The sequence below is a fragment of the Podarcis pityusensis genome, assembly GCF_964106645.2.
Source record: "Podarcis pityusensis genome assembly, chromosome: 3".
In the NCBI taxonomy this organism is placed as follows: domain Eukaryota; kingdom Metazoa; phylum Chordata; class Lepidosauria; order Squamata; family Lacertidae; genus Podarcis; species Podarcis pityusensis.
Genome location: NC_138026.1, coordinates 87,076,426 through 87,220,604, shown reverse-complemented (window position 1 = coordinate 87,220,604; position 144,179 = coordinate 87,076,426). Strand labels below are relative to the sequence as shown.

Genomic DNA, 144,179 nt, shown 5'->3' with positions numbered 1-144,179 from the left:
GTCAATGTAAGAAGAGCTCTGCTAGCTTAGACCATCAAATCCAGCAGCCTGTTTTTAACAGTGACCAACAAGGTGCCTATGGAAATCCTGCAAGCAGGACCTGACTACAACAGCACTCTCCCCTCCTGTGGTTTCCAGAAACTCTTGTTTAAAGCATACTGCTTCTGACATAGGTGGTAGAAGATGAAGCCCTCCCAAAAGATCATGGGAGAAGAAATTGGTTTCTCTGTGTCTTGAATCACCTGCTTGATTTTCATGAAGATGGTGTCCCATTGGGTATAGCTACCTTGCAGACCCATCTAAGATATCAAACTCTTCTATGGCTTGTAAGTTGCCAATTGCCTTCATTTCTTCAATAATTAACAACAACAACAACAACAACAACAACAACAACAACAACAACAACAACAACAACATATATTTATTTTTATTGGTATTTTGTTCTAAATTTGCACCTATACATATCAACTAACATACGCAAATGTTATGCAAATCTATTTTTTATCAATGCATAAGTGACCATGCCATGAATAAATTCTTAAACATTATTCTGCGGTCTGAGTCACCAACTAAAACTGCATCCCCCCCCCCCCACGTAGCTCAGCTCAACTCAAAACTATGCTTCAAAAATAGTAATAGGTACAAAATTATAAAGGAAAACTAATGTCCTGTTATTGATTTGTCTCCAACTAAAGCCAATGAAGAAAGGAAGCTCATTAACAGCTTGGGTATTTGGTAAATTAAAGGGGATTTAAAAATCGGTTTGATGGAAAGAGCTACTGAGCAAAACCATTTCTTGTGCGTCACAATGTAAACAGAGTTAAGATGGCAGATTAGTTTGCAGCATCCCAAGCCACTGTCCATGGAGCCTACCAATGTCCCCTGAAATGTCAGAGGTACTAACATTTGAAAGCAATTAATGATGACATTTGGTGGAGGAGTAGGGTGGTACTTGCAATCTAGACAGAAACTCATTGGGCTTCATTAAATGTTCAGGGGATAGGAGGAGAGAGATCAGGAAGAACAGATGGTCTGAAACATGGTTCTCATTGTGTGAGGTCAGGTTCCTTAAGGAAGAAGAGGCAAGATCTTCTCAAGCGTCATCTCCCTAACTGGAACATTTGGAGGGGGTGCATCCTACCTGAAGCACACTCTGGATTTGAACTATGCTGACACACTGCCCGCATGCACTTACATAACTAAGCACATTCACACACCAGATGACCAGGCTGCAGTGGGTGGTCTTCAGCTAAGTTTTACTCAGACGAGACCCACTGAAAATAATGAACACAACTAAATCAAATCCATTAATTCCAAAATATCTTACTTGAGTAAAATTCATCCAAATACAGTGGTACCTCCGGTTACGAATGGGATCCATTCCAGAAGCCCAGCCACATCATGAAAACTTCATAACTGGAGGCGCCCTTCTGCGCACGCACATGGCGCGATTGAGCGCTTCTGCGCACGTGCGCGGTGAAACCTGGCAGTATACACTTCCGGGTTTACCGAGTTCACAACCCAAAGTTTACATATCCAGAGGGATACGTAAGCAGAGGTACGACTGTACCTTTAATGATTATTTAGAGCAGGGATGACCAACTTCTATACTCTTTTTCTCATAGTGGCTTATGTGTCTGCAGTATATCTTGTCATCGACAATTGCCATCTCACAAAAGCTTAGGTTCTATATGGGACCTTCTTCTCCTGTTTAGAGGAGGAGGGATTATAGCTTAGAGGTAGAGCGTGACTCTTTCATGCATCTTAAGCAGCAGCACCTGAGCAAGTATGCAAAGACTCTCTAATGAGGAGGGAGGGTCCTGTTGAGCACAGAAAACTTTCTAATACCAGATCAGACTGTTTCTTCAACTAGCACATTAATGTCCACTTTAACTGGCCCAGCTCTCCAGAGTCTTGTGCAAAAGTCTTTTATATCACCTGTCACCTGCTCCTTTAAAGTGAAGAGGCCAGGGATTGAACCTGAGACCTTCTGAAATGAAGACAGGACTTGCTTTCCAAACCAATGACTATGAGAAAAGGTTAAAGGAACCAAATATGTTTACCTTGGAGAAGAAACTAAAGGAGACAAGATGGTACTTTGCAAATACTTGAAGGGTTGCCATGTAGAAGAGGGCAATTATTTCTTCTCCGCTGCCCCAGAGAGAAGGGTCAGGTCTAAAGTATTTAAGTTATATGAGAGTAGATTTCAGTTGAACATTAGGAGACATTTCTTGAGCTGCTTGATCATGGAATTTCCTAGAGGGGTGTCAGTGGGCTCTTCCTCTCTGGGGGGCGGGGTCTTTAAGCATAGGCTTAAAGTTGGAGATGCTCTGGATTTCCTGAAGTAAACCAGGGATTAGCCTACAAGGACCTCTCCAACTCTACGGTGCTAAGTTTCAAATATGAAAAATACAGAGACAGAAAACAAGAGCTGCTCCATGCCAAAATTTGAATAATCATGCTGAAGCAGATTATGAATAATATGTGTGATGATGTATGAACTGTGAAGGACAAGTGAACCAGGAACCCATTCCTTCTATTTAAGATAGGATTCTGGGACTTTTTCCAAAGAAGCTTGCTTCGCTGAGCGCTTTTTGAAAAGTGAGAATATTAAATATTAGGAAACCTGTGGCCCTCCATATGTTGCTGGGCTCCAACTTCTATCAACTCCAGCCAGCATGGTCAATGGTCAGGAATTATGAGAGTTGTAGCCCACCAACATGTGGAGAGCCATAGGTTCTCCATTCCTAGGTTCAGGGTTATTTCTAGTGCTGTGTCCAAGTATCTGACAACAACACTTACAGCAAAATTTGTGGAGGCTGCAGAAAAGGGGAGAGTGAAAAAGAGAGAGACAGTACTGGTGGATTTTATTTTGAATTGCTGACAGCAGAACTGGCATTGCCGATTCAACCTTATGCTTGTGTGTGTAAAAGAAAAGCATGGTTAAAGTTAAGTTATAGGGTAATTAAGCAATACAGTCTTCGGCAATTGAGAGTCAAAGTGTGCTGAGCAGACTCAGTGGTGTCAGTTGATAGCCAAGTACAGTGACATTGCAGACTGGATCAAGACCTCAACTTATACTTCCTTACATCCCTAGGGAAATCAAAAGGTGTGAGAGTACTAGATCATAGGATGCTTTGTTCTTTATGTCAGCATCTAATCAGTTTCCTGTAGAGCTTAATTGTGCTTACAAATGCACATAGTAAGTTCAGATTTCATAAAAGAAGCTGAACAATTTTGTTGCTAAGACGGAATGACTTCATAGATTTTTCAACACTAGGTCCTGCCATTCTCTAAGCTGTTAAAGCGAAGACAATTAAATCCTCAGGAGAGATGTCAATTGCAAATTATCAACTCGTCTGTCAACAAGCAAATGAAACAGGGTCAACACTGCAATTAAGCAGTTTTATTTGTACTAGGGTGTCAGCATCCTCAGTGCAACACATATGAAATCAAGTAAATATGTGTTTTACTCAACAGACTTCCTCTTCATTCAGCTGCAGCTGTAACTATATACTTAAAGCAATTATGGCTGATTTTTAAAACTGAGATATACGGTTTGTTATAGGGCAGCTGTGACTCAGTCTACAGAGTCAGAAAGAATATCAAAGTGAGAGCCTGCATTGCTTTTAGGTATGCAGCTTACTGCTTCTCTCCATGTCATCTGAAGCTGAATCTATACTGCACTGCCTCACCCCACATTCCTGTTTTCGGTTTCCCTCTCCAATGGAAAGCCTTCAGTGGTCCACTAGTTAATTCTTTATTGCTATATAATAAAATTGGAAGGCTGTCATCAGGCTGTCCAGCATAATTATAGAACAGTAGGCAGGTGAGCAAGCAAGCAGACTATGGCCAGGATTGCAGGGGGGATCATTTCCACTGGTACAACATTTCAATTAAACTTCCCTCTGGAAAGGGCTGGTTCCCTGAACACAAAGCAGTAGTTTACAGGTGTGTTTAGAGGCACATGTCCCAAGCAAGCATAAGAAATGTGTGGTTCTCCCAGTGGGTCAGAGCTGCAATACTAGCTTCTCAGTAGTGGGATTGCTGCCACTTACAGCAAGGGAGAGAGGGGAGGTAAAGGAGAAGCAACCGGGAGATTGGAGCTATGTAGGCTGCTGCCAGCAGGCTAGCATTGGGACTCTGTCCCCCTAGATGAGCCGCTTCTGCTCTTCTTTGTCCATGTCCTTCTATCTTTAACTGGTCTCTTTAGTTTCCAGTTCCTCCCACCCACCATTTCTCCTGACTTAGCAAGATAAAGAAGCCTCACCTGGCAACAAGCTCCTGTGATGAACTTTGAATTTCGCCCAGCCGTTTAATGTCATCCTTCCATGTTCTCTTTGTTTCCTGGAGTTGTTTTGTACTTTTGAGTGGCTACGCTGCTCCTGCTGCTTGCAAATATTTATTGTGTTTTAATGTTTTATGCTTCTTTTCCTCTCATTTGAACACTCTGAGCCACTCTGAAAGCCTATTGACTAATACTGTATATATAACTTGCTCTTCCTTATTCTTCCATAGAAGTGGAGATGCAGAAGTAGCTTGCAGAGAAGCTGAGCCTGCCGCAGGGCCTGAGGGGGTTTGCTTGATGAGGTGGCACAATCTTGGGGGGAAAGGGAGGGCTATGGGGCTTCCTTATAGCAGGTTCAAAGAACCTCAAGCCCAGGGGCCAAACAACTTTTTCCAGGCCTCCCTGTCTGGCCCTCTGTACACCCCCCACACTTTCCCCAACCACACACCCTCTCCCCACACTATATCCCTCACAAGTCCTGCTTTGCACCCCCATTGAGCATCCGTGCCTGGCTATGCAATGTCCTTAAGCTCTTATAATGGTTCTTTCTTCCCTGGATAGAGGATGCAGAGGGGTAAGTGTAGAAACCAGCCTGCTGTACAAAATTCACATTTGTTTCCCTATGCTCTTTTGCCTCAGGTCCTGCTCACCACTGGCCTGCATTAGGATTTCTGTATAGACAGCCATGTGCAACCATATGGTGGCGGCATAGAGCTAAAAGTGCTACCCTCATCCAGAATCAACACACCATTGCCCTACATGCAGGTAATACAGAGATCAATCGATAGATAGATATAGATAGATAGATGTAAAGTGCCAGAAGGCAACAGAGGTGGTACCTGCCTAATATTCCAAGGGGTGCCAACACACTAAAGGCCTGATTCTTGTATCGTATGAAACAGATCTCCTGATAAGATTGTAAGATGATCTTTTAGGGTTTCCGCCAAATCAGTGTTGAAGAGCATTGTTGATTAGATTCCTTCTTTTAATTGTACCTACATGTGGAGACTATTTTAGGGGTGTCCAATGAAGTGCAATCACTGGTGCATGGGCACTTTTGGATGCAGAAGAGGGCAGAAGGAGCGTGGAACAGGGATGGAATGGGGTGGAACAAGGTGAGGCCAGGAATGGAACCACCACACAAAATGGTCACCACCTGTATTATGTCTTTCAGAAAGTGCCTTGCCAGCCTATTGTATATATGACCAGTTGCCTTTCAAGATATCATCATCCAATTTGGTGTGATGGTTGCCAAGGTGGAGGAGCAGCATTTGGATGCTGTTTGTTGCTATTTTGATTATGGAGGAGGGGAAGGCAGAGAGGAGAGGGCAGGTAGGCCTGTCATTAAGTACATGCAGTTAAGTGCATGCAGAAGCCATGCAAGAGGCACTCACCAAGGCTGCAATATTGCTGTCCTGTACTGGCTAGATGCAGAGGAGTGGTGGGAGGAACCAGCTGGAGAACTTCTGCAAGGGAAGAAGGCTCAGAGCCAGGGGATTGGTGGTGGGATGATGATGAGTGGTCAGAGGGAGAAGACTGGGGGGAGGGGGAGGTGTCAGAAGCTGAAGAGGCAACAGGTAAGTGAGCAGGGAGAGTCTGTGGCAGAAAGAAGTCCAGAAGTAGAAGCTAAAGCTGAAGCAGGAGAAGAGGGAGGCCAAGAGGTAGAGATGAGTCAGGCTGGTGAAGAAGCCAGGGGTTCTCCCTCTTCTGCTGTGACCAGCACCCCTCCGCCTGGTCTCTGAGAACCAGAAGAGGTATGAAGAGGGAGCAGCAAAGACAGACATGGCGATGGAGTCTCAGATTGCTCAGGAAGGACCTGGGGTAGGAGGAGACTTAGGCAACTAGGGGAAGGCGGGAACCTTCTGTCCCCACAACTGCCTCACAGGAGCAAGATCTACCAGGATGAGTTGCTGTGCTCAGTAGGCAATCTGGCCTTCTGAGCAAACCCTATTTCCTTGAATAAAGAGTTACCGTATTTTTTGCTCTATAAGACTCACCTTTTTCCCTCCTGAAAAGTAAGGGGAAATGTGTGTGCGTCTTATGGAGCGAATGCAGGCTGCGTAGCTATCCCAGAAGCCAGAACAGCAAGAGGGATTGCTGCTTTCACTGCGCAGCAATCCCTCTTGGTGTTCTGGCTTCTGAGATTCAGAATATTTTTTTTCTTGTTTTCCTCCGCCAAAAACTAGCTGCGTCTTGTGGTCTGGTGCGTCTTATAAAGTGAAAAATACGGTAACTTCACTGATATTGTGTGTGTCATTGCTGATCTGCTCCTGACACCCACTCCTGACACCTGCTGGCTGCAGTGGTCTGCTTTGCCATTGTGTTCCTGGCAGGGAATTTGCTGGAAAGGCAGCACCCAGCAAGATCAAACTCTCCTGCTCTCTGCAGCTTGGTTGGAATGGTAGGAGAGTGAGACGCAATGTGTCCTCCCTTTCCCCTCTTCCAACCATATAGACACCCATAATAAATATTAGCCCCATCCTTGGATTTATTCAGTGGCTCGTTCCTGGTTGGGCGTTCTCCAGGTCAATGCACAACAGAGCCAAACACAGCCCTAGAAACTAACAAATTACATTATCAATTAATAAATTTCAGCGGGTTGCCTCTGCTTTGAAGAGTGGAGTTCTCAGTCCAGCCCCAGTAATTACTTGTTAAGACTTGTGCTATATGGGTGGCTCAAGTTTTATGATAAAGTAATTCATGTTCTGAAGCAGATGAAGCAACCAGGACTGCTATCTCTCTGTGTGGATGGAGGTCCTGTGGTTATCCTTTCTGCATGGTGGGGGGCTTTATGAAGTTGTCAGTTTAAATACTGACGGGAAGCTGCTGGAAGCCGTGCCACTTAATGAAAGAATGAGGACCTGTGGATGGAATACAAGAACTCAGAACTTCGTAAAATATGAATGCATCCAGGCAGCAGATCGGGAGGGAAGGAACAAGAGCTTGGGATATTCTTGGAGACTCTGCTACTTGGCTAGCAACTCCCCTTGTAAATTTGGGCAGTTTGTGCACGCCAAATTTTCTTTCATTTTAACACCACATTTGAAGTGAAACAGCTTGGAACTGATAAAGGCATACCCTTTTACTCCATTATGGACCACTGAAGCATTTAATCAGGGTTTTACTAATCTTCCTGGCCTATCAGAACTCCAACTGGCTTCTCACAGTAAAATCAATGAAACAAGACCTCTCCTTTAATATTGGCTCTGCCGCTATAATGAAAACTCTAGAGCTGCTCGGAATTTGAATTCAGGGCTTCTCTGGCTTTAAGGGAGGCGCACAGACTTTTTCATACTTCTGCTCACAGCTTCATACATCCATGAAATGTACATATATGAATGTGAACCGTACTTGGGCTGCGCCTAATCAAACTGGTGGCAGGACCATCTCACTCAAATAACATGAAGGCATTTGCAGGACTCACTCACGCACAGGTTAACATTTCCTAGTTAGTTTGTTTTTTCATTAATTCATTACACAAAACACTAGCAACACTAATACTACCAAAAAAAATACATTGTGGGGGATTTAGAACATAAATAGGGCAAGCAAAGGACAGAAGTTGCATTTAAATCTTGTTCCTGTGAAAATGTGCTGGGTGAATGAAATGTTCCCCTAAAGCTGCACATTCACACAATAGTAACTTCCAACTTTTTTAGAGCCTTAGGGAACCCTGGAGGTGCTGATCTATTGGCAGAGAGGGAGTAGCACCAGTACTGCCACTGGAGTTTCCCCAGTACGCATGCTGAAAGGTCCACCACGGGTCATGAATATTCTGCCTCTGATTTTTCAGCAATGGGAAGTGGGCAAATGGGGCCTGTTGGGATGATTGTGGATTGGGGGCATCAGAAAAATTCTTCATAATTTCGTTTATGAATTGTGAATATAGGGTCCTCCTAGTCCACCTCGTAATGACTTCCTCTCCCCCACCTCATTTTATATGCTCCGTTTTTGTGTGATGAATTAACGAGTGGTTCTTGGCTCAGCAAAAGATGGTTGCTGGGTTTTTTTTTTTAATTTGTTACATAATGCAACTGTGTACATTATGCTGATTTTACTGCTTCCAAACGACATCTCTCTGACGATTAGTCCCTATGGCAGCAGATCACCTATACTTGGCCCATTCTTCAGTTATGCGAAAGGAGTGTGCCTGAGAATGTGCCAGGTTATCTGCTTAACAAAGGAACTAGTTATCTATTTAACAAAAGAAATTGGATAGCGAACATGATCCCTTATGTAATAAAAGTGCAATGAAAATAACTAAATGGAAGTCTGATGAAAGGTGCAAATACTATGTATAATTTCACTGCACACAACCAAAAAGAGGAGACCACCCAGAGAGAGGAAAGGGTTGCCTTGACTAGCCTGACCTTTCAGTTCAAGGTCAGGGCAACAGGGATGCCATCCTCCAGCAGGTATTCCACTCTGACAGCACCCCAAACACACACAATATTCAATAGCAACCTCAGAAGGAAACTGTTGCCTGTTGACTCATATCTAATTCAAATTCATATCTACAGGGTTGGAAGGAATCCTAAGGGTCATTTAATATAATCCACTGCAATACATCCATGGCAGGTGGCCATCCAACCTCTACTTAAAAACCTCCAATGAAGGAGAATTCACAACTGTTCCTACTGTCAGAAAGATATTCCCACCGTTTAGTCAAAATCTCCTTTCTTGTTACTTGAAGCCATTGGTTCAGGTCCTACCCTCCAGAGCAGGAGAAAACAAGCTTGCACCATCTTCCATGTGACAGCCCTTGAGATACTTGACAATGACTATCCTATCTCCTCTCACTCTCCTCTTTTCCAGGCTCCTTCAACCATTCTTCATAAGGCTTGGTTTCCAGACCCTTGATCATCTTGGTTGCCCTCCTCTGCACTCATTCGAGCTTGTCAATATCCTTCTTAAATTGTGGTGCCCAGAACTGGACACAGCATGCTAAGTGTGGTCTGACCAAGGCAGAATAGAATGGGACTATTACTTCCCTTGATCTGGACACTATACTTCTGTTGATAGTATACAGATGTTGGTTCACATCATCGAGCTTTCTATGCACATATGGCCAATCAGGGCAAAAGAGGCTGGGGAATGAGCATCATTTCGAAAAGTGAGGAGCCAAGATGGCGACGGACACAGCAGCCTAGTCAGACTCCTCTGCTTTTAGTTAACCTTTTAAGTAGTTTTTAAGTAGTTTTTAGCCACTTCCTGGTTTTAAACTCTCAGTTTTAACGTCTTACCAGCTGTTTTATCACCTCCTCGCTTCTCTTTGCTTTTAGTTTATTGTTTTATTGTTTTATTGTTTTACTGGAGTACGGCGGAGAAGAGCAGTGGGTCGAGGGAAGCCACTATCTACCTCCGAATAGCGAAGCCCCAAGCTCGCAGAGAAAGCACCTTGCTCTCAAGTTAAAGAAACCTGGAGCATAAACTGAAGTCTGGGAGAGGCGCTACAGGAGAACTAATCGACCTGGAACAGCCTTCACTATGGGAATTGCAGTTTGCTGAGTCACCTTCAAAGTGAGTGCTTTCCATTCTTCCGGCTTTTCTGGACCAAAATCTTTAAGCTGCACGAAGAGAAACTTCCCTGTTCAAGGGCCTGGTGAGGCTTTTGGGAGTTTCCCTTTCATCTGAGACCGACCCGCGGTGGGCCCTGTGATAAGCTCTGAAGGACAATTTTATATTAGTCTTAGTTCTGGTGGGAGTAGGACTTCAAAGGAATGGTCTGTGTTGCCTACCGGTAGTCTCGCTAGAACTAAATTGCCGGCCTGTGAGGGTGAAGGTGAAGACGCCGACTTTCATATGAACAGGCAGTGAAATATACCCCCACTGCAAGTGCTGGTAAGTTCGAAGGAAATATTTATCACCAGAGTTGACGTTAAAATACTATCCCCATATCTGAATGATGGGATATGGGAAATGTCTTAGAGACTCTGAGGAGACAGTCCCCGTTCCCTTTCCGAGATCAAAGCAAACAAGGGTTGAACCATGTCTCTTTAAAGAAGGGAGTAATCTACTGGATTGTTCCTACACGGTAGAAACTCAGAACCGTTTTAACCCTCTGATTGATTGCATGTCAGTACTTAAAGACGAAGAGCGAATAATACCACAAATAACAAGTGATGTGGCCAACAGTAAGAGTGTAGTCTCTCCTCAGAAGGAGGAATTGGTCCTTGGCACGGCCAATCATATGACATTTGAACAGTCCCATTTAATAATCAAAACCTTGCACTGTATATTCAAAAGACTAGATGATCTTTCGACCCAGCTGCACAGCCTCCAACAAAAGCTAGTTACTACTTCTCCATCGTCAGCCGGTGTTAAGTCCCTTGAAGAGAGGAAGGGGACGAGGAGTTTGTCCTTAAATAACAAACGTACTGACAAATCTAAATACAACCTTAACCTTCAATTAAGTCATGAATCCTTGATTTTAACACCAAGAAAAGTGAGCCTAACTATACAAAATGGAGACCCAAGATGGAGAACTCTGGGCGGTGCCAAGGAACTCCTTAAGGTGCTTTTAAATATGGAGGCAACACAAATTGACCTCTGTGCAGTCCTCCCCCTTGTCCATCACCATAAATCCCAGAGAGTCCTGCTTGCGTTCCAATCCACAAAAATTCCCACTATCATATTACGAAGGAAAGCATTTTTGTTTCGCTGTGGGATAGCACCAACGAGAGCCTTTATAGACCCTACGCCTAAACCCCTACTGTTGGTGGCAATAACCAAAGAGGGATCAAAATCTGCCAAACCCGATCCATCAGTGGACACCGGAGTGGATGTTCTACCCCAGGAGAAGAGTTATGTGGCCTCCACTCCCCTAGCAAAGAAAAATGACCATCCGGAAAATGGCCTGACACCACCAGAAGAGATCGAACACATTGCCTCCTTTGCAGATTTACCAGTGGCGGAACAAAAAGAAATTATTAATAGGCTGGAATCGCTTAAAACCCAACTTATTAGGAAGCTTAGCTCCAGAACACCCACGTACAGCGAACATGACATCCTAGAAGAACCAGATCATACAGATCATATGGATCTCGAAATATCTAATGCTAAGTGTATGTCGGTAATGGAGGACAAGATAAAACCCCAAGAAGCAACTACCTGTCCTCCCCTCCAAGCAGAACAACCCTCTGTGCTCTTAATAGATTTACATGACCGTCCCTCGACAAACATACCTGAAGAAAGCAGCTCACAACAGGAAAAATCCCCTTCTACACATTCATCGATGCCAGACCTGGAACCTTCTTATAGTACTGTCCAATCAAGAGAAGAGGTGCCTTTCCCAACCTTCTCAAATAGCCCACTCGCCCAGCTTTATCCCTCATTGCGGAGTATCATGGATTCAACAGCAAGACCAGTATCGGAACTAATTGAAGATCCAACAGGCCACATAAATCAAGTAGCCCAAAAGACCAATAGCAGGCCACAGAGAGACCAAACTTCTGACGAGATAGCTGGACCACACCGGGTGGCCCACCAAACTCTTTTGGAAAAGGGGTCCTCCCCAGCTCAAGGTCCTACACCTAGTAGATCGAGTGGCCAAGTTCCACAGTCAGACAACCTTGTAAATCCTCCCACTCAGCTTTTACGAGAGGTTTGTCGTCAGAGGAAGATAACTGATTTCTTTATTGGCTCCCCTCTGCCCGTATTAAAGCTGAGCCAACCTTCCGAATGACAGTCAATTGGAGGAACGAGGAAACCCCAGCCTTCAATATTAAGTTGGAACATTGCTGGATGGAAAAGTAAAAAATTAGATCCAGAATTCCAAAAATATATTAATTCCTTTCTTATCATACTATTTCAAGAAACTTGGGTGGAGGAGGAAATTGAGCTAAATGGCTTTGAGTTTATATGTCTGCCTGCTAGCCCGTCAACGAATGGTGGCCGCCCTAAAGGTGGCCTTACAATTGGTATCTCCCTTAAACTTCGGGCTAAACTTTCACTAGTGCATGCATTACCGCCTTATGCTATTACCGGACTGATCTCTGGTGGAAACTTCTCTTTATTGGTTACAAATGTCTATTTCCCCCCGGGAGGGTTAGCAGCTGATCTTACTTCTAGATGGGAATCCCTAGAGGATTTTTTACTTTCTTGTTATCTTAAATATCCTAATGTCCCCTCCATTACTGGAGGCGATTTTAACGCTCGGATAGCCTCAAATCGGGAGGCTCTTATAAAGTCCAAATGGTGGGTTGACCCCGGCGCTCAAACTTACGATCTAGTATATACCCCCACTAGAATATCAAAGGATGTAAAAGTCAATAAGGCGGGAGTATTGCTTTATCAGATGACTTTACGCCTTAATTTAATTATATTAAATGGCAGGTGTCCTCCAGATATACCAGGAGAGTTCACCCACCTGGGGTTAAAATCAAACAGTGTTCTTGACTATGTATTGGTTTCCCGGGATCTATTTTTGAATGTCACCTCTTTTAAAATTGATAATGCTCAATTTAGTGACCACCTTCCCCTGACAACCAAGCTATGTGTTGACTGGCAGTTGCTCGAGCGCTCCCACCCAATCCCGGTGATTGTGGAGTCGTCCACTAAAATAAAGGGGACTAGATGGTCCCCTGCCCTCGCCCTTAGATATACGGATTTTATCCGAGAAAAGTTTCTTGGGGATCAGCCGGACATAGGAATAGTCCCGCGTGACCCTATTACCTGTATGAATTCTTTTTCTTGCCTGATAGAAGTTTTAACTCGCTTTTTTACTTCTCCATCCTATGGAGTTAAAAATGATTATTTTAAATTTGGCGCCCCTTGGTTCAACTCCGCTTGTAAACTTGCCAGACTCCATCTACATACAATATATAATGACTATAAACTTTCTGGAGCTCCGGCCTTACCTCCTTCTTATTCCCTGGCTAAAAAAGCGTACAAACAGGCCCAGAAATTGGCCAAACGGGAGTGGCATTTAAATCGCTGGCAGAATATAATTTCTGCCTCAAAATCTCATAACTCCCGGAAATTTTGGTCCTTAATAAAGGGAAGAAACACAAAATATCCCTTAACGGTGATCCCGGCCCCTACATGGGAGCAGTTCCTGAGAAAATATTTCTCAGTGGCAGAAGCTCCGTCCACTCACTGGAGACCTTCTAACCCCCTTCCCGTCTGGCCCAATACCGACCCTGCTGAAATCCTAGAATTGATAGCTGAGCTGAAAACTGGTAAGGCCCCTGGGCCAGATTTGGTCCCTGTTGAAGCTATAAAGCTACATTCTGCATGGTGGGCAGGGATTTTAGCTAAAACGTTCGATGCAATAAATGCCATGGGCTTAATACCAGGAACGTGGAAGGAGGCCATTATAATTCCTATCTACAAAAAAGGCCCTCCCGGCGACCCAGGGAATTACCAGAATATCAGTCTGCTATCGTCCATTGGGAAAATATATGCCCGTTTTTTGCTGGCAAGGTTGATGAAGTGGTCAGTTGAGGCTGACCTGATTGGGCATGAGCAAGCTGGATTTAGATTAAACCGATCCACAACAGACCAGGCAATTATTCTTTATCACTTAGCCCGGAAATACTCAACACCTCGACGGGGCCAACTTTGCGCAGCCTTCATAGATTTGAAAGCTGCGTTTGATAGTATTCCGCGGAAATTACTATGGGATAAACTTGCCGGTTGGGGAATAGAAAGAAGGCTCCTGTGGCTTATCTCCCAACTTCATGCCGGGTCCGTGGCCAGGGTGAGATTATTCCCTGCTGGTGACCTAACTAACCCAGTGCCAGTAAACAAGGGTGTACGCCAGGGTTGTATTTTAGCACCACTTCTTTTTAACTTATTTATTAGTGATATGAGGAACCCATTAGCCGACTCACAAAAATTTATCCACACCCCTCGTATAGCAGATTATCGTTGTCCTTTACTTCTCTACGCAGATGATGCGGTACTACTCTCTTACTCCAGAGTGGGTTTAAGGAGGGCACTAAAGATTTTTGCGACATACTGCCATTCTAATCATCTGTCTATCAACCACACCAAGTCCAAAGTACTGATATTTTCAAGGAGTCGAAAACTTTATCCATGGAAATTGGAGGGCAAGAAAATTGAACAAGTACATAAATTTAAATATTTAGAAATTTATTTTCAATATAATTTAGGGTGGAAAGCGCACGTTGAATACCTTCAAAACAAGACAAAAGCCCTATCACACTCCCTCCTCTGTTTTTTCTACTCTGAGGGGGCCTTATTCATCCCTGCGGCCTTGAAAGTGTATAGCATCAAAGTGATGGCCACAATGGCCTATGCTGCACCTTTATGGGCTGCCTTTGCTAACCTCTCACCTTTAGAGTCGCTTCAAAGCCAATTCTTACGCCGACTTCTAAAATTACCAACATGCGTAAGTAATGCGGCTATTCGCTTAGAAATGAAGATCCCCTCAGTGGAGTTAGTTCTATGGAGGAGAGTTTTGATTTATTGGATATCCCTATGGCATAAACTCCCGAACCACTATCTCATTCAATGCATGTGGCGGGATGACTTCACAAATTTGTGGTCAGGAAAAATCCATGCCAAATTGCTGTCCTATGAGATCTCGCCCACTGAATTGCTCAAACTGGATCTAAATGTGGCAAAAAGGTGTATAAATCAAAGGCTGGATGATGTGGAGCTATACCAAAATTTCTTAGCTGGTGGTGGAGCCTGCTCGCCGTTAAATTTCGGCATAACCCCAATCTACCGTGCTCCGTCTTACTTAACATCGCTTATGACCGCGTCTCACCGTTATGCCTTCATTAGAGCTAGGTTCAATGTTTTTCCAACAAACGTGCTGAGACATAGATTCACTAAGGGCCAAGTCTCTTCAATGTGTGCTTGTGAAATGAAAACATCGGAATCTCTACATCATGTTATGTTTATCTGCCCTATGTACAGTTCAGCTCGTGCTAGTATATTAAACTCCATAATCCAGCCTATGGCTGATAAACCAGTAGATTTACAGCTTGCCTGGGTTCTTCAAGATGTGGATCCTTATATTACCCTTCAGGTTGCTAAATTCCTAACATCCATCCTCTCGTACAAGAGACGGAATGGAATGTTAGCTGATTATTGATATAAGAATTTTTTATAATGACATCAGATATTGATTTTAGCGTAGTGCCTAAATTTTTAATCTTAATCTTAAATTTTTCTTTTGAATTGTTAATATCTGTCCTGGTGTGCTGTGAGCTGTGTTGTATTGCTTATGGCTTGTGCGAGTCCGCTGTTTTATTCGATTTGTTTTGTTGTGTTGTGTTTTATGGTGGGCGTAAAGCCGAATAAACATTTTGATTTTGATATGCACATATGTGGTTAGTTTCTCCCTAATTCCATATGTCTTAAAAATTCTAGCCCTTTGTGGTTATTACTCATGTGGCATTGCAATGCAAGCACTTTGGGAGTTCCAATCTTTAGGACAGAAATGGGAAACCATTCATTCATTCATTCCCTACCTTTTTCCATGACAGGGGCTCAATGTGGATTACAGATAAAAATAAAAACAATTAAAAACATAAAAAGCGATCATTAAAAAACAAACATTGGTAGAACTAAATGTATGTACACACACACACACACACACACACACACACACACATCTATTAAAACCATACAAATAATTACAATAAAAACAGCATGGCACCAGACCTTATTAAAAGCAGTCAGTTTCCAAAAGCATATTGGATCAAGAAAGTATTCACCAGCCGTCGGAAGGATAACAAGGACATGCCCAGTCTGACTTCTGCAGGGGGGAGTTCCAAAGTCTGGGAGCAGCCACCAAGAAGGCCCTCTTGTCTCCCTACCCAAGAGGGTGGTGGAACCAAAGATCTTAGAACCTGGGCAGTTTCATATGAGGAAATTTCAGGTAGCTTGGACCTAAGCCTAATAGGGCTTTATAGGTCATAATCAGCACTTTCAATAATACCTGAAAACAGACCAACAGCCAGTGAAGCTGTTGTAATAAGGGAGTTGTAGTATTCCTCCAGTGTTGCCATACTCCAGCTCCCATTAGCCCCAGCCACTATAGTCAATGATCAGCGATAAATGGGAGTTGTAGTTTGGCCAAATCTCCCCAAGTTCCCCACCCCTGCCTTAGAACTGAATAAACAGAACAATTTACTTATTTTTCCTTTCATCTCTCCAAGAAAGCATTAATAAAAAGGTTCATTGAAAATTCTCTTTTAATTATAAAGCTATCTAATCTTTATTTAATACTTCTTAACCAGAAAGATGAGTCCCTTGAAAGAGAAAGAAAGAAAGAAAGAAAGAAAGAACGTCATTCAAGACTCCACTCCCTCCCTCTTTCCAGTATTTTTAACGAAAGAGAAAGGAAGTAAATGTCAGCACACGAACTGCAAAGTGCATTTTATCATTTTTAGCAGATGACATCTTGAGAAACCATTTTTTGTTTTGATGCACAGTGGGGGGTCTGCCTGGTTTATATGGCACTGCTATCGAGCATGTGCTGTTTTGCAGCCAAGCTCTGCTTATCATGCACTGTTAAATCCACATGTGTGTGTGTTTGCAGAGACCCAAAAAGCCCCATAGGTTGCTTTGAAGTACAAATTCCAATGGACAAAAAACAAGACAGCAGATCAACAACTAAAAGCACGATGTTCTGCGCTGTCAGTTTTTATTCTGGCTGTGTCTGCGCAGAGTTTTCTGCTGCTGCTTTCTCTAATGTGAATATTAAAGAGGGACTTTAGCATTAGAACAAATGTGAAAGATGGGGACATAAACAGAAACAGACAGTGCCCTTTATAAACAATGATGGCAACACTGCCAGCTACTGCTTAACATAATCCATCCTGACACAACACTTTGTGGCTGTCTTGGACTGCTATTCATTATGACCTTTATAAGTACGGTCCTAATGGCTTTGCAATGCAGGCCCCAACTCTTGTGTGGTGTTATCTTCAGAAGCCTTCTCTCTATTTTTAAAGCACTGTGGCATCATCAACAGTTTTTTCGGACTGAACAAAGATAAACAGAGTGAAACCTAATTGAACTATCATGGCTTCCTCCAAGAAACCTGGGAATTTCAATTCCTTTAGTGAGGAGTGGGAAACCTGTGGCCCTTCAGATGTTTTGGTGTCTGACTCCCATCACCCCAGCCAGCAGGGAATTATGGGAGCTGTAGTCCCAATAACATCTGGAGGGCCACAGGTTCCTCACCTCTACAGCTCATGCTTCTTAACCCTCTCATTGGACAATGGTTCCCAGGATTCCTTGGGTGAAAAAAATGGCATCCTGCTTTAGATTTGTAGTGTATACATACCCTTTGAAAATGGACAAGAACAGGTGGTGGTGTTTCTGACGTTCAGCCATGAGAACTGATGTTCAGCAGAACAGAGTGTATTGCATTCCAAGAAGCATTTGAAATACATTAACTTGATGACAGGAACTGTTGTTCATGTCACTGAAAACATCTGTCCTACCTTTTATATAACACACATTTGCCATTTTTTATTATGCAAAATACAGATGAGAAAGAAAAATAAGTGCATACCAGCCACATCTGCGTCAAAATGCAAAGAGCATGAAAACCCAACACTTAATTAAAGGAAGCAAATGAAGGATAAAAAGATAAATGGTGTAAAAAGAGAGAAACTCTGCCAAATCTAATATCCTAGACCACCTTTCACCAACCTGGTATGTTCCAGGTGGTTGGGACTACAGCTCGCATCAGCCCCAACCAGCACAGATGTGCAATTTATGGGTAAAGAGAATTATAATCTGAAACAACAACCCTCAGACAACAGGATGGTGAAAGGTTTTCTGAAACGTTGCCAAGACTTTCACATACAATACACTTTTTTATTCCAAAATAATACCATGCCCCCCATTTTACTTTATTTTAGGTTTGATGAGGCCCTAAGCTACTGAAGGTAATAGGGCCCTTTATATGTCCAGCTGTCCTTTGTCAACAACAAATTCTCACTGTTTTTTGTGTTGAATATATGCTGTATAGTAATTTAAGGACCTAATATGTATCCAAAGCCATTTGCACATGTTGCCACACAACCAGCCCATGCAGAATGTAGGCACCCTATATATAAAAATGAGCAAACCGGTTATATTTTAGGAAGCAGGCTAGCAGGTACTTACATCATAGGAGCCTACACAACACAAAACACTGTTGCTGTCTGTAGGTTTTATTTTATTTGTTTTTTATCTTATATTTTGGAGATGTACATCCAGTGGTTTTTTCCTTTAAAATATTTTGGGGTCCCCAAGAGAGTGGGGCCCCAAGCTATAGCTTGTTTAGCTTATACGTGAATCTGACACTGGTGACAATGGACACAACCATTAAAGCTGCTTGCACAGACTTTGAGCTATAGCATTCCCCTTTACTCATAATCCTTTTTTACTCTTTTCTGCAGCTGAAGGAATATTTGCAGATTTCCAGTGGCCAGCATGACTAAGCCGCTTCTGGCAAACCAGAGCAGCACACAGAAACGCTGTTTACCTTCCCGCCAGAGCGGTACCTATTTATCTACTTGCACTTGGACGTGCATTCGAACTGCTAGGTTGGCAAGAGCAGGGACCGAGCACGGGAGCTCACCCTGTCGCAGGGATTCAAACCGCCGACCTTCTGATCGGCAACTCCTAGGCTCTGTGGTTTAACCCACAGCGCCACCCATGTCCCTTGAGGTAGCCATAGCTCATTGGTAAATCATATGGTTTGCATGCAGATGGCCCCAAGTTTAGTCCTTGCCACCAGTGGTGTACCTGAGATCCCTTACACCCTTGGCAGGGAGCTCTATTGCCCTGCCTGCCCACCCCCCAAAAATAACATTGCTGCAATAGCTACATTACAAATTACTACATTTTATGCAACCCAAGTACTTGAAGTGTCTGGAGTAAGGGTAAGGCAAGAAAGAAGGGCAAGAAAATTCACACATGCGAGGACGAGAAGCTTCTCCCACATTTGATCTTGCAGCAGTGCATCACCACAAACATAAGTCATACACTCTGTGGGGGCTTGTTTCACCAACCCCTAGGTACACCTCTGTGAATGAGAATGCCTAGGGTTGCCATATTTCAAAAAGTAAAAACCAGCCCCTCGCCTCCCCTGAGAGTTGCTGAGCTTGCCTAAGATCCAGGACAAAGCGGAAATTCCACCTGGACATCAATTATGCCTTTGAAATCCCAGTAATGTTTGGAAGAAATTGAACAATTTGGAAGAGTGGCAGGTTTTAGATTAAATAAGAAGAAAACGAAAATGATTGTGAAGAATATGGATCAAAGTGTAATTGAAGTAATGCAACAACAAACAGAGATAGAGATGGTCAGAAAGGTGAAATATTTAGGAATATGGGTAACCCCCAAAAATGTAGATTTATACAAGAACAATTACGAACCAGTGTGGAATGGAATAAGAAAGGACCTAGAGGTGTGGGGAAGAATGAAGTTGTCATTTTGGGGTAGGATATCTACAATTAAGATGAACGTGCTCCCAAAGATGTTATTTTTATTCCAGACTATCCCTATAATTAAGGGAAACAAGATTTTCAAAGAATGGCAAAGAGCAATTTCAAGATATATTTGGCAGGGCAAAAAGCCGAGCATTCAGTTTAAGTTATTAACAGATGCAAAAGAAAGAGGAGGCTTTGCCCTGCCGGACTTGAAATTATATTATGAGGCATCCTGCCTTTGCTGGTTGAAAGACTGGATAAAACTAGAAAACAAGAAACTGTTAGATTTAGAGGGGTTTGATAACAGATTTGGGTGGCACGCGTATTTATAGTATGAGAAAAAGAAAATCCATAAAGGTTTTGAGAGCCACATCTTCAGAGGTCTTTTGATTGAAGTATGGGATAGGTACAAAAACCTATTAGAACCTAAAGTACCACACTGGTTATCTCCGTTAGAAGTCATGAGTGTAAAGAAAATTAATATGAGAGGCAATTGGATCACATATGGTCAACTGCTATTTAAAGAAAAGGGTAAATGGAAAATGAAACCATACAAACAAGTTAAAGAACATGTATATGACTGGTTGCATTATTTTCAAATAAATGAAATGTTTAGGAAAGATATCAAAGATGGTGGTTATGCTGATAAAGATTCAAAATTTCAGACTGAAATAATAAATAATGATTACAAAATTCAATCCAAAATGTAAAAGCTGTTGTTGGAATGGAATTTAAAAAATGAGGAAGTTAAGTCGGTAATGATACACTGGGCCAGAGATGTTGGATATAATATACAATTTGAGGATTGGGAAAAACTATGGAAAGAAAATCTAAAATTCACAGCATGTATGACGTTAAAAGAGAATGTTATGAAAATGTTTTATAGATGGTATATAACACCGGTGAAATTAGCAAAAATGTATAAGACATGTAATAAGTGTTGGAAATGTAAAGATAAAGAAGGCTCTTTTTATCATATGTGGTGGGAATGTAAGAAAGTGAAAGGCTTCTGGGAAAGGATATATAATGAATTGAAGAAGATTCTAAAATATACATTTACAAAGAAACCCGAAGCCTTTCTGTTAGGAATACTAGGAAATGAGATAAAGAGAAAGGACTGTAAATTTTTCCAATATGCAGTGACTGCAGCAAGAGTGTTACTGGCTCAGAAATGGAAACAACAGGAAATACCGACAGTAGAAGAATGGAGAATGAAGCTGTTAGACTATGCTGAGTTGGATAAATTGACTGGGAAAATTAGATACCTAAGAGACCAAAAGTTCATCGAGGACTGGGGGAAATTTGTGGAATATCTGGAAAGTATAAGTGAGGGACAGATAACGCTAGAGGGGTTTAAAAAAAGCACTGTGAAAAACTAAGAAGTATTGTTTAAAGAGAAAGGAAATTAAGGGTATAAATAATGACAATATAAATTACGAAATGCACATTTAAAATAATGACTATGGATGATTTACGGAGAAGCTGAAGGAAGTCCAGAAAAGAAGCAATTTGTGAAAATTGGATGTGAAAATTTTTTTGTATGTTTTGTTGTAAATTAATAAAAAAAAAAAATATGAGGAAAAAAAAGAAATCCCGGTAATGTTCAGGGAAATCTTGGCATATGGCAGCCCTAAGAATGCTTTCTGCTCTGAAACCCAGGAAGGACATTTGCAGTGGTGTAGATAATATTAAACTCAGTGGACAAGGACATGTTGGTCTGAAACTCTCCCTATTTGCATTGCTTCTACTTGGATGGAATGTCCTCAGCCCAACAACATACATAAACCATATGCAGACGTGGCTTGGGTTCAGTTCCTCTCTTCCTGGACCAGGGTGGACTGCTGACATTTTCTGAGACTAGTCAGCCCCCCCCCCCCTGAAATGCTACCTACTGGGTATGCTCTGACAGCTACCTCTAGGAGGGAAGAAGGAAGGGTTATTGCACACCTTATGCTGCTAAATACAAGCATGCTAGATTTCAGTTTAGTACCACAACTATCGCAAGTGATGACAAGAGCATGGGCCACACACAGTCCTGCCAACAGTTAAGGTTTCCTTTTTCTTTTTTTTTACAAAGTTGCCTATTCTAATCCTCATGTTAGCTCTGCACGTTGCTGAGGAGCAAACAAAGAATGGTCAATGTAGAGAATAGAAATCACATTTTGAAACAGCCACATGCATGCCTAGCCTTTAATGCTATGCTTCCCTGTAACATCCAAAACTAAGAATCAAACCTTCTGAAAGGAGTAACTGCAGAATCTGCATTTTGGTCATAGTACTGGCAGTTACTGAAGTAAAGCCCAGGAGATACAGAGGTAGTTCACACATCCAAGTCTAACACAGGGTGACTGGCAGCTGGAAATGTGTGAAATGTCTCCGTTGCATCTGCAGTTAAGAAAAGTTTGATTTAGTTATCTTATACTCCACTCTTTTTCCACAGAGCTTCAAGCTGAATAGGCTAAAATCCTATATACGCTTACCAAAGAACCTCATTTGGGAATCATATACAGTGGTACCTCAGGTTAAGTACTTAATTCATTCCGGAGGTCCGTACTTAATAGGGCCTCCCACTGCCGCCACACCGCCAGAGCACGATTTCTGTTCTCATCCTGAAGCAAAGTTCTTAACCTGAAGCACTAAATCTGGGTTAGCGGAGTCTGTAACCTGAAGCATATGTAACCTGAGGTACCACTGTATATCCCCAAAATGATATGCGGCAAGGGCTTACCATAATGGTGTCTGCCCTCTCCCTCTATTTCCCTTTTTGCCTGTATGCCTGTGTACACAACAGATGAGCTGTACTAATCCACAAATGTACACACTTCCACACAAACACTTGCATGTGTGTAGTGACAGCTTGTACCTGAATTCAGTGGAACATATGAATAAGCCAATGGTGTGTATTCATGCATTATCTGAAGCATCCCAGGGCTCAGGCTTGATTCACCTTGAGCTTGTTTGGAGGTTCTAGCAGGGGAGCGCAGCTATCGTATACCCTTGGCCGAAGAACGGTACACTCCTTCTATCTGGGATGGTCGTCCTCTTCCACCGAGCGTGCAGCTTCGGGAGGGACGCACATGGAGCAGTGAGGGAGGAAGGGGACACCCGCCTAGCCAGCCAGATCAGCCGAATCAACCCTGGCGATCAATGGGGTGACAGATGTCGCAGCCAGATCGCCCTCACATCCGGGCTCAGGCTTGATTCACAAGGCCTTTATTGGCTTCTTACAATCAACAAGGCTTTTAGGGCTGCCATACATCTGGAATTTCCCAGAATTTTCGGGTTTAAATGTCCAGGAAAATCCAGATATATGGCAACCCATTGTGGAAGTGGGGGTTTTTTTGCTCAACAACTTTGCCCCTCCCCTCCCCCAAAAAAAGCTCAACAACTTTTGTGTCTGGATTTCCACTTCCAGAAATATGTCAAGATGTTTGCCATTTAAACCAGTTTGTGTACCATTCATTGCGCACCCAGTTCCTGTTGTACACACTGTCTTTCTTTAGCCAAGTTTAAGCCTAATGATTAAGGAAATTGTAAACGTGCACCTGGGCTTTGCCAGACTGAAGGTATGGTCCCACAAGACTGAATGCCCCTCACTAGGAAGAAATGTATACCCTGCAGACAGAGAACAAGCATCAGAGAGCAGGTTCAGCTCAAATTCTATTCCCTAATACATTGTGTGTGAAACAGCTGTAATGCAAAGAGTCATGGGAGCCTCATCTTCAATCAGAAGAACAGTCCAGACGCAGTCTTCCCACCTCACTGTACTGGGCCTCATTAATAGAAAAAAAGGAAAAATGCCTTCGGGAGCTTGGTGAGCCGGTGGTGATGGCACTTTCTTTCTGCTTATGTTAGATAATTTTACTTCCCTGTCCCTCGAGGGCATGGGGGGGGGGGAGCCCTGCTGCTGATGCAACAACTATTCTTTGTTTTATCTGCTGAGTCATTCTCCCAGCCTAAAATCCCCATGGTCTGTGAATCATTCAGTAGTTCTTTTAATTTTAGCTTGAAGATTCAGGGCATGGCATAAGATGCAAATCATTTACAAGTACTAAGGCAAAGTAATGTGTGTATCGATTAGCTGTTGCTTGAGCTATTCTGACATTCTCTGCAGGATTCACGGTGGAGGCAAGTATCTCTCTCCCTCTCTCTCTCTCTCTCTCTCTCTCTCTCTCTCTCTCTTTTCTTCCTATTCTTTAGCAACATTGCTCCTGGCTACTGAGCCCTTTTGCACTTGATTCCTGCCCCCCCCCCCGCTCCCGCTATGATCTATGAGCCTCACCACTTCCCAAGGTCTGAAAGTGGAAGCCGTAAATTAGGGCTATTTTTCATGTTCTATTTTTGCAACATGGGACTATTTTTTGCAAGTCACCCTCATGTGCAACAATATCTTGAGGGAAAGGCTATGAATACTACTATGAAAGCTGATATTGGAGTTCCTCTTGGTTCCTTGGGCAACTGCATCTTTCCTCAGGGCTGTGTTCCCTTCAACAATAGCAAACACCATGGGATATTTTTGTAGGGTTGCCAACTCCTTCTGGCCAGACTCCTGCGCCTTGACCTGTAGTGGCAGCAGAAATGCCACAAGTAAAACTTTAGTAGCACAGGAATCAGGTGAAGGTCAATGCTTAAAGGCACAGGTGATTGAGGAACATACTGACAACTTTATCAGGGCTTAGTCAAAGGACACACTTCCTATCCTGTTCTTGCAAGCCTTTTATAATCAGGAGCATATTCCACAGTTGTAGGTATTTTTATGCCCCATTAAAAAATACCCTAACCATAACCCATTATAAAATTCTCAGGGCATTCTATGACAAAAAAATATGCTTTCTTTCAGGCCATGGGACCCAATGTTCACATTTTCTTTGGGTTTTCTTATGTCCCATAATAAAGCATCAATTTCCCGATACAGGGCTGTCTTCAGATGTCTTCTATAAAGATTGTGTAGTTATAGTGGTACCTCGGGCTAAGTACTTAATTCGTTCCAGAGGTCCATTCTTAACCTGTAACTGTTTTTAACCTGAAGCACCACTTTAGCTAATGGGGCCTCCTGCTGCCACTGCCGCCGAAGCACGATTTCTATTCTCATCCTGAAGCAAAGTTCTTAACCCGAGGTACTATTTCTGGGTTACCGGAGTCTGTAACCTGAAGCGTATGTAATCTGAAGTGTATGTAACCTGAGGTGCCACTGTACTTAACTTATTGACATCTGATGGGAGAGTGTTCCATGGGGGGAGCACCACTACTGAGAAGACCCTCTGCCTGGTTCCCTGTAACCTCATTTATCGCAGTCAGGAAACCGCCAGAAGGTTCTTGGAGCTGGACCTCAGTGTCTGGGCTGAACAATGGGGGTGAAGATGGTCCTTCAGGTATACTGGGCCGAGGCCATTTAGGGTCATTTATGTGGCATTTGACTACAGGTACTGGCCTCCATGTAGTTGTTGGGGGTTTGTGCCATTGGTTTCTCTTTCTTTTCTTTTTACACAGCAGTGTCATGGACCCAATGCTGATGCTAATAATAATAATAAGAAGAAGAATAAGAATAATAAGAATTTATTTATACCCCATTCATAAGAACATAAAAAGAGTTCTACTGGATCAGGCCAAGGGCCCACCCAGTCCAGTATCCTGTTCTCACAGTGGCCACCCAGATGCCTGTGAGAAACTCACAAGCAGGATTCAATCACAAGAGCACTCTCCCCTCCTGGCAGCTGGTTTTCAGAAGCATTATTGCCTCCCACTGCAGAAGCAGAGCATAGCCATTGCAGCCCATAGCTGTTGATAGCTTTCTCTATGAATTTGTCTAATCCTCTTTTAAAGCCATCCGAATTGATGGCCCTCACTGCCTTGGTACAAAGCTGGCGAGTCCAGTTCAGAAGACTTGGCAGTTCAGACAGTTCAGAAGTCTCTGGCCTGTGGAAACTGCAGCTCCCCACGCTGTTTTAAGTGATCGTTTTATTTGCTCAGGCTTTAAAAGTACTTTTATGTACTTTTAAATATTGCTGACTGCCCTTTTCTCTGCAGGGTTATCACTTATTTGAAGTTCTATAAATTTGATTTTTTTTAAAGCTTTTAAACCACTCTGAAATCAATTTTGATGGAGGTTGATTATTTGAAATGAATAAACAGACCTTATAAAGCCATTAAAGGCACTGGAAGAAGAAAACTGTGGCATACATCTTGCCTCACCTGGTGTCTCCAAACATCTAGCTTGGACAGCCATTCTATGCCTTGTGGTTATGAAAACATATGAGCATCAGTTGTCACATACATATTGTGTGTGTGTGTGTGTACACATGTGTGCACACCATCCAGGCTAAACTGTAGTGAAGAACAATGGATTTAAGAAATGCCACACAACTGTTTGTTTTTTATTTGTTCTGTTGCATAAAAACTCTGCCTTTTCTTCAAGCAGCATTGGAACTCCATCCTTGACAACAGTCACTATCCTTCACCAGCATACAAAACTGGCTGACCAAACAGCATCTGTGTGTATGTTTCAGTCTTGTTTGGATTAAGCTGCCCCTGTATGGTTGCCCACTGGTTAGAAAACATGCCCTGGCCTGCTCTTGCTGAAGTCCCCTCTTTTACACAGCTAAGAACCGTTGCCTTGGTTGCATCAGTTTGCCGTAGAAAGGATTCTGTTAGCTATGAGGATATTTGTTTTTAAATGTTTCCAGATTTTTAAAAATATATATATATGTTCGTCTTATTGCTATTTTTGTTGCTTGCTGCCCAGGGGTGCTAAGGGAACAAAGAGCAGGACAGAAATGTAATAAATAAAATAGAATATATACCCAGGGTGGAATTCAACATTGTGGCTGCACAAGTTTATCAGCTTGCCAGACAGAACAATTCATCCTCCCCTCCTCCCCTGAACTGTTTTGGGGGATATTCTGATCCTCCAAGCCAATTTGGGGCTTGGGGGTGGGGGAGGAGAGAAGAGAGAAAGCCCTGTTGCACAAGCAGAAGCCCTTGTGTAATGCTTCCACTTGTGGGCTTTGTTAGGTGAAACTCCTTTGCTTTATCCAGCTTTCTAATTAGTAAATAGCAATTACACCAAGATACAGTGGACAGTGTGCCACAGAGATGGAGCTGCAGTTTGCCCCTGCCGGGGTGCAGGGAAGAAGAAGAATCTCATAACACATAAGAATGGCTGAAATAATAATAATAATAATAATAATAATAATAATAATAATAATAATTTTATTTATATCCCACCCTCCCCAGCCAGAGCTGGGCTCAGAGCAGCTAACAACAATAAAAATAACACAGCATTCTAAAATCAATTCATTCTAAAATCAATTAAAAAAAATATTAATGGCAACCATTGGGCTAGAGTTCTGTGAGGATTACCAAAGGAGGGGGTCAGACTGTGCCTTGGCCAAGGGCCTGGTGGAACAGCTCTGTCTTGCAGGCCCTGCGGAAAGATGTCAAGTCCTGCAGGGCCCTAGTCTCTTGTGACAGAGCATTCCACCAAATTGGGTCCTCGGCCAAAAAAGCCCTAGCTCTGGTTGAGGCTAGCCTAACCTCCCTGTGGCCCGGAACCTCCAAGATGTTTTTGTTTGAAGACTATAAGGTCCTCCGTGGGACATACCAGGAGAGGCGGTCCCATAGATACAAGGGTCCTAGGCCGTATAGGGCTTTAAAGGTTAAAACCAGCACCTTAAACCTGATCCTGTACTCCACCAGGAGCCAGTGCAGCTGGTATAGCACCAGGTGAATGTGATCCCGCGGCGAGATTGGTAGAACTTATTAAAAAAATCTAGTGTCTTGTCTAGAGTCACTTTTGGTTTCCATCCATTTCTCATTTTTCCTGTCTTAAACTCAGCTCTCCATATTTCTGCAGCAATTCACTTTAAAAACAAAAAACCAAAACCCTCATATAATTTTTCAGTAGTTCAATGTGAATTTTTCTCAGTATACACCATTTTTATATGCAATTTGACTATACAGTACACACATTTTTGAAAGCAATTATCCATAATATATAAATACATCATTGTATTTTACTTTCACTAAAGTATGCATGCTTTCATCTAACATGTGAATATTTCTACATTATGTTTGGTTCGGGTCCTGCATCACAAAATTCTGAGAACTGCAAATTTCAAAGACTAATTGTGTTTTGTTGCGTTGATAAATAACGGCAGACAAAGAGATGTTTGTTTCAGAGCTTGCGTGTGATGAACCAGATGAAAGTGAGAGAGAGAGTGTGTCTCTGTCTCTCTGGCCCCACAGCTTCTCTCTTTTATTCAAAGTTAAAAAGCATGGCCACGGTGTGCTTGTGGCTGATTGGTTAAAAGTAAAACAAAGAAACTGAATTCTTATTGGATTACATATATGTAAGGCGGGCTTACATAGGTTCATCAATCTTTGGTACATGAAAGAAAATATGCAAGAGCTGCACTTAGACAGGTATATAAGCTCTTAATCCACTTATGACTAAAATTGATTATAATATGACTAAAGCAATTACTGATGTTATGATCATATATAAACTCACATAATTAATTATACATTGAGGATTAACATATCATTGTGAACTTAACGTGAACTAAAATAAAAAAGTGGTATGCAAGGAATGGAATGTAGGGATTTGTGTGCCAGGGACAGGCTTACGCCGTGTGCGTGAAGGAGAGAAGCGTGTCTGATTATAAGAAGCTAGAAATAGTTCCCAGAATGCAAGAGGAAAGAGAACCAGTGTTTTTCTATACTGGCACATAAGGGTGACATGTCTACATCTCCTCCTTTCTTTTCTTCTTTGCGAGATAAGGCAACTGGGTGAATAAAGCAACAATACTTCCGGATTAGTGGTTTGCCATCAAATGCCGGAAATAATACTGCTAGGGTTGATGGGGCAAAAGTACTTCAAGATTAGTGGTTTGCCAACGAATCTCAAAATAATCCTACCCACATCTCCCCTTTTTGTTTTTATTTTTCTTACTGTTGGCGTTGCCATTTCGCATAATAGGCTGCAAGAAGTGCACTAGGTGGTTGAGGGGGAGAAAAAAGGCGTGAAAAAAGACTTGTAAGGCTAGGAATGCATTGGAGAAAGCAACAACACAAAATTAATATACATACAATAATAATGGCATAATAAAAAAGACTACGAAGCCAGTTGAGATTAGGGAGCCATGCAGTGGACCATAAGGAAAAGGAGTCCCAGAGACCAGAAAATCCGATATCCTTTTTTATGTGGTGAGTAAGATTTTGCAAATGAGAAATTTGTCTTTGAACGGCCTTAGAATTGTCAGTGATGTTGAAACAGCACATGTCTTCGACCTGTTCACAACCATAATGATGGAGCATGAGTAGGTAGTCAATAGCAGATTTTGTAAAAGTCCATAGTGGAGTTTTGTAAAAGTCCATTATGTAATTCACTCTGTTCTTTATTCAAAAGGTGAAGGGCTTGAGAAGTAAATTTCAGGGTTTTTGCTGCAGAGCAAGCTAAAGAATTAATATTCATTCTATTACGTACAGCCAAGCCAGGAACACCTAAGAGAGAAACAGCTAAAGAGATATATTCAGACCTACTGAGAAGAGAGACAAAAGCATCACAATCATTAGTCAATTCAGTAGAGCAGCGATATCTAGAGCGGGATAAATGATGCTTCTTGGGTAAAATGATGGTCAAACGGCTTAAACAACAAGGTGTGCCATGGCTGATGTATTGTTGGAATGTGATTAAACGTATAGCCAGGACACGACCAGAAGATTTCCAGTTGAGGGGAAGTGCAAGCTTACTCATTAAATTGAATGGTAGCTTGTAACTGTTGTAATAAATCTCTTCCCCACAAGTTGAGATGGATTTTGAGCACACAGGGCTGGACGTAAGCAATGGTTTCAGAGCTATCAGGCAGAGAAACAGGCAGCCACTGTGCGCTTTTGCAAGAAGTCTGGTTGCCTCCCACGCCCCACACTTCAGGAGAAGATTCAAGGGGCCAAGTGGGATCCCAAAATTTACTGGAGATGACAGAAACATCCGCGCCAGTGTCTATCAGACCCTCTAATAGTTTTCCATTAATTTTATACTTACGAAGGAGTTTTTCTCTTCCAATACGTTGGGTCACAGCTAGAAGCTGTGGGGAAAAAGATGAAGAGAGCTTGTGCAGATTAGTGTCAATAGCAGAAACAGCATCAGGTGGAGAAGGCAGCATCACCAATTGTGCCCAAGATTCGCCTTTTGTTAACTGCATGGGCATATGGCTCCAAAATTGGACCATGATTGTGCCCACATAGTCAGGAGGTAGGACACCTGGGATGATCTGAATGCCTTGTTGTGCAGCAGAAAATTTAGGTAAAATTAAACCTGTGAGGTTAGAAGGAAGTGGACCTGCCATTTGGCTGGCCATGATTATGATTTCACCAGGTAATGCAGTGTCTTTGGTCTCTTGATTAATCAAATCAATAGCAAATTCAAAAGGCATATTTTTAGAAACTTTTGCAGCAGCAGAAACTAAAGGCTGACAACTCTCTATTCTTTGGGGCCCGAGAGTCGGGGCCCAATGAAGTTTCCCTGAGACCTACATTGATTTGCCCAATGATAGCCTTTCCCACACTTTGGGCATTTTTTGGAAGGTCTGGCCGTGGTATTTGCAGTATTATTCTTCTGTGCAGCCCCATCTGGGGCCTTGCACTGCTTTGCAAAATGGCCGGGACGCTTGCAATTAAAGCAATTACCTGTTGGTTTTACGGAAGCCTGGATTGCAGTAGCAAGCAATGACATAGCATGTGACTGACTTCCTATTTCCGAACACGATTGTATCATATCTGCAAGGCTAAATTTTGAGCGGCATGTGATAGATTGTAACACTTTCTTACAGTCCGTGCTCGCATTTTCAAATGCCAATTTTTTCAACAACTCATCCTGAGCTATTTCATTGTCTATTTGTCTAGAGATAGATTCTTTCAATCTATCTACAAATTGATGATATGGTTCTGAATGCTGTTGTTTAACATTTACAAAAGAACTCAGAGGCTGTCCTGTAACAGGAATTTTGCGGAATGCACGCTGCACGCAAGTTGCAGTGCGCTGAAAGTGTGAAGGTGACAACAGGGCTTGGGTAGCCAAAGTATCAAATGGTGCAGAACCAAAAAGTTGACTGGCTGTATGCATTGGATCAGCTAGAGCTATGGCAGCATGTTTGAATTCATTTTCAAATACAACAAATTGCGCTGGAGATAGCATCATGCGCATCAAATCTCTCCAGTCAAAACTGTCATCGTATAAGATGAAGCAATTCCCTCTAACATTCCCATAACTTAAGAAGATTTCAGACCTGAATCAGAAATGGCTTTTCTAAAATCTTTCATTACAGTATAAGGCAACTTTTCGTGGTAAACCTGCAACTGATTTCCTCCAGGGACATTTTGATAAGTGAGGGGAAAAATTAATGGCATTTCACCAGCCCACGCAGATTTTTCGTCCAAGGAAAGAAGCCCATTCTGCTTAGCTTGTAACAGCCCTGCACGGACGGCTCCGTATGGAGGATCATGCAAGCATGCTCAGAAGGGAGGGGGGAGGGAAGAGAAGCATGCTGATTCACAGCTTGTACAGAGACAGACTGAGAAGCAGGCACAGAGGGGGGATGAAGGGGGGTAGTTGAAATCTGAGACGAAGCAACAGCAAGGGGAGGGAGATTTTGGCTGGGTGATGAAAGAGACAAAGGAGGCAGGATCTGTGGGTATGGTGGTGGGGGTTTTCTGCAGTTACCAACAGTGGAGAAACTGAGGGAGGAGACAGTTCTAATTTTGCTATTGCATTTGCGCATTTTTGCCATGTAAGTAGGCAGTTAATTGGAGCCCTTGGCTCAGAGAAAAGAATTTTCCCTATCTTCTCCCATGTGCTAATTTGTAATGATCCTTCGTCTGAATAAAAGGGGCATTGATATTTAATTTCCAGTAATAATTGTTCAATCTCTCTTAAAGAAATTTGAACTTTGTCTACAGTCTGTTTTACGAGCGAGTAAAGTTCTTTTGCATGAGCCATTTGCACCTTACTTAAATCCCCTCCCATACTAACGAAATAAGCGCTTGAGACTTTTATCCTAGTCGAGTTAGGTATGAGGGATGCAGGCTCTAAAGGGATCTGGCAACTTACCCTTCTTCAGTATCACGTCGGGGGTCACCAGATGTTGCGTTGATAAATAACGGCAGACAAAGAGATGTTTGTTTCAGAGCTTGCGTGTGATGAACCAGATGAAAGTGAGAGAGAGAGTGTGTCTCTGTCTCTCTGGCCCCACAGCTTCTCTCTTTTATTCAAAGTTAAAAAGCATGGCCACGGTGTGCTTGTGGCTGATTGGTTAAAAGTAAAACAAAGAAACTGAATTCTTATTGGATTACATATATGTAAGGCGGGCTTACATAGGTTCATCAATCTTTGGTACATGAAAGAAAATATGCAAGAGCTGCACTTAGACAGGTATATAAGCTCTTAATCCACTTATGACTAAAATTGATTATAATATGACTAAAGCAATTACTGATGTTATGATCATATATAAACTCACATAATTAATTATACATTGAGGATTAACATATCATTGTGAACTTAACGTGAACTAAAATAAAAAAGTGGTATGCAAGGAATGGAATGTAGGGATTTGTGTGCCAGGGACAGGCTTACGCCGTGTGCGTGAAGGAGAGAAGCGTGTCTGATTATGAGAAGCTAGAAATAGTTCCCAGAATGCAAGAGGAAAGAGAACCAGTGTTTTTCTATACTGGCACATAAGGGTGAAATGTCTACAGTGTTTCAGTTTGTACATTGGTGTGAGAAGTGTGAATTAGGTTGTATCTTATTAATTAGCCCCCCCCCCCCAAAGTCTCTCCATCCCTCTTAGTTTAATGGTAGATTTATTCAATGAAACTTAGCACCACTCTGAATCTTGGTGAGGAAATTAAGAAAGATGCTTTGAGAATGCTGATCTGTTTTTTTCACAGTCACAAGCAAAACTTCTCATCCTTTGCAATATGTTTTAGGGCCAAAAGGAAGAGGAATGCGTCAGCAGGCAATGTGCAAAATGAACTTTAATACCATTTTCTGTGCCAGCCTTGCCTCCACGTAATCAAAAAATCAGGAGCAGAACAATCTGGTTTGTAGCTATGTCACTACTTGGAGAATAGTTTTGTAATACAGTGGTGCCTCGCAAAACGAAATTAATTCGTTCCGCGAGTTTTGTCGTCTTGCGATTTTTTTCGTCTTGCGAAGCACGGTGTTGGGAAAGTTTTGGAAAAGCTTCAAAAATCACCAAAGTCTTTAAAAACCTCAAAAAAGGCTACCACACCGTGTTCTATGAGTTGCTCCTCGAAGTCAAGTCACAACTGTATTAACGGTGTTAAGAAAAAGGAAACAAACTTGCAAGACGTTTCCGTCTTGCAAAGCAAGTCCATAGGGAAAATCGTCTTGCGAAGCAGCTCAAAAAACGAAAAACCCTTTCGTCTAGTGAGTTTTTCGGCTTGCGAGGCATTCGTCTTGCGGGGCACCACTGTATAGCTGTTGTTGTTTTTCAAATGAAGCTATGCATGAGCAGTTGTCATGCCATCGAGCCTATAAGAGAGGGGGAAAACAAGCAAAGCATCATAAAATGTCTGAGCACAAGAAACCTGATTCTCCTCACCCTTCACCCCTTGTTTAAACTTAGGAGCAAGTGTTACCTGGACTAGACTTGGCAGTTGTCATTCGTGAGTACTTCACCTTGAGGCTAGAACACTAGAATGGACTCTTATTTCCTTGACAATTGCATGGAAAGTTTGAGCTGATACAGAACATCAGCTGGTACCCTGAGGGAGATGTGTTGCTAGGAGAATGCAATTTCCATTCTTTACCATCTGCACTGGCTTACTTGGACTGCATTGGACCATCTTGGCTGTCTCTTAGTGCAAACTTGGGTCTCAGAGACTTGCATAGTCTACAAAGACTTTCAGAGACTTATAAGGCTTATGTTTATTTGGTTCTATGTTTTCAAGAGAATCCATCAAGAGTGCACATTCTGTGACTTTCAGAGATTTATAAGATTTCTGTTTATTTGGTTTTGTAGAGAGTGCATATTTCATATTGTTCAATGCTCTGTATAGATTAAATAAAGAGTTTATATTGACATTGCATTGTTACTTGGTCATCGTGTTGCTTTGGATATTATTGATAATTGTTTGCAACACAGGGGTTTAATTGTTTGGTTACTTATTGATGAACCACCATTGGCAGGATTGGCAGCAACAGCAGCAGATATGTTCTATGCTTATGAAAATATTTTATTCTCTCATTAATTACACTGCTTTAAATGCACATTTTATATTTGACTTTCTTCAAGGATGTTTTTTTCTGGATTGTTTGATTTGCTGTTTTAATGTGTTGTAAACCACTTTGAGATTTTTTTCTTCAACATTGTGTGTGTGTGTGTTTTTAAAAAAAGACTAGTGATTTGCACCCTATCAGGGTTTACACTAGATAGTGCTCCAGCATTTAGAAAGGCACAGCCTCCACTGCCACCGAGGATTTATAAGCCAAAGAAGGAAGGCAGGGAAACAGTTGGGGGAAATGTCAAAGTCATGCAGTTAGAGTTTGTAGTATGTCTTTTTAAGAGACATGCCGTGGTATGTAGAAGAAAATCTCCTCCCCTCTTCGGGTGGAGTTCCCTCTTTAGTTAACTGGGAATGAGTTGGTTTTACCTCAGTAGCAAGTCCTAGCTGCTGTTCTGTTGTTCAAAAATAAACGTTAACCGTTGAAGTTCTCCTGACTCTGGCTGTTTTCTGGTATTAGGACAGATGTGTTACAACAGACTTCCTCATCCTCGGCCCTCCAAATGTTTTTGGCCTACAACTCCCATGATCCCTAGCTAGCAGGACCAGTGGTCAGGGATGCTGGGAATTGTAGTCTCAAAACATCTGGAGGGCCGAGGGTGAGAAAGCCTGTGTTATGAGGTTTCCTCACAAATGGAGTACCATTCACAAACCCACAGTATACTACAATGCATACTTCATGGGAGCCACGTCTACAAATGTATTTGTAAGCAAAGCAGAAGGTCCCATTTTACAAAGTGAATATGAATTGGGGAGGGGGGAATCTTGCCGTTGGGTGGTTTCGTTATTGATTTTTAAAGGTCTCCTCTGGTTGTATACACAAACTCTGCACAATTTCCTTGCCTACCAGGCCATGCAAAGCAAAGGTGGCCTAACAGAATTAAATTGCTCATTGGGCCAGCAAAATGTTAATTGGTTTTTATAAGAGATTCATCTGTAGAATGCGAAGTGAACAAGCACGCTTGGAGGGTGCTGATCAAGATCCCCACAGTATGACTGCTGTTAGTGTGGCAGAGCATGGGAAAAGCTGGTTTGAAGACTTACCTCTTTGAGGTAGAACTAACAAGTTTTAAAGAGGACTTGTTCCTGATTGTTGGCTGAATCCATGAAGCTATTGATGGAAGCAGGCTAGAAGAATTAACTGGCTGAGAAACTTCTCAAGTGTGCAAATAATCCAACAAAGCCATTAGTGGGTTTAAGGAGGTTGTATGCCACGGATGGAGAATAGAGAGGTTTGTATGTGAAAACTAGCCTACTAAAGGTAGTAAGCATGTGGCCCTTGGAAGGTAGTTCTGCAGAGAATGTGGCCCTCGGGCTGAAAAGGGTTTCCCACCCCTGTTCCTGATATTCTGACTGTTGGTTTTCTTTTCTTGTTTCACTGGCCTGCAGCAAGGTCAGAGAAAATGCTCCACACCCCCAAATATTGATTGTCCCTGCAGGATGAGCCTCTGCTCATCTCGCCTGTCAATGAAAACATGGTCTTGACTCTGCCTGGAAGAGTCCAAAAGATGAAGGGTGACATTCTGCTGCTTTTTTCCCCTTTGCAACTTCCCTGCTACTGGGAATTAATCTTTTCTTTCACAGTCCGGGCTGTTCACTCTTCTCGGACTCAATCCAAGACACATTCCTCTTCCTTGTAAAGAGATTTATTACCTTGTGGCCTTGACTTTTATGGGACGGTAACGCTCCTGCCTTGATTTAGATTCTTTTCAAATACCACAGTCTATTAAAAGCATCGGTTCATCAAAGTCCACAGTATTAATTTACCGGGGAAAGTCCCACAGGAATTTTTAATTCCCCCCCCCCCATTATTATGAAATCAAGCTTCAAACTGAACTAACAGAAATCTAATTATAAATGGGAGCGTAGCACTAATTAAACTACCTACTCTGGTATTAGGGCTCCTTTGGGGGGTTTAGGTACTGGTGTGCTGCCAGCTTGGACTGAATCACAGCATAAGTGCTCTCAATGCAAGTTAACCCCATTGCCTGCTCCTCCTCCCAGCATTATGACAAAGGTTGAAAGGCTGTAAATCCAGATGTGGCTGAGCCCTTGAAGCAGTAAGCAAATAGCAATAGCATGCCAAGTTACAGCATCACAGTGGAAGCCATGTCATTGATCACTGCAGGCTACGATGACAACTGATGGATGTGGTCCTGTGTTTGGACACCTTACCAAAGAGAGTTCAAGTCCTTGTTCAGCCATGATCTCATTAGCCAACATCTGAAAGGCTATTTTAAGTGCAATGGAGGCTGGGCCACTAGGGCAAATAGTCCACTGCCCAACCAACCTCAGGGTTCTCTTAGCAAGCCCCCATCTGCTGCCTTCTTTCTTGCTACCAGTCTGTTGGGTGACAGTCCTTAGTCTCAGTGTTGCCTTTGTAGAACTTAACAGGAAGGCGAATGGGGACAAAGCTAGAATGGGCTGGTTATGCCTCTCATTGGCTCTGCCTCCACCTACTGTTAGCCTCCCAACCTTCTGCCCAATGGGCACCAGCCATCACTGTGTGATTGAGGAACAATCTTCAGGTCACTTTTGACAGCTGAGTTGGGCTGTCCACCTTTCGATCTCCTGATACCTTCCTTTCTTCCTTTGCAGCCCTGGCCTGAATCTAAGACAAGGCTGCAAAGGAGGAAACTTGGCTTGAATTCCAGCTGGACTACAAAGACCTCTGCTAAAAGCAGGGCTTGCACTCAGCAATGAATTTAGTGCTGACTGGAAATGCTGCTTTTGGCAGCGATCAGGTCCACACAGGAGCTCTGACTGGGAGCTCCCAGGCCAATTTCAGTAGGATCTTCACTTGGCACTGAACTTAAATTCAGTACTGACTGCAATCCCCGCTTGCAGCAGTAATTGACTGTAGCCAGATGTCCTGAATGGAGCCAATCCCAGTGCTTCCACTTGGTGCAGAATTGTTGACAGTCTCCTCTTGATGCTGACATCCTGTTACATAGATGTCCATTAGAACCATGTTTTCTACTACTGGAAGCAAATGTGGGGAAATAAGTTACACTTAAAAGAGGGGGGTAATTTTTACTGGGTTTTCCTCCCCCAAGAAGAAGGTGATAACTTTGAGGTATCTAGAAAAACTGGAAGAGATTTACATAGTGTGACTAGCCCTATCAATGCATATACAGAAGTTATTTAGAAATATGCTAATTCATGTGTGGGGGTATGGTATTTTTATTCTCCACTCTCCGAGCAGACTCCCTCCCTATTACAGATTCAGAATTTAAGGCATAATTCACAGCCTTGCTCTGATAGCTCTGGAATAGATGTATTTCTGGCATGGATTGCTGGAAAGAGATGAATCTTACAAATGGGTAGAAAATGTAGATTTGACTCCTTAAATTACATTTTGCAGAAACTTTCACTAAAGCTTATTAAGTTCCCAGGAGGCCAACCTGATCTTTCTTCCTGAGGGACATTCACCTCCAGAAGGATTAAAAAGACACAGAAATCATTCCAAGATGATGCCTTGGGAAATAGCACATGGAAGAGGGAACGAAGCCTTGGAGAAGCCAACCACTGGTGAAGAGAATCCACAACCTTGAATCAGAATGAAGGTCACCAGTTTGTCAGACATGCTTCCATGGGTTCCTTACTAGTTCCCCTCCTTTGCCTCTAACAGCAGCATGATATCCAGAAATTTAATAGGCAAATCTCTTCATGGCATGGCTTCTAGACATGTGTACTTCTAAGCATACTTAAAAGTGGACTAGGTGCATAGGATTACAGCCTTCTACTGCGACTGCTGAACTCACAGGAGCAGAACCAGTTAAAAAGAAGAAGTTGGCGTGCTCTTGAACAGCTGTAGGAGAGGCAGATATTCTGTGGGTGTAGCTTTCTCAAGAATGGAGCTTCAACTAAATTGGGTGCCTCTGCCAGGCACTGAAATGAACATTTACTAAATTTTCAACAGCTACAGTTCATGAATTCCCTGGGAAGAGGGACCGACTGCTAAATCACTCTGGGAATTGTAGCCCTGGGTGAGGAATAGGAATCCCCTAACAATTCTCAGCACCCTTAACAACCTTTGTTGTTTAGCTGTTTCGTCATGCCCGACTCTTTGTGACCCCATGGACCAGGTATTCCTGTCTTCCACCGCCTCCCGCAGTTTGGTCAAACTCATGTTAGTAGCTTCGAAACACTGTCCAACCATCTCGTCCTCTGTCGTCCCCTTCTGTCGTCCCATAATACTTTGGAGGAGGCTATGACATATTGCTTTAAATGTATGGTGTGACTGTGGCCCAAGATCCCCTCAGATTTGTAGGGATAAGTCTCAGTAATACAGTGGTACCTTGGGTTAAGTACTTAATTCTTTCCAGAGGTCTGTACTTAACCTGAAACTGTTCTTAACCTGAAGCACCACTTTAGCTAATGGGGCCTCCTGCTGCCGCCGCGCTGCCGGAGCCCAATTTCTGTTCTTATCCTGAAGCAAAGTTCTTAACCTGAAGCACTATTTCTAGGTTAGCGGAGTGTGTAACCTGAAGCGTATGTAACCTGAAGCGTATGTAACCCCAGGTACCACTGTACAGTATGGGCTCCAAGCAGAAAGGTAGACAGTGAAGGTAGAGAACAAATGATTATACCATGGAGGTGGGAAGAGGGATGTTAGGTCCTTAAACTTGCCTTTAAACACCAGCCTCCGCTTTCTACCACACTGACATTTCTCCTGCTCCAACTGATGTGGGAGCACAACCAAATGGGACAGTGCAACAGTGCAAAGACAAATCTTGCAAGCTGTCCAATGTAGCAAGGAATCTTGAACCTGTCCAGACATTGCTAACACTGTTTCTTTGGAATAACTTCCATCCCCCTTTATAACCCTGAGAGACACTCCGAGTTGCTCACAAAAGATTCTTAATTCATTCATTAGTTTATTTTATTTCATAAAAGTTATACTCACATACAAAAATTAAAATACTAAAACAGATTAAAGTTACCTCAACTTTCTAAGCTTCTGGGTAGGCTTGTCTAAATTGGAATGTTTTTAGCAGGTGCTGAAAAGAGCATGGCAAAAGAACTTGCTTGGTCTCAATAGGCAGGGAGTTCCAAAAGGCAGGTGCTACCATGCTAAATGATTAAGTTCTTTAAACGGCAGAATGGGTATTATGTGGCATCTAAAATAGTGTCAACACCATTGATCAAAGTAGTTGGGTGAGCATATGTGGGGTAAGGCGATCTCATAAGGATTTCCAAAGTTGGTAAGGGCTTTATATACTAACACCTTGAACTTGGCCTAGTAGCAAATTAGCAACCAACCCAGGTGTTATATGCTTGATATAAAACCACATTCACATATGTTACAGAAAGGGATAATGCATGGTCACCATGTGAAATCAATAATGCAATATTTCCTGCTTTTGCCCTTGTTCTTTCCTGATGACATATCAGTCAAATGGCTTTGAAGATTGGCTGATCAGTCTCCCATAAGAAACTATTCCTTCAGCACAGGCAGGTTTCACGCTGGTGGGTGTGGGGAAGGGAGATGTGAGCTTTAGCTGCTTATTTTCATCCTATCTGTCTAATACATGGAAAATGTAGAAATGAACCTGAGACATGTAGCAGTGCTCAAGTTTTTCAGGCTTTGAGCCTAGCTAGGTAAGGGAGGGGTTGGGGTACTAGGTAGGTCTGCTTCCTATTGTAGATTATCAACTTAACCCAGGTCCCTGTCAAAGCAAGACTTACCCAAAGTGCTTGCTGGGAGCTGTCCAAGGTCCTGCAACCTTTAGCTCAACCTGATGGGGAATGGCTGGAGCTTGGTGGCAGAGCATCCCAGGTTTAATCCCCAGCATTCTCTGGTTAGGGCTGGGAAAGAACCCTGACAGAAACCCTAAAAAGCCACTGGCAGTCAGCAGAGACAGTACTGAGCTACATGGACCAATGGTCCAACTCAGGATGCATCTGAGGATAGGGAGTGGGACTGAGCATCTGGATTTTCCCTAGTCTGTAATGAAGTCTTTCCTTTCTGGAAGTTGCCAGTTGCCAGTCAACAGTTTCATCCAAGGTCCTCTGAGGCAAGGGACTGGGTCTGTGAAGCTGGATCTCATTCAGCTCATGGGGGAGACAGTCTTGCTGCCAACTGTCAGGCAGCAGGTCTTCTGAGAGTGGAGCTAAGCAGCAGATTCCTGCTCAGCCTGACCTGAGAAGGAACCAGCCTTCCCTTGCTGGCAATTAGTAGCAACTTGGAATTTGTTAGCAAAGTGCCTCTCATTGTGTGGAAGCGGCTGCTAGCAAGCGGCAGGAAGATATAAAGGAAATCCTTTTGCACCTTAAACTGTGTTTGATGAATTTGTATTTCTGGTTTTCTCTGGGTGGCAGATTGGTGCGTCTGGCAATTAGCAAAGAAGTCTGCGGTAGATTTTATTACTGTCTGGTTAATAAACTGTTCCTGAAGAACATAATCACTTGAAAATTTTATGATGGTATTGATGCAGTCTCTGGATACATTTTATTGGGTCACTGTATTAAAATACTCAAACTGTTCACCTAAGCCACACAACTTCAAGGAACAGGAAACACCATTGTTCTAACACCTAGATTTAAAAAAAGGTAAAAGGACCCTTGACCATCAGGTCCAGTCGTGACCGACTCTGGGGTTGCGCGCTCATCTCACTCTATAGGCCGAGGGAGCCAGCGTTTGTCCGCAGACAGCTTCCGGGTCACGTGGCCAGCATTTCTAAGCCGCTTCTGGCAAACCAGAGCAGCACACGGAAACGCCGTTTACCTTCCCGCCAGAGCGGTACCTATTTATTTACTTGCACTTTGACGTGCTTTCGAACTGCTAGGTTGGCAGGAGCAGGGACCGAGCAATGGGAGCTCACCCTGTCACGGGGATTCGAACCGCCGACCTTCTGATCGGCAAGTCCTAGGCTCTGTGGTTTAACCCACAGCGCCACCCGCGTCCCATAACACTTAGATTACAAACTAGGAAACAAAGTTGTGGATTGTTTCAGGGCAGAGTATGACCAAGACATGGAGGTTGCTAGCAGAAAGAATGTCCCTCTATCTTATTCTCAACCAGTGCTAAATAATATGAGCGCTTACCTCATAATGTTATGTCATCACATAACCTCTTTCCCTACACCCATTGTCAACACACTTGTGGTGTTGGGGTGGAATTATTATTACTGTAAAGTTTATATCCTGGTTTTTTTTAGGAACTTCCTCCACAAAGCCGCTTACAATCTCAAATAAAAGCCAATCCCACGTTACAATTGCTATGTGCACACTAGACCTTTAAATCACATTTGAAGGACATTTTTCCCCTCAAAAAATTCTGGACACTGTAGTTTACCCCTCACAGAGTTGCAATTCCCAGCAACCTGGAAAAATACAGTGCCCAGAATTTGTAGAGGGAAAGAATGTGTTTCAGGTGTGCTTTAAAGGTATAGTGTTTACACAGCCATAAAAATACAAAATGCAGTAAAACTGAACAATAAACCAGCATAAAGTGTGGTGGCACCTACCTTTGGAACTGCCTTCTCTCACACACCAGACATGTGGCATCTCTATTGTTTCTTCAGTGCCTGCTGAAAATGATGTCTTTTCAACAAGTGGAGGCCTTTGTCCTATTCTGTGTCTGCATTGGATTTGTAATTATTTTTTCTTGTGAAATTGTTTTTAATTGTTTTCACATGTGATTTTTTTGGGGGGTATATTGTTGGTGTTTTTGCTGTGAGATCAGCACAGTGTATTTTATGGGAAGCGATTCATAAATGGAATCAGGTAAATGAATGAATAAAAAGAGACTCACTGAAACACAATATAATACACAGCGCAGACCACAAAAACAGCATTAAGGCATAACAACCAAATAGGATTATAAACTGCAGAAATAAATCAGGCTAGTTTGAGAAGGCTTTGGAGAAATGAAACCTTTTTTAAAAATGTCTAAAACATAACAGTGTTGGGTCTTCCTTCAGTTCTAAGGGAATAAAATTCAATTTGTGCTAATACCGGTGATGAGAATGTGGGCATGATGTAAACTAGGGACACAATGAACGACCAGTTTTCATTTATGGAAACACAAAACTGCACACTCATAGTAGCAGATAAGTATTCCCAATCCAATTGCTGTATTTCCAACAAGGATCTTGGAACATCTGTGGCAGGCAAGAGTGCTGCCTTGTTTCACAAGATACTGCAAAATTCAGCAGAATGAGGAAAAGTACACAAATGCCAGTTTGGAATAAGGCTCTATGGTCAGCAACAATAACCCAGTGATCACCTTGAGTTGCTACCTATGATTTATTTGTTTTATTTATTTAATGGAATTTGTGTACTGCTTCATTGTCTAAAGCTCTAGGTGAGACTATACCATGCCCTGTACACAAATTGGTTGACTTAATAGTGATATCAGGCAGACACCTTCTTGTTGGTGTCTTCTAACAAGTGTTTTTGTTTAGGCAAGCCTATCCAGATATCTAGAATGCGGATGTGTGTATTTTAGTTTATTTCTGGTTTTAATTTTTTGAATGTTTTGAATATATTTTTTAATAGTTTTTACCAATAATTTTATTATTTTGTCCTTTTTCTAAACTGCTTGGAGGTTTCTTTTACAATCAAGCGGTTTATAAATGTTATGAAATTGATTAATTAATAGCAACAGCACAGTACCTGCTCACATTCAGAATGGAAATGATACCTGATTAAGTCTGTGCTTTTCAGCCAGGAGGCACTGCTTGGCATGGGCTGTTCAGGAGAGGAAGGACTATATTTCTCCTTGTTACATATATGTACATGCATTGAACCAAGTGCAGAGACAAGCTGATGAAAATTGTCAATGACCAAGAAAACAAAAAACTGTAACCAATACAATGTTGAAGTATTTAAAAATTCAGGCTTGTTCAAGAGAATTTGAATTGGACAGCCCAAAATATCCATTAAGATGGATCTGAAAGTGAAGCTGATCCCTCTGGTTCCATCCATCTCCAGCAACATTGTTTGTACAATGCATTGAGACCAGTCCACGTGACCACCGTGCTTGTTGTCAACAATCATTTTTGCAGCCCCCATGAGCCTGCCAGTCAACTAAACTCTTCTCTGTTGGTCTTTCTTCATATGCTTCCCACCTTTTGAGCGGCTGTTGGAGAAAAGTCCTTTCCCGTGGTATGCTATGGCTGAGATGAAAGTTCTCATCTGATAACTTTGCCTTTAAATTTGAAGCAAGGTAAGAACAAAACGGAAGGCAAAGCCCTATCAATTTTCAAAGGTGGAGATGAAATCATAGAACAAAAATTTCCAGTAGCATCAGCACATCTTCTAATGACCATTATTATTACCCAAAAGCTGCAGAGGACAACATTCTTTGATGCCATAGCATCATTTGATAGAGGCATGTGGTGATGGTTGACAGGGAGAGGTGATTAATGGCTTGATTTTGAGCACACACAAAAACCACTACCACAAATTTCAACCTAAAGTTCTGAAAATGTCGAACTCGGGCCTAAATTACATTCTAGAAAAAAATAGAACTGTGTTCTTAACAAATCAAATATCTCTGTCATTCATCACAACCTCAGATCTCCATTGGTCACACCTTGAAGGAAGGCCACATATCTCTTATGGTGATTTGGGTAGTGGTCCATCTTAATACTGTCAAAATCTCATGTGTCTTTCAGACCCCTGCTCTCCATCATCTGTTTTCTTCTGGGTCACGCAAAAAGTAGGTGGCCATGCTACAAATTTGGTAGACCTGCACAGTGGCCTTAATAAGGTATCTTCAAGTCTTATGAGCCAAAGGGCATGTCGGTGGCTTCAGTGGTGGACTGCAGCCTTGTTGTTGTTGTTGTTTAGTCGTTTAGTCATTTAGTCATGTCCGACTCTTCGTGACCCCGTGGACCAGAGCACGCCAGGCACTCCTGTCTTCCACTGCCTCCTGCAGTTTGGTCAAACTCATGCTGGTAGCTTTGAGAACACTGTCCAACCATCTCGTTGTCTGTTGTCCCCTTCTCCTTGTGCCCTCAATCTTTCCCAACATCAGGATATTTTCCAGGGAGTCTTCTCTTCTCATGAGATGGCCAAGCTATTGGAGCCTCAGCTTCACGATCTGTCCTTCCAGTGAGCACTCAGAGCTGATTTCCTTAAGAATGGAGAGGTTTGATCTTCTTGCAGTCCATGGGACTCTCAAGAGTCTCCTCCAGCACCATAATTCAAAAGCATCAATTCTTCGGCGATCAGCCTTCTTTATGGTCCAGCTCTCACTTCCATACATCACTACTGGGAAAACCATAGCTTTAACTATACGGACCTTTGTTGGCAAGGTGATATCTCTGCTTTTTAAGATGCTGTCTAGGTTTGTCATTGCTTTTCTCCCAAGAAGCAGGCGTCTTTTAATTTCGTGACTGCTGTCACCATCTGCAGGGAGGACTGCAACCTTACTGGGTTTTAAATTTCTGCCTTATTTCAGAACCATTGCTGTTATTCACATTGCATTAGTCCCTTTCTCTCTCTTTTTAAAGCTGGTATTCCGTGAGTTTTATTACTAGGCAGTCTTTCCATTGGGCTAATTCCAGCAGCTACTTGGAAAAAGATGCAATGTTTCTCTTATCTGGCCATAGCAAGATGAACTCCCCTCTGATAATGGGGTTTCACTTGTGAGATTCCGGCTTCCTTTTGACCATAACTCAGAGTGTGTGGCACTTAAAAGGCTGGACCAGCTGGTTTTGATCTCAGTATTATTGATAGCTGAGCCCCAAAATGCATCACTGCTAAACTTTGAGGTAAAGATGCTAATCACAAGTGCCAAGTTCTCTAACTGGTTCTGTCCCTCATCTCTGACAATGCTCCTCTGTTTTAGTTATTTCCCAGTGCTGAGCATATAAAATAATATCTCCATCCCCTGTGTAATAAAAGAAAGTGGGAACAGCATTACTAGGGGCCGGCAAATCTGTCAAATTTTGGTTTCTTTCCATTTCTCATTTTTCTAATCTTAAAATCAATTTTCTTGACTAGATGGAAGGAATGGGGACTGAAACGTTTAGCTTTTGATTCCCCTTTAGTCCCAGTAACTCAACACTCTTCATTTCTCACAGCAGCAAAATCAGGCCCATTTGTTAGGTGGAAAACAGTAGAATTAAATAAATTCAGTGACTTCTACTCTAATCAAAAGGCCCTTACAGCTCCAAGAATAAATTTTATATTGAGAGTTATACCATTTGGCTGGTTAGAGATATACCAGATTATACATTTTCTAAATCAGCCAAATGCAAGGACTCAAGCATTACTCAGCTTTAGTAGTTTTGTGCAACTACTCAACTCAACTGACCCACTGGGAAAGGGAACCATCTTCCAGCTATATAAAATCCTCACACAATTGGCTACCCTTCCTCTCACTTCATTTAGACTAAAATGGGGGGGGTGAGAAAAATGAGAGGAACAACTCTGGGACCAAATGTGGAATAAACAACCATTTGGATCCATCTCAATTAGTAGTCCAGAAATGCTTTAAAGATAGCACGCCATTGGTACATGTACCCAGCCAGATTATATATGCTTAATCATAGCACATCCAGCCTTTGCTGGTGGGAATACAATTTACCTGGCTCTCTCCAGTACACATGTGGTGGTTTTGCCCAAAAATTATTCCCTTTTGGGAAAATGTTTTTCAAACAATCAAATGATGGGACAATTGCTACAACCAGACCCTAAATTAGCCCTAGTATCTTATTTTACTCCACAGATTAAGAACATAACCAGTAAAGACCTCATCCACCATTTATTAACTGCAGCTAAACTAGTGATTGCAAGAAATGGGAAAACTTTAAATGCAACTCTTTTTGAAGTCTGGATTTTGCAGGTATAGGACATCGTGCTTCTGGACAAATTAACCATTTCACAAAAGGAATATTGATTGGAAGGGGGAAAGACTCTCACCTTCTATAAAACATGGTATCCTTTTATTGACTTTGTTAAAACAATTGAGTTTGGTTTTCACCCTCCATCGACTCATGAAACCTTATGGAGAGACACTTTCATTTGACTGCCTTTCTTGGAACATCTAAAACTACAACCATCAGCCACTATTTTTCTCTCTTTTCTGTACAACTTCTGAGCTCCATTTTCCTTGTATGGATATGCTTTGTTACTTGAAATTAAAAATCGTTTTTAAAAAATCAATTACCCAGATTTCCACATCAGTTTGTGGTTTTTCTTTTAACTCCTCATGGAAATTCATTAGTGTTTTAGTGCAAATTTTCTCCTAATAGACAAATTCTTTTAACGTCAAAATTCAGTGCCTCTCGCTTTCCATTGTTCATCATTGTTGCAGTGCCCCATGCAGCACCCCCTCAGCTCAGCACTTAGTGCAGGCGAACTGGTCACACTCCCCTAAATCCACCTCTGTATGTAGCAGGTGTGTGTACAGGTGTTGGTGGGGGGTGAGCACAGTTTACAACAGCAGCAGTAACAAAAGAAAAAGAAAAAGATTGGAGGAGTCATGGTGGTGCAAGCAAGGAGATCCTGTTTTATGACTTATCATTATAAAACAGTATTAAACACCTTAAATCACACAAACACACACAGTCCAAATGCACAGAATAACACTACTGCTAGAAATGAAATATTTTGACCCACCGTGTTCCATTATGGTGAGGCAACCACTGTGGTATGATCATCTGGTTCTTCACAGTCTTCAATTTACAGCAGGGAGAACCTAATAAAAGGACGGACATCCTTTAGTTCAGGGGTGGGTAACCTGTCACCCTCCAGATGTTGTTGGACTTCAACTCCCATCAGCCCCAGCTAGCATGGCTCATGGTCAGGGATGATGGGAACTGTAATCCAACAAAATCTGGAGGGCCACAGGTTCCCCACTCCTTCCTAGTACCTGTTTCAAATCACAGCAGATCTTATTTGCCACTAGAGCCATTAAGGAACCCCTGTTCTCTGTGGCCAGCCATCTCTCTACAGCAAGAGGGGCCAAGGCTCCACAGAGTTTGGGCCTGGTAAGCATTGAAACTAACATGAATTTGACCAAACTGTGGGAGGCAGTGGAAGACAGGAGTGCCTGGCGTGCTCTGATCCATGGGGTCACAAAGAGTCGGACACAACTAAACGACTAAACAACAACAAGCATTGATAGTTTCTACAACCCAGTGGGGTTTGTGTTTTGTTTTCTTTAACTTGCTTCTCAATCAAGGCAAATGAAGGGTTTCTCCTTCTGCCTCTTTGGAAGTCTTATGTGGCCTACGTATGAGCCATAGAATACATCCCAATGTCATTTTTAATATATTTGGATCATTTTATTGCCCTATTTCTTTCATTTTACTGTGAACTGCTTTGAAAACCTTTCTGAAGTTACTAAAAAGAAAAAAAGCGGGGGGAACCAAACTCCTCATTTTTCCTTGCCAATTAAAGCTTAATCTGAAAAACCAACGACCTCACAATTTATCAGTTTATCTAGTTAGAAATGCATTTCCATGGTGATAACTGAAGAATAACAGAAAATATGGCTCCTGCTTTCTTAACCAGCTCTGGGGAACTCTCAAGCCTAAGTTAGTGTTAAAGCATCAGAATTCAGCTAATTGGGCATCATTTCAGTGCCTTCAAGCTTTTCAGATCACCACTAAGCTATCTCTAATTTTCATGGTGAAATTTTGCATCATCATCCGTCAACAGTCCCAGTCGTACAACAGCTCCTATTCTCCACAGTGGGGTTCCTTCAAATGTAATTTACTTTGCAATAGTGTTATGCACTTGCGGTGCAGTTACATATGGCTATATCTTTTTCTATGCACTTAGGGAAATTGCTTTTAGATTTCATCCAATGCAGCTGCTATTCCAAACTCCAGGCATAAGCCATTGCGGGGGCAGGGAGGGGGTGTGTGAACCTTAAGACACTGCCTTTTACCATATCTCCAGCTATACTTAAATGTAATTTTAGAGAAATGAAGCTGAGTTTTTCTCATCCCAGAGCCCTATCACATTAGATCCAACCAAGAATCCATCTAGTTCAACATTCTCCTTATCCAACTGTTTGGCTGCATCTTGGACTATAGTCATAGGTTTGCTTTTGTGGAAGCATCCTGAAATCAACTAGACTTACTTTGAGCAGAGGTAGTTGGGATTGGGCTCAGTACCTTGCTTTAGAGTGAAGCAGGGGTTGCCAGACACAGCCCTGGAGTTAGCAGAAGGGCACCTTTGAGCAATTGCCAAGCACCCCGTGCTGCTGAGGCCATGATTCTGCCCCCTGCCCTTTCCCGGTATTCCTCCAATAAGCCAGGGTGAGCAATGGGATATGCACATATGCCTCGTTCTGAGCACAATAAGCATGGGACACCTTTGCCCAGCAGCGCTGTGGCCCATGGGTTTTGGCCTGTATCTTGTTTGTGGGGTAGGATCAAAGGAAAAGGCATTCCCATGAGCCCTTGCAAAGGGGGAGGGTAAAGCCTATATAAAGCTGCTTCTCCTGGAGCTCAGGGCCATTTTGCCTTGAGAGCTTCTTGCCTGCCCGCCCACCCTTGGGTTAGAGCCTTCACTGAGCAATTTGGGATCGCTGGTTGACAGGGCTGGAAAGCATTCTTTTCCCTCTCAACCTGACAGGCGTGTGTATGTGTGTGTTTCCGCCTTTCCCTCAGTGAAATTATGGCCTTCCTTTGTTAGGCGGAAGAGTGTTGTTTGTATGAGGACAGAAATGGCATTGGGCAGGATCAACATAGTATAGGCGGGAGCCCCATAAGGGGCCTGAGGGGAGGATTGACCATGGCACCCCCAAGTTTAATGTTGGGGTATATGGGGAATGGGTGGCACTGTGGTCTAAACCACAGAGCTTATGGCTTTCTGATCAGAAGGTTGGCAGTTCAAATCCCTGCAACGGGGTGAGCTTCCGTTGCTCAGTCTCAGCTTCTGCCCACCTAGCAGTTTGAAAGCACGTCAAAGTGCAAGTTGATAAATAGGTACCGCTACAGCGGGAAGGTAAACAGTGTTTCCGTGCACTGCTCTGGTTTTGCCACATGACCCGGAAGCTGTCTGCGGACAAACGCCGGCTCCCTCAGCCAGTTAGGTTAGATGAGCACTGCAACCCCAGAATCGTCCACGACTGGACTTAACGGTCAGGGGTCCCTTTACCTTTACCTTTACCTATATGCCTACTAGGAATCTGCTTGCTTGACTTGCACCATAGCAAGGTTCAACACTGGCCAACCCCCATGGAACAGGTTTGGGGCAGTCCATATCTGGGGGATCCATTCCATCAACATGGGGAATGATGAATTGTTACCTTAGGCTTCGGTGTTTTACTCCCTTGCCACAGCAGACAGGTTTAGTTCTTCCTGAAATGAATAACAGCAGAGGATGTTTTTTTAAAAAAAAATCTTCCTGGGTGGCAAGCAGGTGTGAATTTACCAGATACTGGTAATAAGAGCCCTTTTGGATCAGGCCAATGGCCCACCTAGTTCAACATCCAGATATCACAATGGCCAGCTTGATGCCTGTGGGAAGCCTGCAGACAGAACCCAAACATAACAGTGCTCTCACAATCAGGAGAAGGGCTCTCCTGCTCATGGTCTGTTGGTGCATTTCCTATAAGCACTATGAAAAGGAAATTCTGGAGAGAAAAAGCTGCAGCCACAACTACAGCACCATGATATGAATGATAATTAAACTTAAATGTCCTGTTAATAATCTGCAGCATGATAAACAACACAACATACATATATAATATTTGTAAAATGCAAATGTGGAAAGCAGCTATATCACTACGATTCATAAAAAGCAGTGGCGGGTAAGGATTCAGAGGCATCTTTCCTATTGGGCTTACTGGCGCCTGGCGCCAGGGCGCTGGCCTCTCAGGGGCGCCCCAGCGAGTGGGGGAGCTGTACGGCTTTGCCGGTGGCCTCCCCTTCCCCTGCACCTGCCAGCTGCGCCTCACCAACCATATGGCTGGCAGGCATGCAGCTTGCCTCCCAAGCCTCCGCAGGAGGAGAGCAATCCCTGCAGAGGCTTAGGATGGAAGCTGCACCCTGCCAACTATATGGGTGGCTGGCGTGCAGTGCTCTCTTTCTCTTTCTCTTTCTCTTTCTCTTTCTGGCCTGCCCGCCCTGTGGGAAGAGGGAGGCGGGCGATGGCGAGGGGGAAATGGAGCTCGAGGAGGAAGAGGAAAGAAGAAGAAGAGAGGCGCGCCCCCTTGCCCGGTTTCCTCCTCTGGTCGTGGAGCCTCCTCACTGGGTTTGCAGCCCTGCTTGGAGGATCCCCTTGCCCATCCTGTTCAGCTACATCTAGCCCGAGCCGTGAGTAGCAGCAGCTGTTGCCCTGGTTTCTCTCTCTCCCTGGAATCGTGCCCTGTGTTTAATGTTACAGGCAACTCTGTCCCAGGGAAGGGAAGCCTTCTCTCTTTGCTTTTCTTCTTCTTCTTCTTCTTCTTCTTCTTCTTCTTCTTCTTCTTCTTCAGGGGTGGGCTCCTTCTCTGCCCCCCCCAACAAGGTCCCTAGGGGTTGTAAAGCAAGCCAGACCATTTAGCACCGACCCCATTCATTCCAGCAGCTGGCCATCAGCCACTCCAAGCCCTGCAAAAATATCATCACCATTACTATTACTACTACGACAACGACGACTGCCCTCCACCCATAGATATCAGGGCGGCTCACAGCCTGAAACTAAGGTACTAAGCACATGCTAAAAACTAGAACAAAGGAAAACCAAACCAAGCCAGCAACCCTCCTTCTCCCTTATTTGTGAAACAAGCCTTTTAATTGCCTATCCAACTAAAAAAAAAGGCACTGGAGGTTTTTTGAGATCAACGCAAGTATTGCAGGGGGTTGGGCTAGATGGTCCGCAGGGTCCCTCCCAATTCTACATTTTTCTGAAAAACACACACTCACAACCCAACTATGGTCCCTCTGCAGTCCTCGCCCCAAGCAACTGTGTGTGAGACTTGTTCCCCAGAAAGTGTGCCTTGTCTTGCTACCTGTGCTTTTTGGTCTCTCGTCAGCCCCTTCCCCCCAATCTATTCATACTCCTTTCTCCCTAATCTCCAATATTACATTTTCCTCTGCTTGAGACTTAAAACAGAAAGCCCTAATTCCCAACTGTGTTTCTTGCTGCAGTCCTACTGTCTACTCAGAAGTAAGGTCCTATTAGATTCAGCAGGGCTTACTCTCAGGTAAGTGCAGTTAGGGCTGCAGCCTTTGTGACCCAAGTTTTGGTACTTTTTAAAAAAAAAAAAAATATTTATTAATAATTTCAGAATTGCAGGAAAAAATAAAAAACAAAAAACAACACTGCAATACATAAAAAGAAGAAGAAAATGCAAAACATAAAAACCAATACAACAATACAGCAAAAAAGAAAATAAAAAAGTGAAAAAAGACACAAATCCCATATTACATATCTTTAACTTCTATTTGCTTGTTTCGTTGACCTCCTCACACCTCCCTTTTTGTATTCTAGTTTAGTTAGTTATTTCAGCAAATTCTTTCCATCTTTCTCAATTTTTATTAGATAATTTATCTTAAAAATTTAACCTATTAATTAACTCGACAGATCCTTTCCATCTTTCCCCATATTCTGTTATTCAAATTACCTTGATTTATTTAACCTTATCTTACCATAAAATACCTTAAAGCTTAAAACTTAATACTCAGTTATACATAACTCCTGATATCATTTCTGCTAGAGTCATATAGTTTCATTCCAACATTTTCCCTAATATTCATTAATTTTAGGCTAATTCCCTAAATAAAAAATTTTCTTTATAAATTTTCTTCCAATCTTCATCCAACGTCTCTTCTTCCTGGTCTCGGGTCGTGTCAGTCCTTACTGTCCATTCCATCTAGTCCATCAACCTGGAAGTCTTATGTCCGAGGCCCTTAAGTCTCTTCCATGTCCCTTCTGCAGATCTTCTTCTTGTTGTTTATACTTGCACTTTTCCTTGTCTTTTGTTGGTCTCTTTCTTAATTTCTTTCCTTTCTCATTGAGGAGTAGGTCTCTGGGGGGTTCCAACCCAAAGTTATCTCCGTCTCCCTTCATCAAACCAGCCCATTCCCCACAGTCATCAATATAATCCAAAAAATATTTACGAGCATATTTCGAAGTCTCTCCAAAGTTAAAAGCCTCCTCAGCTCCAGACTCCCCCTGGCCCACTCCAACTTCAATCTTCTAAAACAGCGGCTTATGCTCCTGTAGGGCCTTGGGCCTCTCCATTTGTATTATTTGAGGTGCGACCGCAGCCTCCTCCATTATCTTCTGCACTTGCCCAATCAATACAGGTTCCTGAGTTGGATCCTGGATGGTTTCTGTATCACTATTCACTATTTGTCCACAGTTATTGGCCACAACAGTCATCAAATCCATTTTCTCATTCATCAAATCCATCTTCTCATGCATCTGTTCTAACAAAGCACTTGTCTTGCATAAAGCAAGCACCAATACTTCCTTCCAGCTCATATTTAGTCAAGGTCAAAAGGACTAATCCCACGATCTTAATCTCACAGCTGTGGAATCCTCAAGTAGACTGCAGCAACAATTTAGCAGGCTCCCTCTAGAGGAGACAATTTCTATTTGTATCCATCTTTTTAAGGCAAGTCCAACAAAGGAAAATTACTTTCATTTTTCAGATATTTTGTTTCTTTAGAATGCAAAAGACAACATTGGAATCAGTTTATTTCTCTTCTTCAGCTATCTGTCAAAGTATTCCATTCACAGTCAATAAACCTCTCCAACAATTTCTGTCTCTGACACCCCGTTCCCAGGTTAGAGATAGTGGAAACTTATCTTTCTTCACTCCCTCTCCTGCAGGCGTTACACAAAGTCCCCCCCCCCCTTTTCTCCTGCTTCCAAGGGGGTTTCAGTAGTTATAAATGAAGGAAATTTAGGCTTTTTTAACAACTTTCCAGGCTTTAGCTTACAAGGTTTTTGCTTTAGTCTATATACAAAAAGCGGAAGGCGGACTTCCTGTTTTGAACCTTCCCGCTTCGATGTCAAATTAAGATGTTTCTTGATCCAATTTTCCGTTTCTACTCACGGGTACTTGTTTTAAATCCAATTGTCCACAGGAAAAAGTCAGCGCTCTCCGGCGATGGCTGTGCGGCTTCACTCCGTGAAAGTAGCAGTCAGTTCGCAGCACCGCGCTGCTCACCCCACTTCACGCCGGAATCCCAAAAAGGGGTTCCCCGTGAGTAGGGGGGCGCTCCTGGTGCCCTGCCGAACCCCACGTTCCCAGGCTTCCTCCGCCTGGGATTTCTAGCGGGTCCCCACCTTTGCCGCGGCGGGAAGACCCAGTTTCCACGAAGCCAGTTCCTCCGGTCGGAGGAACTCCGCCATTCGCCGATGGCGCTAACCCAGAAGTCCGCCCAAGTTTTGGTACTTTTTAGGTTCAGGATGTCACTGCTTTACACCCACCCCACCCCCCACAATATTTGAAAACGTCAGCTTTGTACTTAAACACAAATTGGCCGGGAACTTCATTGTCTGTGTCTTTATTAATTTATTTAAAGAACAACAAACTGGTGATTGCTTTAACTTTTTGATATGCAGTGATTTGAATCATGAGGATGAATTACAAGAACTGCTGAGTCTTGAATGAGTCTTGCTTTGGAATTGAGAACTTCATTAGATTTTCTTCTGCCTTTTCATTTTATTTTGTTCTAAGGGCTTGTTAGAGATAATGTGTAAGCGTGGTGCCAGCTCCTCAAAAAGGACAGCAACTCTGGGAAACCTTTCTTAAGAAAGGTTGACAACTCTAGGAAATGGGGGGGGGCACAGGAGGGATTTTTGCTTTAGACGGCCCTGTAAGATTTATAAAGGATTTAGGTCACTGATAGCCTCATCCAAAAGCTGGCTGAAAGAGGTGCATTCCAAAAAGGAAATAAAGATGAGGCTCAGTGATAGGTGGCCACTTTGACAAACTAAAATGGTGGACCACTCACAGAAACATCCACCTGATGTGGGGATCTCAGGGCTGGCATCAAAAGTAGGCTTTCTCGGGATGTTGGGATTCTGGCATCTGCCCAAGAATGCCATGTGCTGTGTTGGCCTTGATTGAAGAACTATAAATTGCCATGGCCCTACACTGAAACAGGTGGCTTGCAAGAGCGCGTGATTCTCTAATCCTGTGGCAGAAGCCTAATCTAAAAATCATCATCCTTGCCTTTATTGTTTTCACTTCATTTTATAATAACCAAGATAAATTGCTTTCAACGATGAAATAGTTTTAGACTGGGCTGCTTTAAATTTTGTCTTCCAATTATTATTTTTTAATGCAATCCCTTTGCAGTAAACTCCTATCTCTGACTTCTGCGGGAGAAGAAAACAAAATGGATGTATCACACAGCTCAAAGTGGCGTTCCCAACCACAATGTACACTGCAGTCCCAGGTTGTGTTTTTATAAGATAAGGGCCCTTTTTATATTAACAAGAAGGTTTCATTATGTGGTCATATCTGCTGCTCACAGTGCCAAAGAGGTACAAAAGAAACTGCCTAGACTTCAAAGGATGTCAGAATCTTCGACGCTCCGTGATCATCAAACTTAGAACCATCATTTGATTTGTAGCATTTTTCGGTAGGCTGTGTAACGTCTTCTATCAAATCCCCCTTAATGACTTGATACTGTTAACATTTATATATTGTTACCATGAAGGCATTTATAGACCCATCAAGCCTTCTTGAGATGTGTTTTCTCTTTTCTAGACTATATAAATTTGGCTTCTCCTGTCTCATCCTTCAAATCTTGGGATCACGTTTCAGCGGCTTTCTCTGTACTTTGCTATGAAACCATGATTTACTTCTCTTGGTATGAAATGGCTCCCGGAACAGATTCATTCTATCATCATTGCCTCTCTCTCTCCCTTTCCCACCCTGCTTTACTTTATGCTTTCTGATATGTCCAATGAAGGTGGATACACCATAGTGAATGGAAAGCTCAATTGATTAGACTTAGAGCATGGTACTGATAATGCCAAGATTGCAAGGATGACCCCCGTACGGGACAGCTGCATGTTCCTACATTGTGTAGGGGGTTGGATGAGACCCTTCCAACTCTACAATTCTATATATTTGTTCTTAAAAGTAACACCTATAATTCCTCTACACCAGATAACTAAAATTCCCATCACCTCTGACCACTGACCAGAGAAGGCCCTCTATCTGGTTCCCTGTAACCTCACTTCCCGCAATGAGGGAACCACCAGAAGGAAGCTCTGTTTCTTCTTTCTCTCCTGTCACAGTTGGCACATCTCAAAATATCAGGGCTGGTGTTGTTTTGTCTGCTCTTTTCAGGTAAGAGACACACAGAAGCTTGAAAGCAACCCACTCCTCCCTTGCCATGCCTCCTGATTGAGTCAGATGAAGAGGAGCTCAGCTCCAACCCTCCAGCTGCCCTGAAGGCTACAGTTTCATGCTGATCTCCTTGTTGCTTGGAGTTCTCAGCCAGTGTGCTTTGGACCACTATTCCAGCCTGAGAGGTTGGTAAAATGAAAGGAAACTATGTCATATCCACTGCTCTGCTTTTTCTTCTCAAAGATTTCCTTGAGGTTTCAGAGAAAGTTTTTTTTTTTTTTTTTATCCCTCAGATAATGTGCAGTAAGCTGTGTGTGCACCTCCGGCCTTGGTTGCCTCATATGTGATGTCCAGGTCTCAAAAGGTAAGCAGCACCCTTCCCAATGGCATGCTGGTTCCATTCCATGCCAATGGAGAATGCCTCAAAGGTGGACAATGTACCAATAAGATGAAACCTGCTGCCTGGGGGATCGACCAGTGATATTGAAGCCTGCATCATGGTCAGATGACATCTTTTGTGATAATTCCCAAACAGATGTCTGTACTAATCTCCTACCTCAAAGACAACAAGGAAACTTGTGGCACCTTGAAGACTAGCATGTTTATTTTGTCCTGGGCTTTTGTGGACTAGAGTCTGGTCTGTTAGTCTGGTGTCACTTTTTGTGATATGACTGCAGGCCCAAATGTGAGAGTTTGATGCCTACTTGTTCATGCTCTCTTGTTGCCTTGTCTTGATTTGCTGTCTTAAGACTGTTCTCTGCAACTTTCTTCCCGGATGGATGAGTGATCAGATCTTGGAAACGTGTCTAGAGGAAGGATCAAAGGCTCCGAGGCAGTGATGCAGACCAAGTTGAAAAAAGAGAAGTGGTGCTTTCATGATGTGGAATGTGCACAAAAGTAAAAGTGATGGAAAGTGACTCATAACTGCATTAAAAACCGGAATATGGTTATTATTAACAAGTAAGTGCAAGTTCATTCAAAAATAGATTCCAAGGTAGTATACATAAGAATGGCACATAGGAGTATACTAATGCCCCAGTCTGCCTTCACTGCCCTCATACACTTAGACCTTCTGAAGAAGCTGGTGTTTTTGACTGAAGAAAAGAGCACTCCTATCTAGGACCAGTGTCTTCTTCCACCAAGCATGCAGCATTTTTTCTTAAAAATTGAAGGGGACTGATTTTAAGTCTGCCTTGGATGCGGAATTGCCTATTTGCATTACTCTTACTTCATGGGGAGAGAGAGAGAGAGAGAGAGAGAGAGAGATGTTGTTGTTTAGTCGTTTAGTCACGTCCAACTCTTCGTGACCCCATGGACCAGAGCACACCAGGTACTCCTGTCTTCCACTGCCTCCCGCAGTTTGGTCAAACTCATGCTGGTAGCTTCGACAACACTGTCCAACCATCTCATCCTCTGTCGTCCCCTTCTCCTTGTGCCCTCCATCTTTCCCAACATCAGGGTCTTTTCCAGGGAGTCTTCTCTTCTCATGAGGTGGCCAAAGTATTGGAGCCTCAGCTTCAGGATCTGTCCTTCCAGATAGATAGATAGATAGCTAGATAGATAGATAGATAGATATCACTATTAGGCACAATGGCTATGTTTTACCTCTATTGTTGGAGGCAGTATGCCTTTGAATACCAGCTGCTGGGAATCGCAAGTAGGGAGGTTGCTGTTGAGCTCAGGTTCTGCTTCTGGGCTTCCTGTGAGCATCTTGTTGGCCACTGTGAGAACAGAGTGTTGGGCTAGATGATCCTTTGACCTGTACCAGAGGGCTCATGTTCTTAGGGGAGGCTATCAGGAATTCCCAACCCAGTTTTAATCAACAACAGTGACAGTTGGCCAAGGGAAGATGTGCTATGTTTTTAGAATGGATTTCCTCCTCCTTCCACCACTGGCCGTTCCTCCTATCTGCGTTTTAAAAGCTCTTTTAATTAGCCTGCTTGACAGTCCAGAAATGACAGGCTGTGCAGAGAGGAGGAGAGGCACTGAGCTGATGCCTTCATGGTTCCTCCTAATATGACAGGAATGGGTGAGCTTACCCACTCACATATTCCCTCCGTCTCTCCTGAAAGCTGAAATATCCTACTTCAGTCATGGGCCACCCCAGCCCACAAACTGTGATTGATGTATGCAGATGATTAACTTACATACAATGCATCAAATCAATTCATCAACTCATACAATGCATCAAATCAATTTTAAGCTGTTAAGAGGCAAGACAGTTTCCTAGGAATTTTAAATGTATTTTCTCCTAATGTGTCATGGAGCACAATATATATGGGGAGAGGGTGCAGGATTTATAGCACTCTGCAATACATTTTAATATCCTGAAAATTAGCCAGTTTTGTAAACAGCTGAAATGAATTCCAAGAGCTTTTGCTTGGCTCTTGTTCCACCATCTGGGACTGATAATAGTGTAGATGGATTGTCTAGGGATGAGATTCATAATGGGACATGAGATGTGAAGGTTGGTTTATGGCTTAGCAAAATTTAATTACAGAAGTACAGAACTTTTTGAAATTAGAAGAACATAATGTAAATTATGAGCTCCAGTACTTTTTGACGCCATGCAATTTGCTTTGGGCCTCACAGCTGAAATATCTGAGGCTGGATTTACAAAAGTGGTTTTGTTGTGGAGAGTAATCAAGAATTAACTTTTCCTCTTGTTTATCACACAGCAGGGCTCTGATTCACATTTTGCTGTCTGATATAAGCCTATATAAATGTTCAAGCTTCTTACACCTGAGGTGTATTTTTTAAGGACCCACCCTATTTTTCATTATTGCATTTTTGTAGTTGTATGTTTTTTAAGTGTTTTCAGTATTGTATGTTTAAATTGTTGCAACCTGCCCTAGGACCTTAGGGAGAAGGGCAAGTAAATTGTAATAATAAAAATATCAGTAGACTCCATTTAGGGCTGCCTCCAAGGTCAAGGATACCATCCAACTGGCTCACTAGCTACATCAGTTGCAGCTGCCACCTTCAGGATGTCAAATTGCCTGGATGGTATGTTCTGTCCTCTCTTCCTCTCTGGGCTGTTCTTCAAAGGTCAGCATTAGAGATGTCCCTCTCCATGAGAGGGAGAGATTGTTTGTTCTTCCACTGGGGTCTGAGGACCACTGCACAAATGCACCACTGAGGTATCTGCACTCCTGTTCCACCACATGCACTTTCAGCTCATAAATAAATGAGATTCCCTCCCCAGTTGCTGAGGAAGCACACGGAAAGTAGATGGCATAGTCCACAATCTGAAGCTGATGTTGAGGCAGGCAGAGTCCAATTCATGACCCAGAGCACAAATTAAGACAAAAGCACAAGGCTGGTAGGTCAGAATATCGTCCATGGTGCTGCAGAATTTTCTATAACCTAGATTAAGACATGTCTCATTTCCATCTTCTATCTGAAGTAGTCCTGCTTAGAAGGTTTGTCCAGTCCTGGTCCACTTTAAACAGTCTTCATTCCAACCAAGTCCATACTTGCCGTCATTGACTCTTAGGCTCCACTGCCCCTGGATGAAAAGGAGAGAGCCTTAAAAATGGTGTGACTCAGGACTTGAACCAGTCAGTTCTCCATCTGTTCCCATCTACTGTGATCAGGAGCATGGGTACAGGAGGTGTTTGGCCAGGGGGACCATTGGCTCCTCTGAGTCCAGCTCAGGGAGTGCTGTTTCCTGATATCCTGGTTTGGGGGCCCTGAGTTCCAGTGACTCCTACCAGTCTCGCTGTCAGTTCTTTCATCCAGTGCCTCCACCACCAGTGCTGGCTCACAGAAATAGTATCAGACTTCAGGGAATTGGCTTCCTCCCCTGTGGCAGTAAATAAGAAGAGATCAAACAAAAGGAACATCTTACCAGTTCTTTATTAATCACAGTGAAAGACAAAGAACCAGTCTTCCTAGAATGGCGGTGCTCCCAATTATGGCTCACACTCCTACGTCCCTATTAATCTACGTCACTCCTACATCTTGTAAACTTAGCTTGTACCCTCTGTGCTTTCTGTTCTGAGACTTTCTGAACTCTTCTCAACCTTGGGGAGGGCGCTGGAGGAATGCTGTCCAATGACTGTGAATCTGTTAACCCTCTCTCTTCCACTGTTTCTTCTCCTAGCTGATCCCCATCCAGTATTTCCCAGCTTCTGCCTTCTGAACTACACTATGCCCCTCTGCAAACCACTGTTCCAAATCTATTCTGTTCCCCTGCTCCTGGGAAGATTCAGGATCAGGATCAGGGGGAGGGGGTGGCTCCTACCATTCTTCCTCGGTGCAGCCCTCCTCAACACAGTGCCTGAAAACTAGATTGGTTCCTTCCCGTTTGTGTATGAGTACTGCAGGGACACGGGTGGCACTGTGGTTTAAACCACAGAGCTTAGTCACGGACCAGGGAGAAGAGTCGGTGGAAGAAGATTGGAAGAAATTTAAAGATTACTTACAGAAACATTGCAAAATTAAAGAATGTTAGAGTGATGATGAATTGAAATTAAGTGGCTTCTAGCTGTACAGGCTTTAAAGTTATATATAGATCAAGATTAAGGTTTAGGATTAAAAAGGTTAAAAGAATGGAAAATTGGCTTTTAATAGGTAAAAATTTAATGTTATATTATATTAAGATTAAGGATTGGGATTAAAAAGGAGGGAAAGGAATTGCTGGACAAACAAATTGAATTGGAATACAAAAGAGGGAAGTATGAGGAGGTCCAGGAAATAAGTAAATTCAAAAGTAGTGATGAAAAGATGGAATTGTTTTTAACTGTTTTTTCTTTTTTCTTTTTGTATTTTGTATTTTGTATTGTGTATTTTTCTTTTTATTTTTAAATTCTTTTTTTATTGATGTGTCTCTTTTTATGTGAAACTTTAATAAATATCATTTAAAAAAAAATAATAAACCACAGAGCCTAGGGCTTGCCGATCAGAAGGTCGGTGGTTCGAATCCCTGCCACTGGGTGAGCTCCCATCACTCAGTCCCTGCTTCTGCCAACCTAGCAGTTCAAAAGCACGTCAAAGTGCAAGTAGGTAAATAGGTACCGCTTTGGTGGGAAGGTAAACGGCGTTTCCGTGCACTGCTCTGATTCGCCAGAAGCAGCTTAGTAATGCTGGCCACATGACCCGGAAGCTGTACGCCGGCTCTCTCGGTCAATAAAGTGAGATGAGCGCCGCAACCCCAGAGTTGGCCACGACTGGACCTAATGGTCAGGGGTCCCTTTACCTTTACCTTTACCTTTACTGACTGCTGCAACATCTGAACAGTGCAATCTAGCTTTCCTTAGCACACATCGCCACTGGCTCATTCCAGATGAAGAAGAAATGCAAGGCAACCACCAAACGGGACCTATTTGTTTTAATACGCATTCATTCAGAATGTAATCTTCATTTACCACGTAATGAAACAAACGTTATCGGTATTTTTAATCAGACAAATTGCCATGACTTTCAGTTTAATCCAGATGCTCTCTGGAGTGCACTTAGTGCCAGTACTAAACCAGGATGTTGAAGATGAATATAATGGACTTTGCAAGAGATGAATTGGCAAAGAGCATTGGAAGAAAATGAAACTGTGATCCAGGGAATCAGACCTTCAGGATGATATACTGTATTTGGATGGCTAGTTGGAGTCTGTGAAGCGACTCTGAAATAGTGTAGCAGCTCACCTCTTCTGCACCTTACCAAGGTGCCTCCAAACATAAAGGCTCATATTACGCTTTCTTCATAAACCAAGTGACATTACCATTGCTTCTCCGTAGTGGAATCCTATATTGCTAGGGAGAATATTGCAACCATGTGAGGCTGGCCAATTGTGTGGGTCTTTCCCACACAATCAGTCCCTGGAAATTATTATTTTTTAAAAAGTGGTTGAAAGAGACCAGTGTGATTAACCATACATTATGGGAGAAGATATTCACAGATGCCTCTCTCATGCCACTAGTTGTGAAAGGGACCTTGGCAAGTGCTTTAGACTAGATGCCACTTCTAGGTACATTATACCCTTTTCCCCTCTTCTTACTGTTTTCCATATAAATCAACTTCATCTTCAGCTACATTTGCCTTCTCAAAAGTGGATTTGGCAGTCAAACTAGTCATGGAAGCATGACAACAACATCACAAAATTCAAAAACTGCATACCAAGCACTTTTTAAGGCCTGTGCCCTAATATTTTAGTTTTGTTGCCTGTAACAAAGCACTGCGAACATATTCAAGTCTGCCTTGATCTTTTTCAGATGCACCTTAAGCTATTTCAAGTGTTGATGACTCTACTCAACAAAATGCATTAGCAGGCAGAATGATTATTTCATTCATAGACTAGACATTGGAAACTGGTGCCTTGTGGGTCAAATTTTGTTTGAGACAGGTCCCCAGCTGGCCACTTGCCCAAAGAACACACCCAAGTTCACCTGCTGTGGCTGTCATTACAGTAATGTTACTATTGACTGTATATTGGCTTGAACTTTGTTCATTGCAGGAAAATCTGGAAAACTCAGGTAATTTACATTCCGTGCAACTTTATCCCAATGTACTCATGCAGTGATCGGGAAGGTTTTTCCAGTTGAACTTTGGCTTGTAGTGCAGCTATCAAATGTCCAGGAACCCTGAATGTAAAACTGTAACAATCCTTCTAAGTGCACATTAAAATGGGAGTTGGTTATTACTGATTCATGACCCTGGATGGGGTATGATCAGTGCTTTTTTTCTGGGGGGACGCAGGGGGACCCATACCCCTAATTTTGTGAATCTAAGTTTTGCCTTATTGAGGGGTGGTATTTCAATATGAGTAGGAAAATGAGAGTATCCCTAAATATTTTTTTACAAAAAAAAACACTGCGTATGATTCCAGACAAACCAAAGGAAATACTTCTCTACATAGTTAAACTATGGGAAGTGTGGTGGATACAGCCACTGATTTGGATGGCTTTAACAGGGGAAGAAATAATTTCATTGGGGAAATCAATGGTTACTAGTAATGATGCCTCAGAATACCAGTTGCTGGGGAGCAAGAGAAGAAAAAGACTATTTCCCTAATGTTCTACTTGGGCATTTTTCATAAATTTCTCACTGACCGCTTTGGAAAGCATGATGCTAGACTAGTAGATAGGCCTTTGGTCTCATTGAGCAAGACTCTTCTTATGTTCCTGTACCCCACAAAATTTGTTCTTAGGGGTTTCTCCGACTATCTTGAGCAGATTTGGAGATGGTGTGGGATGCATGCAGGAGGGGGAGGGAAAATATCTGTTTCACAAGCAAAAGTTGTTCCACTTGCACAATTATTTAATTGAACATTGAAGTTCAGACTCATACCCATTGATAGACCAAACTTCTATGATTTTTTCTAATCCCCATTAAAGAAGTCAAAAACTACAAATGATTTGTACTTAAATTTGCTTTATTTATATTTTGCGGGCTTTACTTTGACACAGAATCTACTACAGTACAGCTGGTAACATAATAACTGCACTTATAAACCAATGATGGCAGGATATTCTGTCTACACCAGGGATGGAGAACTTGTGGCCTCCCAGGTGTGGGACTCCAATTCCCATAATCCCTGATTGTCACAGAGCCAACTGGTCAGTAACTCACACAGTTCAAAGCCAGAGTAAACTATTTATTACAGAAACAGAATCTTCAGAGTTGGCTGAGTTTCAGGCCTAATGAGCACAGCAGTTCATGCCCCGTAGGTCCTATTCATGGAATCAGTTGTCAAGACTAAAAGTCCCCACCTCCCCACAGCCGTCTGTCTCCTCCTCTCCAGGGTTTCTTGCTTCTCTTCTTTGGCAATCACTCATAGCCGAGTATGATTGTCTTCCATAAACATGGTTTTAACAGTGAGTCCATGAGTAACTGTGGAGGCCAATTCCTGCAAGCAATAGTAGACTGTACCTGCATGCAACCTGTCTTTGCTCCTCCTTTTTCATACCTCTCCTGGTTCTGGGAGTCAAGGAGGAGGGAAGCTGTTGCAGCAGGTGGCAGAAGATGCCAATGACACTTCACTAGCCTGACTCATCTCTGCCTCTTGACCTCCTCTGCCTCCTCCCTCTTGCCTGCTTCAGCTTCTACCTCTGATTCTTGGCTTCTGTCTGCCACTGATTCTGCCAATTCACTGAGCCCTGTTACCCCTTCAGCTTCCAACACCTCCTCTTCCCAATCTTCTCCCCCTTCTCCCTGTGACCACTCATTGTCTCACCACCAGTCCTTGGTCTCTGAGCCTTCCTCCTTTGGTTGTCCCCCCACAATTCCTCCATGTCCAACCAGTCTGTGGCACTGATCCTTGGCCATTCCAGCTGGGGCTTATTGGAGTTGGAGTCTGAAAACATTTGGATTGCAACAGGTTCCCCATCCCTGGCCTGCACACACCTAGAAAGGCTAGAACAGCCATGCAGGAAAAGTGTGGCCAGTTTTCTTCCTTCAAATAACATTCTCCCATTTGGAGTAATGGCATTAAAAGAGTCTCAGGGTGAATTAGAAAATAATAAATTCTTATTGAGAGCTCACTTTAACTATAGGAAATGCAGAGTGATAAAACAGAACTCTTCAATCAAACAGCTCTCAGACTGGCAAGTGATACGTGAGGTGAATGTGCATCACCTGAACTCTTGGTTGGTCAATAGGCAAGGCTTTGCCTTTTAGGTAGCCCAAATATTTGAGGAGGACTAAGTCTGAGGGGAGGAACACCTTGAAAATTATAACTATTAGAAAATTGGTGGGGAACCTTTAGCCCTCTAGATTAAGCTGCATTTCAGCTAGGGGCAACCATGAGGCAAAGTGAGGCAGCTGCCTCAGGCAGCAGGATCCCTAGAAGCAGCAGATCTAGCCTCCAGTGAATACATTGCCCGCTTCTGCTGTTTGTGGAAAGGTGTGGCTGGTGCTGGAGGAAGAGCCAACAAAGACTTTGAGTGGAAAGGCAAAGAGGAAGGAAGAGACTTAGTGCTGTGTAGCAGCAGCAGCCTGGAGACTTTGCAGAGAGCAGCAATCCCACCCCCCTCTCCCCATAACCCACTTCATTGCGGCACAGGCATCCTGACACTGGGGATGCTCTGGGCCACCTACCATAATACTGGTGCATCTGCATGGGGGGGGGGGCAATGAGAAGCAGCAAGCTATGTTTCATCTCAGGTGCCAAAACCTCCCAGGCCACAACTGCCATCATGCTGGAGTGCTGAGTCTCTCCATCAATTTAGACATTATGCGTGGTGTCATGGTTAGGAGCGGTGGACTCATAATCTGGTGAACCGGGTTCGCGTCTCCGCTCCTCCACATGCAGCTGCTGGGTGACATTAGGCAAGTCATACTTCTCTGAAGTCTCTCAGCCTCACTCACCTCACAGAGTGTTTGTTGTGGGGGAGGAAGGGGAAGGGGACTGTTAGCTGCTTTAAGGTTCCTTAGGGTAGTGATAAAGCAGGATATCAAGTCCAAACTCTTCTTCTTCTTCAAGTTCTTGTGATTGCACAGATAAATCTCAAAATTATGACTGCAACATAACCAAGAAGAGCAGTTTTGAAAGTTGTTATTTGAAATCTGAATCTGTGCCCATTTGCTCCCGGTGAATTATGAAGCAGACTTGGATTCATTTTCATACTGTGGTTCTCAGTTTGTAAAATGGGAATGCTAATGGCTAGCCAAAAGATACCTCCTGTAACTAAATGCTGCATCTGAAGCCTTAAATATGATGCATGTGTAGTTCAGTCCTATATACGTTTATTTGCAAATAAGTTCCGCTCACTGCAATGGGACCTACCAAATAGGATTGCAGACTAACACAGCTGTCCAAAATATACTTACTAGGAGGAAGAAGAGCTCTGGGCCAGATCTAAAGCACAGCAAATCCTCATCTGGCCCACAGACTCACCTCCTCGGTCCTGCCCTTCTCCATACCTAGCTATGACTACCCTGCTGCCCCCAGCCATAACTAGGGGATACGTTTTATTAAGCTCAGGGAAACCTACAACTGAGCAACCACGCTCAGGATTTCATCCTTAAATTTCCTGGACTTTAACTTGTATGTATTTTAAAAGATCTATAAGAATGTTCCCCCATCTTGTAAAAGCACCAAGAAATGTTTCAGTTAAAGGTGGGATACTGTAAATAAAGAACAACTGTCATTAAAAGGGAATAGAATGTATCAGTGTGAACCAGCTGAGGAAATCCCTAAAAGGTGAGGTTGGTTATCCTATATGCTTAAAGGTAAAGGTACCCCTGACCATTAGGTCCAGTCGCAGACAATTCTGGGGTTGCGGTGCTCATCTCACTCTATAGGCCAAGGGAGCCGGCGTTTGTCCACAGACAACTTCCAGGTCATGTGGCCAGCATGACTAAGCCACTTCTGGTGAACCAGAGCAGCGCACGGAAACGCCATTTACCTTCCCGCTGGAGCAGTACCTATTTATCTACTTGCACTTTGATGTGCTTTCGAACTGCTAGGTGGGCAGAAGCTGGGACCGAACAACGGGAGCTCACCCCATTGCAAGGATTCAAACCGCCGACCTTCTGATCGGCAAACCCTAGGTTCTGTGGTTTAGACCACAGTGCCACCCGCGTCCTGTTTCCTATATGCTTAGATGGTCTTAACTAATTAACTCAGGCTTGACCTGGTAATACAAAAAGGGAAAGCCAAAAACCACATCTTTTCATATTCATATCACAGCCTTTAACATATGAAAGTGATAACCATTGTTTGCCTGGACCTCATAATTCATTCCCAAACCAGCACCACATCCTTATTTGGGGCTGCTGATAAAAGTGTGAGAAATTATCTCATGATCTGGCTGCTCCAGGTGGTTACCATTTGCAGACATTATGGCTACGACATCAAGCCTCACAAGGCAAGCTTGTGTTTTCCTCAACCACATTGCCATGGTAATGTATGCACCAAGCTTAAGTGGAGGCTGATAAGCAGAAAGGTGTGGGATCATCAAACACAAATCAATCCTGTAGCACACCTTTCCTGAACCGCAGCTTTGGTGTTCAGTCATGCAAGATGTTCAGTTTAATGCATCTGATCCCATAAAGCAATTAAACACATGATTAATTTTGAGTACATATTTAGTCCCAGCGATGCTGGTGGAATTACAATCATGATTATAAGTTAAGCATGTGTGTTATGGGATCTGAACAAAACCTTGCACTGCTGAGGTTGCATTGAGTGTACTCACTGGGGCTAGAAGTAAATGAAAACACCTTGGAGGGAAGAATTAAAATTCAGAATTATCTTGAAATTTTAAAAAGGAAGCTCAGGACTAACTTCAAAAAATGTGGTGAAGTAGGGGTGGGGAACCTGAGGCCCTTCAGATGTTGTCCTATCATCCCTGATCTTTGGCTGTGGTGGCTGTGGCTGATGAGAGCTGCAGTCCAACAGAGTCTAGATGACCATGGATTCCATGATGTAATGGGGAGGAAATGTAGCAAAACAGTAATACTTCTTGAAAGAGCCTTGAGGTTATAGCACACCACAAATTATGTTTGAATGACCACATAATACTAATCTAAAGAACCAAAAAAAATCATTATTTTACTTTGTTGTGGTGATTAAGACTCAGCTATAAAATATGGCAGCTTTCTTCAAACTGAAGGGCTATCCTGAAGCACAAGAGTCAATCTAATGGGCTTGAGAGAGAGACAGAGACAGAGAGAGAGAGAGTGCATCCAGAGGAGTAGAAGTTGTTCCATAGGCATGGTGCAACACAGAAGGCCCTGTAAGTGGGCAGTGAAGTTCTTAGGGGGGTTTCCCTGTCTGGTTGTGTGAATAAATTAACCAGGTATCCAGATTGCCAGAATGTCTATCAAAATCCCTATCCCTATCCCTTTTTTGCATACAGCCACTGGGTTGCTGATGGGTATTGTGAATTGTCCTTTAGCCCTGAACTATTCATTTTAAGACAAATGGGTTACTCTAGAGCAGTAAAGGTAAAGGGACCCCTGACCATTAGGTCCACTCACAGACGACTCTGGGGTTGTGGTGCTTATCTCGCTTTATAGGCCGAGGGAGCAGGCGTTTGTCCGCAGACAGCTTCTGGGTCATGTGGCCAGCATGACTAAGCCGCTTCTGGTGAACCAGAGCAGCGCTCGGAAACGGCATTTACCTTCCCACCGGAGCGGTACCTATTTATCTACTTGCACTTTGACGTGCTTTCGAACTGCTAGGCTGGCAGGAGCTGGGACCAAACAACAGGAGCTCACCCCATCGCGGGGATTCAAACAACCGACCTTCTGATCCGCAAGCTCTAGGCTCTGTGGTTTAACCCACAGCACCACCCGCGTCCCCTCTAGAGCAGTACATACACCCGAATCAGAGTTTAGTCCTCCAAACTGCAACCATCTTTTATCATGTTCTGCAGCTCGAAGGACATTATTCATGGATTTGCTAAGCCTCTCATTGATACTATGCAACCCATCTATTATTCTGCGTAATCACTCGTTTTCCATCTCTGTAATATTAATTTCTCAGCTTCCATCTGCATGGCCCTAAGCAACCATCTTTCCTTCTTTTGATACTGATCTCCTATTATTGGTAAGTTCCCTATTATCACAGCACTTTCCTTTCAGCTTTTAAACTGAATACATTCATACAGTAAATATTAGTTATAGTCTTAAAACTGTGCCCCAGCAGCCAACATCCTTTCATACGGGGCTATGCCTTTGTGTAGCTGTTGCTTTTTCTAGTAAAAGGCTGTATGGTTAGAGCAGCGTGAAGTCAAAGAGCTTTTAGGGCATCTAGTGGTGCAGAATGGAAGCTACATATTCTTGCAAAGAGGATTTATTTGTCTCCCTGGTGAGCATAAATGCACTCCCTGGATTATATGGCTAATGGGTGTTGCTGCTCTGCAAGAGTGATCAACTGGCCTGCATCAAAGTCACATGCCCAGACTAGATTGTTTTCATAACCCTTCTTTTTACACCTTGAGCGATAAAACTGTACTTCTCTTTCGTTTTACTATAGTCTGCAAGCATTTTGGATAGATGCTTGCAGACTATTTGGACCTCCTCCAGTAAATAATTGAATGCATTTGTATCACTAACGTACCTGAACCTTCACATGGACTCATCCTGAGACCAAAAGCAGGACTGTAAAGCCTCATGTTCCCAATAGGAGAAATGGCAGAATTGAAAATCACGATTCTGCTTTGTGTGCAAAATTCAAAGCACATTCTGTGTCATCAAAGCACTTACCTCTAGGGGAGCCCCAATCCTTTAAATTATTTCTTGACTGTATAATAGCTCCAGCCAACTTAACGGGGGGGGGGGGGTATCAATGTAAGGCAGTAGTACTCTCTATAAGATGTGACACCTTCTGGTTTATATTTCATTTTCTTATTTAGAACAGCTAATAGGATGTCAGATCTCACCCAAAAGCAACAGTCCTGCATAAGCCTTCAATTCAAGTCTGAAATATTGCTTACTGAGAATGCATAGGAGCCAACTCCTAAAATATTTGAGGGGGCTCCTGCCCCAAGTTAGTGGGCATTGCCATTCAAATGGTTTGCATGTGCCATGTCATGTGATTGATTATGTGGGGTGGGGCTTACCTCAGTCCCCCAATATTTTATTCACGTTGACAGCCCTGATGAAGTTCCATTGAATTCAATGGAATTCCATGGTTAGAATGTGTTTGCTGTACAGTCATACCTCGGGTTACAGACGCTTCAGGTTGCGTTTTCTCAGGTTACAGATGCGCCGAAACCCGGAAGTACCAGAACGGGTTACTTCCAGGTTTCTGCGGTCGCGCATGTGCAGAAGCGCTAAATCGCACTTTGCGCATGCGCAGAAGCGCCAAATCACAACCCACATGTGCGCAGATGTGCCGCTGCAGGTTGCGAACGCTGCGGGTTGTGAACGTGCATCCCGCACGGATCATGTTCGCAACCCAAGCATCCACTGTATACCCTAGAGCTTCTTGTAGCATTTAAAGGCATAGCAGGATTCTTTTAGGGAAGCCATGATTACTTAAAGCGGTAAGATACTGCTTTAACTGCATAGTGCAGATGGGGCCTCAGTCCAAATAAAGTCACTATAATTTAGGTCAATCAAGAGCAAAGGTGCCAGATCCTCGAGGCTGAGGCACTGTGGGTCTCCCCAATATTTATTTTTTTGAAGGGGCTGGGCCCCCTCAATGTTCCGACAGCCCCCCTCACGACATCAGTATGTTGCGTGCACGGTGTCAGGACGTTGTGCAGCGTCGTGAGTCCCCTCAATCCTCCAGAGAAAGTGGTGCCTCTGGTCAAGAGCAAGAACCATTCCACTCCTTTCAGTGGCACTTAGTCCTGACAAACCTTTGCTGGTCTCTGCTCTATTTGCACCAAGCATGTGTGTACTCTTTCACCACGATATAATGATATAGTTCTTATATAAGAATCCCTTGCTCATGAGAAGCAATTGCAATCTCATATCCCTGTGGCAAATGGGGCTCATCCAGCAAAGATGAAACAGACGGAGACCATCAGCAAAACATACATGTTTAGGGAAGTTTTTAATATTTGATGTTTTATTCTGTTTTTAATCTGTTTGCAGCTGCCCAGAGTGGCTGGGGAAACCCAGCCGGAGTGGCGGGGTATAAATAATAAATTATTATTATTATTATATTATATATTTATGTACATCCCCAAATGTCAGGTTTTTCATTGTTCAAATGAAGCCTGAGTCTTCATTTTTTACAAAATAGATACCAACCATTCAGAGACCACAACACTATTAACACTGAAATGCCATTCAATATCAATCAGAGCAACCATACAGCAATACCAATGCAGTAGCTCTCTCAATTCTTTTGAATCTAGGCTAGCAAAAGATTTTAAGAAACCATGTTGTACAATCAGGTTGACCTCTATGAGGTTCTAAGGGGGGTGTTTTTTTGTTGTTGTTGTTGTTTTCCTTTTTGTTTTGTTGCTGCTGCTTTGCAGAAACATGGTGGGGGTGGGGGGGTGGGAATGCTACTGCTGCTGCTATCTAAATCCTCCAATTGATGCCCAGCTCTGCCCATGCACAAAAGCCATGAAAGGAAATAGATGAAGGCAGAAGGGGCATCCAGCCTTCTTAAGATCTCAAGAGACAGCATTTGACAGAAATTGCAGAGTAACAGCAATACAGAACAGTCAAGGGTGATTGAGCACACTTTCAGAGACAATTATTTTGCGTGGCGGAAGCATTTAAATAGATACGAGTCTTGAAGGAAAGGGTGAAAAGAGAAAGAAAATACTGTCAGTAGTGGCTTCTGCTGCAGAAGCTGAGAAAAATCAATAAATATTAACTTACGTAGGAAGAAAGTAGGCATCATGCGGAATAATGATGGGGATAAACATTCAAATCCTAGCTTCTCAGAACCAGACAGAAACAACTTAATACAAAATCCTTGAGTGGGAAGAAGAAAATAAGAAAATTTCTTGGGCACACTTCTCCAATAGGCAAAGCCCTGGGGCTTGAGACTTCAGGGTTCGTGGGAGATTTGTCCGTTAACATGACAGCTGTATGATCTAGTTGAGATTCCTGCATTGCAGGGGGTTGGACTAGATGTCCCTCAGGATCCCTCAGGATCTCTACAATTCTATGATTCTATGGAGGTTTTTAAGCAGAGGCTGGATGGCTATCTGTCTCGTTCAATTTGCATTCAGAAGCCTAAAAGAGAGCAATGCAGAAAGCATGTTTCTCTTTGCGCAAGTTCAGTTCAAGGGTCCAAACATCCTCTATGCATAGAGCTGGCACACCAGCCTCTGCTGTCTATGTTGGAATGACCCATCCAAAAGGGAGCCGTGTATTTCAGCCAAAATCACATGGTCGACTCCCAGTTTTTTTCCTGGGGAATCAACCACAACTTTTTGTGCTATATGCATACGATTGTACGCATGTAGGGTCATTCAGATGGAGTCCCTCTATTGGGGCGGTGGAGATGGAACCAGATGTAGGGCAGGGTCATTTGAAATGGTCATTTGATTCCAACGGTGAAATAAATCACAATCTACATTTCAGGCACAGATTTCTTTTGCTGCTATAATGGTATGGGGTTGCTCGTGCGTAAGTTGCCGCCTCTCCTGGCTATGTTGCCTTGTTAAACCTTTCTGTCTGGACAGCCCTTCAATTCGTGGCTGCCTCAGTCGCTAGCAGAATCCGTCAGTGGGCGTTTCTTAAACCTTTTCCAACATAAAAGTTGTTTGACACCCAGTCTCCTCCTACTCTCTCTGCGCGGAAGTCTTCTGTGCAGGGAGGGCGTGGGTAGCGGAGGACCAGTGCTCTCCCTGCTGGTGTCCGGTGAAGAGTCTGGGAGCCCTCTCGCCGATTCCCCCATCTGCCCCTCCTTATTCCTGGTGTTGCACTGAATTGCTTCCCCATCTGCTGAGCTGCCTCTCTCCCTGCTGGGCCCTTCTCCAGCATCATCAGAGAGCCTTCCCTCCGCCTCTAGCTCCGATGTCAGTTCCCTGACAGCTGCGTCGAAAAGAAAAGAAAGCGGCGGGGACCTCTTAATCTGTATGCATGTTCAGCAACATCAGAAATAAATAGAAGATCAGGAAAAGTAAAAAAAAAAAAATATGTCTCACTTGAAAGATTTTTAAAGAGAGAAGACAAGAGATGATCTCACCTTAACACATAATGCAACTGTCTTGCAGAAATTCCATTTTGCAGCCTTGCTACTTCTCCGTTTTTGCCTTGCCAGGTAACTTAGCGGAATGAGAGGTGGGTGGGAATGATTCTCTCTTGTCTGATAAAAGCCCTGCGAAGCCATGGTCCAGGAAACTGGATCTGCTGTTGCTGAGCCTGGGAGCAATCTTAAAGCTGTCACATCAGGGCTGCTCTAGGATCCAAAATAAATATGCTATGGGAAATGAATAAAGTGTTTGCTGATTACATTTAACTGGACTTATTGTGAACGTTGGCTGGAGGTGGGGGAGAAATTCATTCAGTTTTACATTTTGATGCAAACATGCAAAATTCGCAGTTTCCAAACCAATAAGTGAACCAAAACACAGCTGCCCTTCAAATTTTGAATTTCTCAGAATTTTGCAGTGTAGTTTTCTAGGCGAAGAATGTGTACAAAATAGCTGCATTAATTAAAAAACACGTGTCCACACAAACACAAAATGTGTGTACTGTATTAGAGAAAATAATGTACACTGCTCCAGGTATTTTTATCTGACCCTCAGGTCTCTTAGTGGGCATGACTTCTCTCCAAACCATACCTCTGCAGGCCCCCCCCCCAAGCAGAATCCTGGAATGTGTACTGGCACTGTGTCAGTGCTATTTTTCTAGAAACAGAGGTGCCGTAACTCACCATGAATGCCTCCCTCGTTCTCTTATAATGGCAATGGCACCCGTCTAAGAGGTGCCGGAACGGAGTTGCAATGAGTTCTGGCTAGAAAAAAAAGTTCTGACTTTGATAACTCTTTCTTGCTTTGATGGAGGATAGAAAGACACATTCATGTACATAGAAACTCCTGAGTTTTGCATGGCTGGAATGCAGCCTATTGTATGAAGGAAAGAGACGCATCCATTGTTCTGACCACTTCAGCCTTCGGGCCTGCCCACCACTGGAATTTGGCCCCTGGAAGACTCCGCATAAAGAAATGTGGCCCTCGGGTTGAAAAGTGTTCCCCTCTGCATGTTCAGCCCATCCTAGTAAGAATCTTCACTATATTTTAAACCAGCTGCAGTTTCTGAACCATTTTCAGCTGCAGTCCTATGTACAGTGTCTAGTGATTTTGCCATCATGGGGGGAGGGGGAGAGAGAAGAAGGAGGAGGAGGAGGAGGAGGAGGAGGAGGAGGAGGAGTTTTTTAAAAGACCTTTCTTCCTATCCCTATCCCTCTCCCTCTCCAGCAGTTCATTCAGACTGTTCACAGTGGAGTGCTAAACTTGTCTTTCTCTGTCTTTGTAACTTAACACGAGGGCAAAGCTAACCTCCTGCTCATGAACTTCAGTAAGAGGAAATGGTCCTTCTTTCATCTGTCACACAAAGCTAGGTGAAGGTGAAGAGAGATCCCCATGAATATTCATCCCTGTTTTGATACACGTTCTTTTGTGTCCTGTTTTCTGCTGCTTCTTTTGTGTTAGTGTTTGCCAGAACATGCGTGCGGCTGAGCATTACAAGGGCAAAATAATGTTCAGAGAGTGAAAGGTGAGCTCAGATAATCGCCAGAAGCCATTTTTAAATTTCCTGTCTGTGTTTGTTTGCAAGATGCCCTGCATTTTTATGGGACTTATTTCAAAAAGCTCAATTCTTCGGGGACTTTTGCTTTTGACATTTTGATCAGATATAATCCTGTGTACAATTCATTGAGGCAGTTGCCACTGAAATAAATGGCGCTTCTGCCTGAACAATACTTGCTGGATCCAATGCAACAGTGGTGAGGGAGTTTTTGTATTTTTTCCCTCCTGTTTATTAATAGGAAATTCTAAGTCCTTTTGCAAAAATTCCTCTGGCTCCATCTTTCTGTCTTCTGCTTTTCCTTGGCCAATTCACTCAGCTGATCAAAAAGCTGCAATTGTGATTAATGACATCACACTACATAGACTCTATCTTTGCTTATCAACTTATTTTACTCTGCTTATTTATGCAAAACTTTGCAATTTTAGCCTCATGAAAATACATCTGCATTTTAGTGCAAATTTCTCCTAATATACACATTTGGTATGCTGTTTTGAAAGCCATCTCCCCTAATATAATGCATTTGTATATGTTATTTTCTCCGATAAATGCGTTTTGGTACACATAATTTGGTTGCAAAACCACATCACAAAATTCAGGTACATGAGAATTTTGAGGGACATATACATTTCAGTTCACATATTGTTTCAGAAAGTGTGTATCAGGTACACTTGAATTAATATCAGAACTTATCAAATCCCCCCCATACATACCATCCAGCCATTGCCATAGTTGAAACCCACACTCACCCAAGCTGCAGGAGAGGAAAGTCTTCCACACTTCATATAAGCAAGGCCTGCCCTACAATTAGGCAGAAGTGAGGCACCCATCTCAGGCAGCTGATTTGGGGTGCAATGAAAGGACAGGTGAACTATTTATTGTGGTTGTATTTTTACTTCCCGGAAAAGGCACTTGTGGGCTTTTTCTGCCTCTGGTACCTAAATAACTTGGCTGGTCTTGGGTGCTCTGAAGCTTAACTTGAGGAGGAGGGTCATTTGTTGCTCTGCCTCAGGCAGCAAAATGTCTCGGGTCAGCTCTGTGCATCAGGCTGGCCGTCCACCAAAAAAATTACCACTCAGCTCATCCTAATTGTGAAAATAGATTTAAATAAGTTCTCTTAAAGTATTGGAAGATTAATTTGTGTGCAACTTCCCGAGAATGCTGATGACCAAATAATTGTAAATACTTAGAGTGCATTCTACAGAAAGTTAGATACGCTCACATTCAATTGAAATCAGATGCTGTAACTTTTACCACTACCAGGGGGGCTTAAATCAACCATAACACTCTAATGAGTGGATTGCATTATATGTACTGTAATAAAACTCCATAGTTTTCATTGGTACATCAATGCAAACAAACATAGGCACAGATTTCAATGACAAAGAGAACTCCTGATTAATGTGCCAGATTTTTAGGAAACATAATTAATTCTGTACCTTGTCCTGGATTTTTGTTTTGAGTTTGTGTTTGGTTTTTTTTGTTTTGTTTTGTTTTGTTTTAATTCCTGTAATTGACAGTGCCTTTACATCTGCAAGGCAAAGGAGCCCTTTCTTCCCAAAGCAAATCTTATCCTTTGCTCTGCCTCCATTTTATTTTAATGACATGAACTGTGTCTGGTGTGGATTTCTGAAGCTCTCCAACCTCTTAGGGATGTATGGAACTGCTGATAATGGCATGCAGAGTGTGGGATCAGAAAGGTTATTCAGCAGCTGCACTAAAGGGAAGCCGTTTAATAAGTGCCCACAGCAGAATTAAAGAAGACATCAGCAGTTCTTGTCAGATGAGTGACATGCCTGATGAAAAGCAAAATGACTGGCTCCAGACTTCACTTGCTCCTCAGTCAAACAGAAGTCGGATGTTCCAACTTTATCCTCCGAGGGAATTCTTCTACAGACTTTGCTTTGTTCTGTTTCTTTTTTTCCCCCACAGAGATCCAGAACAAATGGTACTCAGTAGAGCGGGGGGGGGGGGGAATATGGTGCTGGCGTTGTTGGACTAACAGCTCTCACCATCCTAGTTCATGCTGGCTGTGACTGATGGGAGTTGGCTTTCAATGATATCTAGAGGACCACAGGTGCTCCATCTCTGACCCACCCAAACTGACAGGAGGTGGATCTACGCACCGGGGGGGGGTGTGATGCTGTAAATAAGTCAGAAATTAAATTGTTATTAAAAAAAGAAAAAGAAAACCGTTATGGAAAACCGCATAGAATTTTTTTGTACTCTCCAGTGCCATCTGGCCTTGCATGTTTATAACACTCCAGTGACCTCCCACCTGCCTCACCTCTCCCAATAAGTGCAATGCCGTGGCTGATAGCAGGTCAGATGTGCAGCAGTACCCCTCTCCAGCAACCATCTCTGCTCTCAGATTGCAAGCTTAGGCCTTTCCTAACCTTGCTACTCAAGATTTACCAACTGGAGATGTCAGCAGCTGAACCTGGGACCTTCTGCATGCAGAGTGTGCTCTGCCACTGGTCTACTGTGGCTTTTTCCTTGAAGCTACCTGATACTTAGTCAAACCACTGATTAATCCATACTAATATGATTTTTCTGCCACATTAGTGACTCTCCAAGTCTTCTACCACCAGAGTTTTGAAGGGGCTAGGATCTTCCTGCATGTGTGAAAAGATAAAACAACCTTATTTCCATGGAGAATGTATAATAGGAGCATGTATCAGGACCGGGCACTAGGACTGTGAGATGATGCTTCCATTTGTGAAACTGGCCTACCAGGGAACCTCAGATTTCTGTGACTCCCCTCTCCTCTCTAAGAAGGAAAACAATGTCAAGTTCACAGGGCAACTGGGTTAACACCAGTAAACCTCTCCTAGGTCCTGAGCTTCAGATCTCCAGAGAAATGCATAGCCCTATTCCAGGCATAGGCAAACTCGGCCCTCCAGATGTTTTGGGACTACAACTCCCATCATCCCTAGGTAACAGGATCAGTGGCAAGGGATGATGGGAGTTGTAGTCCCAAAACATCTGGAGGGCCGAGTTTGCCTATGCCTGCCCTATTCTCACACATACAACAAATAATTATCTCCTGAGACTGCCATTGCTCAATTCAGAAAGGATTAAAAGCCTGGAAATGTAATTAATGATTAAATCAAGTACCATATGAATATCTGTTGGTTTAGCTGTACAGCTAGAAATGTCAACATTTCATTGACATAGTAATTGGAGGACGCACAGCTAAGTTCTTCAGGTAAAATCCTTAGGATGCTTTTTGTTTCTTTTTTAAAAAATAGAATAGAGTGTCTACAGTATCTCCCCAGCCATCACAATACATATTACAGGGAAATTTGTACCTCTGTAATGGTGTTTTGACTTCTTCAGTTACAAAACCCGGAGGCATTCTAATCAAGGGTACTACCGGGAAGGGGCGTGATATAGACTTTACCAGCCACTCCCTGTAATTCCTGGAATATGCCCTGGGGAAGCAGCCTGTGTGGATTCTCCCTAAACATCTTAATTTGTGAAAAACATCAGCAAAGAATCCAGTATATGAATGGCTGCTAGCAGAGACACCTGCTTTTTCAGGTTCTTCTACCTTAACAGAATCTACAGTGACTGGCAGTAGCTCTGCAGTCTTTCAGGCAGGAGTCATTCCACAGTCATAACTGGAGGTGTCAGGTTCCCTCACTGTGAGAAGCGAGGTTACAGGGAAGCAGGCAGACAGCCTTCTCGGTAGTGGCGCCCGCCCTGTGGAACGCCCTCCCATCAGATGTTAAGGAGATAAGTGACTATGCCACCTTTAGAAGACATCTCAAGGCAGCCCTGTATAGGGAAGCTTTTTAATGTGTAATGTTTTATTATGTTTTTGTATATGCTGGAAGCCACCCAGGGTGGATGAGACAACCCAGTCATATGGGCAAATAATAAAATTGTTGTTGTTGTTACCCATCACCTTTTGCATGCAAAGCAATTGTTGTGGGGATGATTAGGAAGGCAGGAGAAGATATACAGTGGATGCTCAGGTTGCGAACGTGATCTGTGCGGGAAGCACATTCACAACCTGCAGCAGTGCCGCGTCTGCACACACGCGGGTTTCAATTCGGCATTTCCACACATGCGCAAAGCGCGATTTAGTGCTTCTGTGCATGTGCAACCGCCGAAACCCAGAAGTAACCCGTTCCAGTACTTCCAGGTTTCGGCGTGTCCATAACCCAAAAAAACGCAACCTGAAGCGTCTGTAACCTGAGGTATGACTGTATTATTTAATGATATCCTTCCTAACTTGCACTAGCAAGTTCCATATTCTAGCAGAGTTCTAAACATCCTCCTTTTTAAATTATGCAATGATCAGCTTGTTGCTGACTCATCTGAGTCTTACTATTAATGATTCCTTCCTGTTAAAATCCCTTCTAATACCTCTTAAAAAGAATAAACACAAGAATCTGATTAAGGTTAATATAAAAGGGCTCACAAATTCATTCAGGTTCACACATATCCCTGAAGGCAGGCTTAGGTTACAAAACAACTAGAACTATTCCATAAAGAAGTTAGTCCCAAGTGACTGCGACTAAGCAGTCACTTCTCCAAACACACAGCAACATACAAAATGGAGAACACACACTGATCAGAACATGGAGGTCATGTGCTCCTCCATGCTAGTACAACAGACCACACTCTCTTCAAGTCACATGTGGTGGAAGTCTGTCCCAGATCAGGAGGAAACAGGAAGTCTTCTCCTGAGTGGTACAAAACATCCCCTAACATGTTCACTGTAGGAATTTTGTACTTGACGGCAGTTTTACATCCCACAATTGCTCTGCCCCTGAACTAGCCTTTCCCACACCCTTCCCCCAAAACCAAACCTCTTCCATTTTAGAATACCCAAGATGGACTATAATGAGTGGTTACACATTTTCTTTTCCTGGAAACACAGCACCTGTGACCCAAGGCATATCTAGGGCCCCTTCTGCCCTTGGCAAGGAGCTGTACTGGTGCTTCCTCCATTCCCCCCAAAATGATCACTTTACTGCACACTTTTGTGCCACGATGCAAGGAGAACAGTAAACTTCTTCCGCATTTGATTTTGCTGTGACAACAGTGCTGAGACACCCCACACATATAGGCCATACACTACATAGCCCGATAGGTGATTTTTGCACCCCACCTTGGCCTGTGCCCCAGGCGGTGGCTGGTTTCACTAACCCCCCAAGGTATACCTCTGCCTGCAATGCTACCTCAGTGAAAAGTGGAGCTAAAAGTCATGATGTTAGTTCGGAAAGGTGACTGGCCCAACCCGCAAGGCTTCCTCCATCTCACTCTGATATTACATTACCATACTTTCACAGTCCTCCAGGTTTGGAGTTGCTCCTTCCCTTCCAGTTCTGTAGAAAACAAGATCAGGATCAAGCTTGTAATCTTGTATGATGGCCGGTGCTAAACATTTGTTTATCCAAGGGGGAAACTTGCTTTTGAACTCGTGCCTTTTTTCACAGCATGACGCAGTGACTAACAGAAGCTAGTGTTTGGTCAAATAGGGCACATAACAGCATGAGTTTAACAACACCAAGTTAAGAATGAGTCACTTAATGAACCCAGGCAGCGAGTGATTAGCATAGAACAGAATAAATGATACCAAAAGGAAAATATGTATAATTCTGGACTCCCCCCCCCCCATGTCTCCTATATACTTATAATGAAGTCAGCTTCTGGGTTACGAGGGCTATGGAGTCAAAGCAGGACTCTTCTGGGAAAAGAAGATGCACAAACCATACTTGGGAGAACCACAAGGCTTGCAGAAGTAGTAAAAAAACTGGGGGAGGGGAGGCTGAGAAAGCAAAATAAAACCCACCCAAAACAGCCCAAGGAAACCAGCATGCTCAGTAGTTACAGAATGCTGAGTGTCCGTTGCAGAATGGGGAAATGCAAAATGGGAAATTGCAGGGGTGAGCTGGTGCACCTGGTCAACCTCCAGTTTTTGGTTTGAACAAGTTGTAGATAAGAGCTATTTGTAGGATCCTGAGACCCTGGCCACCTTGTCTCGTGCACTCCTGCTGAGCCCAGGTGACTTGCAACATACTTTAGCTGCGTTCTTGCAAACAACAAATATGCTTATGCCATAATGATCTTCGTTCTCAACCACTACAAATTCCATGTTGCTGTGAGCCCCTTGTATACAAACATTTGTGTCTGTAACCAATGTGCAGTCACAATGATGGTTCTGTCAAAGTCCCATACGGAGCACCCAAGGTCTGGAGAAAACCTGTTCCTACTTCCAGAACAGAAGAATAAATGGTTCCCCCCCCCCCCGCAACGGATATCTCAGTTGTCTTTGGATGATTTCTCACCCCAGTCATGATGGGACATTTATGGGGAAGTATTATCTAAGCAAGGGACATGGGTGATGCTGTGGGTTAAACCACAGAGCCTAGGACTTGCCGATCAGAAGGTCAGTAGTTTGAATCCCCGCAACAGGGTGAGCTCCTGTTGCTCGGTCCCAGCTCCTGCCAGCCTAGCAGTTCGAAAGCACAAAGTGCAAGTAGATAAATAGGTACCGCTCCGGCGGGAAGGTAAACGGTGTTTCCGAGCGCTGCTCTGGTTTGCCAGAAGCAGCTTAGTCATGCTGGCCACATGACCCGGAAGCTGTACGCCGGCTCCCTTAGCCAGTAAAGCAAGATGAGCACCGCAACCCCAGAGTCGGTCACGACTGAACCTAATGGTCAGGGCTCCTGGTCATTATCTAAGCATACTTGCCATATTCCCAGTTGTGCACTCTTGTGCCAATCTAGGAAGAAGAGAATCTTCTTGGTATATATGCCCCCCAAAAAGAGGAGGAGGAGGAGAGGGGACAACAGTTATAGGGCAAAAATTTGCAAATGGGTTTAGTTAGCTACACTTTGTCTTCTGTGAATACCTTTGTCTTTAAAATAAACATTGCAAATGGCCCCAATTCTTATGCAATGGAATCATTTGAAGACCAGGCAGTCTGCCCATATATTTTCTTTTCCTTGATATTTAAAAAGGCTTGGCTTATAAGTGATATTACCCTGGGCTGAAGCAATTTAGTCGGCACTGTACATGCATTCATTTATAGCTTTAATTTTAAAAGTTAAATGGTTGGGACTTCTTCCAACCCATTTTTTGATTACCAGCTGGACATTTAAAAGGGAAATTTACCATCCAAATGTCTTCTTCATTTTGTGCTTTGCTAACTTTTCATTTAAAGAAGAAGAAAACAACATAAAGGCATTTAATAATAATAAAAAGAATGTAACAAGTATAGAAATAATAAAACACTGCAGGTACCTAGGGACAGCAATTAAACTGGGGAAAGAATTCTCAGTCTTGTTTTTCAAAGCAACTGATAATGTTCTTTGCAATTTTCTAGGAATCAAACTCATTGTGGTTGCCCGCTGTCTTTTTTATCCACCTGCCAATATTAATCCAGGTTCAGTGCCTTCCATTCATTCATTCATAATGCATGCACCTTCATCCAAGGCTATGGGGTTATAGGTTTGATGGGGAGGTGTCATTTCCACCCCCTAAAACTTTTCTCACAGTCAGCTCCCAAGGATCTTTGCATCTTACAAGGGATTACCCAGATTCAGGCCTCAAGCATTTGACAGAAGTGAGGAAGCATATTTTGTGTGCTATTAATGGGCAGAAAATTGTCATATTACAGTGGTACCTCGGGTTACATACGCTTCAGGTTACAGATTCCGCTAACCCAGAAATGGTGCTTCAGGTTAAGAACTTTGCTTCAGGATGAGAACAGAAATCGTGCTCCGGTGGTGCGGCGGCAGCAGGAGGCCCCATTAGCTAAAGTGGTGCTTCAGGTTAAGAACAGTTTCAGGTTAAGAACGGACCTCCAGAACAAATTAAGTACTTAACCCGAGGTACCACTGTATATTATTATGACCTTATTTTTATGGTCCATTAATGGCCTGACAGCTAGGACTGTCTGACAACAAAGAATCTCGATCTAGCCCTAGGATCACCCACCCACCCACCCAATTTGGGGTGACATATCTATCGTATTTTGACCTTAAGGCACAGGACTTTATAAAACAGCTCAAAACAGCCAATTTTAAAACAGTGGGATTGTAAGTTTAGATTTTAATATAGCCACCCTCAAAACTCAGTTGCTTTTTTATCAATGCTGAAGTCATGCCCAAAGTCACCCTGTTTCCAACTCCTTATACTCCACGGTCTTGGCACTTGGCTTGAGATTTCAGAACTCGATATCATCTGGTTGGCCACTATGGAAACAGGATTCTGGACTAGAGGGAGTATTAGCCTGATCCAGCAAGTTGATCATATGTTCTTAGGATACTTAAATCCATGTACTTTCTCAACTGAATGTACTCTGTTTTCACTATTCCCCCCCCCCATTTGGGAATGGGAGGAGGCTCCAATCCTCAATGGGCTTGATCCCTAAACAGAGTTCTCATAAATATGCTCATGTTCTTTAAAAGGGCACACTTTCATAGGACTTATGAATTAATAAGCAGGTGCAGAACTGCTGTCTAAGTTACAGAGTTTTGCTGAGCCGGCAAATGGAACACTTCTTGGTGGTAAAAGTGACCCACTCTGCAATTTGAATAGGTCCTGCATTCCATTCAGTTCCACAGTGCCATTAGTAAATCCTTAGAAAAGAGTCTGGATGCAGACAGATCGCATATAGCCCTGTCTTCAAAGAAGCAGAACCGTTTAGCTGATGCCCATCTTTGCAGAATCTTACCAAAATATAGCTAAAATGCATCAAGAACTCAGCAAGGATTGGAAACCACCAGCTGGGAACGAGATGAAAAAACTCAACTGTGATGGAATTGAGTTCCAGAAATCCCTTGGTTTATTAGGTGGTGGTGGTTGTTGTCATCATTAATTATCTCTGCTCTGACCACCAATTGCCCTAGAGATCTGAAAAGAGAGATACTCTGGCCTCTGCTACCAAGCAAGGCACTGTTGGCATGCAACCAAGGAAATGGGGGCAATTGGCAGGCCGCCAGCTGGCTCCAGCCCACCAGCCGGTGTGCCAGGCGAACTCCAGTCCTTGGTACAGCATGAATCTGCAACTTGAGCTTCAGAAGCTAGGGCACGCTACACAGCAGAGAAAACGCTACACAACAGAAGTGGCAGGAGAGGCTGTGTGAGCATATTTACAAACAGTTTATTCAGCGTACATCAGGACAAAAGGAAACATGTCTTATCTTCGAGAGACAGCTAAAGCAAAAGCTATACACAAACAGAAGTTCCCAGCAAGCTGTGCTGGAGTGTAAACAGGCATGTGACACACAACAATCATGCCTGTTCCTTAAGGTGGAATGGAATTTCCCAACAGGCACCAAGGCCCACAGAAGGCTGCATCACCTGGCAAGGAGCAGACTAACCCAGCCTCATCTATCAGCCAATGGAAGAGTAGCTGTTGCAGTGCTGGTTTTCCTCCTGTCCTCCCCATGAGTTCCGGCTGGGGGGAAAAGTGCTAGGTATACACAGATGCTCGTTCTACACACAGAGAGAGGGGGACGAGAGGGAGAGAGGAAACAAGGAAATGAACAATCTGGTTAATGACTGGTAGGTCATGATATTCTTAATCTCAGGGTCATGGGTTTGAGCCCCATGTTGGATAAACGATTCCTACATTACAGGGGATTGGACTGGATGACCCTTGCGGTCCCTCCTGATTCCATGTGTCTATGTTAGCCTGCTTTTCTTCTGTGCGGTAATCACCACTGAATCCCTTTTAAGGGCTAGCCTGCAGAGATATTAGCTAAACACCTCGTCTGAAATTTTAATGGCACCACGCCAAAAGCCTTATAATTAATTTAACATTATAGCTGTGTGTCATGTGCCATTTCCTTATCAGCCAATGGAGTTATTGTTTAACACTGCTGCCAGGAATCCTCTGGTTTAAAAATATGGAACACACACACACACACACACACACACACACACACAAAGCCACATATTTGATATTTGGTTAATGTGGCCTTCATTTGAAAGGAGAATCAGATGTCTCTTTGGGAGAAAGATGCGAGCCAATTTAAGATCATTTCTCAACTTGCCTATTAGCATTTCAGCAGATGACTTTCTTTAGATGTGAAATAAATACCGTAATTTCTGTTTCCCTATAATTAAAGGTCAAATGGAAACTAAAATGAATTAATCTTTCATTGCTGAGATGGTACTGGAATAATAAAACCGCATCACCTGCACAGAGTAGCAATGATATTGGGTATTATTAAGACAAATAAAAAAGTTCAGTGTGCCGTGAAAACTGTTTTGAGAGCAAACCAGCAAAGCTAGGCATGGCTGAGCCTGATTCAGTCCCTTGTTGTCATCTGGTGTGAGAGATGAAGAAGCAGTATAGGCTCACTATAGTAAGCTCGATGGACTCACAAGGCTCACATGTGCAGAAGCCCAATTTCTGTTATCTTTCTCCTGCCCTTTTCGACAGGAAAAACAGAGACCTGAAAATGGGGTGGCTGCATTTAAAGCCTGTGTGGAAATGTCTGAATTATGCACTACTTTAGATGCGCGGAGAAGGGGAGGGAAGCCTGTACTGCTCCTTGAACACATGGACTCTGTTGCCACCTGTTTAGTGCCTAGATCAGACTGAGTCACATTCGAATTGATGGGACTACAATGTGCAGTTAAATACCATTGGCTACAGTGCTCAATTCATTTACTAGGAAGTCTCACAGAACTTGGGGTGAGTAAAGCCAAACACATGTGACCAGAAACAATTTTCTGAAAGGGGGGCAGAAACACACATGACCAGACACAATTTTCTGAAAGTAGGGGGGGGCAGTGGATTGGGGTCACAGTGGCAGGCCTTATGTGTGACCTCCATGTGTTTAGCATAGAGCATATGCAAGCTATAGTTTTCCCAGTAGTGATGTATGGAAGTGAGAGCTGGACCATAAAGAAGGCTGATCGCCAAAGAATTGATGCTTTTGAATTATGGTGCTGGAGGAGACTCTTAAGAGTCCCATGGACTGCAAGAAGATCAAACCTATCCATTCTTAAGGAAATCAGCCCTGAGTGCTCACTGGAAGGACAGATCCTGAAGCTGAGGCTCAAGTATTTTGGCCACCTCACGAGAAGAGAAGACTCCCTGGAAAAGACCCTGATGTTGGGAAAGATGGAGGGCACAAGGAGAAGGGGACGACAGAGGACGAGATGGTTGGATAGTGTTGTCGAAGCTACCAGCATGAGTTTGACCAAACTGCGGGAGGCAGTGGAAGATAGGAGTGCCTGGTGTGCTCTGGTCCATGGGGTCACGAAGAGTCGGACACGACTAAATGACTAAACAACAACAACAACATATGCAAGCAATATGTGCTGACCACATGCTTGAAGTGGTCAACAATTTTGTCTACCTGGGTTCCACCATAACCAGTAATACTGAGCTTGACAAGTGCATTTGGCAAAGGAGCTATTGCAATGGCTCCCCCTCCCCCACACCAAGGGGTATGGGAGAATGTGATGTTAATGTCCAACACCAAGATGAAGGTCTACCAGGCTCACGTGTTGAGCACGCTACTTTATGGAAGTGAGCCCTGGGCAACTTACAACCATCAGGAATGATGTCTCAATGCCTTCCACATACACTGGATCAGGAGGATTTGGGCTACCACATGGCAAGACAGAGTTTCAAACAAAGGTAGTGTCAGGCTTCGGGGAATTAGATCCCTCCCCAGGTGGCAGTAAATAAGCAGATCAAATGAAAGGAGCATTCTCACTAGATAGTTTCTTTAATAATCACAGTGAGAGATCTCTCTCCCTAAAAAAAATGATGTTGTTCCCAATGAAGGTTCACCCCCTCCGTTCCCATTAACCTACGTCACTCCTACGTCAGGAAATCTGAGCTTGTTGCCACTGCACTTTCTGTTCTATCACTCTAAAAGCCCATCTAGTCTTAGGCAAAGGGGGGGGGGTCATGAATGCCTTCTAAAGACAGTGAACCTGTTAACTCTCTCTCTTCCAGTGTTTCTTCTGCTAGCTGTTTCCTCTCCAGTATTTCCCAGCTTCTGCCTTCTGAACTATGCCCCTCTGCAAACCACTGTTCTAAATCAATACTGTCCTCCTGTCCTTGGGAAGGTTCAGGAGAGGGGGGGCGGGGTCCCACCATTCTTCCTCAGTCCAGTCCCTGACAGGTAGACTTCCCATGGGCATTTGGTTGATCAGATGAAAACAGGTTGTTGGAGCAGATGGATCCTTGGCCAGATTCAGCAGTCTTCTGATCTTCTTAAGTAAGCAACTGCCAATCTGGTTAGCTTAGATATACAGTGTGGCAAGGCAACATCTTGTCTCTCACTTTAACATTAAAATGTCTTCATCCAGCCCTGATTACTTTGTACATTTTTGGAGTTGGGCCCTGCTTTTTAAATAATTTGATGTGCTCAAACTCTGGTCGGGTTAAAAGTACAACAGCCTTTAACTTCTGCAACAGGGAACCTGTGGCTCACAACTGGAGATGTGGAGGGTGTTAAAAGCAATGGCTAACTATAGAAATGCTAGTTTAAGAAGAGGGGAAATGGCATCACTCCCTCTGCTTTGTGCAAAATTCAAGCCACGGTAAGTGGTCCCCTCATTTTCGAACAAGCTCTGAAATTACAAAGCTGAAGAAGCAGAAAACACTTTTCGCAATGGATGCTAAGAAGAATGAATATATATATATATATATATATATATATATATATATATATATACACATATATATATATAATAAGCCTAATAAAGACTCTTCTGCTGTTTTGCAAGGATTAAGGCCTAATAAGCTAACATGATCAGGAGTAGCTTCCAGAAGGAGAGACAAAAAGCAAAGATGAGCATTCAAAGTGAAATAGAAACCAGAGGTTGAAGCAAAGTGAGTCCAGCTGAGATAATATAGAGGGAAGTGTTCTTTGTCTTGCTTATAAATAAAGCATGGGATTGTAATTGCATTCACGGGGTGTGAAGAGGCCTTGGAAGATAGATAGATGAGATCGGTAACACTGAAAAACAGTTGCTAAAAAGAAAGCCAAAAAGCCAGAGATAAGCCATGGCAACCTTTGTTTCTGAAAATCAAAGCACAGCACATAGATCATAGGCTGAAGGATCCTAGAATCATAGAATTGGAAGGGACCCTGACTATAATCTAGTCCAATCTCCTGCAAGCAGGAATATGCAGCTGTCCCATATGGGGATCAAACTGGCAACCTTGGCGTCATCAGCACCATGCTCTAACCAGCTGAGCTATCCAGCTGTACTGAGTCATACCATTGGTGCATCTAGCTCCATATTGCTTACACTACCTGGCAGCTGCTCTCCAAGATTTCAGGCAATGGTCTTTTACAGCCCTTCCTGGAGATGCCATGGATTGAATTTAGGACCTTCTGCATGCAAAACAGATGTTCTACCACTGAGCCAGGGGCTTCTCCCAGGGAGTAGGGGTAGCCAATGTGGTGCCCTCTTGCTGTTTCAGATTTCAACTACTATCATATCTGACAATTGGCCCTGCTGCATGGGACTGACAGGAGTTGTAGTACAAAACATTGGGAAGGGGGTGCCATATTGGCTAACCTAAGCGGAGGATCATTGAGGTTTCAAAATACAGCAAGAGAAGAAAAATCTTCATTCATTGCCTTCACTCTTAGGCTTTGGAATTTGATGTCTACTGTTCATTATTCCACTAACCAGAACACAATGGAACAATGGCAAGTGATGCTCTCATCAACAAATGGTGCATTTTCAGCTCATGGAACAGAAACATGCAACTGTAGTTATTTGAAGTGCCTTGTTTCACATTGGGCATTTTAAAAGGCAAGTCTTTTTTTCTCCCTGAAAAGGCATGGGCTTTTGTTTGTTTGTTTGTTTGTTTGTTTGTTTTTGAAAAGGCAAGAACGCAATAATACATACCCAAGTAAGGTTTTTGTGTGTGTGCAGGTTGATAAATAAATGCGAGACAATGCAAATAGTCTTAAGGTGACTGGGCACTCTTCCAAAGCAGTCCTTAACAGTCTTACAGGGGGAAGACTTCATGCCAAATGGGAGGGGGAAAAGCTGTATTTAACCCAGATGTGAAGGACAGTCAGTGGAATGCTATGATACTGCTATGAAATGGAAATCTGAACAGTTTGGGGCACTAAAAGTAGTAGATTATCATACAAAGAAAATGAGGTGGTAGGTGATGAGAGCATGCTTGAGAAAGTGAAATAGACTCAGAGTCCTGCAGTGATTTCATGCTCTTTATTGCAGCTTGTAAAACAGTAGTTGAATTCCCCCCCAAACCCCAGGCTTTTATATACTGTACATTATTTACACAATGAGTCCCGTCTGATTGGCTGATTTTGCTTCCGTCCTGGAGCCTGATTGGTCTTCTCCTGCAGGCGAATCAGTTGCTGCATTCTACGATCCTAGCAGCCTAATAGGCTGATTAACTTCCTCCTGGAGCCTGATTGGTCTTCTCCTGCAAGCCAATCACTTGCTGCATTCTAGGATCCTACCTTCCTATTGTTCTAGGATCCAAGCTTAGTACACAACACAGAGAAAGAATATTCAAGCAAAATAAATCCACAAAAGTGTTTTTAAAAGATGACATTTGGGTTATTTTATTTTCTGCCTTTAAAAACACTTTATTTATGGAGATATGAACACACAACTCTGCAATCAAGCTGGTATTGATATCAAAGAACAGTTGCTATGAGATGAGAATGATATAGGAACATGTATAAGCTCCATTGCTCCATCTTGCTCAATATTATCTACACTGGCTGCCAGCAGCTCTCCTGGGTTTCAGGCCATTGTTTCTTCCAGCCCCACCAGGAAATGTTGGGGGTTGAACCTGAGACCTTCTGCATGCAAGGCAAATGCTTCACCACTGAGCTACAGCCCCTCCCATGACATAAAGAGCAATGCTCAGTCATTGTCTTACTAGTATTGGGGAGAAATCATTCCAAAAGGGGCCCAATATTCCTTTTGGACATTTACATTCTTCTCCAGCATTCCCAGTTGTGCTGGAGGGTTTTTGCCATAGTAAGGAATGCAAAATCTGTTTTGAATGATGTGCTTGCAGTATTGTATCACATATATCTTTAAAAGGTTTATCTTAGCAGCGGGTTCGGATTCTAAAGGAATCATCATCACCTCCTTCAGCTTGTAATCTGGTTGACCTTCTTGGGTTCTGTGTGATAAGGATAATGGAGCTTTTAATCTTGATAAACATTCTCTTTCATGGCTGGTTATACCACTAGGCATCCCTAGACGATTGCCATTTATAACAGATGCAGGCTATTTCTTTTCTCTCTCCTCACCATCGCCCCGACGGAGCATGCGGTTCTACAGCTTGCAAACAACAGAGGACAAAGAAATCATGAAGCATCTGGTGCTACTGGAAAGAAAGAGATAGCCAGGCAAAAAAGCAGGGGTTAACAGCAGCAATGAGAGAGGGCAGGCAAGGAGTCATGTATAACCAAGATGGGTAGTAATAGCTAATCAGCATTGGGGACAAAGGGCATAAGGAGAAATGTGTGAGTTGTTGACCTTAGTATGAGAGAGCAGACTAATTTGGAAGGGATGGCTGATGTCTCAGTAGGACAACCTTGAGACTGCCAACATGCTGCATTGTCCTGACCAAGCTGATAAAACAGTGCCAAGTAACCAGAAATTTGGTATTGGTCCAGAAAGGCAGTCAAGAGCATAGGACCCAGGTATCTAAAGAAGCCTCCTCCTACATGGAACTGTTCCACTCCAGATGTTCCTGTCGTTGAAGTTAGGTGGTCTTTCTTGAAGTGTCTACCTGACCTTGGAACACACTTAAACTTAGAGCAACGGGAGAAATTCTGGCGAGAGGATATAAAATTTACCCCCTCTTAAACGATTAAAGAAAATTTTGTTAAAATGCTCCACAGGTGGTATTTAACACCAGTTAAGCTGGCCAAAATCGATAAATTGAAATCCAACCTCTGTTGGAAATGTGACAAAGAAGCAGGAACAACAATACAGATGTGGTGGGGTTGTGAGGAGATTAAGAAATTTTGGGAAATAATACATGAGGAGTTAAAGAAAATGTTGAAAATCCCAATTGTTAAAAAACCAGAGGCATCTCTCCTAGGCTTGATAGGAAAAGGTATACCGCAAGTGGAAAAAAGAATTTATCTATATGCAACTACGGCAGCCAGGGTAGTGATTGCTTCTAAATGGAAATCTCAAATCTTGCCCTCAAAAGAGGAGTGGATTTGCAAATTAAATGAATATTTAGAACTGGCAAAGCTAACCTCAATCATAAGATATCAGTCAAATCAGTCAAAATTAAAAAGGGAATGGAAATGTTTTTAAGATTATATGTTAAAATATTGTTCTAAGAAAGATATACTAATATGCCTAGAATAAAAATGTAACGTATATCTATGATTTGGAAAAGAGAAGAGATAAAAGAAATACAAAGAATGATACATTTGGAGAATGCAAAGATAAAGGTTGGAAATAGAGATTCAAAGGAGTCGAATTGTGGTGGAGGGAAGCTGCAGGTGGGGGGGAGGGTATTATATGATAAGTATGTAATATTTGCTTTCTCTTTCATGGCTGGTTATACCACTAGGCATCCCTAGACGATTGCCATTTATAACAGATGCAGGCTATTTCTTTTCTCTCTCCTCACCATCGCCCCGACGGAGCATGCGGTTCTACAGCTTGCAAACAACAGAGGACAAAGAAATCATGAAGCATCTGGTGCTACTGGAAAGAAAGAGATAGCCAGGCAAAAAAGCAGGGGTTAACAGCAGCAATGAGAGAGGGCAGGCAAGGAGTCATGTATAACCAAGATGGGTAGTAATAGCTAATCAGCATTGGGGACAAAGGGCATAAGGAGAAATTTCAATATTTTTGGATTGTATTCAATCCAATTTTCTTTCTTTTTTGCTGTTGTTTTTTGTCTGTACTACTTATTTAAACAAAATAAAAAAAATAAAAATAAAAAAGAAACACACTTAAAGCCTGTAGCTCTTGAGATGTTGGACTCCATCTCCCATCAGCCCCAGCCAAGTGATCAGGAATGATGGAAGTTACAGTGGTACCTCGGGTTACATACGCTTCAGGTTACATACGCTTCAGGTTACAGACTCCGCTAACCCAGAAATAGTGCTTCAGGTTAAGAACTTTGCTTCAGGATGAGAACAGAAATCATGCTCCGGCGGCGCGGAAGCAGCAGGAGGCCCCATTAGCTAAAGTGGTGCTTCAGGTTAAGAACAGTTTCAGGTTAAGTACAGACCTCCGGAACGAATTAAGTACTTAACCTGAGGTACACTGTATACCCTCCACAACATTGGGAGGGTCACAGATTCCCCACACCAGTCCTAGGGCATCCCTAGGTTCCATTTCCAGTGCACCTAAGGGACAGTAATTCCACCTCTCCCTTTACATATCAGAGAACTCACACCATAGAACAAGGTGTCATCCCTGCATTATTCTGGGCCTCACCTCATTTCTGAGACCTCTAATACACTGAGGAAGCAACCACAGTTCACAACTCCCTCAGCAGTCTTCAGAATAAAATCACATAGCTATTCTATCTTGACCCTTTTACCCTTTTTCAGTGATATCCATGGAGATATATAAATTCTTAATAATGTATAATTGAGCCAATGATTAAATACCTACTTAAGGCATCACTTGAATTTTCTCAGTATGTGTAAATTGAAGGAAAAACAATAAGGCTCTGAGGCGATTTACAAGCCAATGACTCCATCTAGCTGCTAAACAGCTTTTTGCTGCTTTGGAACACCAGGACAATAGCTGTATTCGAGCCAGTTCAGGAACGGATACTATATGGAAATCTTGCACATCTTGTGAAACTTTCCAGGAAATATCCCTCATGTACATTTTGACTAAACAAATTCACCCAGAGAACTTGAAGTCACACACAAGCATTGTGTGGTACTGGTTACGGTGTTGGACTAGGACTGAGGATACCTACTTTAAAATCTTCACAAAGTATACTGACCTTGGACCAGTCACCTACTTTGCGTAGATTAAATGGGATGGGAGCGACTTCATAAATCACCATGGTGGAAAGACAGGAGATAGGAATATGGGAGAGGGCCTTTGCTGTGGTTGCACCTAGATTGTGGAACTTCCTGTCACAGGAAATCTTTTTGGGCTCATCTCTCTTGTCCTTCCATCATTTAGCCCCCCTCCCCCAATGTGGGGTGACTGGAGCAAACCCTGTCTGAACCTTAGGAGGGGGTAGAATAGTTTGATCCAAGGAAATGAGGGGAGAGTTCTCAAGAGAGCAAGAGAGGAAAGAAAGACTGAAGGCAACTACAGAGAGAAAGTAAATAAAAAATTAAAAAATAGCCACAGAAGTTGATGGAGGAGAAAACAGCTGCTGTCTTCTACCCTCATGCAGCGATTATCCAACAGAAGTTCCACAGCTGCTGAAGTGATAGAGACACCTAGAGTTACACCTCAGTACAGAAGTGTGTGCAGTCGTACCTTGGTTCTCGAACGCCCCAGAACTCGTATGTTTCGACTCCTGAACAATCGAAAACCAAAAGTGTGTGTTCCAGTTTTTGAATGTTCTTTTGGAAGCCGAGCGTCCGACGGGGCTTCCATGGCTTCTGATTGGCTGCAGGAGCTTCCTGCAGCCAATCAGAAGCCGTGCTTTGGAAGTAGAATGGACTTCCGGAACAGATTCCATTCGACTTCCAAGGTACAACTGTAGTGAGAGACAGACCTAAGAAATTAATTGCTCACCTATGGCTTACTTAGGCATTGGACTCCAGATTCTGTTTTGTGACTTACCAACTTACCTGCAAGTACATAGGTACCTTCCTCAGTTGTTCCTCTTGCTTGCTTCCCTCTTTTCTGTCAAATAAATTCTGGCCTTTGCCCATTCTCCCTCCTTTGCACCTCCTTTTGGAAAACACAGAACGGGCAAAGTGAAGGCATTTCACATTATTTTAGGAGCCCTGGCATTCTTCCTTGTCATCAACCCCACTATTCCCTAGCTAACAGGGAATTTCTGGGAGAGAAAGTGGGTTACAGTAATAAACTGCAGCTTTATTTTACTCTCATGTGCCACATGGCATTGGAAATAGCTACAGGGTTGGAGCCTTGCAAACGAAAGGTCTTTGGGATATTGCATCCTGTCCTATCAGTCTATACCCTGTATGAACTTCATCGGACACACGAAACTCCCATGCAGACTTTATTCAGCAGCTTTCCGTGCGTCTCCCTTCACACATGCAAAGCATCTCCCTTAATTGAAGTCAGTCATACCTCTCAGAAAAAAATGTACAATATAATTTACATGTCCGTAGGGAACGACTGGATTAAAAAAAGCAACGTGTTTACATGGTGCTCAAGCCTCTAGAGAATAAAGGATTTATTTGTGTTGCTTTGCTGAGAGAAGCAATCATCGACGTGTTTATTCAATCCAAACCCCAGCCAGGCAGCAGTGGGGCTTAATGGAGAAGCAGAAGTACCACTGCAGTCCTGCCAGCCAGGAAAGAAGGTGGGGGGGAGACATATTTATGTACCAGCACCACACTCAAGCCCGATGCCATCTGCAGGAGGGCTCACTCAGGCTCCAGGGGATCCTGGGCTGGCTCAGCCCCTTCTAACCCCTGCACCCCATGCCCTCCATGCCTGAATGTCCTGTTTGGGGGCTGTATGAGCAGGCAGTAGCAACCTGAGTGGGGTGAGGTATGCAACCTTAAGTACTTATATTTGGCAGAAAGTAATTATGTATATTTCCCATCATAAGACAAAAATACAGCTCATGTTCCAGAAAAAGAGAGAGTGAGATTAGCAGCTGATTGCTCTGGAAACAGGGCAATCAATAAATAAAAGCAGATCTTCAGTTCCACTCAGTACATTTCCCAGAAATAAGACAAAGCATTCAACTGACGGGGAGCCCTGTGTGGGCTAAAGAACTACACTGGCCACATCTGAGTGATATACACTATTTACAAAATGGTTGCTCCTTTTGATCAATGAGCATCGAGACAGAGGGAAGTATAAAACGTTGTGTTAAGGTGATGGTTCTGTTGGTGGCAAGGGAGAAAAAAATAGGTACAAAAGGATAATTCCAGTATGCCAAGATCCAGGTTTAAGGCAACTTCTCTTGAGTGAGACAACCACAGCAGAGATTTAAAAAATCACAGAATATGCAGCAAAGTAAAATGTGGAAATATGGGCTATTAGACTTTAAAATATGCCCTTCTAAATTCCTTCCAGAGTTCCCCTTTTCCCGTAGCATAGAGAAAGAGCACATTCGGCAAGTAAAAAATTACTTACAAACTATTCAATGGTCAGATTCATGTGCTTTTCCATAAAGCAGTCATAAAACACATGCAGTAAAACTTTGCTTAGTTGTAGTGGTGAAAGTTTCTAAATTATTGGTATAGGACCACAAGAATGGCTAGTGAAAGCCATGCAGCCTGAGCTTGGAGCAACCAACTCAGACTTCTTTACACACGGAGCTTCCTGGGAGACTGAAGGGAAATAATAGGCTTGATTACCTTCCACCCGAGATGAACAGGAGTGACATAAGCGTGGCAGGAAAGCTACTCTATGGCGTTAACCCATTTATGCATTAAAATGAAGGGGAAATGTGTGTGCGTTCTATGGAGCGAATGCAGGCTCCTTGGCTTTGCGTCGACGCGCCTGTCCTGGAAGCCGGAGGAGGAACAGAAGGGTCTCCTTCTGTTCCTTCTCCAGCTTCGCTGAAGGGCGCTGCACCTTCTCCCTCTCTGCGCAGCGCCTCTCCTGTGAAGGAGAGGCGCTGCGCAGAGAGAGAGAAGGCGTAGCGCCCCTTGAGCAACGCGCCTGTCATGCGAAGCCGGAGGAGGAACAGAAGGGTCTTCTTCTGTTCCTTCTCCAGCTTCGCTGAAGGGCGCTGCGCCTTCTCCCTCTCTGTGCAGCGCCTCTCCTGTGAAGGAGAGGCGCTGTGCAGAGAGAGAGAAGGCGCAGCCCCCCTTGAGCAACGCGCCTGTCATGCAAAGCCGGAGGAGGAACAGAAGGGTCTTCTTCTGTTCCTTCTCCAGCTTCGCTGAAGGGCACTGCGCCTTCTCCCTCTCTGCGCAGCACCTTTCCTGTGAAGGTCTGTCCTGGCTTCTGCTTTAGCCCTGTGCAGCCTCTTTGGGCAGGGGGAGCCTTCATCCCGCTGCCCTGAAGAGGCTTGGCGCGGTTACCCCAGAAGCCAGAACAGCCACACGGTATCCCAGAAGCCAGATCCCTCTTGCTGTTCTGGCTTCTGGGGTTCAGAATAATTTTTTCTTGTTTTCCGCCTCCCAAAACTAGGTGCGCCCTATGGTCCGGTGCGCCCTATGGTGCGAAAAATACGGTAAACATGTTGGCTATATGAGGCTGGTTATCCAACAGGTTTGGCTTGCCAGATGGAGCAAACCCCCCTTCCTCCCTGTGTGCTGTTCTGAGGGTTCTCCTGACCTCCCCCACCCCACCCTAAGCCAATTTTGGGTAGGGGCAAAGCCCACTTGTGCAAGTGGAAGTCGTTGCACAGGGCTTCCACTGATAAGACTCATTAGTTGAATCCTGTCCAGAATGGCAATCAGGACAACGTACACTTGAAAGCATATGAAGAAAGTGAATTCTGCACTGATGGAATGAAATGAAATTTGTTAAAGTGCAAATATATTTCACATATGTATTTTTATTGTTGCTGAAGCAGAATGACTACAAGTCATATTGTGTAATATTGTACGCAATGTAAAACAAAGTGCTAGGCCCGACTAAGGGCTCTGAGATAAAGGACACTCTGTGTGTGTGCAAGAGGATAGACAGACAGATAAAACCGCATTAGGCTTCCCAGTCTAACTGCTGCAGAGGTGACATTTGGGGCATGTCATTTCCATCACCTCCCATAGACAGTGGTATAAGCGTCACTTCAGTCACCACACGAAATCGCTTCAAGGGAGGCCTGCGAACAATAGGACCTTTTCTCCTCACGTTACTGTCATGGCCGCAACAGAAAGGTTGGAATGACAGCTCACACGGAGTTAGAAATGTGCTTTCCCATTGTGTAACCGGCCCTGTCACACACCTCTGCCACAGTGGGACATGGTGTTTGTTTCACTGTACAAATTCAAAGCAACGGCAAGAGAAAGTGAGAAAAGACAGCCAGCCCCCCTGAACTCTCCTGCTTTAGGAAGCTAATAAAAAGAAGCTAATAAAAGAAGTTGATAGCTTCTTTACTCCCATGAAACAGTTACTTGTTATTTATTTTATAAATAAAGCCTATGTTTTATGTTATGGACTATACAAATTATGTTATACGAAGACTGTTTATTTTGTGACTCTGCATAAATCAGGGGTTGACAATGTGGCGTACAAAAAAGAGATTATTTGCTCTTCCTGCTCAGTTCCAGTTTGCACTCCCTCAGCAACCCCTGCATTGAAGACACCCCTTGAACATGCCCACATTTCATTGGTTCCCAGGATGGTATGCCCACCCCTCTATTTGTTCTGAAGCTGGGAGATGAAGCTGCTCCCTTGGGTGGAGTGCATGACCATACCATTTTGTGGTCCTGGAATCTACACACATATAAAAACAATTCTGAAAATGCTTTTTTAAAAAACATTAGGCTGGTTATCCATTGAAATTGGAAATTGAAATTTCTAGAAGGCTCACCATCCCCATCTAGTGTCATGTTGTATATTGCACTTAAAACACACCTAAAACATTTTATTTGCAGCAGTATAGCTGAGTCCCTGGTTTCCCCCCTCTCTTTAAGACGTGGTGGTTGATACGTCATGCACCCACTGCAGCCATTATGTTGTGCTATGCCCCCACAGCAGTCATTTTGTGACCAGTACCCACAACACTTTTTGGCTCAAAAAGGTTGGCAACCTCTGGTAAGCAAAGGATAAAATATTGGGCTCATTATTCAGCTTTCTTTTCTGCAATTTGCAGCTGCTAAAAGAGAATTAAAGGTACACAAGAAATGCATTGTGAAATTTCAGAGGCATATAAGGAATGCAGTGTGAAATCTCAAAGGCTGGGATAGAGGAATAAGTCACTGTCAAAGAACCAAGCTTCACTATCCTACTCAACATTCATTTCCTCCTCAATGTATTAAACATGCCTTTTCTATCTTTGGTTGTTGGTTATCGCTTGATTCAATATTAGATAAATAAAAAATTCTCTCCCTTTCCTAACTCCATAGTACTTTTAAATGGGATGAGCAAAACTATACACAGAATTGTAAATGGGATCATCGTGTCACAGATTTATCAAATAGCCTCATGATTGCTGTTCTTCAGTGCTGGGAGTCATGCAAACAAACAAAAATCCCTGAAATGAGCTCAAATTATATTTTCCGGTTCTGCTATGCAAGCCAGTGTGGGAAAGATATTTGGACACTCAGCACTCATTCTGTTTGCCATATAATTGACAAAACTCTGCAGGATGTAATGTTAGTCATGGAACTAGCACACCCTTCACCGATAGCTGTACTCTCTGGGGATGATGCTACAGTCCAAACCATCTAGAGAGCACCAAGTTGGCAAAGGCTGAACTAGCATATCAAAATACAATTTTTCATAAGTTACTTATTTCTCGTAATAGTTATTTAACTGGAAATGCATTGCAACTGCAAACAACGATAATATTGACATTCGTTTATAGTGGGGTCCTTGAATTCATCTATATCCTATATGACATATTCTAAACTAGTTCAAAACAAGTTCAGAGTGGCCAAACTGATTGCCAAACCATATTTTGAAGCCAGTATCTGACCCGGAACTGATTTGGATAATTAAAAAAAGAATGATGAACCTGACTGGTGCAGAACCCTGTTTGCTTGCTTGCTTGCTTGCTTGCTTGCCTGCTTACACAAGGGGTTGCCAATCTGTGGTGAAATGGGAATTGGCGACTCCTGGCCCTGTGTGCCACGACCTACTTCTGCTACTGCGACTGCCATCCCCCTGGTTTGTACCAAACTCGGTGGGAGCCGGGGTGCTCCTCCAAGTGTTGCTGCTCAGTTGGCTTCTCTGTGCCAGAATGCTGCCCGCTCGGTAACGGAGGGGGCGGGGGATGCAGAGTGCCACCTCTTGCACTTCTGCCACTTGAGGCAGCATTTCACCCAGGCTGGCTCTGCCATTGGCCATGCTGGTTGGGGCTGATGAGAGCTGGAGTCTATAACATGTGGAAGGCCACAGGTGCTCCATCCCTGATTTAAATTAGAGTTACGCAGAAGTTAACCAGTTTATATCAAAAGGACAACAGATCTGAGGCTCTTGAGTTGCTTTCATTGTTGTCAGGAGTGGTTGGATTAAGTACATGACGATCCGAGAGCAAAATCAATGTATTCTCTTCTAGTCAGTTTTCTCCTTTTGCCTCCTTTCCTCAAATGACATGTCAGCAGTGCTCTGAAGCTTTCCTTCCACATGAAGTGCATTCAATGTCACGTGAAAGACATGTTATTAAAGGGAAATTTAGTATGACAGCTCTATGGCTACCAAAACACAAGAGGCTCTTGTCAAGAGCTGGGTGGTTTTGTTCTTATGTTCTTTCTGCTGGTTGGAAACACAGAGGAAATACAGCATCCTTTCCACAGCTGGAAATCAACTTTTGAATCCCACTTCAATACAAATTTTACATTACAACAAGATGTTGAAATCACAGCATTCTAAATATTAGTACTAAATTTTTAAGCAGCCTTTAAGCATAGTTAATGTTTCTTTAATTTCAAAAATGGAAATGGGGAGGGAGCACAGGCTGGATTTCCAGGTTCCCCAGACACAAATTTAAATTTGAATTTAATAAAATGTGAATCTTAGTTGGATTATTTATTCATTGCAGAATCATTGCAGAATCTGGCCAGGGGCTTCTTTGGCCCACAGATGTTTGTTACAGTTTCATCTTTCTTAAATATTGCACGGTATGACCATTGGCGCTTCTACATATATAAGGTCAAAATGTTTTATGGACTGCAGCTTTTCTCAAATCCTTCTGATGTAAGAGACTCTACACATGGTCTAATGAATGTGCATCTATCAGAGAGGGAGAGGGGTCTGCCACTGATGCTTTCATATTAGCCCTTTTGGCTATCATGAAAGAGCTTGAATAGGCTGTGCAAAGAAATTTAAGTTGCAACCATACTGGGAGAGTAAGCACTACTGAACTTGATGAAACTTACTTTTGATTTGATGTGTATATGCTTGCACTGTAAATCCAATACAGTGGTGCCTCGGGTTATATATACTTCAGGTTACATACGCTTCAGGTTACAGACTCTGCTAACCCAGAAATATTACCTCGGGTTAAGAACTTTGCTTCAGGATAAGAACAGAAATCGTGCAGTGGCGGCGCAGCGGCAGCAGGAGGCCCCATTAGCTGAAGTGGTGCTTCAGGTTAAGAACAGTTTCAGGTTAAGAACAGACCTCCAGAACGAATTAAGTTCTTAACCCGAGGTACCACTGTATTTAAATACGATCCAGCCCACTACTAAGGGGACTACTTAACTGAAGTCTGTTGCAGAAATTCATTATTTAATTGAATTTTCAAGGCAAATATTTTGAATGGTGTTTGGAACTCACTTAACAATTCATCAAATTCCATTCATTTGAAGGTAAGCTTGTTTTTCAGACACGGAATCAACAGTACTGTGTTAATCTGGATTGTAGACTAGGCTACGCACGGCTTAAACGTTTTAGCAAGCTATGAATGCTAAAACAAAATTTATAGCTGTTTTAAGACTAGAAAGTGTATCAGACATCCAGCACTTAATTGTGGAAACTTCATGCCTGTTCTCTGAGGAATTATGGGAGGGTGGCAGCTCCCACCAAAAAATAGAGAAGAATATATTATTTTTCTGCTTTCTTTCTTTCCATTGCTCTGCCCACTTTTGTCTCTGGTTCCTCCATGTGGCATGTGGCTCAGTGAAGCTTTTCTAGAAAGGCATGAGGCCCACAGACTGAAAAGCCACACACACACACACACACACACACACACCGGCAACCTATACTTTGACATATCCAAAGGGAACTATATGGTTGAATGTAGGCACAAATTACCCATGATTTCAGATCCTAATACACAGCAGGTGGTTGGGTTCATGCATGTGCTAAGTACATACCGTATGTATAAAGGACGGAGGACAAAATACAGGGACTGTGTCAGGTGAATAAGGAAAGTAGGAGCATGTGTTCAGCCAAACCACCTGATGTAGAGGCAGCAGCTGTGTCTAATGTTAGCTGCCTTGCCTCTGTTCCACTAGTTCCAATGGGCAGCAGCCTCTGCCCCCACCTGAAAGCTCTGTTCAGCTCAGACAGTGTGTGTGAGAGGGGGGAGAAAGTAAAGCAATGTGGAAATTTATCAGCAACATCTGTTGGCATTGCTTTCCCACCCGTTGCCTTGCACAACTCCATCATCCCACACTGGAACTCAGCCCTCATCTGCCCGCACCAGCCACAGAAGCAAACACAAATCTTGTTTTGTTTAGTTTTGTTTTCAATTGCTTCCGTTCCTGCAGGAGCACCCTTGGCTCTGCCGTCTGCCTTGCCCACACCATCAAAATGTTTAAAAATAAGGCTGGCCGCTCTATAAAGCTGCCAAACAGGGGGAAATTTACCAAGTGAAACTTTTCTCTTTCCGGGGACAGCGAAAGCTTCAGTGCCTTTGATGTGAGCTCATAATCCCTGGAAGCTGAAACCTCAAAATAAAAATGCTCTTCAGATGGCTGATAAGTGGTGCTATTAGAAAATGCCCAGAGTCTGTGGTTAAAGAGAGTGACCCCCCCCCCCGACTTTTTTAGACTGTAAAATGTTTTGTTATGTTTGTTGCATGTCTGGGCTCTCCTTCTAATTTCTGCCCCACCACCCCCTTCTAATTCCTGGGTGCCAGGTGCTGAAATTAGCATGTTAAAATATAAACCATGTTGAAATATAAGATGGGCTGGTTTTCTGATGCCATAATCACCTAGAGAGATGGGCTACCAAAAGAGGACAAAGGGAAGGGCAATGACCCATTAAGAAAGCCCATCAGCAAGACTGGGTCAGCCAAAAAGTTGGGTAGTCAGAATTACAGTATTGCAATTCATCTGATGTAAGCAAGAGGAAAAAATAATTGTATTTCCAAGCAGTTTGCAAGTTGGAGAAAGGGTGTGTGAGTGAGCAATATGGTCTGGCAGTTCGAATCTAAGGAGCCTCTTGGGGTGTAATGATGGAAACCCCTCCATCAGAGGCTCAGGAATATCACAAAGACACCACTGTGTCTCCGTTGTGCCTCGTTTCCAGAAGGAAACACGAACCCTGGGCAAGTGCCTGGACTCTGAGCCCTGGAATCTCACACCGCTCAGAGACAGGGATGGCGTGCAACAATATTATTATTCCTTGCTCATTCTGGTCAGCAGAGCCCAGCTTTGACAGCACCACGAATAAACATACGGAGAGCAGTTAAAAAAAACCAGACACAAATCAGGTAAGTTCACGAAGGCCCTTTCTCTCCCTTTCAGAAACCAGCAGTCCGCCTCTGCAGAACACTCTCCCTTATAGCGTCTCTTGCTACTTTTAGACTCTCAGCCGGGCTCACCACTTCCGCGTCAACTGGGGAGAGTTTATGAGGCAGCACGCATCGAACCAACTACAAATCCCAGCATGCCTATCGAGGCGTCCTGGGTCGCTATTGGCTGCAGGCTCCGACGTCCCGTTCCTCCCTGTGCCCGGGTCGGTCGGTCGGTCGGTGCAGCTGGGTGTGTGTGTATCTTTCTGAGTTTGGTGCCGGAGCAAGCGGGGAAAACAGCGGCTGCTGCTGCGAGTTCGGCTTGGCAGGAGCCATGGCAGCTGCCTTAGGCGTCGCCAGGGCTCAGCGAGCGCGCCGGTGTCTGCTGCTGCAGCTGCCAGGGGCCTTCCGAGCTCCGCTTGGCCGAGGCTGCCGCTCTGGGGTGCCGGCGCGGCAGCAGCAGGCGCTCGCGGTGCCTTCAGCCTCTGCGGAGGTGAGGAGAGCGGAGGGGGCCGGGGCAGGTGGGTGGGTGGAAGGGGCTATGCATAGCTCAGCCCTAGCAGGGTCTCCTTCAGAAATAAGCCTTGCTGCATTCACTGCGGGCCTCGCTTCTTCCCAGGTAAGTGGGTGGGGGGTGACTGCGGCGCTAAGCGTGTTTACTCGGGAGTAGGTCGAGGGGAGTTTCTTTCCCCTTCAGTCAATGTCCCTGTGTGGGGTTTTCCTCACCATGGCGCTTCCAGGCTGTGGGCAAGTGGGAGACAGGCACGCGCCGCCGCCGACGCATTTCAAGTTGCGCAATTTCAAGCCGGTGTTGGAGAGGTCTGTTGGAAGCAAGCCCCACGGATTGGACTTTTTTGTTACTCTTGCAATAAATAGAAAGGGAAAGGCAGGGCGGAGCGGCGAGATGAATGTTCAACTGAAACAAGTTGTCTTGCAAGCGCCCAGTTCCAGCCAAGCGTGCATGGATGGCGTGGTGGGAAGTGGTTTTTTGAATGAAACGGCGAAGGAGTTGGGTTATGCTGAGTCTGGAGAGGACAGGGTTAAGATGCAGCATGAGAACACAGAGGCAAGGAATAAATGTTGTCTTTTGGGGAGGGGGGCACCAAATGGGTCAGACCCGAAACCACAGGTTCCAAATGCAATGAACCCTTTCCTAGGATGAAGTTCCTCGTTTTTAATCAGAGGCCAGATGGCGTCCTCTCAGCAATTCTGTAGCAGAACATTTTTTTGCCTTATTGGGGGATTGGACTATGCAAACTTGGAGGTCCCTTCCAACTGTAATTCCACCAATGTATGCTGGATAAGGGAAGTGTGCAGTTAAAAAGCTCCTGGATGATTTCTGTGTATAATTTATGGCACAGTGAACTATTGCGTAAGTATTCTGGAACAAGGGTCCTTAAACTTCACACACACACACACACACACACACACACACCCTCCCCAGGCCCTCTGGAAATGGATGAAAATGACCCACCAGTCACAAAACGGTGACAGAAGGAGATACAGTGGTACATTGGGTTAAGTACTTAATTCGTTCCGGAGGTCCGTTCTTAACCTGAAACTGTTCTTAACCTGAAGCACCGCTTTAGCTAATGGGGCCTCCTGCTTCGCCGCTGGAGCACAATTTCTGTTCTCATCCTGAAGCAAAGTTCTTAACCCGAGGTACTATTTCTGGGTTAGCGGAGTCTGTAACCTGAAGCGTATGTAACCCGAGCTACCACTGTAGTTTGTCACAATCCACTGATAAATAGTGACATCACTTTCTACTGATATCTAATCCATCTTTGGGAATTGCAAAATTCTCTGACACAACATTTTTCTTGCAGCAAGGAGTTCCATAGCTCAGCTTTCCTCAAAGTACAGATACTTGCTCTGGAAGTACTGACAGCCTCCTCTTTGAAGGCAGAGTATGCTCATCCAGAGGCTGTTACATATTTTTCTCTTCCTACCCATACATCTCCAAGTAAATTCTACCCATCTCCTGTAATTTCTTCTCCTATTTCACACTCAATTTCTGTCACCCTCATGCCAGTTTATTTTAACCCCATCTCCTTGCTACGTTTACTTGTTTATTGCTAACAATTAATCACAGAATTTTAGAGGTGAAAGGGACCTCAAGGGTCATCTAGTCCAACCCCCTGCAATGCATGAATCTCAGCTAAAACATTCGGGACTGTTGGCCATCCAACCTCTGCTTAAAAATATCCAATGAAGGATAGACCACCACCTTTTGAGGGACACCATTCCACTGTTCTACCTGAAAAGTTAAGTTTTGCCATTCGGAATAGGTTTGGAGACAGAACAAAATTAACTCCCAACAGGTTAGCACTGGTAATCTGGATTGCATGTACGGTACAGATAAGAAGAAATAATTTGGGGGTTATTAAAAGCAGGTGGTTACATGTTATACTATATTATCTTTTACTTTGTCAGCACTTAACCAAATGTTCTATAAAAAGTGCAAAGCACACATTTCTAGCTTAGAGCTGTCTAGGTTGAAGTACAGAAAAGAAAAACAAGTTAATGCAGAAAAATGTTTGGTTATTTATATACTCCTAATAGTCAAGGCAAGACGATCTTTTACTGTACATCACCCACAGCATCTTCAACAGAACTTCCACTTACCTGGAAGTGAGCTGAATTAGATTTAGAGTGACTTTTTTCTTCTCTTTTTCAGTACTGAAAATGTTAAGTTTAATTAGCTATTACAGTAGGTTATCATAACATATAAATGACCTATCTATGAATGAGTTAAACATTAATCAATGTAAACATAGTGATAATGTAATATCATTGGTCTTATAATAGGATCAAAATGTTCCTGCAATAAAATGTATGTATTGATTGTATATAGGACTAATGTATATCATTCAATAAGAAAGAGGCTCTACTTTCCCATGAACCTGGGACTTACTTTTGAGTAGACGTTGTTCTATCCATCATATATAGGATCTACAAATTAAAAAATCATAGATCCACTTAATAATAACTAAAATAGACAACGCTATATGTTTTTAAAAATGCCAGGGTCTATATTGACTGTCATGCTAAAAGCCATTAGGTAGTCTTTTCAACAATATGCACCATAAAACTGTGTGTGTGTGTGTGTGTGTCGGGGGGCTATGTATGTGCAGCCTCTATGAATATTTTTTCACATTGGGATATTGTGTATAATGATTAGCTATTGGAGCCATCCACTTTGTGGCATGAAAAAACTTACTGCTGAAAGTTACCAAACAGCTATTCAGAAAATCAGGCAGAGAGATAACAGCTAAACTTTGTCACTTTGAATATATGCTATGTGTAATTCTTGTTAACTTTAATAATTTAGATAACTTTAATTCATACAGAGCAACTTTTTGTTTGGTTTTTGACAACTTTGACAACTTCTAATCCTTCCAAGAAATGCCACTACAGCAATCATTCCTATGCACCGTGTGTATAAGCACAGGTTTGAAGCTTCTGAGATATCTCCTGGCAGCAGGTTGGAAAGGCACTAAATTTATCTCCCTCAGAAAGCTGTGTAGGTTGTTCTCAGAAACTGACTTTCTCTAGTAGCTTATTATTTATACATAAAGCTTGTGGTTTCATTTCACATGTCCAGAAGGAATGGGACGTGTGTTGATAGTTCTAACCAACATACAGTAGTTTTAAATATGTAGAAAAATAAAGGAGATAATTTAATTCTTATTCCCATACTTTAATGCATGCACACATGAATGACAGTTTCCAGACTTCTTCCACATGTTGGCATTATTAGGAAACTAAAATAAAGCCTTTTTGCATGAAGGAGCAGAGCTATGCTGCGAGGATCAGAATTCGTTTTAAATTGTCGCCACTACCTGTGTGGGTCAAAGTAAAACAAAATACAGCAATGTAAACTGTTGTAGGATGGAAAATATGCCCTTCCCCACCCATCCAACTGAGGACACTTAGAGTTGGAGACAGGATTTGCCTCCAGTCAGCAGGATCACATTTGGTTCTGCACATTTAAGTGCCAGGTTTGCCTCCCTAACCTTAGGAATGTTTTTAAGGTTAGGGAGCCAACCCCAGCCCTTGCTCTGGGTGGTTCCACCTCTACAGCAGAGACAGATTATACAGAGACCCACTGCCCTCCTCACCAACTTCTATAGGGAACCCTTCTAGGACTCCACATGTGCACTTCTCAGTGGTAAGCACATCTTTTGTTTGGATGAGATATGAGTGGGTTCTTGCCCTTTCAATAATCCTTGCTTCCAAACAAGATTTCACCTCTCCTCTGAATTAGGAGAGGTGGTGACCAAAAATGTTGTCCTTGGTAAGAAGCTAAAAAGTAGTAGTTGGACCATCAGACTGTGTGTTATGCAGTACCTTTCTCTGCCAGTAGTAATGGTGGGCATTTTGCTATTTCTGCAGAAAACTACTGTATTGTTTCCGCTCGGCCTCAAACCTGTTTTTCACGATCAACTTGTAAATCACATTGAAACTAGTTTAAAAGCAAAGAGCCTCAGGCTAAGAAAGAGATGACATAACGTTACAGTGGCAGAATGTCTGTACATCACAAAGTAATGAGAAGTAAACATCCTGTCTTTCTCTGTGTGTTTGTTGTATCCCTTCCATTCATGTGATAGGTTGCAGTCTTTACTGCTCAATAGTCCAAGGTGACATTAACACAGTGGATTCAAGATTGTAAATAAGGTATTTGAGGGAGCACTTTCCCCCATAAGTCACTATGCCTTCAAGTTTGAAACTTAATTTTGTGGGTGTTACATCTGCCCTGGTGTTTTTGCTAGCCATATTGAGCCCAAGCCACAGTCTGCAAATCTGCTTCTTACTATAATTAACAAAAATGTTAGTGCAGGTATAATGCCAGCTGTAGTTAGCTCTAAAACAGAAATGGAGGCATAATGGGAGGAACACACAAACTCATGAGATGCATCCAGTTCCTTAACCATGGCAGAGTTGCATCTGTACCAAACCATAGTTTATGGATGAGGTGAACTGGAGATTTTCCACTTAACACTCATTAGTGGTTTAGCGTGCTAACTCTCAGAATTATACGCAACTTGAAATATAATGTTTTATGTCACTTTTGTATACATAATACAACTTACCATGAAATGGTGTGTATGCACATGCACACACTGGGGCCTAGTGTCAAACAACATCTGTTCTCTGTGTCTGGGCACCTTGATAATACCGGAGTTTTTAGCATAGGTAGAAGTTCAATTCAATCCTTGAATTTTTATTGAGATGAGTGCCTCTCTAAATATCCTTAAAGAGTTTCAGGGCATTAAAAATATCAAAATCACAAGTGGTACCATTTGTGCTTTTATGTCTGCCTCCAGAATACAGACACATTCTTCCTTCCTCCTACTACTCACAGTGTTATCTATCTGGGGTTTTCCCCCCAACTGAAAACATTTAATGTCTTCAGGATGCCAGAGAGAGGGAGAGGGAGGGAGAGAGAAACACATTATTTTTGGAAAACATGGTTATGAAAAGAAAGGTTGCAGTGATGCAGGTATTTCAAAAGAGAGAGACAAGTACATATTCACACAGCTATAAAGCGAGAGTATATTTAAGCTTCCCTATTTCTTATTACTGTCAATGTAAGTAAAGTGTTAAGAGTTGTGAAATCCTAATGGCCTGGAAACCTCAAAAGAGTTCCACATGGTATTGTGGAATTCATGTCCCTTACATAACAGCTGCGTTTAGTGATCCTAATAATTTGCTTTGGCTCTGTTTCACACACGCTACAGCAACAAACCAGGATTTGTTACCAAGTGTTTTCCAACTTCTCTTTGTCATATTCACACTTTAGCTTTGTGGGTGCAAACTTTTTTAAAAAACCAAAGAACTTAGCTCTGTATCTAAGAATATATGATGTTACTTTTTTAATGGTTCAGTAATCTTTAAAGTTTGGTAATCTGTAAGTGGTGAGATTTCTTTAAATGAGCCAATTGATTAGCGAGGCAGTGTTGTCATATTGATCAAGAAGCTTCTGTGTTCGGAGTTGCAGAGTAGCTGGCTTGTAACTGCTTAAAACTGAATTCTAGCTCCTCACGGCCTCTGCTGAAGAATAGAGTTAGCACTTCTTCATAGCTGTAAAAATGGAAAGTGTTGAGACTATTCAGAAATGGCACAAAATTATTGAATTCATCCTGTCACATGAGACATCTTAGCCCCCCCTCCTCCTGAAACTGGGAATTATAAGTCAACCAGGCTTGTGATAGGTTATGAATTTCTGGCACATAGATATCACTTTCCTGACAACAAAATATCTTAATCAGCAAACATCTTTATTTCTGTGCAGGTTAATTTATTATCTGTCACACTTCCTCGCCTTTTGTGCCCTTTATCTTGTGTGGCTGCAAGCTTTTATTTCAGCTCTTGAACAAACCACAGTTCCCCATTACATCTGAACTTGAAGAACTGTGGTTTTCTTAAATGGTGGTTTCAGTTCAGTGCAGTACTGTATTTGAATCTGGGGTATGATCCCAGCTTGTTATAAGAAACTGATACTAAACCAGTTTCCTTAGTTCTGACGTATCAGCAAAACCTTGTTTCTTCCTTGAGGCCAGAGGTGGGGGGGGGGGGGAGCATGTAAATCCAAAGCTCAAGCAGGAAACCAAACTTCTCATTCGACCCATGTTCTTTTAACATCAAAGTCTACCATCCCACAGTATAAATCTATTACACTTGTTATGATTTGAACAGCATGGTCTATTGATTTAATTACCCCCTTTGAGGTTCTGCCCATATGTTTTGTTGTTGTTGCACTTTTTGATGGAATGATAAATAAATAATCATTATATTATTTGGAGGGTGGAGTCAAGAATGACAGCTGCACGTCCCTGCATTGCAGGGGGTTGGACTAGATGATCCTCAGGATCCCTTCCACCTCTACAATTCTGTGATTCTGTTATTCAGTTTAGGGCTGTCGGTGCTCAAGTTAACAAGATTTACTAGAATCTGGCAAGCTGACAGCTGTCACACAGTCAAGTGAAGAACCACCAGAGCTTAAAGCTGAAATAGTATATCCATGTGAACCTTCAGAGTCTACAGATAAGCTGCTTTAGAGTGGCTGGTTCACTTTTTAAAAATGCTCTTGCCTGAGGTTGTTTGAAGGTAGGCAGTATTTTAAGGTAGATTTTCAGGTTTCTTGTATGCGGGCTTAAGCTTTTGCGGGCATGACCCTCAGCTTTCAGGAGAACAAAATATGACAGACAATGGGAGAGAGCAACAGGGAATAGCATATTCCTTTATTTAGTATTACTCAGTAACAGAATCACTGAGATAGTAAATCCTCAAAGCAAGGTTTTCCATCCGGCATGGGTGTTAAGAGAAATAAAATAATCTGATAAACATACAGAATGTACCTGTCTGCTGAGCTATTCTGCTGGAGGATTGTGGAAGCAGACTGTTAATTTCATTGCAGTTGTATACTTTGTCTAGCGAAATCAAAGTATAATAACTTGTCACGTCTACACTATTCATTTAAAGTACTGTAATTCTGATTTAAAGGGACGCGGGTGGAGCTGTGGGGTAAACCACAGAGCCTAGGGCTTGCCGATCAGAAGGTCAGCGGTTTGAATCCCCACAACGGGGTGAGCTCCCATTACTCGGTCCCAGCTCCTGCCAACCTAGCAGTTTGAAAGCACGTCAAGTGCAAGTAGATAAATAGGTACCGCTCCGGCGGGAAGGTAAACAGCATTACCGTGCACTGCTCTGGTTCGCCAGAAGTGGCTTAGTCATGCTGGCCACATGACCCCAAAGCTGTACGCCGGCTCCCTCAGCCAATAAAGCGAGATGAGCGCCGCAACCCCAGAGTCAGCTACTACTGAACCTAATGGTCAGGGGTCCCTTTACCTTTACCCTTAATTCTGATTTAACTGAATTCATAGAGAATTCTGGGAATTGTAGTTTAAGGGTGCTGACCTCACAGAGCTACAGTTCCCAACGCCCATAACAGTCTGCTGGGATTCTTCATTATTGTTGAAGTGGTATAATCATTCTTTAAAGGTAGAGTGTGGATGTGACCATATTATATATTATATAGCATCCATTAGGCATTCTGTCACTATCACTGCCTCTGAGACAGTCATGACACCACAGAAAGGCAAGAGGGTGTTGTAGGGGAATTGCCAGGAGAAAGAGCTTTGCAGATGAATGTAACTCAGTCTTGCGCCTCTTATTTCAGAATCTCTGAGATAAATGTCACATACCAGGGTGTCTTCCCTTGTGTTGTAATGAATCTGTACCCTCCCAAAAAAAATCTTGGGTGGAGAGGAAACTCCCACCCCATGCAGATGGCCGGATGATAAAGAGGATCCCCTGTGTGGTAGGTGGAGGGGGTTCCACCTTCACCAGGGGTTTGTGTGGATACACAGCCCCTTCCTTTTGGGGTACTGGTGATCTAGCTGACTTTCTTTTCTGTGCCTGAACGAATGAGTTGAATTGAATTAACAGACCTCTGCTGATACAGTGGACTTCGCTTTCCTCCCATTGTCATCCCCCCCCCCCCAAAAAATCTGCTCTGGATGGGTCTGCAGGAGCCTGGTGTTATAGCGGAAATTCATTTTGTGAGCAACGGTATGCTTATCTGACATTGGATCCCACAATGTAAAAAAGGTAAACCCTGGACAGTTAAGTCCAGTCAAAGGCGGCTCTGGGGTTGCAGCGCTCCTCTCACTTTCAGGCTAAGGGAGCCGGCGTTTGTCCACAGACGGCTTTCCGGGTCATGTGGCCAGCATGACTAAACGGCTTCTGGCGCAAAGGCAGCAATCCATCCTCATTTGCTTCTCGGCTGTCAAAAAATCTAGCAACTATTTATTTTTATTATTATTTACTGCATTTCCAAATCACTTCCCATGAAGCATGTTGAAACACTTTACAATCTACTAAAACATATAAGACAGTTTTATATATATTGTCAGGGAACTGCCATCGGAAGGAAGGGAAGTGAAAGGGCTCACACAGGTTGGGAGAGACTCAGCAGCTGAAGAGGGAACCAGTAGGGGGAGAGGAGCTGAGCTGAGGGAAAGGGAGCTGGAGGGATGGCTCAGAGACACTTCCAGCGAAAACAGTGGGGAGGTTTCAGGACCTCCTGTAGGGACACCCACTCCTCGCCGGAAACTGTCACGCAGAGAGTCCAGAAGACGTGTTTCCGTTAAGGAGCTTTTATGTTGGAAGCGATTCCGAAAGCAACCACTGTCGGAATCTGCCAGCGACTGACGGAGCCATGTTTAAGGGGCTCCGTTACAGACAGAGGTTTGCAAACTTGACCAAACTCTGAGGGACTAGGATTTTACACACAAGCAGCTCATCGTCCCATCACAGCATTCCGACAGTCTTCGTGAGCAGCTTGTGCAGGAGAAGGCATCATGAGCAACCCAGCCGGAACCGGAGAAGCAGGAGCTGGAGCGGGTCCAAGCCTGGAAGAAAGGTACCGGGTGTTGGAGGTCCAGCTAGCGCTGCAGACGGCGAGGCTTGAGGAGAGGAGGGCTCAGGATGCAGACAAAAAGGGGAAAGACACCCAGCTCGTCAGAAAGGTACCAGGATTGGTGCAGAAGTTTGGGGGGGAGCCCAAAGACTATCATGGCTTTCGGACAGAGATGCAATATGCCCTCAATCTGCAGTTTGATGAATTCCCTGACGAGGAATCACGAGTGGCTTTCGTGATTGGGCATCTTGAAAAGGGGGCGAGAGACTGGGTTAGACCCCTGATGGCAGCGAATAGTGACGTCCTAAAGGACACGATGAAGTTCTTTCGCGCCATGGATCTGATGTTTTCCAGCGATATTGAACAGGGAGTGGTCCGCAGACAGTTAATGGCTTGCAAACAGGGGAGCCGATCTGTCCGTGAGTACTGGACTGAGTTCACCATGTTGATCCATAAATTGGGGTGGGATCTATCGGCGGAACCCATTCAAATGCTCTTTGAAGAAGGGCTTTCTTCGGCTGTGAAAGACGAACTTTCCCGGGCGCCCAGGGCGGAGTCTATGGACCAGCTGACCAAATCAGCGCTGACCATAGGAGCGCGCCAGGAGGCGAGAGCATTGGAGAGGCGGGAAGGGAAGGGGGAACGTTGGAAGGAGTTCCGCATTCCAGACATTCCAGAGCCAACTTTCCCGCCGGCAGAGCCGATGGAAATCGGAACAGCGCGCGCGCGCGCAGTTTCAAAGCCCAGTGAGGGGGGAAAGAAGGAGGGAAAAGGCGCCCGGAAATGCTATCTCTGCCAACAGCCAGGTCACTTTGCCAGAGTCTGCCCCCAGAGGAAGGAATGGCAAGGGATGGTAGGAGCTGTGGAGGGAAGAGAGGAAGAAATACCGAAGCAAGTAAAAGCCAACGCCTGGCTGCCACCGTCGGGGCACAGCAGCCAGGCCAAAGAGCAGTGAAAGTGCCCACGCCAGAACCTCCTAAACCCGCCCTAGTGATAGAAGTGGCGCTAGAGCTGCCAAACGGACACCCTCTAAAGATAAAGGCGCTGTTGGACTCAGGCAGCTCCTGCAATTTCATGAGCAAAGAGTTTGCAGCTGAACACCAGATACAGACGATCCCTTTAAGCAACCCCCTGCAGGTGACCACGATCGATGGCAGGGAGCTGTTGGGAGGAGAAGTCAGCTTGCAGACCGTCCCAATGATAATGAAGGTGGCAAGGCACACCGAACTGATAGCGTTTAATGTGGCCACCTTGGGAGGAGCTCCCATTATATTGGGGATGAGCTGGCTAGCGTTACATGATCCGCTGGTGGGCTGGCATCAGAGAGTGGTTTCTTTTGGTTCAGCACATTGCTTAGAACACTGCAAAGAGGGAAAGGGTTTGGCAGGGGCCCAAGCCACCCTAGCAGGGACTGAAGTAACGGAGAACGTGAAGGTACCACGACAATACGCAGATCTCCGCGACGTCTTCAGCGAAAGGGAAGCTGACCAACTACCCCCGCATAGACCCTTTGACTGTCAAATCAATTTACTCCCTGGGGCACAGCTCCCTGTAGGCAAGCTGTACGCCATGTCAGACAGAGAGATGCAGGAGCTAAGAGAGTTCATTGACAAGAACCTGAAGAGAGGGTTCATCAGAGAGTCCAGGGCGGTGGGGGGCAGCCCAGTGTTTTTTGTGGATAAAAAAAACACGAACAAGCCGAGGCTTGTGTGTGACTTCAGGGCCTTAAATGCAGTGTCAGAACCAGTGGCTTTCCCTATGCCCAGGATTGACGACATTTTGACAAGGGTCAGGAAGGGAAAGATTTTTACTAAACTGGACCTAAGGGGGGCGTACAACCTGATACGAATAAGGAAGGGGGATGAATGGAAAACCACCATGTTCACCCCTTTGGGGGCATTTGAATATTTAGTTATGCCCTTCGGCCTACAAGGAGGCTCCGCGTGCTTTCAATCGTTTATGAACCACGTCCTGGGGCCTTTGCTTTACAAGAATTGTGTGGCCTTCTTAGACGACGTGTTGGTGTATTCTGAGAATGAGGAGCAGCATGTGAGAGACGTCAGAGAAGTGTTGAGCAGGCTGCAAGCCAACCAGCTGTGGGTGAAACTGGAGAAGTGTCAGTTTCATACCAAGGAGGTGGAATTCCTGGGGTATCGCCTGTCAGACAAGGGATTGGCCATGGATCCCGGCAAGGTCCAGGCGGTGCTGGAATGGAAAACACCCAAAACAAGGAAGGATGTGCAGAGGTTCCTAGGATTTGGGAACTTCTATCGTAAGTTCATCCGAAACTTTGCCCACCTGACGGCGCCCATTACGGACTGTCTCAGCAGTAAGAAGAAGTTCGTTTGGACTGAGGAGGCGGAGCGAGCATTTGAGGAACTAAAAAGGGCCTTCGCCTCGGAACAACAACTCCTGCATGTGGATTTACAAAAACCGATGAGAGTGGAAACTGACGCATCAGACAGAGCTATTGGGGCGGTGCTTCTGCAGCCAGGGAAGGAGGAGTCAGAGTGGAGACCGTGTGCCTTTTTTTCGCGAAAGCTGAACAAATCCGAGAGGAACTACACGGTGTATGACCGAGAACTACTAGCCATTCATGAGGCGTTCCGGAGATGGAGGCACCTGCTAATTGGCGCACAACATAAGGTGCAAGTGTGCACTGACCACAAGAACCTAGAGTATTGGAGGACGGCACGAGTGCTCAACCAACGGCAAGTGAGATGGGCCCAGGAGTTCTCCAAATTTAACTTTGAGATTTGTTACGTGCCAGGCCCAGAGAACATTAGGGCGGACGCTCTCTCACGCAAACCTGAATATTTGGAGGGGGAGGGAGCACCCGAAGAGAGACATGTCATTCCAGAGGACCGCTGGGTGTGTGGGGCGGCATTGGTGGGACAAAGAGAACTGGTAGAGGAAACAGAGAATGATGAATACGCCCAGAATAAGCTCAGAGGTCTTAGGGGTGAGGGAGAGGAACCAGGGGGTTTCGAGGAAAGAAATGGAGCTTTGTATTACAAAGGGGCACTGTATATCCCTGAAGGAGACTTAAGGGGGAGGGTACTCAAGCAGTTGCACGACAGCCCCACGGCGGGGCATTTTGGACAACACAAAACCATGTGGTTGGTCACCAGGGAATTTTGGTGGCCTAAGGTGAGGGAAGATGTACGGGAGTATGTAAGAGGGTGTGAGCAATGCCAGCGAGCCAAAGGGGAGAGGCGGGCACCGGCGGGGCTATTAGAACCCTTACCAACCCCAGAACGACCTTGGGAGGCAGTGTCGATAGATTTTATGACTGATCTGCCGAAGTCCAAGGGGAAAACAGCCATCATGGTGGTGGTAGACCTACTAACAAAGATGTGCCACTTTGTAGCCTGCTCGCATGCAGTCACGGCGGAAGAGACAGCGAAGTTATTTGTAGAACACATTTTTAGGTTGCACGGGGTGCCATTGAGGGTGGTCTCAGACCGAGGAAAACAATTTACTTCCAGGTTCTGGAGGAAGCTCATGAGCTTACTGCAGGTGGAGGTCAACTTTTCGACTGCCCGGCACCCTGAAACCAACGGGCAGGCGGAAAGAGCAAACGGGGTCCTCCAGCAATACCTGAGGTGTTATGTCAATGACAGAGAGAATGACTGGGTAGAAAAGTTGGCGCTGGCGGAATTTGCCTACAACAATGCCGAGAATGTGTCCACAGGGATGAGCCCCTTCTTGGCTAATTATGGGTGTCATCCCAGGGCTTTCCCAGGGGGAGAAGGGGAGAGATGGGGTGTCCCGGCAGCCGAGCATTTTGTAGAAGAAATGGAAGCAATCCATCGTCAGCTCCAACTCAACTTAGAAAGGGCGAAGGAAGAATACAAGAGGCAGGCAGACAAGAACCGAAGGGAAGGTGAAACCATAAGGGTGGGAGATAGGGTGTGGCTGTCAACCCAAGGGTTGCCGTTCAAAGGAGGTTGTAAGAAATTAAGACCCAGGAGATTGGGTCCCTTTGAGGTCATTCAACAGGTCAACCCAGTGGCTTTCAGGCTCCGGTTACCCAACCACATGAAACTGCACCCAGTATTTCACAGGTCGTTACTGTCACCGTATGAGGGGGGACGAGAAGGGATGGCCACTCGGGGACCGGTCATAGAAGAAAGGGAATGCAGCAGCCATGTGGCAGAAATCCTCGACGCCAGATGGAAGGGGGATCAGGTGGAGTATTTGGTAGCGTGGGAAGGAGAACCGGAGTCAGAAAACACTTGGATAATGGCAGAAGATATCAATGACGAGGTATTGATAGAAACGTTCCATCAAAGGTTCCCAAGGAAACCTCAGCCTGTGGAGAGGTTCCGGAGGGAATACTTTGGGACCACCGATGAGGAGGAGGAGTTGGAAGGATTCTCGGAATCGGAAGGGGAAGGGGAGATGGACTCTGAGGAGGAGGAGTACTTCGAGACCAGGAACCGCAACAGGTGGAGAGAAGTGTTCGGGACATCGGAAGATGAAGGAAGTTCATTCCGGGGTTTTGCCTCCTCACCGCCCGTAGAGGAGGGGGCGAGAGGGGATGAAGGGGGCCCTGGAGGGGAGGTGGATGTCAGGGAACTGCCATCGGAAGGAAGGGAAGTGAAAGGGCTCACACAGGTTGGGAGAGACTCAGCAGCTGAAGAGGGAACCAGTAGGGGGAGAGGAGCTGAGCTGAGGGAAAGGGAGCTGGAGGGATGGCTCAGAGACACTTCCAGCGAAAACAGTGGGGAGGTTTCAGGACCTCCTGTAGGGACACCCACTCCTCGCCGGAAACTGTCACGCAGAGAGTCCAGAAGACGTGTTTCCGTTAAGGAGCTTTTATGTTGGAAGCGATTCCGAAAGCAACCACTGTCGGAATCTGCCAGCGACTGACGGAGCCATGTTTAAGGGGCTCCGTTACAGACAGAGGTTTGCAAACTTGACCAAACTCTGAGGGACTAGGATTTTACACACAAGCAGCTCATCGTCCCATCACATATATATATAAACTGTTTAAAACAATGGCATATTCATAACATCTACTACCCAAATCAGATAACAACTGGCATAAAGGTTCTGGAAGTCTTGTTGAAAGAGGAATGTCTAGATGATTGGGATGAAACAGCAGTACTGTTTAACATTTACAAGGGGGATGCCATGAAATTGAATAAAACGTAGATATACAGACTTGCTCTTTGTTTATTTAAACTGAAACTGGAGAAGCAGCCCTCTGTTCTGAAGCCTGTCCTGTGTGGTTTGCCATTTTCCTTGTGCTACATCCAATTTCCATCTAAAAAGCAACGGCATGAGAAACATCGTTAATAAATGATTCAAGAGGTCACTGTGGCCATTCATTCAGACCTTTGACATTGTGTTCTCCATATTGTGTAATCTGTAACACGATGTATCCCATGGGAACACACACACACACACACACACACACACACACACTCACACTCTTGCAATCACTTAATCACTCCAAATGTTTTGGCCAAGGTTAGTAGCCATTGTAGAATTGGCAGTTTGAGGACAATAATTCAAGATTTCGGAAAGAAAAGTGTTTGATGGATAGGAACGTAATACCTGTCACTGAAAATCAGGCATAACTGTAGATATTCTAAAGAAAAGTAATACTGATTCGCTGAATGACAGCTGAGAAATAAGAAGGTTTTTTTCTCGCCACTGAGGTGTGTTAGTGGAGGGAGAGGTATGGAAAAGTAGTGTGCCATCTTTCCTGAATAGGTTTCAGTTCAAAGCAAGAAATTATTTGCAGAGCATGTGGCAATAACTGAGGGTTTTTAATTGTAGGATGCTATTAAATGCCAGTCCAGAATACTGCATTAATGGGAGACAAATTGAGCTTGTAATTACCTCCTTCACAAATTTCAATTGGTAACATGAAAACACTTATTTGACTTGGGATAAAGGTTTTAGAACTCAGAGGAACTTTTCAAAGGGACAGTGCCAAGAAAACAGCATTTTGCAGTTCAAGGGCTAACATGTTTTCTGGTACTAGCCTATTATTTAAAAAATGCTTCTATAATTTCAATTTGAAGAGGATAATGCTCTGCAGTTCCTAAATGAGATGGAGTTTGAATTTTTAACATTTCCTAGGGTACAGTTCACAGGTTACATGTTAATGTGGTCTCATTGTACAAGATTCAGCTAGTGAAACCTGTGTAAGGACTTCCACTTGTGCAATGGACTTCTTCTCCTTTTCCTGCATGCCCCTTAAAATTGGCTTGGAGTTGTCAGGAGAACCCCCAAAATAGTGCTCGGAGGGAAGGAGGCATCGTTCTGTCTGGGAAGTTGAAAAGCTTATTCTGACAGAACAATTGCCATGCTGAATTCCTTTGGGAGGAACATTTAGCACTAATGTGCAGGGTCTGGGGATTCCATGAGATGAACTGTTAGCAGAGGAAGATCATTTCAGCTTGTATGTCTAGCTGAGACTTGGTGGAATGACTCCCATTATTTGGAATATAGCAATTGAAAGGAAAAAAATATATGGGGGCATGAGGCAATTGCTACATTGACGGTAAGGTTAAGGAAACACGGAAAGTATAATGACCGGACGGTTGGAAGCTGGTTGAGTAGTATATGAACAGACAGCTTGGGCTACAAGTAATGAATGTAGGTTACATACTAATATAGTTTAATAATAATGAAATAACATTTTTATTCATTTATCTCTTTTTCACTTCTGCAGCATTGGAGGTTTTAAAACATAGGCGTTTATAGAAGATTTTTTAAAAATAAATTCAGATGCAGATGTATTTGGAAATTCAAACAAACACACTTGGACTAACCCAAATAGTTTTGTATGTACCTAGGATTTTTAGTCTGTTGCTAGGTTTCCAAAACGTTTGCCTCATTTAAAACAGCTTCTCTTTTCAGTCTGCTCTTCTCTGGAAGATGTTTGTCTTTAATAACCTGTGCTAGTAAAAAAGCTAAAGCTGATTGCCCAATAGCTGAGTGGGAGATTATATAACGATTAATTTTGGGTTGTTTTTAATTGCTTTGCTAAGCATGTTGTAGTAAACCAAACAGCTGCCAGTAAATCAAAATGACCACATTAATTAATTAATTAATTCCTTGCTGTCCCCTCTTGCTTCTCATGCTGTCAGAGCTAAAATGTTTCCTTTCTGAATACAAATACCCTTTGAACAGAGGATAACTGTTCCTTGCTATGAAGAGCATAGAGGGTTTTATATTCCCGGTTTCTTCTGCCTTTATCTAGATAAGCGAAAATATTTTAAGTATTTATAAATCCAGCAATGTTATGATCTTGTCTAACATGGGAGTGATGGATGGTGGTGACTGGTACCCAGCATAGCATGTGGGACCTAATTTAATGAAGTGTTCAGTGTTCTTGTTAAGTGTTCCAGTTAGTCATAGAATCGTAGAGTTGGGAGGAACCCCGAGGGTCATCTAGTCAAATCACCTGCAATGCAGGAATCTCAACTAAAGCATCAGTGACAGGTGGCCATCCAACCCTTCCCTTTGTTTTCTGTCAGACCTTCTCCCCAAAATCAAGAAATTCAGCATTCTGTAGCTACTGAGCATACCAAGTCCTTCTTAGAATGTCTTTAGGGTTTTCCCCTTAACTGTGTCAGTAAGGCTTACTTATGGGTATGTGTGCGTAATATTTATTACAGCCTAAGACACGCTTACATTCTTTCATTGTCCCTTAGTTGGTTTTGGGGACTGTTTGCATCTTGAATTCAGTTTGCTTTTTCAAGTACAGGCATGTTCAATATATTGTTGGCTGAGCACAGTCATTTTGAAAAGATTGAGGGCATATATTGTTCCTTTCAAAGCAAGAACAATCTCCCCTGGCTGCACAGTTTGCTATATTATCAACAACTGCATCTTGTTTAGATCTTTTATCTTTGGTGTGTACAATCACATAGACAGCCTGACTCTTAAAATGCAGGTACCTTAAGCAGTCTGGACAGAAAAGTACCTGACTTCACTCTCTCACCCCTAAGAGTCAAAATTGTCAATTTGTTGTTTTCCTGAACGTATCTATATTAATTGTGAAAGTAATTTTGTTTGTAACTCAGGAAATTACAAGTGCAAGAAGAAAAGGATTCCTAGCTGAACACGCTGCCCCATTCTCTGCATTCTTGACGGATGGCTTTGGTCGCCAGCATAACTACTTAAGGATCTCCTTGACTGAGAAATGCAACCTCAGGTGTAAGTCCCTTAAGTTTGAATAGGATGCGAGTGGGGCAGTATTGTTTGACTCCAGCTCCCATCAACCCCAGCCAGCACAGCTTCTGCTCAGGCATGATGGGAGTTGTATTCCAGCAAGTTCTGGAGAGCTGCGGGTTCCCCTTCGCTGGAATAGGATCATGTTCCTGAAGATGTGTTTTCATGAGGTAGTTTTACCGGGCATGTCTTCAGCATAGTTGGACTCTTCTTACATACATTACTTATAGCAGCAGGGTTGCCACCCCAGAACCACTTTAGTGTTGTCGACTATTATTTTGCATAAACAAACAAACAAACCCCTGTGTTGCAAAATATGACTCAGCAAAATCAAAAGCAACACAATGGCCAGAAACAATTACAGTATAGAAAACTTAATGGAATAATGCAAAACATCAAAACTATCAAACTAAAGTCTCTATAAAATCTCTCTATAAACTCATGCGATTATGTAGTCACTGTTCGACAGTGACTACATAATCGCATGAGCACTGTTCCAGAGTATTTTTCATTCTCATGGATATTATATCTGTTTGGGAAAAAGATTGGTTAATGAAGAAATTACACATCTTTCTACTTACGAGTTTTTGTTGAACTAATTGGCTGGTGAAGAACGGAACGAAACAGTAGTTGCTATCGGAAACACTGTTCAGCAGAGTTCAGAGTTGGACATCAGAATTGGACATTTGCCGATTATACAAAGCTTTACAAGCTTGGTCTCCGCCGGGTAAAGTCTGGCACCGTGACTTATTCAAGGACTTTCAGAGACTTTAGTTTGATAGTTTTGATGTTTTGCATTTTTCCATAAAGTTTTCTATACAGTGGTACCTCGGGTTAAGTACTTAATTCGTTCCGAAGGTCCATACTTAACCTGAAACTGTTCTTAACCTGAAGCACCACTTTAGCTAATGGGGCCTCCTGCTGCTGCCGCGCCGCCGGAGCACGATTTCTGTTCTCATCCTGAAGCAAAGTTCTTAACCTGGAGCACTATTTCTGGGTTAGCAGAGTCTGTAACCTGAAGCATATGTAACCTGAAGCGTATGTAACCTGAGGTACCACTGTACTGTAATTGTTTCTGGCCATCGTGTTGCTTTCGATTTTGCTGACTATTATTTTGCGGCAGTTAATACATGTAAGTGGCAACCACAATGGGCAGCTTGGGTCATGGAATAGGGATCTCCTGCGAAGCATTGCTTCACAAAACACTTTTCTTTCTTTCAGTTCTATTTTATTCTTCCTGTTTATTTAGCAATAGTTACCTTTGTCTGTTTTTTGTTTTGTTTTGTTTTTTGCTTTTTGTTCATTTGCGGCATGTTTCAGGTCAGTACTGTATGCCAGAGGAGGGAGTTCAGCTCACTCCAAAATCTGAACTGCTGAGCACCCAGGAGATAATCACCCTCGCTAGGCTCTTTGTGAAGGAAGGTGTGGACAAGATCCGATTGACCGGAGGAGAGCCTCTCATTCGGCCTGATGTGATTGACATCATAGGTATGCTCCTCGTATAGTTTTGTTATGCGATGTTCATGGGATCCTCTTGTTTACAAAGCATGGTTTAGAACAGTGTGGAAGATGCTACCCGCAGTGCTTTAAAAATAAGGCAGATCTGTAGGAGCTTTGCTGTATACAAAAGGATGGAATTACAGCCGTTCTGTCAGCTTTGTCCTCTTCTTTTGTATCTCAGTGGATTTCTTTTTCTCATCTTCAGACATTTCTGAAAGTTAGCAATGTATGACTATTATGAAATACCGTATTTTTTGCTCTATAAGACTCACTTTTTCCCTCCTAAAAAGTAAGGGGAAATGTGTGTGCGTCTTATGGAGTGAATGTAGGCTGCACAGCTATCCCAGAAGCCAGAACAGCAAGAGGGATTGCTGCTTTCACTGCACAGCGATCCCTCTTGCTGTTCTGGCTTCTGAGATTCAGAAATTTTTTTTTTCTTGTTTTCCTCCTCCAAAAACTAGGTGCGTCTTGTGGTCTGGTGCGTCTTATAGAGAGAAAAATACGGTACCTGAGTGTGTGAGAATAGGTCTCCTGCAATATTTGCTTCCTAAGAAAACGGCATCTTTCAAAATCTTTTGCACACACTCCATTTTACACCTTCTTCGTTTTACTTTGCATGTTATATTAATCCTTAATAGATATAACTTCTGCATAGGAAAAGTGTGTACAATGGCAGTGTCAAGTGCAAGCCACTTTCTTCAGTGCAGTGGTTGTCCCACCAATGTAGGCACTGAAACCCTACATCACAGTTTGTGTTTTACTTTATGTGTGTTTTTCCTCCAAAGTTAAAATGTCCTTGGCTAATGGAGCTAAGGTGGTTGAGCTTTGCATGCAGAAGGCCCCAGGTTAAGTCCCTCCAGTATCTCCAGTTTAAAGGACCAGAGAGCAGACTGCCTGTGATCCTAGAGCAGTGGTGGTCATACTTGGCCCTCCAGCTGTTTTTGGACTACAACTCCCATCATCCCTAGCTAACAGGACCAGTGGTCAGGGATGATGGGAATTGTAGTCCCAAAACACCTGGAGGGCCAGGTTTTGCCCTAGAGGGCTGCAGCTGGTCAGGGTGGGCAGTATGGGAGTAACAATCTGATGTGGAATACAGAGTTTCCTATGTGTCATCCAAGATCATGGGTGATAAGCAGGATGTAGGTGGTAAATTGTTGTTGTCTTTCCAAGAAGACTAGGGTACAAAAATTGACTCCCAAATATTTATTTAAGAGTGTAGTGTGTGATAAGAACCAATGTCTGAAAGTCTTATTGTATTTATTTTTTGCAAGTGCTACATTTGCAAGACAAATAGAGTGGGGTGGGGTATAAATATAAAAATATGAATATAGATATAAAAGTAAATATAATAATAATAATAATAATAATAATAATAATAATAATAATAATTTTTTAAAAAATGTGTGGTGCAAGCATTTGACTGTTGTTTTCACCCCCTCCCTGGGTTCCTTGTTTTGTCTTATACCCATTGACCTGTTGTTACTTATTCTTACTTATTTTTGTTAATATTCTTTTTCTTTACTATGTTTTCCCAGCTCAGATGCGCAAACTAGAAGGGTTGCAAACCATTGCTGTCACGACCAATGGCATTAACTTGGCCAGATTGTTGCCCCGGTTAAAGGAGGCTGGCCTGAATGCCATTAACATCAGTTTGGACACCTTGGTCCCAGCAAAATTTGAATTCATTGTCCGTCGAAAAGGTATACCTGGACGCTTGCTGTGATTTCCACCATAATGTTTTTTAGCATTTCCATTGTTATATCCTGCATAGTTTCTGTCTGATTACAAGATGATGTCAAATGGGGAACGAAGGCTGACCATCTCTGCCATCTCTTTCACAGTCAGAACTCCCTTTTTATTGCAGCCCACTGTATAGAGACGAATATTCAGGAATTAATAATCAGATAGCTTGCTGTTTGTGTGACTCATACTTTACTTATTTAGCAGAGACAGCATGCTACAACTGAGAAGGCTTGTAATCTACATTAGACAGGGCAAATTGAGATAAAAGGAAAAAGGAAAGAGCTTTATAAAACAATAGTAAAAAGTAGTTAATTGGCATTCCTTAATGTGGAACACTGGTGGTTTCAGAAAGACTCTGCTGATTTTTATTTTAAGAAAAGGGGGGTTATGGCAGGTAGCTTGATAAATAGTTGGCTAAAGTTTGACAAATAGTTCCATCTTAAAGAAGGAATGGCAAAGAAGACCCCAAGGAGCTCACAGTAAAGCAGAGTCCCACAAAGAGCAGAGAACAAGGAGAACTATAAATGACTTTGCAAATTCAGTGCCATCCAGGTTTTTCATGCTACAGATCCCATCAGCCCTTTTAGTCCAAAACATCTGGAGGGCATTAGGTTGGAGAAGACTGCCTTAAATGGCAAGAGCAGGAAACATGGAATTGATGTGGAAAGTCAAGAGAACACATATAGAGACCTAAGGCAAGGTGTGTTGTTGTCTTAGTAAGAGGTGAAAAAGGGATGGATTGTCAACGAGACTGAGATGAGATAAGGATGTTCAGTTCAGTTGCTTCATCTGTAGTTCATAACAGTAACAGTATAGCAGCTGAAACCAAAACCAATATTAAAATCAAGTCCCATTAGTATGGGGTATCAATTAATGACATGTCAAATATCCAATTTACAATCAACTACATATGCATTAAATATGTTTATTGGCATCTTGAAGCAGCCTTAGCCATAATTCAGGTGCTTTTGCTGAAATTGACCAGTGTTCATGCTTGTAGGAATAAAGCACCAAGGAACATATTCTGCACATTTTCATAATGGGTCCACAGAACATGGAGTGTGGAATGCCTTCCATTGCTTCCTCAATGCAGATGCAGTACCTTAAAAGGCTCGTTATAATACTGCTAATGGGGGGAAAGCCACTTGTTGAAATGTCAACAGCTGTTCTCTGCTCAAACCTAAATCAATCAATTGGATGTTCAAGGCCATCGTTGATAAAATAATAAAATGCCATTGTTGAATATCAGGGTGTTTTATTATTAGCCGATAAAACTAAATTATTCTGAGAAAAAATACTTTAGCTGGTTATAAATCCCAACTTGATGATGGCTATTCTAGAATCTAACACACACACGTGGCCCAAAAATACGCTTGCCAAGACATCATACAGTTGGCTTATTTTCCAGGGCTATGTCACAGAAGTGAGAAACCCTCTGTCCCCCATATTATAATGGTAGGGCCTCAGCACTGAATAAAAATGAATGCATTCCCCTGCCTGCCCCCCCAAAGGTGCCAAGAATGTGCTCCTTTTTGTGAGGCTTAAATGGTCCTGCAAAATTGGGATAGAAGCCTAGAAGTAATGTTCGCATATTTTCCTGTGGGGTGATTACAGCAGATTTTTCAGATATAAGTTTGGAAGGTTTAACTTAGAAAAAGAAGAAGAAGCAAATGGCAATTTGAGCCATTTGGCAGTAGTGGCAGGAAACAGGAATAATATTGCTTCAACAGAGCCTGTCACATGCGCAACAACTCTGAAGCCAGACTTTGAATGGCAAGCTTGTTCCAGTTTTCAGCCTGTTCTTTAGAGATGAAATGTGGTTCCATAGCCACTAGATGGTGCCCCAATATCGTTTTAATCAAATGTACACTTTAAAAAAAATCCAATAAAAAGTGTCTTTAATAGGTTCAAGATGTTAGTACATTTCCTTTTCGTTTCTAAATATGGATTGTGCTATGTTTGGGAATCTCTGCAGAGATGTGAGAGGCTGACCTTTACCTACATATGGTAACATATCAAATTATAGAAATCGTATTGCACAGTTGTGTAGGTCTGCTAAAACCAACATGGAAATCTGCAAATCCAGTGCAGTGCATCCTATTCGGTGTAATGCCCAAGGCAATTGTGACTTTAGCAACGCTTTGGACAGAGATTCATAGTTTGGTCACGTAACCGGATTCGGTCAGCGACGATGCCTTCTGTGAACATGCAAGGCATTAAGATGATGGGGGCTGCTGAGCTCAGAGACAAACCTCTTCCAAACATTTTTAAATGAACAAGATGTAGTGATGGCCACAAACTCTGAAAGAGGCTTTAAACACATTCAGTTGAAACAGAAAAGTCTCTTAATGGCTGATAGCCAGAATGGCTATATGCTATTTCCAGGACCAGAAGCGGTGTGCCTCTACACACCAGTCACTAGGGGGGCAGCAGCAGGAGAGGGCTACTTCCCCATGCCATGCTTGTGGGCTTCCCAAAAGGCATCAGGTTTTGATTCCTGTGAGGAACAAGATGCTTGGCTTGATGGGTCTCTGGTCTGATCAGATGGACTGCTCTTAGGTCCTTCGTCTCACTCTCAGTGGAATGTCTGGGAAGGAAAATTCAAGCTTGACTGAGCTTATTCTCTGCAGAGGAATGATCCGTCCAGATGTCAGGCTATCTCTTTGCAGATCATCCCTGACATGCCCATTAGGAAAACAAGTGAGCTGGTATGAATTGCCTAGATGTTAGTTTGTGATTGCCTTAACGCTTGATCGCTTGTGTTCCAATTACTTGGTTCTGAATTGTCTTATGACTTTCCTAAAGTCATACAAATGGCCCCTTTCTTTCCTGACCTTTTTCTAAGCCTTTCCGTAAGGGTCTTGTTCCTGAGAGTAGCTCCTCAGTGTTTATCTCCATATGTTATACTTTCAGGCGCCATGTTATTTTTGCAGTCTTATTTTATCAAAATAAACCTTACATTCGATGTCGTAGGTTTTCTTAGTCACAGGAAGCAGAAGCAACAAACCATTTTTGGCATCAGGCAACTGATGTGATATTCCAGTTTGTTTATTTGAACCTTATACCTCAGTCTTTGCCAACCTGGTGCCCTCCATATGTTTTTGGACTACAATTCCTATCAGATATGCTAATGGGAGTTGTAGTCCAAAATATCTGGAGGGCACCTGGTTGGCAAAGGCTAGTATACATTTTGCCATGCTTCTTTGCCATTTCACTGTGCTATTGCTCTCATCTCTTGGGAGAACAGCATCTCTCAGTCCCCCTGACCAGCCCTGGGAGGTTGGTTTTGTGGTCTCAGTGTGGGCTTAGCTTATATTTTCAAATAGCAGCCCATGTATTTACCCCAGCTTTTCTCCCAAAGGAGCTCAGGGTAGGAAAGATCCATGGCATGCGACAACTGCTTTTAAAACTTGGGAAAGTTTCAAAAGCAGTTTGGGAAATGTCTGGGTGAGTAGGGGCATCTGTTCAACAAACATAAATGACTTGTGTGGTCAGTGTCCAAACTTGCCAGAAGTGATAGCTGCTGATTACCTGAGCAGAGCAGCCTTTCCCTATCAGATGGAAAGTACAGTGGTACCTCGGGTTACATACGCTTCAGGTTACAGACTCCGCTAACCCAGAAATAGTGCTTCAGGTTAAGAACTTTGCTTCAGTATGAGAACAGAAATCGTGCTCTGGCGGCGCAGCAGCAGCAGGAGGCCCCATTAGCTAAAGTGGTGCTTCAGGCTAAGAACAGTTTCAGGTTAAGAATGGACCTCCGGAACAAATTAAGTACTTAACCCGAGGTACCACTGTAACTGATTTGGCTGTTTGATAACAACCATAATCTGCCACAAAAATACAGATTGTGAACTATTGGGAAGTTTTATGCTACCCTTGACATCAAAGTCATATAGTTTCCCAATATTGGGTTTTTAATGTCAGAAGACAGACGTTATGTGTTTGACTCTAACTGATTTTTTTATTGAATTCAGTTTATATTTTAAGAAACAACCCCATATATATGTGTGTGAGAGTGTGTATCTTATGTGTATAGTATATGTATATGAATGTGTGCATTGCATGTGTGTTTATATTTAGAAAAAAATACTTTTCTATGTCCTGTGTCAGAGCTTATTTTTGTTTATATTTTAGGTTTCCATAAGGTAATGGAAGGGATCCAAAAAGCCCTTGAACTTGGGTATGATCCTGTTAAGGTGAGAATTATTATCTTCTTGATACAGGTTTTTGGCTGGTATCACTGATGCTGAATAAAAAATGGGAAACACAACTGAGTGTGGAGGTTCCATCCAGATAATTGAGTTCTGAAATAAATTCTTAATACCCAACTTTAGGGTTTTCTTTAAAGAAACAAGTAATGGAAAAAATGGTTCTTTTGCAGTGATAATCCTTCTGAGCTTTTATATTGATCGCCACTTATTCTGTGATGTGCATGATGTTGACATATTCAGTTTAGTTAGCTGGCTTTTCCTTCCTCCTAGGTGAACTGTGTAGTTATGAGAGGTCTTAATGAAGATGAGCTGGTAGATTTCGTGGCTCTGACCGAGAAGCAGCCCCTGGATGTGCGCTTCATAGAATACATGCCCTTTGATGGTGAGCATTTAAGCACCCCTGGCTGTACTTTGGCTGAGAAAATGGATGATGCTGAATTGAGCAATTCCCACTTTTCCCGAAGTTGGTGATGGGATGTTAACCGAGGACGGGTCTGCAGCTTCTGTGGCCTTGAGAGCTTTCTTGTTTGGAAAGGAGATAAATGAAATTCATAGAATCATAGAATCATAGAGTTGGAAGAGACCACAAGGGCCATCGAGTCCAACCCCCTGCCAAGCAGGAAACACCATCAGAGCACTCCTGACATATGGTTGTCAAGCCTCTGCTTAAAGACCTCCAAAGAAGGAGACTCCACCACACTCCTTGGCAGCAAATTCCACTGTCGAACAGCTCTTACTGTCAGGAAGTTCTTCCTAATGTTTAGGTGGAATCTTCTTTCTTGTAGTTTGGATCCATTGCTCCGTGTCTGCTTCTCTGGAGCAGCAGAAAACAACCTTTCTCCCTCCTCTATGTGACATCCTTTTATATATTTGAACATGGCTATCATATCACCCCTTAACCTCCTATTCTCCAGGCTAAACATGCCCAGCTCCCTTAGCCGTTCCTCATAAGGCATCGTTTCCAGGCCTTTGACCATTTTGGTTGCCCTCCTCTGGACACGTTCCATTCTGGGGAATGTTTTATTTTGTGTCTTTCTGTGTGATCCTAGACAGAAAATAACACGTCAGAAAATAAGCCTTCTGTTGCACTCTCACTGCCGCGCATGTTGCACAGCAATATTGGTTCTCCTCTCATTCTAGGCAACAAGTGGAACTTCAGGAAAATGGTGAGCTATAAGGAGATGCTCGATACGATCAAGCAGAGATGGCCAGAGCTGGAAAAAGTGCCTTGTGAAGAAGCCTCTAGCACTGCTAAGGTGATTAATGCAGTAGGATCAAAGGGAGCCCAGAAGTTTTGCAAAGTTCAGGGCTGCTTATAAGCCTGCTATGTCAACACCAATGCAATTAGCTCTTGAAGGGAAAATTGAAATGGCTGCGATGGTCCTGGTAGATGCCTGCCCACATACTTTCAACAGTTGTGACAGTCATGATTAAAGCATTATGATATAGGAGAGAGTCTGCCCGCTAAAATGAAACTGACTGTGGGAGGATAGAGAATGACTTAACTCTTTCCTTTGGATATGTAAATATAATGTTTTTCCTGTAAAGTTATAAAAGTTTTAGGAATAGATGCAGCTGCGTACATGTGAGTCTACCATGTTCATATGGTGTACCTATAGCAAGAGCCTATTCTTGCCACATGTAACTCATATTTTGAAACTGTCTGGGAAAGCCATGTGTGAAGCCGTCCTCAAGATTGCTTCATGTGTGACAAACGTCTTCCAGGGCAATGACTTCAATGAAGGAAAATACTTGTGATTTGTTTTTAGATCATGCTGTGATAATTGCATATGCTCATATTCTTTATATTTATGTCTTTATATTTTTAAATGTATTTGGGGTTTGTTACTATTTTCCATTTTTCCAAATACTTAAAACCAGGTAGCAATGCTTTCCTCCCTTCCACTTCTAGGATGGCCATTGTGGCTAACTCCTCTCCTTTCACATAAAATGGAAAGCTAGCCACTATATTTCCAGCTGTCTGAAATTTAAAGAGGCCGTCTGAAAAAAACCAAAACATTGGTGCACATATAGCATAGGCTTGCTGACAAGTGAACAGGAGAGAGTCCAGTTTAGTTGGAGGCCTGGCTCTATTGCTTACTAAACCTCACATTTAAATTATGTGATTTGGAATGTTTAATTGGCTTTTCATTTGAAATGTATAATTGGATTTATTATTTGAGTTATGATTTATGATTTAGTATGATTTGATTTGTTGTTAATTGGAATATTATTAATGAAAATTTAATAAGACATTATTTACAAAGAAAAACAAAAACCAGGTAGCAGTGAAGAAAAGTGAAATGTTTTTTAAGACGTGGAAATCAAGCATGGAGAAAATAGAAATCCTATCAGAATTATTAATAGCAATAGTGCTTCATAGGCTCCAATTCGTAAAGTATGAACCTCAAGGATTTCCAGGAAGGGATTTCGCACAGGAATCTTTGTAGGTTTGCTGGGAAATCAACATTTTGTTGATGATGTCCATTACACATTGTGAGTTTTATGCATGTATTTTGTTGCCTTTACATGTGTATAGATTATGGAAACTGATTTTTCAGAATTTATACACTTGACCAAGCCCAGTTGTTATACATGATCTACAGATGGTTACTTTCCACACCAAACTTTGTCCCTTTGAACAAGTTTTAAAGTAAACATCATCTCGTCACATTTTGCTGAAATGCCGCCAACGATCTGTTGTGGAATCTTCCGTTTGCATACATATTGGAGCAAAACTCGCACAACCAGATTTTGCAGGAAAATTTTGGTATGAAGATAAGAAGCTCCATAATTCTGGCAGCTACTCTTAATCAGATGTGGCTATACATAGTGAAAGAGTGATACAGCCATGAAGAGTGAACTGTTCATTTTTCAGCATCGGTTTTACACATATGTACTGAACAATTTTTCAGTTCATAGTTAGATTTCCTTCTGGCAACTTATCTTGGATTTAGCCTGTGCAGTATCTTCACCTCTTCAGTGGTGGAGGAAGGGGAGTGCGGGGGCTGCAGGCCACCCCGGGTGTCATCACTGGGGAGGGTGTGTGAGAAAATGACAAAAATATGAGGTTTTTTAAAAAAATGGGCTCATGAAACCTTTTAGTTCAGTCAACAAACATAATGAAACGCAGCTGGCACTAGGCGCCACACCACGGGGGCTGGCACTTACTGCGGGGCCTGCAGTGTGCCCAAGCCACGCGTCTCTCCTGGGAGTGACATGGTGGCTTGCCGCCTGCAGGCTCCACGCTGCCTAAAATGGCAGCGTGGGACTTGCGTCTGCCCTCCGCCTCTTCTTCAGCTGCCCTACAGCTGAAGGGGAGACGGCAGAGAGGCTCCATGCAGTGCGCCCTGCCCCCAAATGCAGGATGCGCATGCCGCACCCAGCACCTGAGCGGCTAGCTATGCCGCTGCATCTCTTACTCCAGTTTTCATTAACTGGAACAGGACGATGCTGAAGCCAGTTAAGTAAGATATTAACGGAGATGTGCTTCACCTTTTCTCTCTGTTTTCTCTTTCTCAATCCATGCCTGGGTCACAACAGGCATATAAGGTGCCGCATTTTCAGGGACAAGTCAGCTTCATCACCTCAATGTCTGAACACTTCTGTGGATCCTGTAATCGACTGAGGATCACAGCTGATGGAAACTTGAAGGTAGGAGCACGATGTTATTCACCAGCTTCATCTGGGCCGTTAGAGTGCTTACATGATTATATTACCTGCATCAAGTGCGCACAAAGTTGTCATTGCATCCAAAAGGGGCCAGAAGTCATTGGATGATTGCTGCCTAGTTAGACTCAACTGGTAAATCAAATAAAAGTCCCTGTTGGATCCTACTGTAGATTTTTGTTTTGCTGTTGGAAAGAACAACTGTGTCTTTTTCCTTGGCTCTCAGTGTTGCAGAAACTGCCTTGTTTTCATAATGCAGCATATTTGAGCTGTTAAACTAATTGGTGAGAAGTCTCTGAAGATAAACACATTGTGTAGTTTTTTATGTTAAATCCTCTTAAATTGGCAGCAGGAATGCTACTCTCGGTAATGTGACTGGGAGGGTGTGGGTTTTCTTCTTTGCCAGTATCCAGTTTCATTGCAGAACTCTGCCTGATCTGTCAAATCAGACATATGTTGCACAGACTGAATTGGGGGTGGGGGGCTAGGAGGAAGAACGCTTCCTGCCACGTTATGTTTCCATGTTGTGTTTTTAAAATTAGCTTTCAATTAAATATTGGCACTTCCCACCCAGCGGTGAAAGCCTTGCTTCCTGATCCCCGCCTTCCAAAATTTTCTGCAGTTGAGAAAGTGATGGTTATTGCCTTCAAATGTCCCTTTGACTACCAATCCCCACATGGGTTTTAGTGTTGGAATGGACAGCTGATTCACTTTTGGGCAGAGTATAATTAAAGACGGATCTGGAGATAAAAAACTTTTGAGGATGTTTTCATGCCATCAGAGTTGATGCATCCAGGCAAGCAGGTTTATATGATTCTCTCTCCTCTCATCCTTTTTTTACAGGTGTGCCTTTTTGGAAACGCAGAAGTGTCCTTGCGAGATCACTTACGATCTAATGCCTCAGAAGAAGAATTGGTTCAAATCATTGGGGCAGCTGTTGGCAGGAAAAAGAAACAACATGCAGGTATTTTGTTTTACGATTCCAAGTTGTATAGGCTGCATTGTGCACTTCATTTAAGAGCGATTGCATTGCCATAGTGCCTAATAAAATATATGACCATAGGACTTTATCTATGTCTCCATCTATTTCTGTCTGTCCTGCAGTCCTACTATTTTTTTTTAGCATGAGAGGATCCTGTTTTTATGCTGAAAGTGTTAAGTGCAATTTAAGCGGCTGCTGGTCACATTATTTACCTGGTCACACATTTTCCACCTAATTTTTAGTCCCACGTAGCAACACAAATACAGCTGGTTATGTTGTAACAGTGTGAAAGTTTCAATTGTTGCAAATTTGTATTCGTGAATTTTCCTGTGTTTTAGTAGTTGCTCGATTTGCCTAGTAGGTGGCAAATAAATGCTACTGTTGACCCAGGGATCTGGAAGCCTGGAGTGGTAGACAGGCAGAGTCAAAAGAAACAATATGTGACCTCTATTTAACCAGGAATAGGGGGTCCATTTTCCTTTCTTAGCAAAGTTTTTTACACCTTCATGCCTTTTATTGTCTTATTGTCAATGAAATGACACCAGAGCCCTAGGAATCATCCAGAATTGTCCCGCCAGAAGACCCAAACCTTATTATAGTTGTTTCTGAGGTCAAAGGTGAACCTCTGTAGGGAAACATTGATAATTCTGAGGCACATGTCTGGCTTTGCTAGAGCCCTGCCATTTCAGGTCCTGTTGTGCCAGTCTACCTTCTAACCCAATCCTTCTCCACTAGTTTGCTACAGGAATCTGGCTGCCCATTTCCCATGGGAACTGTTTAACATAAGTTCTGCTTCAGGAGGTTCAATCTGTTTCCTTTTTCGCTTGAGGGGGGTGTTAAAGAAGCCCATTTATTGGGATGAATTCTTCATCTCTGTGCTTCCGAATACTTTTTCCTTATCGGGACCGACTAACTAGATGTCTATGCTATTCCTTGCACTTTTCAAGTATTGTTTCCATTTACAATACAAAGCCAATATGACTTAAAATTCTCAGCATCCTCTAATTCTTGTCTATCTATTCTTTATTTATTCCCAGGCATGTTCAACATTTCCCAGATGAAGAACAGACCAATGATCCTCATTGGTGGGTGACCAAGCAGTACGTAATAAACCATATCACAATGCTGTATTTACATTTGCCCCTTGGGGAAAGAGTCAGTCTTTTCCTAGGCTAAGTGTGTTTGAATTTTTAAAGAGGTGTACAAACAGCTTTTAAAAACAGCTCACAAGGAGAAATTGCATGTTACTTGGCAAAAACTCTTGTGATCTCCTTGGCCATTCACTTCCACCTTTTGCTGAGTGTACAACTTGTTTATTCACTCTCATGGGAGTTTATGAGCTGCCTGTCTTTTTCTCTCCATAGCCAGTAGGTAAGCAGTTTATAGTGAAGGGGTATCTCATTCTCCCTGTGTTCTTCTCAGCTGCTTTAAAATTGGGCGCATTGCCAGAATTACATAGTTGGGATTCGGATAACTTGGGAACAGGAACAATTAGCTACCAGCACTTCCACAGCATGGGAGAACTATGTGGTGAGCCAGTATTCATCCACTGGCGCTCTATTGAGATAGGTTTGGGGACTTGCCTGTAATTCAACAAGACGTTTTGGGGAGAGCGAAGGAAGTTCGATGCAAAGATGGGACCCCTCTAGCTGGCTTTGGAATGGCAGGCAGGCTGCCTACAGTCTGTTTACGCAGCTAAGAGCTGGATTGAGTCTGACAAGCGTGCATTCAGCATCTCGGGAAAACTAACCACTGGCATTCTCTGTACAAACAGTCTGGTTTCTGTGACCAGAGTTGAGCCAGCTTTGTCATGACACACAGGCTAGCCGAGGCATATGGAGAATGACTAGAAGGGCCTCCTAATTTGGACTTCAGGCTGATTGCATGGTTCCCCCGAAGTCAGATAGCATATAAACAGGCAGAAGGAAGTGGTTGGAGAACACACCAAGGAGGTGTTGAGGGAATGTAGCCTCCACTGCCACTGAGTGCTGTGCAAAGAATTAGTTGTGCTGCTCTGCTGCCTTAGCATATTTCCATGCTTCCCTTCACTGCTTTAACCGGTTGTTTTTTTAAGTGATCTCATTGTTTCCCTTTGACATCTTGCTTCACATAGGCTCATTGGCAGGAGAGTGCCGGCGGGGAGCGGGGGGGCGGGAGTTTGGCAATTGCAAAAAGCGAAGTATAAGATCTATATAGCATAGACATCAATGGGAACTGTGAGTTGGCAGCACTGGATTCTAGAGCACAGACACTGTCTTTTTAAGCGCCTCATTTCCCTAATCTGTATGTTGTGCTCCTTCCTCTTCCTGCATGTATATGCAGTTGTAACCAGGCAGAGCTGGAAGCACACTCCCCAGCCCATGATAGAATGTATATTCACTGTGCCTTATCCCTTGCAAAGTACTAGGGCAATGCTTTCCCCCCTTCCACTGCTAGGATGGCCATTGTGGTTAGCTCCTCTCCCGTCACATAAAATGGAAAGCTAGCCGCTAAATTTCAAGCTGTTTGAAATTTAAAGAGGCCATCTGGAAAAAAAGCAGAATATTGGTGCACATATAGCATAGGTTTGCTGTCAAGTGAACAGGAGAGAGTCCAGTTTAGTTGGAGGCCCGGCTCTATTGCTTGCTTAACCTCACGTTTAATCCCAGACCTATGGAGAAGGGCAGGCTTATCCCTTTCAAATTCCACCTGGTATTTGGTTGCAGGTGGCACCTAACTAATATTTCCCCATTTCCCCCCTGCTTGTTAATGAGCATCCTGGACTGCAGGGGTGTGGACCCCAGCTGTCTTTGTCTGGCCCTTGGGTCTCTCCTCAAGCCATTCCCCACTCATGGTCCCTGCCCTGCAATCTCCTTTAATGTGTCCTTGAAATGTGAGGATTCCTCTTATTTATTTGGGAGAGAGGGGTGTGTGTATGTGTGTGTGTGTGTGTGTGTGTGTGTGTATGAGAAAGAGAGAGAAACCTCTGGCTCTTCATGGCCAGAATGTAGCCTACTGTAGAAAAGCAAGCATCACATCCATAGCCCCACCCACCTTTTGCCTCTGCACCTCCCCCGCCCCCTGGCATGCCCTCCCCAGCGAGCTGCCTATGAAGGAATGCAGCCCTTGGCTGAAAACCACTTCCCCACTCCCATTGCACTGCCTACTCACGTCACCTATAGGAAATTCCCACAGATCATTTGAGCATGTGGCAGGCATCTTCCATCACTTTTTCAGCATTCTTGATCCCTGGCAAACATGATGGAATTTTAACCCCCAACCTCTGGCTGGCAACATTCCAAAACGTATTTGGAACCTCTTCTTCTGAATTACTTTGTCTGTGTTGGGAGAGGAGGAAGTGATATTCAGAATCTTGTAGAGAATTTGCAGTCCAGGGGAACCGGCTATGAATACATCCATCGTCATTTATTTATGGGGCAACTGGCTGTAAATCCACGGTGAGGAAAATGGTGCTTGCTAAATACACTTCTCCAATCTTTTTGAAGCTGTGGGTTAAACCACAGAGCCTAGGACTTGCTGATCAGAAGGTCTGTGGTTCGAATCGCCGCGACGGGGTGAGCTCCCGTTACTCGGTCCCTGCTCCTGCCAACCTAGCAGTTCAAAAGCACGTCAAAGTGCAAGTAGATAAATAGGTACCGCTCCGGCGGGAAGGTAAACGGTGTTTCCGTGCGCTGCTCTGGTTTGCCAGAAGCAGCTTAGTCATGCTGGCCACATGACCCGGAAGCTGTATGCCGGCTCCCTCAGCCAATAAAGCGAGATGAGCGCTGCAACCCCAGAGTCGGCCACGACTGGACCTAACGGTCAGGGGTCCCTTTACTTTTTTATACTCCTGGTCAAGCCCTGTACTGTTGGACCAAACATGTTAAAAAGTGGTGCATTCCTTGCGATACGAGCTTTCCTGGTGGAAGGCAGCTGTGCTGCAGGAGTGCTCTTCTGATATTGAGAGTTTTTGCTCCCCAAAATTAGAGCCTCTGAGTGCTCCAGCATTTCTAAAAGAAGGGACACATTCTCTTATATGAAAAGACCTTGAATCCTTTGTAAGGATTCATCTTAAAGACATAGCTGGTCTGTGAGCTGAACTGCACCAAGCCTTGCCTCATCTCTCTGCTGCTGGAAATGAAATAGGACTGCTGGGGGAACAGAAGCTTCCCAGGGAAGCAGGAAAAAAGCGTGTGCTGAGACTTCTTAAAGGTACACATCATTAAAAAGAGCTTTGGCTACTGCTTTACATCCCTCCCCCCCCTCTCCCTTGCTCATAAAGAGAATTGCTGCCATTATGTTTAACAGGCTCCTTTTGACTTGGTCCTTGGCACTGGACACTGGAATTGCCACAGCCAAGGGATTAATGAGAAGGGCAGAGAGGGCTGGTTCCCAGTGGACTTGGAACTGAACCTGGCAAAGCTCCCAGCCAGAGCAAAGGTAACGCGTGTCAGCGAGGGAATCTGAGCTTGCCGCAGCAAAGCTCCAAACATGACGTGTCTGTTGTTAACACAGCGAGAGCTGGCAACAGCAAGTGACTGCTTTTTATCGTAGTCGCTTAAAGTTTGGGCTACTGCTCCAAAAGGAGTAAGTCTACGTTGCAGCTTCCTTTCCCATTCTAGGGACTTGGAAGAAGGAGCAGGCAACGGCTTTGCATCAGGAGTAGCGTACTGTAAAAAAGCCTATGACGGCACCACAATTCACCGTACTTACTCTTAGCTCAGTTTAATGAGACACTGCTTTGAGCTTGACAGTGTGGCATCTCACTTTCTGAATCCCAAGGGTGTGTTTGGGGGAAGGGCTGTAGCTCCGGGATAGATATCAGCTTTGCTTGCAGAAGATCTCTGGTTCCCTAGCATCTCCAGGTACAGCTGCTAATGTCCCCTGCCCGAAAACCTGGATAGCTGCTGCAACTCAGTGTAGAAAGTATTGAACTTGATGGACCGATTGAGTGGACATGAGGCAGCTTCCTATGTTCCTAAATATACGCATGACCACAAAGCCAGCAGCCTCATGAGTGATCTTGTAGGTGAATATATTTATGTGGGCTACAGTATAGAGGGCTACACAGATAGCTTTCCCACCCCCAGGCCACCAGCCTTCTAGCCATCAAGCAAGCTGCTTCTCAAACAATTTTAGAAGGGATATTTGAAGTTATTGGGTGAAGCCCCTTTGCTCAGGGCAGGAATCTTGCAACTACAGAATCTCTGCCAGACACAGAGCCTCTGCTGGAGTATGTCCAGCGGGGAGCCCATCACCTCTCTAGGTTCTTGCCATTGGGAAGCATCCCCTAATGTTTAGAAGGAGATCCCTTCCCTGCAATTTTCATCTGCTAGTTCCAGAATTTCCCTCTGGATGTGTGAAATAGAGAACAAGTCTGCTCCGTCTTTTAAGTGGCAAGTCCTCCGGACATTTGAGTGCATGCTATCATGTTTCCTGTTAGCCTTCTCTCCTCCAGACTAAACATGCCCAGCTATTTCAATCATTCCTCATGGGCCTTGGTTTCTAGACCATAGCTGTCAACTTTTCCCTTTTCTTGCAAGGAATCCTATTCAGAATAAGGGAATTTCCCTTTTAAAAAAGGGAAACGTTGACATCTATGTTCTAGACCTCTTGCCATCTGGTTTCCCTCCTGTTTGTTTCTCGAGGGCTGCAATTGCTATTCAGACAAAGTCAAAAGCATCTTTGGGTACATTCAAATGGCTGAGTACAAGGAAAGGTGCTCTGTGCCTTTCAGTTGCAGTGTGCTGAAGCTTAGTAGTGGAGTCTTAGTTTTGTGCATGAGTTCATGCACAAATTAGAAGCTGGCCCTCTTATTCACAGTCCAGTGCATCCTTTAGATTCCTCATGGATCCTCATACTTATTCTTTTTTAAATATGTTGATAGCCCTTTTGACCATGAAGAAAATTGTTTTAAAATGGCACCATTATCTGCTTGAAAGTTGATATATGTGGAGCTTTTTAGAGACAGAAACGGGAGCATGTCATTCTGCATTCTCCATCCTTCCCCACAGACCCATTTAGTTCCTGTTCATTCCTGCACTGCAGATTCTCACTAGTATTCCATGAATCAGCATTTCTTTCCACACTTCTTGTGTTCAGTTAGATGATTCTAGAATATGGAATAAACTAGTAGCTTTTCAGAAGCAGCAAACACCAGCCTGTCCAGCTGCCTGCACTTCAGCAAAAGCCCAAGGAGGTCACTTCTACCATGGAGCTTTTTCAGATTAGGAAGTGCTGGCAGCCAGGGAGACTGCAGGGTGCTGGAGTAGTGGAAAGAAAAACACAGCTCCTTCAGCCACCTCACAACAATGAAGTCTTGCTCAACCCTGCACTCACAACTTTAAAGCAGCCATCAAACGAGGCATTAAAATGGAAGCCCATTTTGGGCGAAGAAAACTTCTGAGAAATCCAACAGGTTTCTGCACAATGATACCATGTTGGAGCAGAACACTCATGGAGTATGATTCTGCTCTGTGATAGAATTTGGCTATCTGGATTGGTGGATTTCTTTGATTTGAGCCTCAGCTTGGGCAAGCCAGCACACAGTTCCATGCACCTGAAAGCAGCTGCTTTTTAATAACTGATAACTGGCCTGGCAAATTAAGTAAATTGCATTATCTAGAAGAATATGAATTTATTTTTTTCTTCTCTTTCGCTCTTTGGTTTGTGGGGGGTTATAGAACTCTGTGTAAAATTCCTAGTAGCTTCTCTCATCCAGCAAACTTAACAACCCTGTGTTTTTTATTTCCCTAGAGGCAGCCTCATGGTCGCTCCCACTGCTCCAAGATGCCCTGCAGGACCGAGCTTGTTTAAATGACGGGAGCCACAGAACTGGCCACTGGCTGACTCCAAGAGCAAGTTTATCCAAACAGATGGGGAAGACATTCCAGAAAAATGTCTTTATAGGACATCATGCTTTGCCAGGAACTTGTTCAACAGGACAGCTTGCAGCAGGAATTTTGCAAGCTCAGCTCCGCAGCCATTGCATTTGCCAAAAGAACTTGAGCTCAACTTTGGCAGCAAAGTGCCTTAGGACAGGAACTTCTATCCCTCAGCAGGCTTTTCACATGATTAGAGGCATTCACTCTGGGGTGACCAGGAGCGAAGCAGAGGAGAAGAACCAGGGACCTCTTCCCAGCGGCCAATTTCTTAGTGCCTCAGATCGTCTAACCCACATTGACCAGGAGGGTCGTGCCTCCATGGTGGATGTGGGCAGGAAGCTGGATTCTGAACGGACTGCAGTGGCCAGTGCTGTGGTCCGTCTGGGCGAGAAAGCATTTGCCTTGGTGCAACAGAACCAAATGAAAAAGGGGGATGTGCTAGCAGTTGCCCAAATAGCCGGGATTCAGGGAGCCAAGCTGACCAGCCAGTTGATTCCACTGTGCCACAACGTCCCACTGAGTCTGGTGGACGTCTCCCTGAGTCTCGATGAGAGGAGGCATGCAGTGGTGATTCAGGCTCTGTGTCGCACCTATGGGAAAACCGGTGTGGAAATGGAAGCCTTGACCGCTGCCAGCCTAGCTGCCTTGACCGTCTATGATATGTGCAAAGCAGTTACTCACGACATGGTCATTGAGGAGGTGAAACTGCTCAGCAAGAAAGGAGGGCAAAGAGGAGACTTCCAGAGAGGCTAACGTAGGTCTAAAGTTTCGGAACCAAGGCATCACTTGCCGGTCATCAAAGGCAGCACCATCACATACTAGGACGTGGAGATCTAGCAGCTGGGAATTACAAAGCACAACTTGAGTTATCGATCATCTTGGCAGCTGTTTTAAATGACTTGACTTTCCTGTATGAAACAGACATCGTTCATCTCATTTGCCTGCCTATGTAGTAAATGGTCTCCTTGGCAGTAGTGTTGAAGTTCTCATCTTCCTAGGGTTTCTTTGGCTTCCTGAAGTGTAGCTGTACTGAGCACCTTAACTATTCTCTGTGTACAAGGCTACAGTCCCCACTATTCATGGCTGTCCATCTTTTGGCACCTGCACTAAAAACATATGCATAATAAGATTTCCACTGGTGTAGAATAATATGATCCAGAACTAGGAATTCAGGCAGAGACACACAAAAAAAGTGATTAGAATTTTCAAGCAAGTGAACAATGATTTTTAATACTTGGGCCTAACACTGGAAAATATATACTATTTTTTACCACTTTGGCCAAATAACACTTCAGTACGGTGAGAATAGGCTACATTTCATCCTTGAAAATGGAAAACAGGTGTTTGTCAACTGAGAAAACTGATGCTAAATACTCAAATTAGTCCCAGTAATGCTGTGAGACTCTTGCTTCCAGTGGTGTTGAATGTTAATGGGGCATTTTAATTCTCACAACAGAATTGTGCTGAACATGGCTACCATTTATCTTCCAGTCGTTAAATGTTCTGGAAAATAGGTCTCCCTTCATCAAAATTATTATTTTTTAAAGCTATAGGCTTGTTTCTTTTCTGCAAGATACTGGAAGGAATACAGTTTCGGGATACACACTCCTTTGTGCCAAATCCAGTCACTGGGCTACATTTCTGTCACCGCTCCAAAACATTTCCATCCTGTTTCTATAGAACCTGCTGGATCACCAAATCCCCCAGGCTCTTCAAGGTAGCGTTCAAGATGATGGAATCCTCTGTGAGTAGCACACTAAAATGGCAACAAATATAGGAAAACAGTGTCTTCCAATTCCCCCACATACAGTTGATGATGGTGTTAGGATGTAAGGATTTTAATGAAACCCAAGTGTCTGGAATTGGGAAAGCTCATTCTGAGCATTATTGGCCATAAAATTTTATCAGCAGGACTTAATGTTTAAATGCATCCTTCTTACACATACTGACCCCCAACTTCACCACATGCCCCCCTCTCATGTGTACAGAGCAGTGTGTGCACATTTTTGTCTTTAGGAAAGCAATGATCATTCTGTTTATTATTATTATTTTTTGCAAACTCCTTGACAATTAAACTTCAGAAGTGACATTTTTAAAACTTACAGATTAAAAGCTTGACTTTTCATTTTTAATACTTCTGCTGCTCTTTCTTTCTTTCATGGTTGTTCTGAGGATATATGAACATTTGTTTCAGTCCTGCAATTTACCTGCTTTTCGTTTTCAGATTGTGTCAGGAATCTCATTCGAAATTTTAAATTGCGTTCTTTGACCTAAGATTGCCGCACCATAAAATAAATGCCTTCCTTGGATGGGGTCTTACAACATCAAAAATCCGCCATGTCCACCGTAAATGCCTCCTATACATAGCCTCATGAAAAGAATAAAAAGCACAGGAATACAGCTGTGACTTGTGTAAAAGAAGATGTTTTCCAATGGATCTTCTGATATACCAGGCGTTGCAGGAAGGCATTGGCCTAGGGATGTTAGGAAACTGCTCCAATCTAGTTAAAGTCGATAACAAAAGAGAAGTTTCCCATGTGTTTCCGTGACTTTTGCACCTTCAGCAATATTTGGCACGCAAGCTAATGTAGATAACACAGTAAACCGAGTTGTATACTCAACATGGAGACAATAATACAGCTCCCACCTACCAAATGTGAATGAGTTCCTTTCTTTCTTTTTAAAAATTGAACTATATAAAGTGTACATTTGGGGGTTTTCGCTTTCTAGTTGTAAACGCATAGGCGTGATTTCTTTTTAAAGGGCTTTATCTCACGAACGGAAAATTAACTTTATCTCACGAACGGAAAACTTGCTACAAATGCTGGTTCTGAATACATTTGTGTTACTTTCTGAAAAACTGTCCAATAATTGAAATCAGGGTACCCAGATGTGGTTTTGTTACAGTTGCCCCTGAAGTTTGTCTGCAGGGGAAAAGATGGGGCTTCATGCTTACGGGTTTGGCAAAATTTTGATCCATTTTTAAAAGAGGTCATTTTATATTTAAAGTGAGTTGTTAAGCACATTTTCCGGTGTGCCATAATCAAGCACTATATGATTCTTGGATCTATGTACAAGTTTGGTATGTTTTCTAGATAATGGTGTACTTGGGATATAATGATTTACGCACAGATTTACTGAAGCACTGAGATTTTATTTTATTGCTCTACTGCACTTTTAATAAATAACAATTGCAAACAATGAGAGTATGTGGTCTTCATTATTCAGATATCTGTCTACTTTACGGATAAAATGTTGAACAGTGGGGGGGGGTCATTAGGAATGAATGGGAACTTTCATAGAAACTAGAAACAAGAAAGTTTAAACTTACAACCACTTTTTTATGCAAACAGCTCTGTTGGATTAAACCGAAAGTCCATCTAGTTCAGTGGCCGGCCAAATGTGCCTGGGGGAAGCCCACAAGCGTACTGTGAGCAATGGCGTTCTTCTGTTACTTCCAAGCAACTGGTGTTCAGAAACATGCTGCCTCTGTTACAGAAGGTAATATATAGCCATCATGACTGCTAGCTATTAATATTCTATTCATTGTTGGTGGCGCTCACTACATCTTGTGATGTCAAATTCCATATCTGAACTGTATGCTGTGTGAAGAAGTACTTCCTTTTGTCTGGCCTGAATTTCCCGCCATTCAGCATCATTGGATCCTAGGATTATGAGAAAGTGTGGGAAACTTCTCCCTATGTGCTTTCTTCACACCATGCCTAATTTCATTGTTTCAAAATGTTTTACACCATGTCAACAATAAACCGGAACTATCTTCTTGTCCATTAGGCTTGATGTCTAAAACCAGGCAAAATAAACATGAAAGGGGGATTGATGACGTAAGGGGAGGGTTAATTAACAATAGGTTTTCAAATGGGTGAGCTTGGATAGTTGACTTCAAAGACTTGGGATTTGATAAGATACCAGTAATTAAATTTATGGGATGCACAGAAAAGCACAAGGAAAAGCATAACAGGGTTAAGAAGAGATGGTGAGGGCAGAAATTGTATAGTCATACCTTGGGTTAAAGTAGCTTCAGACTGAGCGTTTTCAGGTTGCGTTCCCTGGTGACCCGGAAGTAACGGAACGGGTTACTTCCGGTTTTCGCTGCTCACGCATGCGCAGATGCTCAAAATGATGTCACACGCATGCACAGACACAGTGAATCGTAACCCGCAGACGCGCAGACGTGGGTTGCATTCTGCTCAGGATCCCGTTCGCATCCAGAGGTACCACTGTAATTTGAAAAGTTCTTATGCCTCAGATTTCTGCACACTTCTCTAAGCAATGTGTTACTAATTCTAGGGAATAATAAAAGGGCTGGTAATATTTGTGTTTTGCTAATTGTAGCAAGAGGAATAGAGCAAGACACAAAAGGGGTGAAATGATCAATATACTAATGTTCCAATATCTATGACAGTTATTTTTGTTTGATTCTGAAGTGGCTTCCTCCTCCTTTTTCAGGGGTTAAGGACGGTTGGATTAGGGGCGCCAAGGTTCCAAGGGCAGCTGCTGACACCATGAGGTAAACAAAATTACAGATCAATTTTAGCATTGTTGATTAATTAACAAGATAGTTGCTGTGTTTTTCTGAGCTCTCTGGTAGTAAGGCTGAGTAAAACCAGACTTAGGTAAATGGCCAGATTATTCCTTGAGTATTTTACATGAATGGCACATTTTTATCCTGAAAGTATGTGCTGTTTTTGCTAATGTTTTGGACAGAGTGCCCTGGTTTCCTTTTACAGACCTCCAGGCCAATGTCCTTTACTTCAGGAAAGCAAACAAGCCCGCTTTCCCTCAAGATTTAAGCTTCAATAATCTGTGGCTCTGCAGCCAAGTCATGGTACTCAACAGAAATATTAGAAGTTGTAACTGTGTGTGGCATTGGTTGTTGGCACAGATCGACTCGGGGAGGGGAAAGGGGAGCGTGTCCACAGAGTTTCACTGAATGAACATGACTGTGGAGAGGTGATAACTCTTGCTACCCACAAAGTCTCGTGTCTCCTATTCTGGCTGGCAATTTGAGAGACTCCGTTCTGCCCAAGTCTACTCCCAGTTGTGGTTAATGGAAAAGGCAGAATGCTGCCAGAGCCTCTGTACTTTTGAGTTCACAGAGAATTCAGGCAAAGCTGTAAGAGTCCTGCTGGCACAGAAGGCAAGTGCCTGGACAAACCTTCCAGTGGTTCAGAAATGTTCTTGACACGCAGCCAAAAGTATCGTACTTGCACAGTAATGGGATACACGAAGAACCACCCCACAGCAACGAGTAAAAGACACGAAGGACTACACAAATACCTTGTGTTGGTGGTGAGAATGTTGGATTTGGGTTTGGATAAGGGGTACATTTTATTGCCTGTGGAGCTGTAATTGTGTAGCCTCTGAGGTAACCAACCGTTGGTCTTCAGTGGGTGGGTTGTGATGCGACCAATGTGGGGCTACCTGAGAGAACTATTTCAAATCAAATTAGGAGCTAAGTTCTGCTGAGAGAGGAGACAAAGAGCCCTTATTGAATATATTGTCTTCCTGCCTTTCCTTACCTGTTGCTCTAGATGCAATGGTTGAAGCTAGTCTAAGCACTGGGCCAGATAAGTATTGGGGGGGGGGGCAAGATTCTGCCACCCTTCCACTATGAACTTTTATGCTTTGTTTGTGATTTGGTGCATTCCCAATATAGTGGGGAAGAGGAGTGTTGGCAATTGCTTTACTATAGGCTTACAATAACACCCAAAATCTCCCAGGGTGGTCCTGGCAGTGCCTCTAGAGTTCATCCTTCTAGGACAAGGCTAAGGAATCTGGCCTTCCACATGTTTTTTTTCGACTAGATCTGCCATCAGCTCTGACCATTGGCTGATGGGAGTTGGAGCCTAACAACAACTGGAGAGCCATTGCTTCTTCAGCCCTTGGCTTTTTAAAAATTGAAATTCTTAAGACTCCTTTCTCAGAAAGACTCAGTACGACTTACAAAAATGCAAGAGATGTTTCAACAGAGCAGCTAAAGTAACAGTGCCATAATTGTTGCCAGTGCAAAGCAAGTAGAAGCATTAATTGCACCTAGCCAATAAGGGTAGTACTGGAAAACCAGCTAAAGAAGAATGGCATGAAAATTCTTTTTCTTAAAATGTAGATTGTAATGCCTCCACTGTTTTCATTATTGTGTTTCTTTTCCTGGAGCCTCTGGCAAAAGTGGAGCCAGAAAGTAGGAATGGAAGGAGGTGGCAGCATTGCATCGCTGCTGTAGCAGCTGTGTAAAGTGGTTCCACGTGGATCGAACCAGGGCCTAACTGGCTGCTGTATTCATTGCCGTGTGGTTCTGGGCAGCGGTTTTACATCAACAAACTGTTATTTATTTACTTTAGAACTTGCATTCCATGGAAGAAGATGCTCCAAGATAGTGAGATGGCTAAAATTAAATGCAGCTGGCAGAAGTGTGGAAGGTAGGGAGGGAGTGGAGAGAGATCCCTTTGGTGAAGAGAACAACCATTGCAAAAACCCCCACAAAAACCCACCATTGCTTCTGGAAAATTTCCCTGCTCCAAATTTGGTAGAATCATCTCTTGCCCTTTGCATAACCCTAGAATTTCAAGGACTTGTCTTGGTACAGTCTGCCGTACTGTAGAAAACTATCCTTGCAGTACTTTAGGGTGTGATCCTTCTACTTGAGATCATTTTTTTTAAAATCCAAAGTTGCCAGGTATTTAAAACCTGGGACTTGCAGATGCAAAACATATGCTTTGCCACTGAGCCGTGGCCCTTCCCTCCCATCTCCCCTTCTCGATAAACAAAGACCTGATTAGCATCTCTCAGATGATGGCAGATTTATCACTGCTACAAAATAAAAACAGCATCCTAATGACTGCAAGC

The 144,179-nt window shown here is 43.3% G+C and overlaps 1 protein-coding gene across 2 annotated transcripts; it reads left to right on the top strand.

Moving 5' to 3' along the window:
• The first annotated feature begins 100,944 nt into the window (after positions 1–100,944).
• Positions 100,945–140,516, top strand: MOCS1 (molybdenum cofactor synthesis 1). 2 transcript variants are annotated; one of them, XM_081000174.1, is made up of 11 exons: positions 100,945–101,217; positions 118,197–118,329; positions 119,665–119,832; positions 121,383–121,547; positions 125,725–125,786; positions 126,072–126,183; positions 126,942–127,057; positions 129,345–129,455; positions 130,314–130,434; positions 131,490–131,537; positions 137,188–140,516. In XM_081000174.1, the coding sequence occupies exons 1-11, from the start codon at positions 101,059–101,061 to the stop codon at positions 138,066–138,068; spliced, it is 2,076 nt and encodes a 691-aa protein (XP_080856300.1). In that variant the 5' UTR covers positions 100,945–101,058; the 3' UTR covers positions 138,069–140,516. The 2 variants fall into 2 exon arrangements, with proteins under 2 accessions (XP_080856300.1, XP_080856301.1); XM_081000175.1 differs by having other exon boundaries at positions 100,946–101,217; positions 131,490–131,552; positions 137,188–137,324.
• Positions 140,517–144,179: the final 3,663 nt, after the last annotated feature.

Coding starts and splice junctions, on each gene's coding strand:
- MOCS1 (XM_081000174.1), top strand. CDS start 101,059: ATGGCAGCTGCCTTAGGCGTCGCCAGGGCTCAGCGAGCGCGCCGGTGT. Junction 119,833..121,382: donor TGATGTGATTGACATCATAG/GTATGCTCCTCG, acceptor ATGTTTTCCCAG/CTCAGATGCGCAAACTAGAA. Junction 130,435..131,489: donor GAAAAAGAAACAACATGCAG/GTATTTTGTTTT, acceptor ATTTATTCCCAG/GCATGTTCAACATTTCCCAG.